Source organism: Podarcis raffonei, chromosome 1 (genome assembly GCF_027172205.1).
Source record: "Podarcis raffonei isolate rPodRaf1 chromosome 1, rPodRaf1.pri, whole genome shotgun sequence".
NCBI lineage: Eukaryota > Metazoa > Chordata > Lepidosauria > Squamata > Lacertidae > Podarcis > Podarcis raffonei.
The window spans coordinates 130,067,535-130,168,470 of NC_070602.1; the positions used below are offsets into that span (position 1 = coordinate 130,067,535).

The 100,936-nt window shown below is 44.2% G+C and overlaps 1 protein-coding gene across 12 annotated transcripts; it reads right to left on the reverse strand.

Annotated features, from left to right (window-relative positions):
* Positions 1 to 11,170: 11,170 nt before the first annotated feature.
* On the reverse strand, positions 11,171 to 80,967 carry ABI2 (abl interactor 2). 12 transcript variants are annotated; one of them, XM_053366230.1, is made up of 12 exons: positions 80,944 to 80,967; positions 39,378 to 39,545; positions 35,964 to 36,140; positions 33,492 to 33,509; positions 25,056 to 25,153; positions 24,082 to 24,228; positions 22,888 to 23,012; positions 22,366 to 22,554; positions 19,303 to 19,461; positions 15,616 to 15,702; positions 13,489 to 13,662; positions 11,171 to 11,540 (listed from the first exon to the last, which is right to left on the reverse strand). In XM_053366230.1, the coding sequence occupies exons 2-12, from the start codon at positions 39,438 to 39,440 to the stop codon at positions 11,365 to 11,367; spliced, it is 1,413 nt and encodes a 470-aa protein (XP_053222205.1). In that variant the 5' UTR covers positions 39,441 to 39,545; positions 80,944 to 80,967; the 3' UTR covers positions 11,171 to 11,364. The 12 variants fall into 12 exon arrangements, with proteins under 12 accessions (XP_053222205.1, XP_053222132.1, XP_053222123.1 ...); XM_053366157.1 differs by lacking the exon at positions 80,944 to 80,967 and adding an exon at positions 64,489 to 64,655 and having other exon boundaries at positions 22,888 to 23,009; XM_053366148.1 differs by lacking the exon at positions 80,944 to 80,967 and adding an exon at positions 64,489 to 64,654.
* Positions 80,968 to 100,936: the final 19,969 nt, after the last annotated feature.

The following is a 100,936-nucleotide window of genomic DNA, read 5'->3' on the forward strand; positions in this document are numbered from 1 at the left end:
TGGTGAGGCATGTTTTGTTGCAGCCGGGGCAGATGAAGGGGTCTGGTTGGGCTCCTGCAGATGCACTGTTGCATTCCTTCTCCCAGCGGTTATTCCTCCTCGGGTCACTGCTATTGATGCAGCATACGGATGTTAAACCTTAATGGTATGTGCATCTTACAGACATGCTAATACGGTATGTGCATCTTACAGTCATTTGATGCTGCAATTCTACACACTTACCTCGAATTAAGTCCCAAGGAATGCAGCAGGGCTTACTTCCGACATTATGTAGGATTGCACTATCTCCATGGTTCTTTTTTCAAAATCGTGCTCATTCTGAGGTTAGCTAAGCCTGCTAATTGTGTGATGCTTTACCATTTTGCCAGCATCTCTATCTGTTAACTGTGCTCTGGGATTTTAAATTGCCTGGGGTAAGTTACTGAAACAGAACAGGGCAACACAGCTTAGGCCTCACACGATCTCTTCAGTTTGTGAACAGAAAAGGGCAAATTGCATCTTTGCCCTGGATGGTGTCCTAATCTTAGCAGCGGCAACTGTTGTTTCTTCTTGAATGTCTCCCTTCCTTAATTTATAAAGCTGTCTTAAGATAGGGTGGGGAACCTATGACCCTCCAGATGTTAGGACTACAGGCTGCCTTATCCCAGGCTATTGGCCATCTGTCATGGATGCTTGAGCTGAGATTCCTGTTGGGTTACATGCCCCCCCCCATGAAAGGCCACAGGTTCCCCACTATTGCTTCAGTCGTTCCTACGGAGTCTTAAATTGAGTTTGCAGGTCTACTACAATGCTCTGGGCTGCAATTTTCTTTACAAATCTCCTTGGAAGTCGGATGTGGCATGTGGACATTCTTGAAAGTTTGGGAAGGGTTCAAAAACAAGACAGGAATATTCAGTAAGCACAACATGGGCAGACATGTAGATGGAACTCAAAAAGACTTTTCTGAGCAACATCAGCTGAATTCATGCCTATTTAAACTTCAGTGATGCAAATGTTTTGTTTTTTATTTCTACTTGCATTTCATTTTCTGCATTGTTGATTAGCAAATTGCAAATTTGAGAAGAGGTTAGCCACACTGCTTTTGACGACAACCGCTTGGCCTTAAACGCCTTTAGTGTTTAAAGATGTCGATCCCGTTTCATGTTTAAAAACCACTCACAAGTTAAAAGAGTACTGAGGACAGATTGGTTCAAAATGCATTTGGACATTTTTAACATAACCCTAACTTTATAACCCCAAGTGTAAAAAGTACATGCTGCTGCTGCTTCTTACACATAGTGAGGTACTTCTGTAGACCCTTTGGCCCGGACAAGAAAAGTATCCTATGTTTATTTTTTAACGGTTACCTACTTGAAAAGGTATTGCTTAATCTCGAAAGGTGAAAAGGTTTGTAGGGCCAAATCACACCTTAACTGGAGAATTGGCAACTATGCTTGTTTCTCTTTGCTAAATAGTTGAGTGCAGGAAAACCAACATTAAGCTCACATCTGCCCCAAGGCAGCATTTGGGGGGGGGGCGGAGGTTACAGAAGGGAGGAGACGGAGAGGTCCTTGTTCCCACACTGGCAACCTAGCAATTTTGTACTTTTTCTTCTGCTGATTACATGCTTCATGTGTAGTTTGGCTTTTAGATGTGCTGGAGCCGATTTAGGCTTGAGTGTACCATTATGCCCACTCCCCCCCCCCGCAAAAAAAAAAACAAAACCATAACCATAAAGTGAATATTTAAAGCACTGCGATCAGTGGCAATCTTGTTCAATGTGTGTAATGTACACATCTGTATGCTGCTTTACTTTGCCCTCTTCCCACCACTAAAGCAAATTCAAAATTCAGCTACACATTGCAAACCTGTATATTTAAGGACCTATTGGGGGGTGTAGAATTTGAGCCCGACACTATCAATTGTGAATGCCCTTCTAGTAGATCACGTCCTTGCCCAGCTGTGGCAAGAGCGCTGCTCTACATGATAGCTTTAAATATATGCAAACTGCAATACTGAACCAGCAAGAAGCTGGTACCAGTTGCTGTGATGATATGGTTCACCGCCTTGGGCTTGGCAGGGCATCTTCGTATGTATGCCCTCAGCAACCAATATTTGGGCTTTTCTTTCTACCAAAGAGATAACAGGACAGTCTGTGGTAGTTTTCTCAAAACGCCTATCTACGTCCAACAGGTTCTGCTGCCTATTTCCATCTTTATTACAGGGGCCAATACAAAAATGTTGGGAAACATTGAACTCTCTGGACGAGAATGTGCTTCGCTTTTTAGAGGGCCGGGGGGGGGGTAAAAATCTGTGCTGCAGCATCTTCGATTTCTCACAAAGTATGCATTTGAAAATGGGATTGGGTCATTTGTCTGCTTTTGCCTGCTTCACCTACTGTGCGATTGTAAATTGTGGGAAATTGAGCTTTGTTTTGCAGGCATTGGTAAGCAGTTGATAGTGGTAAGGAGTCCTGATTATGCACCTGTTAAACACCAACATTGCAGCAATTATGTTGTCTGTGCAGATTTGTGCTAAGTGCTTAAATACATTCATATGTTTACTGCTTTACATAAAAAATTGCACATTTTATCTTTAGAGTGGGACTGCCTCCCCATCTCCTTTCCCTTTAAGAAAGCGAATCTCATTGAAAGTGGTAATTTACAGTCGAGAAGAGCTTTGTTCTATATAAATATTCTATAAATATGTATAAATATACTTTTTTTAAGCATGGGAGAAAAAAATAAAAAAATGCATTCAATGACAAAGTACTCGGAAATCATTACAATGGAATATGCACAAGTCAATAAAGATATAGTTAAATTTGTCCGCTGTTCTCATGTGACATTTTCTGTTTAAGTTTTATTTAAAAGTAAACTAACTGCAAAAGAAACCTCTAGCTGCAGTCTTGAATCCTTGGGTCTTTATTGCAAAGAAATCCTAGTGGCTTTCTCTTACGTGGCTCCTTTGTGTTTGAGTGAAAAAAGTGACCGCCCATCTAGGTAATAAAATATACTTCTTGCTCCACCTTGAGCTTGAAAACATTCGTGGTCAAGTGCATAGTATGAAGTGAGACTCCTTGCCCATTTAGCCTAGTATTGTCTGGCAGCAGCCTCAAGGCTTTTCCCAGCACTTTTTAAAACTAGGGCTTGAATGCAGAACTTCCTGCACACAAAACTAACTTGCCTTTGCAAATACATAGATTAACCTTGGACAGGGGTGGGGGGGGCGCGGGTCACCCCAGGTTCCATCATGGGGGGGGGGGGTTTGACAAATTATCAAGGAACAATTACTGCCCTACTAGGGCTGTTCATTAAAAAACTCTTTTTTTTTAATGCCTGCTCCAAAGGTCTTAGCTATATATGAAATTTCCTACATATCAGTTAATATCTTGACCCTCCTCCACGAAAATGGCTGTTTACTTAGCCGTTTTCCTGTGTCGTGAAGGCTGAAATTTCAATTCAGTGGAGCACTTACCCATTCCCAACCCTAGCCCTGCGTAAAGCCATCTAATTAGACTTTAATTTGATTTTGACATGCTTTTAGGAGGTAATTTAATTATTGTTTGATTTTTATACCAATGTTATGTATCTGATGGGACATGGGTGGCGCTGTGGGTAAAAGCCTCAGCGCCTAGGACTTGCCGATCGCATGGTCGGCGGTTCGAATCCCCGTGGCGGGGTGCGCTCCCGTCGTTCGGTCCCAGCGCCTGCCAACCTAGCAGTTCGAAAGCACCTCCGGGTGCAAGTAGATAAATAGGGACCGCTTACCAGCGGGAAGGTAAACGGCGTTCCGTGTGCTGCTCTGGCTCGCCAGATGCAGCTTGTCACGCTGGCCACGTGACCAGGAAGTGTCTGCGGACAGCGCTGGCCCCCGGCCTATAGAGTGAGATGAGCGCACAACCCTAGAGTCTGGCAAGACTGGCCCGAATGGGCAGGGGTACCTTTATGTATCTGATGTTAGCCACCCTGAGCCTGACTTCGGCCAGGGAGGGCTGGATATAAATAAAAGTTTATTATTATTACTTATTATTATTCCTTTGTAAGAAAATATGAAATAACGTAAAACCATTTTTGCAGGCCCCCCCAAAAAAAATCAATGGGGGGGGGGCGGGGTGACAAATTTTTCGCACTGGGTACCACCTGACCTTCCTTCCCTTGGAGTATATCAATACTTTTTCTGCAAGTATGCCTTGCATTCCTTCATAAGCCTCTACTGAAACAGAACATTCACCTTTTGAAGAAGATATTACTTATTCAGCAATGTTACTATTCCTCTATACACACCCACTTTTGCTTTTAATTAGGTCGTCATGTACACAAATATCATTAGCAGGAATTGGAAGTTTAATGCCATCTTCGTTAATAGTGTCTCTCAAAACAAGAGGATATCAGCTTGCTGCTTCACATCAGACCAGGAAGAAAATACTGACAATCCCACACTTGTGAAATTTGGGAATGTCTAAAGCACAAATTTCAGTATGTGTAGACAAGAGTTTGAGGCAAAAGCATGAAATGCAACAAGTGCCTGGAAATCCCTGCATTCAAGGGCTTGTTGCTTCAGTCCATGCCCTGCGCAGGTGGATAAAGGAAAATATTGCATCACAAGCCCACAAACCTGCTGCATGCGGAGCATAGATTTACCTAGCTCCCTAAGGTGGTGTCTAAACATAGTGAAGCATTAAAAATACCCACTTTGCTTATCTGAAAATACTCAGATTGGGAGATACGCAGCACCTGTTAGTTAAAGGATTTCAATGCAAGTTTTGTACACACTCTCGGGGACTGTAACTTTACGGTATCCTAGATCAGATCTTCCACCTTCCAAGCTCCCTCTAAAGTTCTTTGAGCCATTCAAAATTAGGAGTGTCCTTAACGCTATTTTTGCGTCCATTGCAGTTTATGACATCTTGGTATTATCTGGAACTATTACAAAGAGAGACACAGTTATTCCCGGAACCAACAGGAATTTAATTTAATCTCGGTCCACACAGCAGTTCAATTAATGCCATATCTGGCAAGGAGGGGACAACCTCAAGACGCTTGGAGGGGATTGGAGTGTGCTTTCTTTTTTTATTTAGGACTTGTAACAAGAGGGTTTAGTACACAGCAACAGTTAATTCCAAATACAGTTTAAAAACTCTTAAAAATTTATGCTCCCTCACTCATTGGAAGGTGGTTTAATGGCACACACAGTAAAACATAATTAACAGGGCTTTCTTTAGAATCCTGCACAATTCTCACCATCTGTGAGGTCACCACAAGAGCTCAGGAAATAAACACTTGCCACTAGTAGCAGAAGTTGCTCAGTGTAAACCAAATTGGAGTTTGTTTCCATTGCGATAGGTTTCAGAAACCTATCCATACATAAGCAATGATAGTTACGTGAGAAAAATAAGCACCTGATCATCAAGATTCAGCAAGATCCTAACGGACACCAGCCTGTGCTTTTTACCCAGTCTCTTAGAATTTGGTACACACGATAGATAGCATCATCAATAAGAAAAGAATCACTGAACTGCATACAATTTCATTCTCCGGTCCAAGCACAACTCTGGTCTCAAAATTTTATGCTCGTCTCAAGGCATGCCGGTTTGCTGCCTTTAGAAACGGCGCTAGGAAAAAAGAGAGGCATATGCCATTCTTCTCAAGAAAGCACGTTAACTACAAAGAAAGGTATGGTCAAATGCTGCATACACATAATAGCAGCTGCAGAAGATGGTAAATCTAATACTTGGGTAAAAATGACAGTTCTTCCAAATTTCATTTGCCTAGGAAGATCTGGCCTTTGAAATAAAAATATCAAGGCGACCTAGATTTAGGCAACATCCGTTAGCTTCATTTTGCATTTAAATACCGCAACACTCCTCATTTGGAAAAAGTGAGTGTCTTAATACTGCAGGTTTAAGAGTCATGGGTGTTATCCAACCAAGTTTTACTCACAGTAGGCCCACTGAAATTGGTCACATTTCCTTAATTTCAACGGATCCATTTATGAGTAAAACCTACGAGTTGGCTACCACCCCATTCTCTCTCATTTGCAAGGAATCATTTCTCGTGAACAAGGACTATCCCCATCTTCATTTAGGATATGAGCTGTGCACCGTTTTTTAACATCTATGTCTGCCTCTTATGTCTCCCACACACAAAGTTAACACCGAGAGGTTAACCAGCATCACTGAGAAAACACCCCCCCCCCCCCGGTTATCAAGTTTTAAAGTCATCATTCCCCTCATTAAGCTTATGACACTTTCAAATACTGTTCTGTGTTCAAAGGCTGCCCCAGAAACTACAAATTGGAAGACACCCTATTTCCATTCATACATCATGCTCCATTCAATTTTAGCACCAAACCTAGCCACGCCCTTGGTTGGTTTTCCCCGGCAGAATTTGCTTGGGGAAATTTAGAATTACCCCCCCCCCCCCCGTTTCCTACAGGGGAAAGTGTTTCCTGCTTTGTGTTTGGCTCAAAGCCAAGATCAATGGGATAACACTGAGAAAAACTGAACATTTAAGGCTTTCGCCCGGCAGAGATTGGAAAACACTAGAAGTCAGTTCTACTTACTGAAGATGCCACTTCAAAAATTGAATGACGGCAGCCCAGGTAAGAAATTGTTACTTTAAAGAGAGTAAGTTGGCAACCGTTAACCTCCTTGGGCCGGGGGGAGAGAATCACCCCACACAGCTAGATGTTGATGCGAAAACTCAACAGCTCCCAAGGTTCATTCCACCCCGAAACCTTGTGGAAAGGGACCCATTTACTCAAGGTCCTCAGCGATGCTCCAATGATGGGGACCTGCCATCAGGCAATGTCCCATTAACGGACAGGCCTGGGTTTTCCCAATATTTGCATGCAAGATTACAGGAGAGAGTCGGAAACAAAGGGACTTTTTAATATCATGACATGATCCAAAATGGGGGGAAGGGAAGATAGAAAAGCGGCCATCCGCATGTTCGAGTCACAGCACCGAACCTGAGCTTTAGCAGCGCATAGCATCTGCAAACTGGCGGCCAACATTTCGTGAGCCTCTTATTAAATTCTCTTCTCCCCCCACCTTCTAAACATTGCTAATATAGTCCAAGGTAGCAAGACGAAACTCACTTGCAGGTCTTCAGAGCACCTTCTGTGCCACGTTTGTATGCCGTGCAGAGCCGTGGAGTACGGTCTTTGTCCCTCTTCCCCTTTACATAGCATGTGCGCAAGGCTTCAGGAGCAAAACTAGGGGGACAGTGGTAAGTTTACACAAAGCAGAGCAAAGGCAGCCCCTGGAAAGAACAACCAACCGGAAGCAAAGACTCCAGCGATACATCATTCCTACTCTAGATTGGCAACTCTTCTGGCTTGGAAGGATTTGTTCCTGGTGTTGTGGAAAACGAGATTTTGTCTTTAAGCAGGAAGCCAATGCGAGCGGCAGGAAAAACACACACATCTTGGATCCATTACTCACATGAGTGGGAGAAGGAAGGCCAAGGGAATGAAAGCCATTTTAAGAAGGAATAAATGATAAGGAGCTTGATACCGGATCACACATAGAACTCTTACACTGTTTGCACTTAAGAGGCTGAAAGTAAATGATCAAATCATCATAACTTTTTAACACCTCAATCTGATTTTTGAAAGCAGGACTCTATGGGGAGAAAATGATTTTATTTCCAATTTCCCAGGCCTGTCCCCCCCCACCCTCTTTTTCCCGTCCCCCACCCACCCCCTTTTCTTTAAAAAAGTAAACATTAAATTTAAAAAGGGAACGTTTAGAGGAAATTACAACCGATAGATGGAGTACCACCCTCACTGACTTGAAATAGCATGCAGTCTATGCAACATTACATACATACAAAGTCTGATTACTTTGGGCTGTGTACATATCATCCCTAAACATTCTACAGAATTCAAAACTGTACAAAATAAAAAAAGCGTAAAATTCAAGGAATTGCTTTACGTTAGTACAGCAGAATAGAAAGCGTAAGACCAGCAAGAGGCGAGCAATCTGGAAAGACCGTCTGCAGCAGCTTCATGGAGAGTGATCTTGGCCCGGGAGGTTTGTGGGGAACGGCCACAAAAATCAAGTCTTCTAGGGCAACACTTGGCATTGCCCCCCGCAGGAGCTGGGAACAATCATCAGAGTCCCTCTCCACACAACCAAGGAAATGCAACCATTTAAAAAAAAAAACCCAGTGCAGAGAAGCTCCTTATAAACCAATTCTATAGTGAAAGCACTTTTAAAAGGGGGAGACCCACTACAGATACAATCTCAGAAGCTTCTCCAAACAACTTGTGCGCGTGAGGAATCTGTCCGGATTGGACCTACACTCCAGGCCAACTTCCCTTGCTCTTAGAAATAAAACCAAGCTCCGGTAGCTGCAACCTCAAAAGCGACAGATTATGATATTTCAGCATTGGAACTGCAGGTCTGCTGTTTGGTCAGCTGTATAATCTAAGATGAACGATATTGTGGCTTTTTCCAGAAGGGCTGAGAAGACAGCAACTCTCTTAAGATGTGACGAATCCGGCACTAAGGCAACCTGTTTTTTCTGTGGGGGGGGAGGGGGGAGCAATGGGGTGAGGTTTAATTGGGGGGTAAGTATTCTCGAGAAGTCAAGGGCCCAGTACCAGACTTAAAGTGCATCAACAATGGGGAAAATTAAGATGGGTCCCCAAACAGGGTGGGTGGGGGGTGCTCCCCTCCCCGCAGGAGCAGTTGGAGAAGGAGGAAACTCTAATTCAAGTATCCTCATTATCCTGCCTCGTTTCCTTCAGATTTTTCACGGCAATAAAAGCTCTTTGCAACATAGCACGCTACCTTGCAGGTACACAATGTGCTTTGCGCAGAAAGGAAAATAACATTTCTTTCCAGCACCCAGTTCTCTTGCAGGCATTCTGCATCAAAGCCCAGAACAATATCTGAGACTTGCCTCCTCCTGCACAGAATCAGATGAGAGCGCCAAGGGTTTATCCTGTCGAGCTGAGCAAGGGCCTTGAGGAGCACATATGCAGAAGTCTGCATCTCTGTGCAGGTTCTTTGTGTGGCGAGCTGTGGTCTCGGGCCCGTGTGCATCCCAACACACACAGAACATTACACACGCCAATACCTACATACGTGCATGGTTGCATCGCGGCCATAATAGAAGACAACGTCCTCTCATGGCAGACAGAGCATGCACCAATGTAGATATGTAGGAGTCTTATCATGTGCATTCTGTACAGGAAGTAAAGACTGATCATGCCAGAAATTTGACCTAATGCTCCAGTGCCTTTAGGGCTACAGCCCCATAAAGCCTTGACTCCGTCAAACAAGCCAGTCCTGAAAGCCATCCCATTTTAGTGAGGCTAGAGCTGCTCAGAGCACTGATTTTGCTATCTTTGCGGGCGCTCCCCACATAAGCAAACTGTGCAGATGGGAGATACATAAAATCTACGCTAGGTTCTTGGTACCGCTTGAATTCTGCTCCTGGCTCAAGCAAAGCATGATGAAGAAGATTTCCGAGCACACCAGTTGCAGAGGGTAAGCCAAGACAGCCTGCACAGATAGAGGAACTAGATGCCTGCAAAACCACATTTTTGCTGGTCTCATGGAATTTTGGCTAGTTGGTGTTAAGAAAGGCAGGCTAGCATAACATGTGGTCCCAGGTTCATCACTTTTCGGTCACTATTCAAGTGAAGACTCAACAGGTCAGGGAGAGGTGTGGTTGAATTTTGCATATCCATGGTTCATTTGGGTTGCTGTTATGGGAGTCAGGATTGGGGCTGTGGCATATTGGGGGGGAGGGGAGACACATTTTCTTCCACATCACGGTTCCAACAAAAATTACACGTATTCCTTCAAGGCTGCTCTCTGTATGAGAGGGAACCTGCCATTGGCGGCGGGAGCAACGTCCTTCTGCAACTAACAACTGCTTGGAAAAGGCTATTTTTGAGGGAACCGTGATGTAGGGGGGGGAATGGTTAGCCCCCTACTATCCCATGCCTGATCCTGAATAGGACAGCTGCAATTTAACCAAAAGCAAAGACATTTCACGTGTCATCAAGTTTGGCCTTAAAACTTAAGAAGCCATGACAGCAGGCTTCTCCTCACATTTAAGAAAATTACCCATCTGAAAGACTGGAGAAAGGGTAGCTCAAGCTCTCTTCCGTTTCTAATTTGCCATCAAAGGAAACCAAAACAGAAGGCAGCCCTCTGGATTCCTAGCAAGATCAGCTAACAGGCCTCGGCCACATTTGTCTGCCTGCCTCCACAAGCCTTTCATGATATGCACTGAAGTCAATTTGTACCATCCGATTGGTATGCATGATGATATTTGAGCCAAGCAGCTCCAACTTTTAGCTGAAACTTGTGAATGAATTCAAACTTCCCCCACCTCTAAAGATATTGAATTCTTCTCTATTCTAATTCCACAAACTATAAAACATGAGGTAATTTCAGAAGATTGCAGCCAGCCTTCGGGAGAAGAACCAGGGCTGAAGCCTGATATGTGAAACCACAAGATGTGGCTTGTACGTATTCTGAAAGCAGAATCTGGACAATATGTCACTTATCAAGAGAGGAGGGTGCAAACTATTCCCTGGATATTTTTCCAAATAGGGAGGCAGCCCAAATCTTAACTTCAAGCTTCATCTTCCTTCCAACTTTTTAACAACCATTTCACCAAATGAGGCCTCACTCGAAGCTTTCAAGGATCTATATAACAGGAGGCCACGCCGAAAGCTACAACTTCCTGTGTTCTCAAAGCAAGAGGAATGTGATTCGAAACCAGCTCCGTGTGCACCTGGATCAGGCTGCATGCGCTGAACAGCTGCAGAAGTGTTTTGGGTCAGAGATGCAAGGAACCAACCTGAGATCCAGTTGGTGTGTGAACCCCAAAATGTTTGCCAGTACAATAACACTCTTTCCAATAGTAAGAGAGTGAAGAATGGGGACTTGGGGAAAGGCAAAGAGGGAGGGGGGCGGATGGCCTATCGAAGCCAACCCTTCAGCACTGGCATCTGGGATGTCCCAATACCAGGGCTTACATTATTCCTGAGAAAAATCCCATGTCTTGATTGAATGGGTCACAATTTGAGCAACGGATCGGTTAATTGGCAAGTTCGTTACATCTCCTATATCTACACCCGAATCGGTCAGCTTATTAAAATACGTCGTTCAGCTCAGCCCAGCCGCTGCTGGCAAATGGAAGAGCCATTTCTCCAAAACAACTCAAATCACTATTTTATAAAATGGTTGGGGGGGGGGGGAGAGCAAAACAAAAAAAATAAGAGTGGTTTTGTTTACAATGATCCTTCCTTCCTTCAGTTCATTTGACAGGGCCCCCCAGCCGCTGGAGAAGATCTGGGGAGCCCAACAACCTCATGGCAAGCAAGGTGCAAATCTGCCTCTTGTTGTGGCCGTCTTCACTCCGAGTAATGCATGATGGACTCCACGTAGTTCCCTGGGAAGAGTCCCGTTACTCCATTCATCACCCCTTCATACCAACCATCGTCGTTTTTCTTAATGACGTAGATGATGGCGCCTTCCTGAAAGGAGAGTTCATCTTCCTTGTCTTTAGTGTAGTCGTAGATCGCCACAACTAGGAGCAAACAGAAAAAGGAGAGAATAGCAAGATCCCAAGAAAGCAGTTGCCTGAACTGAAGGCAATGTCAAAATCATAGGATAGCTTTCATTTGGGTAATCCCTCATTTCCCAAACAGCAGAAATTTCTCTTTAGCGGTAGCCGATTTGAATGCTGTCTTTCTCCCTATTTGCGCAAGAAGTCAGTTCCTCGCCCAAAAGGCCAAAACGTGACTTTAGATATTTCAGAATATTTTGTGCTCAAATGCTGCAGTTCTAAAAATAAAAATGGGAGAAATTTTGGCCTACTCCACGCCTCTCATTCCAATATACAAAAGACTGAACCAAGTAATTGCTACTACTGAAAAAGTGGACGCCTATTTAGGGTTTCCCAAATGACCAATGTATAAAACTATTTTGGAAAAAGTCAACACAACATGATGCTCCCCCTCTGGTTTCATATAATAAAAAGGGGATCTTGGTGAGAACAGTCCCCACATAGTAAATTGATGGGTTACGGCATCCTTAAAAAATGCTGCTTGCTTTCCTAAAAGTAGCAAAAGGCAGGTCTATCGAGGAATTCTAACTGCTCGTTTCCTTTCTCAAACTTGTGCAGTGATGAAATGGAGATGGATTCAGTTTCTGCATACGAGCAAAAAAAACCAAACAGGCCAGGCAAGGGTTGCAAGAGAGAAAGAGAAACCAATTCAATTCAAAGGGACCGTCCAACCGATGCAATCTACCTCTTGTTGTTCTTCTAGTACATCAGATGCAGAACTTCCATTATCTTTTGGTAGTTCTGCATAGTTCTGTTTTACTACTGCCCACAAATTCAGGTGGCTGAAGACCTTATGGAATTACTTTTTAATCAGCTAAGATTCCCTTTCTTTCTGCATTCTTTCTCACGCACAGAAACTTCTTTCGTTTCTTTCCCCTCCAAGGGGAAAAAAGGGGGAATTTGAATTAATGTTGGCTTACAGATGTAATAAGAAATATGAATTAACTTACTATTCAATATGCTTTTTCACGCTGTGATCTGTTATGTGACAGAGCAAAGGATACTAGAGGAGAGTCACTCAACAGGCATGGTAAACCTCCAGTCTGCGAGTCAAATTAAGCCTGCCAGGGGTCCTAATTTGGCCTGTGGGGCCATTTTCCCAACAGCCATGCCCTGAAGTCAGGGGTGGAGCAGGCAAAGCTGCAAGGAAATAATGGATCTAGAGTGCAAACCAGATCGTTGCAGTCAGTGCTGAATGCAAGCCAGCTGGGATCAGCCCACTGCCGAGTTCCCCACCAGAACACCTATGTGGAGCTGATCCCTCTGTCTTACCAGCCCTGCTTGAAGGCAGGAATGGTTGCATCTAGGAGCTCCAATCAAACAAGTAAAGCTGATCCCAGCAGGCATGCATTTGGCACTGAGGAGCAAGTGGAGTTCCCAGTGAGTGGGGGAGTTCAGGATCCAGCCCACCAGCCAGATCCTACTTCCCAGCCCTATGGTGCAAGCTTGCAAGAATGACCGTTGTTAATGGGGAGGATACGGAAAACAGGTTTTTCTTACCAAACTGCAAGATTTGAAAGAGCTGGCTTGCTCTTTCAAAAAAGAGTAAACACAGATCCCAGCTGTTCCCTGCTGGTATTGGAATCCTGGGGAAACTAGCAAAGTACCGGCTACCAGGATCCAGCACCAGCCGAGAGAGCAGCAGTTGCTTCACAGGGACTGGCCAACGTTGGTTTTGTCTTCCCTCGTGCTGAAGGAAGTGGATCAGACTCTGAGACACACCGTCAACTGGTAAAATATTAATTTCACGTTGTGCCACCACCAGGCAACATTTTGGATGTAACATCTGAAGGATCTCAAGGATGAGGCATCGCCAGTAATGTGCAGTGAGCTGAACCCATGTCAAATGGCTGGAAAAGACTCTTGCCTCGGTAGTTAACTCTACGGTTAGAACTTCCAGCAAATGTACCTTTCTCCAAGTAGGTCCTTGGTGCCCACGGTGGATCCTCTTCAGCGTATGGGTCACTGTATTCTACCACAGCGGCTTCTTCCTCCTCATAATCTTCTGGAGGAGGTGGTGGTGGCGGGGATTCATCAAAGACTGGCTCATCTACCGGGGGTGGGGGTGGAGGTGTGTCTGAAACTAGAGGAGCAAAAATCCACACTGCAGTTCCTAGAGTTTAAAGGCTATACAGCACATCCAATATATTAAGAGCTTTACAAGTCTTATTCCCACCCCACCCCACTCTGTCCAGTGTCTGCTTCGATGGGTTGTCCACCTTTTACAGAAAAGATCCAAAGCTGAGAGGCAGCTCTACCTCTCTTTTAAATCAGAACCAGTGAGGGCGGTGAAGGTCCTGTGTGTGTCTGGAGGCGGTTGGAGGATGGATGGCGGCTAACAGATTGAGGTTGAATCCTGACAAGACAGAAGTACTGTTTTTGGGGGACAGGGGGCGGGCAGGTGTGGAGGATTCCCTGGTCCTGAATGGGGTAACTGTGCCCCTGAAGGACCAGGTGCGCAGCCTGGGAGTCATTTTGGACTCACAGCTGTCCATGGAGGTGCAGGTCAATTCTGTGTCCAGGGCGGCTGTTTACCAGCTCCATCTTGTACGTAGGCTGAGACCCTATCTGCCTGCGGACTGTCTTGCCAGAGTGGTGCATGCTCCGGTTATCACCCGCTTGGACTACTGCAATGCACTCTATGTGGGGCTACCTTTGAAGGTGACTCAGAAACTACAACTAATCCAGAATGCGGCAGCTAGACTGGTGACTGGGGGCGGCCGCCGAGACCACATAACACCGGTCTTGAAAGACCTACATTGGCTCCCAGTACGTTTCCGAGCACAATTCAAAGTGTTGGTGCTGACCTTTAAAGCCCTAAACGGCCTCGGTCCTGTATACCTGAAGGAGCGTCTCCACCCCCATCATTCTGCCCGGACGCTGAGGTCCAGCGCCGAGGGCCTTCTGGCGGTTCCCTCATTGCGGGAAGCAAAGCTACAGGGAACCAGGCAGAGGGCCTTCCCGGTAGTGGCGCCCGCCCTGTGGAACGCCCTTCCAGCAGATGTCAAAGCGATAAACAACTACCTGACATTCAGAAGACATCTTAAGGCAGCCCTGTTCAGGGAAGTTTTTAACGTGTGATATTTTACTGTATTTTTGGTTTTTATGGAAGCCGCCCAGAGTGGCTGGGGAGGCCCAGCCAGATGGGCGGGGTATAAATAATAAACTATTATTATTATTATTGTAATCACTGATCAAGGTTCAAAGTTCACCTTCCATCGAGTCTGACACTCAAACACTGGACATCGGGGGAAACAGCAGCCTTTCCGCTTTAGGGAAGAGGTAGCACACCTGTGGCCCTCCAGGTGCCGTTGGACAATTGTTCTCATCATCTCTGACAATTAAGCAGTGCTGGAGGACCAGCCCTTTTCTAGAGAGATTCATGTTCCACATTACCTGCTGCTAGATCTTCCAAATCCAGTCTCAGAGGCAGTATGTCTCTGAACATCATTTGCTAGGGAACTCAAAAGGGGGGGAAAGTGCTATAGCTCTTGCACTCTTCTAGTGGTTTTTCATAGATATCTGGCTGGCCCCAAAATGTTGGACTTGGTGAGTCTTTGGTTGAATTCAGTAGGGCTGTCCTTATGTTCTCAATCCGATATGGTTATGCTGAATGGCAGTTCCTGGTTAAGTCGCTTTCTTTTGCTTTGGGGCGGACTGCATGCCCTTCAGATTGTAAAGCAGGAACTTTGAAGCTCTGAGTTTAGTCACTATGTGGACGCTGCTGCAGTGGGGGCCAGAAGGTAATCAACCCAATCCCACATGAAAAGTGTTCACCTGGCAGAAGACCACAGCATCACACTTTGCAAAATGCACTGTCTTGGCTGCTGACTGGTAGATGCACAAAATTTATGAAACAGTCTATGAACAACCAATCTAAATGTGGAACGTCTGCTAGATTAGAAGCAAGTAGGCATTTCAAGGTTGTCTGTGATCAAGAGACATTGTCATCTTCCAAACCTAACACTTGCAAGTGAGCTTAAGCTTACTAAAATATCTCTACCTGAATCAAAGGACAATAAAAACGCATACTTACTATTCTCCTGAACTCTGGCCACAAATCCCATGAGTGGTAACTGAGGAGTTACCTGTAGGATAGAGGGAGGAGGTGGCGCAAGAGACACTGCAGAAAAGAAACGACAACAATAAAAAAGCAGGCCTCCGGTTAGAAAAGTTGAACCCAAAACATGAGAGATTGCATGGGCACTGTGGTTTCCTACTCAATGCAAGAAAAAGGGAGGAAAAATAGTAACAGGTCAACTTGAACCTAGCTGCCAAGGACAACACTGAAATTTGCTTGAAGCAGTATTAATCATCAGGCTTGTTTCTTAACTTGACATCTTTCTGCAGGGCCTGCAAGACAGAGCTGTTCCACCAGGCCTTTGGCCAAGGCACAGTCTGGCCCCCTCCTTTGGTAATCCTCATTGAACTCTAGCCCAATGGTTGCCATTAATTTGATTCTCAATTGATGAATGTATTTCAATTAATTGATTGTGATTTTATGTAAACTGTGTTATTTTTATTGTTGTTAGCCGCTCTGAGCCCAGCTTCGGCTGGGGAGGGATATAAATAATTTTTTTAAAAAAATTATTATTATTATTAAAAAACAGGAATAATTCATGCTTAAAGGATTCGTCTCCTGCAGTCTCCACAGAACCAGTCCTGAAACAAGTCCGGCAGAAGCACAGAAATCCTTGGCTATTAGGAAGACAGTCTGGTACAGACAGGGAAAATATTCCCCAACCCACAAGGACTTTCCCCAACCCACAAGGCTTCATTTTTACATAGCCTGCATTTGCATTACCAAAGACCAACGTTTACAGCTTCACATTTCTTTATAAAAATTCAACATCTACAAGCAAATTAGAAAGTAATCTCTTAACCCAATCTGAGAAAATGTTCAGGATTGGGACTTAGAATAACTTTACTTGAGGTGTTTCTGAGCACACAGAACACAGAACACTTTCATGAAGAGTGTGACCTGACTGTTTAAAACAGGATTTTAGAAATGTGCTTATGCGATTAAGCACCATTCTGCATGGCTTTGAGACAGCAGCTGAAACAATTTACTTCCTTCCACCGAAGTCCACGGGAATCTTTCACTTCTACGGGTAGGTAAAGTAGCTGCACTTGGGGTCACAGTTTAAGGTAAAGGTAAAGGTACCCCTGCCCGTACGGGCCAGTCTTGACAAGACTCTGGGGTTGTGCGCCCATCTCACTTAAGAGGCCGGGGGCCAGCGCTGTCCGGAGACACTTCCGGGTCACGTGGCCAGCGTGACAAAGCTGCATCTGGCGAGCCAGCGCAGCACACGAAAACGCCGTTTACCTTCCCGCCAGTAAGCGGTCCCTATTTATCTACTTGCACCTGGGGGTGCTTTCGAACTGCTAGGTTGGCAGGCGCTGGGACCGAGCAACGGGAGCATACCCCGCCACGGGGATTCGAACCGCCGACCTTTCGATCGGCAAGCCCTAGGCGCTGAGGCTTTTACCCACAGCGCCACCCGCGTCCCGGGGTCACAGTTTAGCTGGAGGCAAAACCCAATCCCGGCCCCCAGTTCTTGGCAACTTGAGAGTCAGGGCAGAATTTAGGTTTTCCGTGCAACTCAATGATGTCAGAGACTCCCATTCTTTTACTCTCTGCTGAGTCGTTCAGTGGGTGCTACTCATTTCTAAATGAGAATATTTCAGCACTCACAACTTTTTGAAAATTGAGCTCCCTATATACTTGCCCCCTCAGATCATGGCTGCTGCCAATCACTTCATTTTTAAAATCAAGCTGTTGTGTGCAGAACCTATTTTTGCTTTGCTTTCTCTTGTACAGTGTGTGCCTGTAACATGGGGAAGTCTATGCAGGAGTGCATTTCAATCTGCACTTCATGTACAATGAAAAGAATGAGAATCAGTCCCAAGATTTCCCCCAGCAAGCACCATGCTCCTTCTCCCTTGCTGAAGCCCATGTTCTCAAATGCATTCTTCTTCTGATGCTCCCTCAATGAAAAGGTAACAGGCCAATTTTCAAATGGCATTCCTTGCTCCCCTATCCTGCCACTTCCCTCCCTCTTTATGGCACCACAGGAATCTGGTTGTCCTCAGCAGTCCTCTCCCGACAGTGAGTCTTTGTTGGAAGTCCTTTTGCCTCTACGCTGGACGAAGTCCAAGTCCACTGATATATCCCATCTTCATCTGCTAAAATTCTACACTTACAAACCTCTCATTATTTGCGCCACGGGAAAGCCACTCTTTTTGTAAGTTTACAATCCAAGCAAGCTACCCTTTTAAATCATAACATTCTGCTTGGCTAAACAGACTGAATGAGAATTACCTAATATTTATTGGCTATTTGGCATCTTCTGTGGTGTCTCGACAACGAAATGACCGACTAATGAAGGGCCACCCATTTAACAACTCTTACCACAACAAAGGATTCTACAAAACTTGCTGAGCATCCAGAAAACACCTTTGCATAAAAACAAACCTTCAGAAGTCGGTCTCCCCATAAAAGAGTGAATAATCATAGATTCTCTCCTTCAGCATGCAAAGAGTCATGCTTATTATTAACACCTTTTCACATTTGTGAGTGTTATGCGTTGTCATATTTAGGGACACTTCTCGGTATGTTTTGAACACGTACACACACAAACACAAATATTCAAGTTCAACAGGTGTGTGCAAACTCCAGACATCGTGCAGGTTATGTGCACTGAGTGAAGATCCATTAACATGCATATATATTCTAGGCACTTAGGTTCAGTAGACAGGTTTTGGTTTAGGTGTGGAAGAGCCAGACTTATGCCACAACATACCGTATTTTTTGCTCTATAAGACTCACTTTTTCCCTCCTAAAAAGTAAGGGGAAATGTGTGTGCATCTTATGGAGGCTGCACAGCTATCCCAGAAGCCAGAACAGGAAGAGGAATCGCCGCTTTCGCTGTGCAGCAATCCGTCTTGCTGTTCTGGCTTCTGAGATTCAGAATATTTTTTTTCTTGTTTTCCACCTCCAAAAACTAGGTGCGTCTTGTGGTCTGGTGCGTCTTATAGAGCGAAAAATACGGTAAGTCATGTGGCTTCTGTCAAGTTACAGGCTCTTAGACTAATCAATTCACACACCTATTTGCAGTTGTGCACTTCAGGATTCCATCAACTGATCTCCTATGAAACATTAGCAAACTGACAAGATCCCCATGCTTGCTTCTATGATGTGCAACTGATTCAAGCCAGGTTTCCTTCCAAACACAAGCCATCTCTTTAGCAAGTTGGCCACCTAGTGAACTAAGAACTGTGAGGGAAAACAAAACGTTGTCTCAGGGATAACCATGTTTGTCTGTTGCAGAAAACACCGAGGCTTTGGGCATCTTAAAGACTAACCTTTTCATGGCATAAGTTTCCACTTCAACAGATGAATAAAGTGTTATCTCAAGTTACAGGTATATAGTTTGGGCGGGGAATGGGGTGCGTGCTTGTAAACAGTGAGGCCAGAGGAAAATAAAATGCAGAAAGTACAGACAAACTGATAAATTACCAAAACAGCCATATTTCAAATATAATACTTTATCAAAGAAAAGCAACCCCTTCCCTGCAATCAGAGATTAATATTTAGGATTTTAAGGTAAAGGTCAAATTATTCATCATCACGAAAACATGTGGTTAGATCTTTAAAGGCACCACAACACTGCCATTTTTGTTGGTGGGTTAGAGTACTGATTTTCACTGCAGTGCATCTTACCTGGGTTCTGGCTATAAAAGGGTCCTCCATTCACCTGGTTTTGAAGGCTGTTCTGCGAAGTGATGGAAGGAGGACGCCTGTACGGCAAAGAGCCCCCTATTGTTGGAGGGGTGTGCCGAGTAGCAGGTCTGTTCATGCTGTAGAACTGAACAGGATGACCTGTTTCGGAAGGGAGAAAAGTGTCAGGGTAAGGACAAAAATGTTGAAGCTGAATCCTGCCTTTTCACATAAAGATTTCCGCTTCATATGAGTGGACTCTCCATGCCCTTAGCACAGCAAAAAGACTGAAACTGCTGAATTGGAAAGACAGAAACGTGGCTCCCTTCTACCACTGGATTGAAGACTTATACAAACTTGCAGCATATGAACAACTTGCATATAAACGCAGACTTGCCATGGACAAATTCAATGATATTTGGAATCCATTCTTACAAATACTGTAATAGGTGAAGATCTGGTGAGGTACAGTAACAACTTTGTAAAGTATACAATTTTGGGTTCCCCCCTTCACTTTCCCTTCTACACAGGTGCTGTTTCTCTTTTCCTTTTTCTCTCTTTTATTTCGTCTCGCCATGCTTGGTGGACATATATGGTTATGTACAGTGGACGCTCGGGTTGCGAAAGTGATCCGTGTGGGACGCACGTTCGCACCCGCAGCATTCTCAAACATCAGTGGTGCTCTGCGCACGTGCTGGTTGCGATTCGGCGCTTCTGCACATGTGCGACCACCGAAACCCGGCAGTTTCGGCGGTCCACAAAGCCACTCCTGACATAAGGGGGGGTTGCAGGCGCACGCCCCTTCTACATCGTCGCAGGGCTGGCTGCAGCCCCTCGCGACTTGGGGAATCCCGGGATTCATCAGTATTTATTATTCACCGAGCCAGCCAATCGGCTGGCTGCAGGGGCGGGCTTAGTAGGGTTCATTTAAGGTCGGGGCAGCCCGTGCTTGCCCCTTTTCTTTCTTACAGCCAGCTGCGGTTTTTACCTCTGCTTTTTAGCTGCTGTGTTTTGTTTCTTCCATTGCTGGCTTATTTTCAAGTTTTATTTTTCCCCTTTGAACTTTTCGGCGGCCCACAACCCAAAAAAACGCAACCTGAAGCATCTGTAACCCGAGGGATGACTGTCCCATTTACCTTTCAATAAAAAATTATATATATATATATATATATATATATATATATATATATATATATATATATATCAGCTTTATCTAAAATGACGTTTGAACACAAAGGGTGGAACCCAATGTTGCATAAGTAGACCTTTGGCTCACACACCGGGTCTTCATCTTTCCTCCCTCCCTCCTTGCAGTTTCTTGCCGCCCCGCCCCCACAAAAAAACCCAAGTCCAACGGGTCCCCCAACCCTCTGGAGCAAATTTGAGGTGTGAAAGAAACTGCAATGGTAAAGAGAGGAAGGTGGAATTCCACTGCATGAGTGCAAGTCTACTCTGCTTGTGGGAAGACAGCTTTGGAAACAACCCATTGGTGTGTGTTTTTCACATGCTTTTAAAGCTGCTCAGATGATTCAGAGGTTCGGCATGAATACAAACCCTACAATGTTATGCTTTTGAAAACGAAGCAATTCACTGACATAGCAGGCACATATGACGGGATACCTTAAATTACACTTCAAAGGAAACTTGTTCAGATGAATATGGGGCAGAGCAGAATGGTAGCATTCTACCCAGCATTTTAGAAAAGGAGGTCTCTGAGCTGATTCTCCATTAGCTCTCAAAGAAGCTGACGGAAACATGAAACAAGTACATAAGCGCAGTGTGCTCTGCCTGATTTTCCAGAGTAACTCAACTAAGGTTTAGTTCCTATATGCACGTTCACCACTTGATGACCAACATGTTGGAACGAACCACTGCAGCAGAAACTTTTACATCCATAATACTTTTGAATGGAAAGGGATCACATGTTTAGCAAAGCCAAAAAACTGCAAAATAATCAAACAGCAAATATTCATGTAAGAGTTGGCTGTGAGCTGCTCCAAGTTTGAATGGGTTTCACCAGTCACAGAACACCCAACTATGCTGCTCGTTTCAGGTGGTCTCTTGCCCCCCCCCACCTCAACTTTCAAATCCAAAAGCAGTGCCTTGGTTAAGTTTAGAGTAGGGCAATATTTTTCCCTAAAAGGTTAATCAATTAAACCTGAAAAATCTATTTTGCTACTTGTAAATCAGTTGCTCCCCCTAAATATTAAACAGCCTCAGCCTTGCACACTGCCATCACTTAAGAATTACAACCATGATTCCAAGCAATGAGTTTCTGATACAATGTTACCTACAAAATGTTGAACTTGGTTTTTTGAAACAAGCTGCAAATACCGTACTTTTCCATCTATAAGACGCCCCCGTGTATAAGACTTCCCCTATTTTGGGGGACTCAAATTTAAGAAAATGAGGGGAGATGCCGCAGAGTCATTGAGCTTTTTGCTGAGGATTGCTCAGCATTGTTGAACTTTTTTGGGGGGGGGGGGTTGCCGAAAATAGCTCACCCATATGCATCGCAAAATCTGCCTCCTGTCTGTCCCATTGCTGGCAGCAGCTGCAATTCACCCACCCAACTGCCAAAGCGTCAGCCAATCAACACCACCCACTGACGCAGCAACCAATCATACGCACAATAGCCGCTGACAGCCGCTGCAACAACCAATCAAACGCCCACCCTATGCACTACCCATGTATAAGACGGCCCCCACTTTTTACCATGATTTGAAAAGAAAAAAACATAAGTCTTATACACGGAAAAGTATGGTAAGTCAATAATGTGCGGTTGTCAGAATGCTTGGATCGAAATAACCGAGACAGATGGTAGACAAAGGGGCATTTTGAAAACAACGCACAAAGAAACACAGCAAGCCAAACAATTCAGTATAACAAGGTGCTTTCAGCAGCTGAGAAAGATGATGAAAGGATGGAAAACGAAATGTCACGCTTTCCCAATGAAAACCACACAAGCATAGGAAACTCGGTGAATCGGTAGTACTCAACAAAACCAGTCTTAGGCTGCCATTGCATCTTGGCTGACCTGCCTCAAGAGGAAGAGCTGAAACTCACCTGCGGAAGGAGTGGAAGAAGCAGCAGGGGGAGTTGGAGATGTGAAGCCATCGGCAAGGGGCTGAGCCCCTGCAGCAGCGGCAGCAGCATCTGGGGCGGCAGAGGATGGGGCAGTTGCAGGAGTGAGAGGAGTGGGAGCAGGGGCAGAAGTAGCAGGAAGGGGAGAAGTGCCAGCAGAACTGGCAGGGGCTACGTGGAAAGAGGAGGAAGAGGAGGAGTTAATAAGGAGTTACGGTTAGCAAGGATTAGAAAAGCTTTTGAGTATTTTGTGCGGAACGTTCCACAAACGCTTAAAACTCTAGCCCCAAAAATGGCAGCAGCGGGGGGAGGAAGGATAGGTAGAATAATGTTTATGTAGGGAAAGGGTTACCCCTTAGGTACGCAGCAAAAACGGGATGGGGAATGGGAGGAGGATTTCAACTTAATCCAATGTAAAACATCGCCTTTCCCCCTGACAGGACTCAAAGCAGCTTACAGATAATTGCCATTACCAAGGAATCGCCCAAACCCAAGAGGATTTACCTGGATACACACTGGGAGGGGACGGAGTAGGGACAGCAATAGGGACTCCCACACTCCCACTTCCGCTGTTCTCTCGACTGCTGCTCCTACTGCTAGGATGGCTCCCTCCACTGCTCCCGCTGCTGCTAAAGAAATAATATAAAAACAAACAAACCACAAAGGCATCCATATTCCATTCCATGCCAGGCACACGCAGATTGCTAAACTTCGCAATTTTGGGGACAAAGAAAGGCGTGCTGCCGTTTTCCCCCCTATGTCCAAGCTAAAATCAGGGTACATCACTGACGAGTAACAGCTGCCTGCTAGATTATAGGAAATGGCTTTCAGGACCCTAGAAATATCAACTCTTAATGGGCAAATGGCCAATATTAGAAGGAGGTTGGTTTTATCTGCATTGCTTAATACTCCACAAGTAAAAACGCTTAGGCCTAAAATAGTTTTTGGCACAGCACCATGAAATCTCACCAACATACCATTACATTTTATGCTGGCCAGGGCTAATCTGTTCAGCAGATCAATTTCCTTAGTGCAGACCTATCTTAGGCCAAGGCCTTTTTCCAGCTTTTACATTACTTCTGCAAATCCACATAAAGGAATGAAATCAGTCATGTTTCCTATCTATTTCATGTTACCAACATTTTCACAGGCACCAAAGTCTCATCTACAGGTATAGGAATAATAATAATAATAATAATAATAATAATAATAATAATAATAAATGTCTGTTCAGCATGGAATCTCAGGTTTCAGAACTTATTGGGAAGTAACAATAAAGCCTCATGACAGCATCACCCTCATTTGTAGACACCACATTTTAGAAACAGTGCACGACCATGACCGTCTTATGACGGAGAGGCAAATAAATAGAAGTTATAACAAACAAACAAGCAAGCAAACAAACAGAATACAGTTCTATTCAAGACTTCATATGCTACAATACACAATTCGGCAAGCAAATTGTGTATCTTTTAAAAAAACTCTTCCTAGACAAACAACTTCGCATTATAGAACATGTAGCATAACGAGCATGGTTTCCCTCTAACTCCCAATGGATTTCCCAAGAAATCACATGAATTTATGAAGTTCTAAGTGAAGGGTTGGAGGGAGGAGGGGGGGGTTAAAAGCAGATCACTATAAAGCTGTGTTATGTGTCTTAATTATTGTTAATATTTTGTGCAGGAGCAGACTGAATACCTGTAAGTGCGATTCCTCTGATTCACAGAAGCTGTCCTAACAGGGCTCTGTTGCGAGGGAGCCATATTACGGGTAGGGCTAGGTACATAGTCATTTGGTACCACTGGAGGACGCACTGGCTCCAGTGTGCGATAGGGAGAGTGACGCCTACACAAGAAAAACATATGTATGGAAGCAATTTCAGACAATGAAATACACCAAACACCTTTGGGCAAGGCAGTGTAGAACTCCTGCTTACTGTTCATATTGAAAATGCACAGGGCAGGATCCAGTCCACCGCCGGGGCAGCACCTGTGAAGGATTCCCTTGGGCACAACGGAGCCCAATTTTCCTACTCCCCCTTCATGGTGCACAAGAAGGCGGTGCCAAAAAAGAGAGGTCTTTGCATGCCGCCCATGTCCCCAGCCAGCTCTCCCTCTCCTCTCAAAGTAAGTGACTTCTGCTCTGGAGCATCAGTGACTTGCATTAAGAGGAGAGGGCAGACTGGGGAAGCATGCAGAGAGTTCCTGGTCCAATCGATGGTCTATCATGGTGCCTGCGATGTGCCTGCACACTTAGTTGGTCAGAAGAGGAAGAGAGAAAACGGGACTCTACTGAGCCTGTAAGAACACTCCACATGCTGGTGCCGTGCTTCTCAGCGGACCTAACTGGGCCCATGAAATTTCTCTGTTCATGTCGTACAGGATAATCAGGGCCATTACTTTTTCTAGGTACAGCAGTGTAGAGCTACTCTACAAACAAAAGCCCAAAAGGCTCCTGCCGAAAGAAACTATATTCAACCATTATTTCCACCTCCTGGCGATGCTATGAATGTGCTATCTGCCTACAGGGGAGAGAGACAAGACACCTCCAAAGCCCACAATGTCATTTTGAGGCACTAATGAGCCATGAAGCAATAGTAAAAGCGAGAAAGGATTTTTACCTTCCCTTTTTGCACCCTGCCCCCTTTCCAATGCGCGTGAAGTTGTACTTACCCAATCGTTCCTTTCCCTGACATTGGCGGACTGGGCGGCTTCTGGGTGGGTGGCGTGGTTCGAGGCAGGCCACCCATTTTCATATTCTGTGTACTAACCTGCATGAGAGGCAATGGGAAGAAAAGCAAACCTCACTAAACTCTTCAGGTCAACGACTGAGAATAAATTAAGAACCCTTTGGGAACTGATCTGCAACATTAAAAAAGCAGGGGAATGTGCAATAATAATAATAATAATGTAGAAGCCCCAGTGGCCATGCATCTATGTGCAATCTCTACATACAATAGTTAAGATGTGCTCAAAGGACTTGTGGCTCTATGGCGTGTTTAAGAGTTGTTCTGACTGATTTCACATTTAACTTCCAATCACCAGCAACAAGGAAAGTGTGCCTATCTAAAGGCAAACTTTGCTTACTAGGCTCAAGGCAACATCCTTTCCCTCACTGCATTTCTAGCTATGCAAATCCTGCCCACGTCTGCTCAGAGGTAAGCCCCACGGGGTTGGATGTGGTTTGTTCCCAAAAAAGTAGGTTTAGAACTGCAGCCTAGAAATACAAACGAGATATTTTACTGAAATGTAGGGTATAAATGAAAGACAAATGGGTTTCCAAACTTTATGTATTATAATACAAATCAGGGGTGGCTCTCTTGTGGCCTTCTAGGTATTATTTGCCTACGACTCCTAGGATTCTGAACCACTGGGCTATGCTGGCTAGGATTGATGGGAGTTGTAGTCCAACCACAACTGGAGGGCCACAATATATCTCTGAACTATATAAAAAATAAAGTTTAAAAATACATTTGCATTGCATGCGTCCAGGGGACGTGCCTAGGGGTTTGGCTACGGAACCCCGGCTACACATTCTAGCGGTAGCAAATGCAACTCTGCCACAGCACAACACATGAAGTGTCTCTCAAAAGAACTTAATATATATTTCAGGAAACCACTTACCGTATTTTTTGCTCTATGAGACTCACTTCTTCCCTCCTAAAAAGGGGAAATGTGTGCGCGTCTTATGGAGCGAATGCAGGCTGCGCAGCTATCCCAGAAGCCAGAACAGCAAGAGGGATTGCTGCTTTCACTGCGCAGCGATCCCTCTTGCTGTTCTGGCTTCTGAGATTCAGAATATTTTTTTTTCTTGTTTTCCTCCTCCAAAAACTAGGTGCGTCTTGTGGTCTGGTGCGTCTTATGGAGCGAAAAATACGGTATTTTTTTGTTTGACTGAGTGGTGGGGAACCTGCAGTCCTGCAGGTGTCATTCGATTCCAACTCTCCTCTCACCTGACCAACTAGAGAGTGCTAGCTAGGGTTGATGGGAGTTTGCGCCCAGCAACTTCAGGGTGGGGGTGGGGGTAGGCAATAGGTTGCCAGCCACCAACCTGCAGTGTGTATGAAGCTATTAGATGTGCCTAGGGCAGGGAATGAGTTGTATGTAACGTGAAACCCTTACACCATGTATTACAAAAGCACAAGGAGGAATCCTAAAAGCTCAATTTAAGAAATAATCTGGTATCCTCACTTCCCTAGAGGGATGCAAAGACCTGGCCAAGTATTGGTGAATATCTCATTCTGCTGAAAAGAGTCTACTCTGAAGTAACAGAAGCCAGTGTAGCAGTAGGAATATTGCTGCTTCTGCACCCTTCATCCTTGTCATTCAAGGGCGCTTGTGCTGGTCCCATAGTCTTTCACAGGCTTCCTCAACCTCGACCCTCCAGATGTTTTGAGACTACAGTTCCCATCATCCCTGACCACTGGCCCTGCTAGCTAAGGATCATGGGAGTTGTAGGCTAAAAACATCTGGAGGGCCGAGGTTGAGGAAGCCTGGTCTTTCAGCTTTATAGTTTAAACACTGCAGCCTTTCCCAAAAGATTTTTTTCCCCCCAAAGTATCTATTTGGACACTTTCTATCTGCACTAATCAACTTCATATATGAAATGAAGCTTCACTTGCAACACCACCCTAATAAAATATGGCCTTTTTTTAAAAAAAAAAAGAAGTGACATTTTGTGTATAAAAGAAAGACTATATCACCAAGAGTTATTTCTGTCATAGATCACCTCATTTTTTAAGGATTGGTAGCCATTTTATTGATCTGTTTCATGAGATGCTGATGACAAATTACATTTAAAGGTAAAAGGTAAAGGTACCCCTGCCCGTACGGGCCAGTCTTGACAGACTCTAGGGTTGTGTGCTCATCTCACTCAAGAGGCCGGGAGCCAGCGCTGTCTGGAGACACTTCCGGGTCACGTGGCCAGCGTGACAAGCTGCATCTGGCGAGCCAGCGCAGCGCATGGAACGCCGTTTACCTTCCCGCTAGTAAGCGGTCCCTATTTATCTACTTGCACCTGGGGGTGCTTTCGAACTGCTAGGTTGGCAGGCGCTGGGACTGAGCGACAGGAGCGCACCCCGCCACGGGGATTCGAACCGCCGACCTTTGGATCGGCGAGTCCTAGGCGCTGAGGCTTTTACCCACAGCGCCACCCGCATCCGTTTACGATGCATTTACGATGCTGCAATTGCAAGGTATGAATAATTTAATGTTTTGTGTTCATCAGCATCACGGTGGGTTGATTTTTTTAAAAAAGAAAAAAATTCACTGCTTGTTTCCACGTAAATCACAAACATGGGAAAACTAATACTTGTGTTTGTGTATGGAAAGAGCTCGTGTGTGTGTGTGTGTGTGTGTGTGTGTGTGAGCGCGCGCTGCTAGGAAAGCTACCTTATCCCTGGACTATGAATCTAAAATTTCATATTTTAAAAAGCAACACTTTTACAAGACAGGATCGCCCACCACATCATGGAGCATGAGGTAGAGCATTATGGAAAAGACACCTCAACCTTGAAAGATCTTTGAATCTGGGAAAACTAAGTTTTCAAATTTCAAAGTTGGATCCAAAAGTTGTCTGTCTGTCCCCAATAATTGGCCCATATGATTGTTACAGGATGGTTGTATAAATGCAGCTAAATAACATGCCTTCACTTTTTCTTCTGGATAAATTTTCGAGATCACTACACTGCATTTTCTACATACAATATCCAAGATTCACTACTAGGCATGGAAATATTTATCCAGGTTCGATACACACTAAAAGGCAAGCTAGTAAACTGGTTTTTTTAAAAAAAATACCTTATTTTTCCGTCTATAAGACGCCCCCATGTATAAGACGACCCCTATTTTGGGGGCAACAACCAATTGCCAGTCCACCCTCTACCCATGTATAAGACACCCACTGATTTTTGACATTATTGGGCGGGGGGCACCTAGTCTTATACACAGAAAAATATTGTAAACTCCATGATTTTTCTTTTAGGATTGCGTGTGACTCAACCTCTCACAATCACTGGGCTTTTGTCCTCTGCCAGAGGTGCAATGAAAATTTCTGTGACCTTGTAGGGTTTCCACACAAAAATCACTGCATTTAGAACAAGAATTTATCTTAAAATAGGTTGAGAGCTACTTCACACAAAGTATGTCGTTGTCTTTGAAGCAGATATAGTCACTCTGCTACAACAGGAGCCATGATTGGCCACAGATCATCAGCATGCACACATAAAGAGGAAAAACTCATGTGGCCACTTTTAGCATGAATGTGAACACTGCAACAAGTTAAGAAGCCTTAAAAAAGCTAATATAGATTACAAAATGTAAGCATTTTCACATGTGTGTCCTTTTAGGATGCAAGTGCGAAGGAAGGAAACCCACCATATTCAATTTCATTTCCGGGGTCACAATCTAGGGAACAATAAACCCTGTTGTGTTTGGAGCTTGGGTTTTACAGCATAACAGCTCCACAACACACAAACTGATTTTGACACGAGGATTTTCAAAAGCAGCTTGTTAAATGACAAGATATTTTAGACTTCTAAGAAAAGAAAAGAAAAAGTTTCTGTGGGGACGATCAAACCCTTAGCATTGCTGAAAAGGTTTCAGGATTGTGGCACATATGCCTGACATTAAAAGAGAAGCAACTTTGAATTTACATGGCTATTTTAGAAGCCAGAAATGACTAAGATGTTTGCCATTTTCATTGCACGGCTTTGATTTAACAGTATCCAGATTGGCAAGAAGCTAGGGGTAAAAGGGGGGGAAAGTCTGTGCAAATGAAAAGATTAAAGAATCAACACCCTCAAGGAGGATGCAAAAAGATGGAATCTTTTACAAAACATACATAGCCCCATTTTCTTGTACTCAGCTCTACTACTTAGTTCAGAAAATTAAGAGCCAACAGAGGTGTAACAAGCAATTAAAGGAAAAATAAGCTACAAAATTGTTTAAGTATCCCAAATATATATGTATTTTCCCGAACTCAATAACTGGAAAGCAGGGGAGAGAAAAAGAGGTTCTGAATTTATCTTCAGAATGAACTGTGAAGCTTCAACAAACAGAGAACAGTCTTTGTCAATTATACTTTTTTTATATTTCCCTTGATTAAAATTCAAAACATCATCTCTCCTTCACCCAACTGCTTTAGGAGCTCGCTCGCAATAATCTAATATTGCTCGCATGTCATGCAGAATTATTAAGGAGGAAAGCACTGCTGAAACAATGAAAACAGCATTTCCTCACTAAATGTGTGTGTGGTGTAGGCAGCAGCAAATACAAATTCTTCAGCAATAGGTATCAAAGTGGCCTTCAAGCATACCCTGCAGATTTTAGGTTGGTGTTCTGCATTAGTGTAAACAGTGAGGGTGCGAGAGGAATATTTCCAATGGACCCTGCTGCTTCCAGGGTTCCTTTCCCCACAGCAGCCCCTCTTCTCTCACCCAAGTCAGTTACCGTATTTTTTGCTCCATAGGGCGCACCAGACCATAGGGCGCACCTAGTTTTTAGAGGGGGAAATCAAGAAGAAAAAAAATTATTTCCCCCCCCAGCCCCAAAGAGCAGCGTACAGGCTGCGCACAGCCTCTCCCTGCCGGAGGGGTTGTGCGCGGCTATGGCACAAGCCAAGGCAGCCAGCAGGATGGATCCCGCTCGCTGTTTTGGCTTCCTCTTTAGCCCCGCGCAACCTCTCCCTGCCAGGAGAAGCTGAGAGGGGCTAAAGAAGCCATAGCCCCGTGCAGCCTCTCCCTGCCGGAGGGGCTGCGTGCGACTATCCCTGAAGCCTGGAGAGGAGAGGGGTCTGTGCGCGCCGACGCCTCTCACTCTCCAGGCTTCAGCAAAAGCAACGCGAAGCCTCGGAGCGAGGAGGGAGTGCTCCCTCTGCGCTTCGGAGGCTTAGCGTTGCTATCGCTGAAGCCAAGGAGCCTGCATTCACTCCATAGGACGCACACACATTTCCCCTCAATTTTTGGAGGGGAAAAAGTGCGTCCTATAGAGCGAAAAATACGGTAAGTGGCCAAGCATGAGGAGTAGGGGGGAAAGTCTGTACAACTGCTGAGGCTTTCCTACTTCACCCAAAACCATGAACCTGGCAAAGGGAACAAAGGATCTGCGCAAGGGGTTGGTTCAATTGCAACACCTGACAAACAATACATATGTGCTCCAGTGCACACAAAAAGCGGCTACATCTGAGAAGCTACTCCCCAGGGGTTGTTAGATCCCAACCCCCAGCTGGCATGGACAGGGTAATGGGAGCTGTAGTTCAGAACATCTGCAGGGCATCACATTGGCCACCTGGCCAATATGATAGAAGACTTGGATTTTGAGGATTTGAGGAGGCCCAACACTGGAAATGCCGAATGTGTACGCCTCTGCAGTCAGCCTTGTAGTGGAATGTTTTTATTGGTCCATAAATGGAATTAAATAAATATATCAAGGGGAAGTCCCTTTCCGCATTGCACCCCCTTTTGTCAAAATTTATACCAGTTAAGGGCATGGGCACACAAACGGATTCGCCATTTTCAGCTCAAAGATACTTGGAAAACTAAGGTGAGAGTGACATATCTGCTTTGGGGGCTGAGAGCTCCTTACCATGGTCAGTTACATCAGATATTTTTTTTTTATCACCTTCAATCATTGCCTCACATTTGTATGCCACCCATTCAAGGAGCTCAGGGCAGCATACACAGAAATTACCCCATATTATACTCACAAGAACCCTGTGCGAAGCGGATGAAGGTGAAAGAGTCTGACAGGCCCAAGGACACCGAATTAGTGAAGATTTGAATGTGAATGTCTATGATCCAAGTTCAAAACTCTATACCATGCTGTCTCTAGCTATGTTCAGTTAACTAGAATCCTAGACGCAACTATGTCAATATGCATTGGTAGCACTATATGTTACTTAGTGGCAAGTCCAACTGAGTTCAATAGTACTTACTCCTAAGTAAGACTGGCATCTTTCCTAAATGACAACAGTTAGCTTTAACACATTCTTAAAAGTATCCCCCATAGACCATTAAACGGCTTCTTAACTACCTTCTGAAGACTGATAGGTTGCTCTTCCTGAAATCTGACTATATTCTTAAAGTAATGCAAGACAACATATTAAGTAGGCATCTAGGAGCCAGGGATAAGGGATCCATTAACGATTCTAGTGTTGGCTGCTTTTTAAACTAGCTGCAGATACCTGCCAATCACTGACAGAAGATGGCAGATTCCAAGTATAGATAAACTGGCTAGATTATGGGTTGGTTAATTAATAAGCATGGGTGTTGAAGACTCATGTTCCAAGCTGGACTTTAACAGCAATTTCATATGGATAATTCCACTCAGTCTAGCTCAGACTCTTAGTCTCAATGGGTTTGAGCCCCATGTTGGGCAAAAGATTCCTGCACTGTAGGAGGCTGGATTATATTACCCTAGTGGTCCCTTCCAACTGAATTATTCTATGATAATTCAGCTCTTAACAAAATAAAAGGGAGAATTATTCTTCATAGCATTCTTAGAATGATGAAATGCTATCCTCAGAAAAAGGGGTCAGAAATGCTGCTTGCTTGCTACTTCAGTTCCAACTGAGCACCTACGCTCAAACTCCTAAGATGATGTTAGAAAGCAGTAAACACACATGCAGAAATATTTAAAATGGAGGAATTGTGCAATATTGATCCATTTATATGAGAAGCTATTTTTCCCCTATCCTTAAAGAATCTCTCATCTAAGCTAAGATACGAAGCTGCTGGAAATAATTTGAGTATGCAGAGCAAGTTAGGAATAATTTCATTTCCTAAACCCGAGTTTGGCTTAATTCTTCCCCATCACAGTTGTTTCTCATGACACCGGAAAGCATGCTCCACATTTCCAAACTTGAAGAAGGTTGCCTTATGTTAAATTACATTTTAATTATTGGTATAATTAAACATAGTGAACAATCAATTACCTGATCTTTACATTTCTAATTACCGTATTTTTTGCACCATAACACTCACTTTTTTCCTCCTAAAAAGTAAGGGGAAATGTCTGTGCGTGTTATGGAGGGAATGCCTACGGGTGGCATGTCTACGGATTTTCCTCCTCTAAAAACTGTGTGCGTGTTATGGTCGGGTGCGTGTTATAGAGCGAAAAATACGGTAGTTTCAACCAGATTTCAAAATCTTCCGCTGCTTTTCCAATGGGAGCTACACAATTAGCTCCATGTGCTCAGGGGGATCTGCAATGTGCTTTTCCAAGCTGGCAAGCCAGATAGGTTGCACAACAACTAATTCCTGACATGTCAAGGACTGGAAAGAATATGTTGTTCCAATAAAAAACCAGAAGCCCACTGGATGCCGGAAGCCCTTGAGCACACTTAAAAGTAACTGAATTTTTAAAATGTCTTTGGATGCAATTCTAAAAGAGTCAGATCACAGATTAAATACCATCAAGCATTTAAATCAGATTGATTTCCAATGGAATTTAGGCATGCCCATCTTTTTCTATATTGTAACTTTTGACTGCAAACACCATGACATGAATGATTGTGTTCAAGCATGACAACACTGAGAAAAATGTTAAGCTCTTCCTAATACTGTTCAAAGCTACAAAGTGTGGGGGAATCCGTGTAAATAAGGGCAGTCTCACAATATAGCTTACGTTTTTTATTTGAGCATAGCTATTTGTGCCAGTGTACTGACTTGCAACAACAGTCTAACGTAAGTACTATACATATTTCCTAGCAGGTTTGGCAGTCCCAGAAGTGGGCTGTGAATGGCTAGCTGGTAAACATCACTTTTTCATAAAAGAATCATGCCCCACATTACTTTTGATTTTTCAAGACAGGCAAGCTTGCAAATTCAAGCACTATTCATAAAAGTAATCAAATCACATCATATATAGGATAAAAAGATCATTACACAGGGGGAGATCAGAGGTCACAAATATATCTTTTTTTATCATGAAAATCATCCATTATCCAGATCCTTATGGTCATCATTTTCTTATGCTTTAAAAAATGTTTTAAGACCAAAGAATAGTGTTCAAGGAGGTATTCCCTCCCACCCCACCCACCAGAAATTATCACTCTCCCCGAATGTAATAGTCTGAAGAATAAGAATGAAATTCAGCCCTGTCGTTTCTTACCTTAAATCTAAGCAACCACTTAATGCATAAATGAAGCAAATAAAAGAGGTAAGGAAGAAAAGCATTGAAAGGTTAGTTGAAACTTCAGGATATGAAGAGAGAAGGGGAAAAAAGAAAGAAGTTAAGCATTTAGCATCAACAAAATAATGTATCAGTAGATCATAGAAAGAGTGATTAAAGCAGAATATGTAATGGTTTTCGAGATGAAATTTATAAAGCCACTATTAGAACCATGTTAAGACACTATTAACTCCAAGGTCAGCACTCAATGTTTCAAACACTATTTCATGAGAGACAACTAGAGAGCCACTATTAAGCCGCCCATGAAACAACCTCTGGCAACCAACATCTTATTTCTAGATGGACTAAGTTAAAAAAATTATTTAGAGTAATATGAAGCAAATCTTACTACTGCATGTACAAATTTCAACCAATTGAGAAATAATAATTTTCAGGGTTTTTAATTATATGTGTGGCATATTTCACAACTTCCATTCAATACCAGAGACAATGAGTGTGACCAAACTTCACCCAATATAGATGTTCTCACAAGCCTTCTGCTGTTTAACCTAACATCATTAAATGAGATTTCATGGAACTGCATACACTACTTGATCAAATATACACATTACTATTTTTGATTTATTAAATTAAAACCCAAAACTATTTTTTTTCTCATCCATTTTGCTTGATAAGCCAGGCATGGGTCCAGCTTATGCACTCTACTTGTGAGATGTAGCTAACAAAAAGTAACTTTTGTAAAAGATTTTCATAGACATGGTTTATATCATTGCTCTGCAGAACTTTTTTTCAAAATAACCTTTAAAACCAGATTGTTCATGAAGCTATTACAAATAATTTATTTGTATTATAATTGTAAAAACCAAGGGTTTTTTATGTTATGTTTTTACAAAAAAAAATGCAGAGCAGCTAATTCAGAGTGGAATTGAACTAAAATCTCTAAATATCAGCATTAGGTTTTATTTGGCTACTTAAAGAGCTCTACAACTGATTACCACATTTTTAAAGGTTTAATGATTAAAGATAGTATAACACTGTAAATACTGTTTATGCATTTTTCTTTCTTCTTCAAAAGTTTTTTATTCAGAATTTCCCTTTCAGATAATACAGTGTGCATGCACTACTTGTCTCCTTGATATTTACACTGCTGAAAAGAGAATGTAACTCCATAAATCAAAGAGACACTACATTTTCTGCACTCCAAGGGTAAACATTAGTGCAACTGGTACAGCAATTTCAGCTTTGTAAGAATCTGAAAAGCTTATAGACATGCATTTTAAAAGGCCTTATAGAATAGGTTTCAAATTCATCAATATTTAAGACTAGTACTTGTTCAAAAATTGTGCATTTTCAGTGAAGTTAACTAATTAAAGCGACACTTGCCTCCAAGCAAAGAATGTTGGAATATATTTGTGTACTTAAACATTCATTATGGCTTCACTGATGAGTTTTATCTCCACTTTTTTGAAATGTAAACAGGCATGTAATGCCTGTAGTTCAGGAGCCATCAAATGAGTAACTAAGGCTGCACTCCTAACCCCACTTACCTGGGAGTAAGCCCCATGGAATTCAATAGGACTTACTTCTGAGTAGGTATGGTTAGGGTTGCACTACAAATTTATTTCTCTGCAAGCTCAAATAATTCCCAAGGAAATAAATAAAACGGCATGCCACTATGCCATTATCTTGCTGCAATGTTCTGACTGAATGGCTGTAAGCCTTGCAAATCATTCTTATTCACATTACTCTTGAGATATGCCTAACAAATTGCAAAAATATCACAGGGAAAGGGTACTTTAGGAAAAGACATGCAAGAATCTGAACAAAATTTGAACATGCAATCAGATGTGTATCTGCACAAAACAAGCAGACAAACTGCACATGTAACTTGATTCACAATTTAGCATTGTTAGACTCAGCTACAAGGGCTGTTAGAACTACATGCAGACTGAAGCCTAACTATTATTTTTATTTATTCTCGTAATTTAAAAATTCCCGGTACAGAAAACAGGAAGCTAGTCCCTAGCTTTTGCATATCATGCAAATCTTTGATCTTGGGGGCCAATGCCACACACATGGTGGCATTCTATCTGGGTCATGACAACATCTGGGACATGCAAACAGAAAAGGGAGAGGGACATACCCTGTTGTCACAAAGGTACTGTTTGACAACTGAATCCAAAGGAAGGGAATGGCACCAAATGCTTTCTTTCCCATGTTGAAAGCCTTCTACCCATTTCTCAAAATACAGATATCACAAGTAGCCAGAAAAGCAGGGAGGCTGGGTTTTTGGTTTTTTTAAAGACTGAGATACAGAAGGAATAATAGGAGTTCAGTAAAAAGGACCATGCTGCCGTTTGGGAGAGGGAAGGAGTCCTGCATACAAATCTTTGCATTCTGAAAACATACAGGGAGACTCATAAATCAGAATTATTCCACATTACCACTTACCTTCACCCCATGTCCAATGTCATCTAGGATTGTATAATCAATAGGTTTTCTAATATAGCGAACTGGTCTCTCCAGGTTGGCTGGTGCAATGATTTTGTGAGTTCTTGAAGTGTTTTTATTTGTGGTCAAGATGCCAATTTCTCTTCTGGCCACTTTTTCTTTATGTATGTCAACTGTCTGCGGGCATAAAAGAATTAAAATATTAGAGATTAATGACCAGTAAAATGAATTTATTTAAGACACATTAAGCAAGCTAGTCGGTGTCATTACTATAACTCTAATTTTCCCCTAAGTTCCAATATAATTATTATTTATTCTCATTTAATATCAGAATTTTTGGTTTATACAGATATAAAGGTAAAGGTAAAGGTACCCCTGCCCGTACGGGCCAGTCTTGCCAGACTCTGGGGTTGTGCGCCCATCTCACTCAAGAGGCCGGGGGCCAGCGCTGTCCGAAGACACTTCCGGGTCACGTGGCCAGCGTGACATCGCTGCTCTGGCGAGCCAGAGCCGCACACGTAAACGCCGTTTACCTTCCCGCTAGAAAGCGGTCCCTATTTATCTACTTGCACCCGGGGGTGCTTTCGAACTGCTAGGTTGGTAGGCGCTGGGACCGAGCAACGGGAGCGCACCCCACCGCGGGGATTCGAACCGCCGACCTTTCGATCAGCAAGCCCTAGGCGCTGAGGCTTTTACCCACAGCGCCACCCGCGTCCCTTATACAGATATACTGTACAGTATTTTCATATTTGCCTAAATGGAATGGGGGAATCTAAAATGTCTGAATTAAGTAGGAATGTTACCATAAAGGCATCCTATTAATGCTATATACCATATTTTTCCGTGTACAGTATAAGACTAGGTTTTTTAAACAAAAAAACTAGGTTTAAAATTGGGGCTCATCTTATACATGGGTAGTACTGAGGGGTGTTTTTCTTAATTTGGAGTCCCCCAAAATAGGGGGCATCTTATACATGGGGGCATCTTATACACGGAAAAATACGGTAAGTAAGTAAACATAGCAAGACTTAAAAGCTAACCTCTGATGCTTCTGACGACTGATAGATGGCATATATTGTTGTGGTCATTACCATGCTTGTTAGAAAAAGTAACTTGAGCAGATGTCCTGGCAGAGATGTCATTTCCAGAAACATGAACCACACATACTGCTCATGCTTCAATGTTTGTACAGGAAGAGGTGGTAGATCAGCAGCACCAGGCTAGGATCCCAGGAGATTCCTTCCGTAAAGCTATCTCCTCTTATGTTACACAAATGGTTACAGTCACCGTATTTTTGCTCCATAAGACGCACGTTTTTCCTCTTAAAAACTAAGGGGAAATGTCTGTGCGTCTTATGGAGCGAATGTGTGGTCCCTGGGGCTGGGAAACCCGGGCTTCCCCCGCCCCCAGCCCCGCAAGCTCCAGGAGTGGAGGCAAGGCTGCATGCAACCTTGCCGCCGCTCCCGGACCTGTTCTGGGGGCTGGGGTCGGGGAAAGCTCGGGCTTCCCCCGGCCCCAGCCCCGCGGCTAAAAACAAAGCCAAGGCAGCGAACCCGGGCTTCCCCTGACAGCTCCAGAAGCCTGTCCTCTGCTTTTTGGGGCTGGGGGGGGGGGGAATAAGGGTTTTTTTTTCTTGATTCCCCCCCTCCCTAAAAACTAGTTGTGCCTTATGGTCCGGTGCGCCCTATGGAGCGAAAAATACAGTATGCTGCTACCAACAAAGGCCATTCCAAACATTACTAGGGAAGACTCTGCTGAGCAAGCAAACAATTACAGCTTTGCTTTGCAACAGGTTGCCTTGTGGGAGATGGAGACGAGGGTCTCACCTGATGACATCCCCTGACCTGATTCTGCAACACGGCATCATGCAAAAAACATGAATGGGGCTTAACCACCAGGATCTCCCTTGAAAAGTTTTTGCTGCCTTTGCTTCCTTGCAGGATCCAATAGATCAACTTTCGCTAGGAGGTCAAATTATACTTGAATGTGGAGAACAATACTGCATGGGAAAGCCACTGGCACAATTGATCATTTAGGAAACTGGCAAGTCAGATTAGAAAGTGAAGAAAAATAAAGTGCTACTGTGCAATTGCTATACATCTATTAACTGAGCAAAAAGAGAAAAACAATACAATCTTTATCCAGTCACGTACAGACTTCTATTTAGATGAACTTATCATAAGAGTCTTTTAAAAGCTCGTTAAAAAACCACCAAGGCAGAGAAATTATTCTCTACACAAGTGCTATCAAAAATATTTTTTAATGTTTCAATTTTCAAAATCTGCTTTTCAAATATCATTAAAGCTCTATTAGCTTGCTTTAAACTATTAATACATTGCACATTCTAACAAATTTTATAAACTTAACTCTTCTCTACTAAAATCATACCACTTCAATATTTACAACATTTTGCATGAATGAGTTAATAGTTTTTAGCTGGCCAGAATTGTTTTAATCATTTTTTTCCAGAGAGTAGGGGTATCCAAAAAACAAAAACAAAACACTCATTCTGAAAACTGGGACCTACAGTGCACAATCACAAATTACATTTAAATCTTTTAACCTTCACTAACTCATAATAATCAGTGTATATTAATGTTACACTGGAAATCTTCATGTAGCCCAGCTAGGAACCTTCATGAGTCATGTCCCATTATGCATATACTGTTTTATAACAGAGACTGTAGAATAGAGAACGGCAAGGTCTGCTCCAATCAAAGCTCTTTACACGCAGGCTATGAGGAAATTTTCCTATTCAGCGTTAAGCAAGTGGAATTGAGACTTCACAATGAAGTTGTTGTTATTATTTTTTTAAAGTTCCAGGACAAACATTTATCATATTTATAAAGGAGTAATCGATTTCCTAGCAGAAAGACATTTCATTCTCCATACTACCCTTGCCTGCATTAATATTGCATATCAAAATTACAAATTTTAGAAAGACGATCAAGATTTTAAACTAACAAAAGTCAAGGTAACAGGAGAAAAGGGGAGAAATGCACGCCACCTGGATTTTTTCCCAATCTACTAGAATAATTCCCCAAAATGTCTTCATCATAAACACCATTTGAAGGCAAAAAGAAAACAAGTGATCTTACTTTTTAAGAAAGTTTGACCTCCTACTGCAAATTGCAATAAGGTAGTTTTTCCGGATCATACTGATAAGCCAAATTCTTTTTAAGTTGTATCTGTGGCAACATCTCTATGAGTCTCCTAACCTTCCACCACATGAAGATTGTACAATTTCATCCTCACAACCACCTTGTGAAGATGTTGATTTGTCCAAGGCCATCAAATGCATTTAGTGGACTGAATTCGGATCCCCCCCACTATGATCTCGGTCCCATCCTATCCACTGTACCACACTAGGTGCTTGATACAAACTAAGCAAACATAAAGAACAAGTTTTCTCACTTGCGAAATGTGGTTGATTGAAGATTCCATACGCCTAAGCTGGGATGCCTGGATATCCAGCATCTGTAGAACATTGTTGGCCAAGGTGTTGATCAAATAGGCTACACTAGCTAAAGACTGTGTTGTATATGCTTTGGTTTCTTCTAGGGCCCGTTGCTTATCTGTTGACTGAAAGGGAAAAGCAAAATAATCAGAAATGCAACATTTTCATATGAACTACTTTGAGGTAACAGGTGACATTCTCTCTCTGAACCTTCCCACACCTTGGGCCAATGCGCAGAGTACATTCATGTCTGGCAGCTCCTCTTCCACCCCCATTTCCCGTTCACTGTACAGATTAATGGCATGGAAAAGTCACCCAGAGACCTCCGAGAGAGCAGAATTTACATATAAATGTAAATTGGTGGGTGGGTGGGTGTTATTGGGTTGTTGTTTTTATTTTGATTATATACAGTGCTTTTTTCTGGGGGGCGGATGCAGGGATACGCATACCACTACTGTACACATTTTGTGAATCTAAGTTTGGCCTCACTGAGGGGCAGTATTTCAATATGAGTAGGTAAATGAGAGTACCGGTAAACATTTTTTTAGAAAAAAAGCACTGATTATACAGATTGTGGTGTTTTATGTTGATCTTGTTCTGTGAACCGCCCTGAGATCTCTGGGTATAGGGCGATATATAGATTCTAATCACAACAACAACAACAACAACAACAACAACAACAACAGAGAAAAAAGTTGCCTAGTTTGGTGAGATAATAAACACAAACTTCTCAGCCAATGAGGACAAGTGCACATGCAACTGTAATCTGTGCACCCACCTATCACTCTCTCCAAATTCAACAATTCAACCTTTGAAGTATATTTAGGAAATTGTTGTGATGCACTATAGCGGGTATCTTGCCCACAACAGATTTTTAGGTGCCCAAGGGTCTGGAGATATTTCTTGTGCCCTTTTTGAACACATTTTTTAATACCAAAATTGACCAATATGAATGAAATACTGCACCCTGGTTTTAGCCTAAGCTAGATTACCATGACCACTGCAAATATACAGTGGTGCCTCGCAAGACGAACGCCTCGCAAAACGAAAAACTCGCAAGACGAAAGAGTTTTCCGTTTTTGAGTCGTTCCGCAAGACGAATTTCCCTATGGGCTTGCTTCGCAAGAAGAAAGCCCATAGGGAAATCTCCGGGGACCTCTTTTAAATGCTGGCGGTGGGGAGCAAAGCCTTTCGCCCCCCTCCGGCCTTCAGAAGAGGTCCAGGAAGGCCAGCGGGGGCCGAAAGGCTTTGCTCCCCACCGCCAGCATTTTAAAAGCGGTCCGGGGTAGCGGGAAAGCGCATAGGGAAATCTCCGGGGACCTCTTTTAAAATGCTGGCCGTCGGGAGCAAAGACTTTTGCCCCTCGCTGGCCTTCAGAAGAGGTCCTGGACCTCTTCTGAAGGCCGGCGGGGGGCAAAAGTCTTTGCTCCCCCCTGCCTGCCTTCCCGGGATAGCGGAGAAGCGCAGCGCATTTCTCCGCTATCCCGGACGGCTTTTGAAGGCAGGCGGGGGGGGAGCAAAGACTTTCTCCCACCGCCTGCCTTCAGAAGACCTCCGCTGTCCCGGGGGCTTTTAAAATGCTGGGGGTCGGCAGCAAAAGCTTCGCTGCCGCCCACCAGCATTTTAGAATCGCCCCGGGACAGCGGAGAAGTCTCCGCTGTCCCGGGGGCTTTTAAAATGCTGGCGGTCGGCAGCAAAGCCCTCCTGTCCCCAGAGCTTGCGGGGCGGGAGGTGGGGAGAAGGGCTTTTCTTCCCACCGCCAGCCTTCAGAACAGCCTTCTGAAGGCTGGCGGTGGGAAGAAAAGCCCTTGTCGTCCCCCCCCCCCAGCCTTCAGAAGAGGTCAGGGGACAGACTGTCCCCGGACCTGGTCTGAAGGCGGTTTCCATAGGAACGCATTGATTGATTTTCAATGCATTCCTATGGGAAACTGTGCTTCGCAAGACGAAAAACTCGCAAGAAGAAAACACTTGCGGAACGAATTAATTTCGTCTTGCAAGGCACCACTGTAAATACAGGAAAAGGGGCGGGAAAACCCATCGATCTACCACTCTTACCCTTCCTAACTCAGTGAACTCAAAAGCGGTTTCTTCCAGAATACCTAATCAGCATTTTCTATACAATATTCACAAGATACTGGCTTCACTTGTACATATGGGAAGCCAAACCAGGCTTCGTGCAAACAAGCAAATAACCAGGTTCCTGGAGCGAAGATTGTGGCTGCTTGAGTGCCTTTCCTTGGCTATGCTGCTGCGTGGTTTGGCTTTTTGTTACATGCAAACCCTGATTAGTGATTGGTTTTTCCCCAGATAAGCTAAAAGCAGGAGTCCAGGATCAGATGTGAAGTCAAACCATGTCTTAATGCCACGTAACACAGAAACCAGGGAACGAGATGAGTACAGTGCCCGTGATCTTCCACCTGGAAATGCCAATGTTTGCTTGTTTGTAGTCTAAGCCACGGCTTAGCATTATGTACCATGTAGCGCATTATGTAGCATTATGCTTAGCATTATGCCAGGTCATCCTGTACCAAGTGAAATGTTTAACGGATGCCCGATAGCCAGTTTGCTGCATCTAACTAAATCTCCCCAATGTCCTGTATTCAAATCAAGCAACAATTCAAAGACTGAATAAAACATACAAAGCGTAAAGTTCACGGGGCTGAGGCTGCTAAGAGCTGAAGTCCAAGAGCATCTGAAGTGTCACATATCCCCCTATATAGCTGGCAGGAGAACATCCTCCTCTTTGTACTATATATCTCATGACTAGCCATGTGCCTCATGACATGGTTTGTTCTGCTTCAAGTAACAGAAAAGAAAATATGAGGGAAAAGAAGCTGTGAGCTATTCAAAACTTAACTTAAGGGAACACCAGCTAAGAAAGACATAATCTTCAAAACTTGCAAAGGTTACATCCTCCCTTCCCGTATCTATTATTCCAACCAGTGCCAAGTGAATGCAGTCAATAAATCAGCACTCCAACATTTTTAGCAAGAGCAGCATTTCTAGAGTCAACGGCAAGCCAAACGTGTAGTCATCGTTCAACTCAAAGCTAGTAATTTGCTTTTTAAAGTAACCAGTGAAATCAGTTTTGGCAACAGCAGAAATATGATTCAGCGTGAAAACAGTCAGAGTCCATTTGGATGAAAACAGAAAAGCTGGCCATCTGGTTATCTGTTTCTAAAGCACCAAGTTCATCAGATGCAACTGAAACTCTATTCTGCAACTATCTTAATAGCAGGCATTTTTTTTGAGGGGTTTCAGCCCATTTTCCTTAATGCCCCTGCTTTAACCCGTTAACTTTGTTGAAGTGAGGCAAATAATTGCAACCCCATCTCTCTACAATTTTGCTATTGCTTATCAACAGATCCTTTAATGCGCTAGGATATTTTATGGTTGACAAGGCTTAGGATTGTGTCATGACCCTAGCCTCATTTTGGAACTGTGAAATGTGGGGGGCTATTGATGCAATCACTCCTGCTACGTGTCCTCTCCAGTGCTGCAAAGCAACTTGTTCCCAGAGAAGCCAGAAGCTATAAAGCACCATGGAACAAGTTTTATTGCAAAGATGACCGAAAGCACTTACAAACACATGGTCATGCCTATAACAAGGTGACGAAAGCAATTAATACTGTTCACTTTGCTTGGACATGTAAAAGGGTAAAAGAGCATGGGGAAATGATTCATAATGAATTGAAAAAAATGTTTGAAATTACTTCCACCCCCCAAAAAAAACAGAGTCCTTTCTGTTGGGGATAACTCAGACTGAAATTCCCAGGCGTCAGAAAAGGTGATTTATGCATGCATCAACTGTGGCCCATGTTTTGTTAGTCTCCAAATGGAAAATGAGCAAGGTCCCAACCAAAAAAGCTTGGCAACTTAAGTTGACAGAATATGCACAACTTGCAGACTTAACATATAGAATAAGAGAACAAGAAGAACATATAGAATCATAGAATCATAGAGTTGGAAGAGACCACAAGGGCCATCGAGTCCAACCCCCTGCCAAGCAGGAAACACCATCAGATATGTTTAAAGAAGATTGGAAAATGTTTATTGAATACAGTATATGGAAAATAATTGTGTGCAGCTGAAAACGCTGGCAGCATTAAGATAAATTCAACAGTGTAAATAAGTTTTGATGGATGTAATAATGGAAAACTGATTGGTATAGTTTTTTTGTAAAATATTCAGGGATAAAAGATATGCAAAATGAACCATGGAAAGAGAAGAAGGGAAGTCATTGATATCTTAAGGATGTAAAATGTTTATCTGAAATTGTAAACAACAAATTAATAAAAATTGTATTAAAAAAAAAGAGTGTTCATTTTGCCAGCTCCAGAGCGTTCTCAGATAACCATACAGCAGCATTGTTCCAGTTTTGCCTACTGCAATCACGAATTCATGTTCCAGCACAGTTGGGGGGTGGGGGCACTGGGAAACCCTGTGGGTACCAGAGACTTACATGCACATATATGCCCGCAAGCACAACACTGGTGACCCCTGGCTTAGGAGTGGTGGTGATACACTGCTACATTTTGTTTCCTCCAACACCAGAATGTGTGCCCCATGCCAACTGGTTTGGAACCACTCTCAAAATGAAAGTTTCTCCATACCAAGATATATAACATTTAAACATGGACTCACCAGAGGGAGCAAAAATAAATGCCATGCCCTCATAAATGAAGTGCCATGTCTGTGGCCTTGTAAGCTCTCTGAGCCATGTTGACAGTTTGAACAAATTTCTCCCCTCCATCGAGGATCAGAGGAAAGGCAGGAAAATCTTACTCACTGGCGCCCAAGATACAACAGCCGCACAATGCAGCTCAGCCTCCTAACTTGTATGTCTGTCAGAGCCTAGACACCGGGCCTGGAATGTTTAGCAGAGGTTGGGGCTAAGGTAGTAGTTCACCCACAATTCACTCATCTGCAATAAATTTAATGTGTAACGGAGACTCCACACCTCACAGTTATATGTCATTTTCACTTTAGGCCTGTAGCGGTGATTATAAGGGTGAAATCTGCCACACTACCACTGAAGATCAGAGACTACAACCCTATAGGGAAACTACCCTATAGCTCTGGTTTTGTGGCAAAGTAACATCAATTCATCCCACTTCAAAACAGAGCTTCACCTTCACAGGAGCCAGATATATGGAGAAACGTGACTCAAAGAAGTAGGAGGCCCAGGGTTCGCTCTGATTGTTTAGAAATACACAATCGCTTTGAGGTCCTCTCCCCTAGCATGGAAGACGAAGAGCAGACTCCATCTGAGGATCTCTCCCTCATTACAGTCGATCAGGTATATGAAGACGAGCAGCAAAGTCAACCCTCAGGGAATATGCAGGCGACCTTGGAACGGACAGCTCACGGAAGAACCCCGACCACACCTAAGAGGAGGCGTGTAGTGGTGATAGGGGATTCCCTACTGAGGGGAACAGAAGCAGTGATCTGTGGGCCTGACAAGATGTCTCGGGAAGTGTGCTGTCTCCCCGGGGCTAAGATCCAAGATGTAACTGAACGACTGCAAGGAATCATAAAACTCACTGACAAATACCCCTTCCTCTTGGTTCATGTGGGAACCAATGACACTGCATGCAATAGCCTCCAGAAGATCAAAAGAGATTATGAGGCTCTGGGCAGGAAATTGAAGCAATTAAATGCACAAATTGTCATCTCATCTGTCCTCCCAGTTGAACGACGTGGCCCAGGGAGAGAGGGAAAAATAGTGGAAGTGAACAACTGGCTTCGCAAATGGTGTAAACAGGAACGGTTTGGATTCTTAGATCACGGAATGCAGTTTCTTGAAGATGGACTTCTGGCAAGCGGTGGGCTGCACCTCACAACGGTTGGGAGGAATGTTTTTGCAAAAAATCTCAGAAACCTCATCAGGAGGGTTTAAACTGACTAATGTGGGGGAGGGAGACAGTGCTCCTGAAGGTAGGAGTCTATCAATTGATGAAGATGATCATCCAAATGTCATAGACTGAATGGAGCAAACAGCATGCAGACCTAGTGGTGGAAGGAATAAATCCTTAAATAAGAGACACGGGGGGATGATTAATGGACTTCAATGTCTGTACACTAATACGCAAAGCATGGGAAATAAACAAGATGAGCTTGAGCTCTTGGTACAGCAAACTAAATATGACATAATAGGAAACACTGAAACCTGATGGGATAAGTCCCACGATTGGAATGTAATAATGGAGGGATACAATCTATTTCAGAGAAACAGACCAGACAAGAAAGGAGGAGGAGTGGCGTTATATGTCAGGGATGTGTATACCTGTGAAGAGATCCAAGATTTAGAACCTCAAAGCCAAAGTGAGAGCATTTGGGTCAAAATTAAGGGAGAGAAGAATAACAGTGACCTCATTGTGGGAGTTTACTATAGATCCCCAAGCCAAACAGAGGACATAGATGATGCCTTCCTGGAACAGATGGCCAAGCATGCAAAAGGAAGGGAGATAGTAGTAATGGGGGACTTCAATTACCCGGATATTTGTTGGATGTCAAACTCAGCCAAGAGCATAAGGTCAAACAGATTCCTCACTGGCCTTGCAGACAACTTCATTGTCCAGAAAGTGGGAGAAGCAACAAGAGGAACAGCCATTTTAGATCTGGTCCTAACCAATGTTGATGACCTGGTTAGTGGGGTAGAAGTGGAAGGATCATTAGGCGCGAGTGATCATGCTCTTCTGAAGTTTACTATACAGCGGAAAGGAGCAGCCAAGCATACTAGGACTCAATTTCTCGACTTTAAGAAAGCCGACTTCATAAAACTTAGGGAAGTGCTGGGTGAGATCCCATGGACAGTAATACTAAAAGGAAAGGGAGTTCATGATGGCTGGGAGTTTGTTAAGAGGGAGATAGTAAAAGCACAACTTCAGGCAATACCAATGAGACGGAAACATGGAAGGTGCCTAAAGAAGCCAGGGTGGCTATCTAAAGAACTTTTAACTGAGTTAAGATTAAAAAAGGATGTGTACAAAAAATGGAAAAGGGGGGAAACCACCAAAGAGGAATTCAAACAAATAGCCAGCACATGTAGACACAAAGTCAGAAAAGCTAAAGCACAGAATGAACTCAGGCTTGCTAGAGAGGTTAAAAGCAACAAAAAAGGCTTTTATGGGTATGTTCATAGCAAAAGGAAGAACAAAGAAACAGTGGGGTCACTCAGAGGAGAAGATGGTGAAATGCAAACAGGGGACACAGAAAGGGCTGAACTCCTCAATGCCTTCTTTGCCTCAGTCTTCTCCGATAAAGAAAACAATGCCCGACCTGAAGAATTTGGAGCAAATGATTCAGCAGAGGAAACACAGCCCAGAATAACTAAGGAGATAGTACAAGAATACTTGGCTAGTCTAGATGTATTCAAGTCTCCAGGGCCAGATGAACTGCATCCAAGAGTATTAAGAGAACTGGCAGATGTGATTTCAGAACCACTGGCAGTCATCTTTGAGAATTCCTGGAGAACAGGCGAAGTCCCGGCAGACTGCAGGAGGGCAAATGTTGTCCCTATTTTCAAAAAGGGGAAAAGAGAGGACCCAAATAATTACCGCCCAGTCAGTCTGACATCAATACCAGGGAAGATTCTGGAGCAGATCATTAAGCAAACAGTCTGTGAGCACCTAGAAAGGAATGCTGTGATCACCAATAGTCAGCATGGATTTCTGAAAAATAAGTCATGTCAGACTAACCTGATCTCGTTTTTTGACAGAATTACAAGCCTGGTAGATGAAGGGAACGCAGTGGATGTAGCCTACCTTGATTTCAGCAAGGCATTTGACAAGGTGCCCCATGATATTCTTGTAAAGAAGCTGGTAAAATGCAGTCTTGACTATGCTACCACTCAGTGGATTTGTAACTGGCTGACTGACCGAACCCAAAGGGTGCTCATCAATGGTTCCTCTTCATCCTGGAGAAGAGTGACTAGTGGGGTGCCACAGGGTTCTGTCTTGGGCCCGGTCTTACTCAACATCTTTATCAACGACTTGGATGATGGACTCAAGGGCATCCTGATCAAATTTGCAGATGACACCAAACTGGGAGGGGTGGCTAACACCCCAGAGGACAGGATCACACTTCAAAACGACCTTGACAGATTGGAGAACTGGGCCAAAACAAACAAGATGAATTTTAACAGGGGAAAATGTAAAGTATTGCACTTGGGCAAAAAAAATGAGAGGCACAAATACAAGATGGGTGACACCTGGCTTGAGAGCAGTACATGTGAAAAGGATCTAGGAGTCTTGGTTGACCACAAACTTGACATGAGCCAACAGTGTGACGCGGCAGCTAAAAAAGCCAATGCAATTCTGGGCTGCATCAATAGGAGTATAGCATCTAGATCAAGGGAAGTAATAGTGCCACTGTATTCTGCTCTGGTCAGACCTCACCTGGAGTACTGTGTCCAGTTCTGGGCACCACAGTTCAAGAAGGACACTGACAAACTGGAACGTGTCCAGAGGAGGGCAACCAAAATGGTCAAAGGCCTGGAAACGATGCCTTATGAGGAACGGCTAAGGGAGCTGGGCATGTTTAGCCTGGAGAAGAGGAGGTTATGGGGTGATATGATAGCCATGTTCAAATATATAAAAGGATGTCACATAGAGGAGGGAGAAAGGTTGTTTTCTGCTGCTCCAGAGAAGCGGACACGGAGCAATGGATCCAAACTACAAGAAAGAAGATTCCACCTAAACATTAGGAAGAACTTCCTAACAGTAAGAGCTGTTGGACAGTGGAATTTGCTGCCAAGGAGTGTGGTGGAGTCTCCTTCTTTGGAGGTCTTTAAGCAGAGGCTTGACAACCATATGTCAGGAGTGCTCTGGTGGTGTTTCCTGCTTGGCAGGGGGTTGGACTCGATGGCCCTTGTGGTCTCTTCCAACTCTATGATTCTATGATTCTATTCTATGATTCTATGATTCCACTATAGCACAACAGAGATCTACAGAGAGGGAGGCTGGATTGGACGATGTAAGCATTCATGAATGGGTGTCCTAAAGGAGCAGGTAAAGGTAAAGGGACCCCTGACCATTAGGTCCAGTCGTGAACGACTCTGAGGTTGCGATACTCATCTCACTTTATTGGCCGAGGGAGCCGGTGTACAGCTTCTGGGTCATGTGGCCAGCATGACAAAGCAGTTTCTGACGAACCAGAGCAGCACACGGAAATGCCGTTTACCTTCCCGCCGGAGCAGTACCTATTTATCTACTTGCACTTTGACGTGCTTTCGAACTGCTAGGTTGGCAGGAGCAGGGACCCAGCAACGGGAGCTCACCCCGTCGTGGGAATCGGCAAGTCCTAGGCTCTGTGGTTTAACCCACAGCGCCACCCGCGTGCCATTAAGAACAATTGTAACAAGTCAGCATTTCAGAGCACTCATTAAAAAACCCTGAATGAATTAGAGAAAAGTATGGGCAATGTGAATGTCACGCAATAGAATACCCAGTTTCACTGCGTGCAAGATTGACTGAAGCTTACACAGTATTTTTAAAATAAATAAATTAAAGGTTCTAAATGGTTCTGCCTTTTATGCAGAAACCAGTAACAGGCAATAACTGTTCACACATCAGGAAAGGTTAAAAGCAGTTGATAGTCATGCCGGATTTTATTTTTTTATAAACTTTACATGTAGGCTTCTTCAACACTTCTAATTTATTTATAAGAATCACTGTTAGGCCACCTTTTAGTGCATGCAACATCTCCTTAATTTTCCCAGCTCCTCAATGCTTTTTCCACATAACCCTCACATACTGCAACCCCTTCTGTCTCAACACTCGCCATTCTCTTGGGACCCTTCAATCACTACCTATTATCATGACTCATCTGCCCATCCCATTCCTGATCTCTGGGTTTCTCCACTTTCTACATTCTCATTCAAGTCAACTATTCACTACCATGCTTCTGTCCCTTTTTCTGAAAAGCTCCTAAAAACCTATGTGACTTTTCCCCGGGCAAACTGACCTTTATTTCCCTTAAAGAAACTGCGCTATTTGCCAAACATCAACTCACCCAAGAGTGTACAAAAGTTGTCCTAAACTTTAAGATGGGCAAGGATCAATCCAACAGAAACCTTTAGCAAGTGAATTTTCTGTTCTTACTAATAGGACTACAAACAGAAACTGTCTAGCATAGAATTTAAGAATAAAAGCAGGTCAAATTCTGACAAGTACGATTTTACATTCTTCCATGCTTGGAAACAATTTGTTCTTAAATTGTCCACTGAGGTATTTTAAATCCGTGTTTACAAGTTTTTCTCTGTGTGAACAAAGACAGCTCCAGTTCAATGAAATAGCTGCACAATGAAGCCTTTTCTTTAGATAGGGATTTGTTTTACTAATAGCACCACCACTCTATTTGTGACACTAGACAAAAGTGCCCCAGCCGAAAACCCATGAAATGCCATGGTATGTTAGCATCAGAGTGTATCTGCAGCGTTGCAAATAAGATTTGAGGCAATGCTCACCCATCACCCATCACCCAATCCCACTTGCCTAAGTTACAACCCCTCCTCCTTCTCTTCTTCCCCTTGCATCTTTCACAAGAATGAAGTGAGTGCAGCTGAACTGTCAAGGCACTTCATAGTGCCTAAGCCCTTACCCTTTTAGGCCTGAGAAGGCATGGAAAGCTACACGCAACAGTTGCCCTGCCTGGCTCTCTCTGTTTTCCAGGTAAAGGCTAGAACGATCAAGAGAGATCCAGAAAGAGACCTGAATGTCTTACCAAAAAAGCTTGGCATTTAACTATGCTAAAAGCGTATTTGGCTATTTTGAAAAAATCAATTTACAGTACTATTTTGAGCTGCCCCCCCCCCTTTGTGCTGCTGGGTGTCTAATGCCTCTCTTTTCCACTTTCCCCCACTGCTGTTTGCCTCCACCATGCTGCCTAAGGACCATCCAGGTGGCATTTGGAGGAGTAGTTTGGCAGCCCTCAAACCTGGTGCTGTCAAGACAACTTTCTTCCTTCAACTCTTAAGTAAGGTGGCTAACCACAACTGAAGTACAGGTTTCAGCTTTCAAAACCTACAGTTTGTCTGGCCTTCCCACAGCTCTTGCCACAAGTCTTTCATGTTGGACTTAAAAATGGGAGGTGGTGAAAAAGGATACAAATGCAATGAATAGATGAATGAATACAAATAAAGTCTCTTGGTGGTACATTTTTCTGATTTAAAGCAAGGCAGCTCGCCATCTTGGCAGCCTGGTCAACTAGTTCATTGCCCTTGATGCCAACACACCTGGGTATAAAACAAAACCTGAAAGTGGGGGGACTGAAGTGCCCCCAACTACTAAAGAACAAAAATCATAAATAAGGTAATGACTTTAAGACCATCAATATACTGTGAGAGTCAGTATACAATGCTGTTTTATTCCAAACAAAAATTCTTAATGCAGTTGGCATTGCTGACAGCTCTAATGGCCACACTCTCAGGGGGGAAAGACTATGGATACAGAGGACATGATGGACTGGGAAAAGGATTCACCTATAGAACCAGTCTTTGACATATGTTCCTTCGCAGGAGGGTCACATTATGCCACAGCCTTTAGTGCCTGGAAAAGGCACATAGCCGTCCTCAGATTCCAGTAACTTCAGTTCAGAGGCCACAAAAGAACCCCGGCCTCCTCTACATTCCTTTAAGAACAGAGGCTCCACTCAGCATGAGTAGAGCTAGCTACTTAGAGGAATGTACATTCCCATTTAAGGTTCGGTTGCTGGTGTTAAAACGACATTTAAGTTTGCCTTGTTTGGCTTCCTGCCTAGGTGCCACGTGGAGCTATCTAGGGTGCTACCCAGCTTGCTTGCATTTCAACCGAAACCTCTGTTTTGCCTAACTTTACTTCCCTAGATCCCTCCCTCCTTTATATGACCTTGTCTTGCTGGCACCTGACCTGTGCTAGACCTTTATTTACTTGACCCTGACCTGGGACTAGCAGTACACGACCCTGGATCCCTGGAATTTGTGCTTAGCATACACCCTAGTCTAGCTACATCCTCATCCCCCAGGCGGGAACCCTGCTTAGGACAGAACAGCAGGGGAAGTCAATATAGTGCCCTATAGATATTGTTTAGAGTATAAACTCCCATCCCATCATCACTGACCATGCTGGCTGGGTCTGATGGGAGATATAGTCCAACAACATATGGAGAGCATAACATTGAATATAGAAGGTTCTGCAGAGAAAACAAGACTCAAATGAGAGCAGAATCCACATGTTTGCAGGACCTGGGAAAAATGACTGCACAATCTCTTTGAAGTGAGCAGTGTTCACAATACAACCAATGATAGCAGACAGGTGTAATCTCAGCCAAGTAGATGGTTTATCCCAAGCAGCCATCTGGTCTAGGGGGATGGGGACAGGACTGCTGAAAAAATATTATTAAGCGATAGTTGGAACTGTTGCAGAAGAGTCCGAGTCTGAATGAAAAGGTTTTAATGGGAGAACTCTGGTTGGGGAAAATTATTATTATTATTATTATTATTATTATTATTATTATTCCCCACCCATCTGGTTGGGTTTCTCCAGCCACTCTGGGTGGCTTACAGCACATAAAAATTGCTAAACATTAGACATTAAAAATTTCCCGATACAGGGTTGCCTTCAGATGTCTTCTAAAAGTCATATAGTTGTTTATTTTCGCAGGGCAGGCACTGCTACTGAGAAGGCCCTCTGCCTGGTTCCCTGTAACCTCACCTCTCACAGTGAGGGAACCGCCAGAAGGCCCTCAGAGCTGGACCTCAGTGTCCGGACTGAATGATGGAGGTGTCCCCTGCTGGGACACAAACATGCAATCCTAAGTGGGACCAATCAGGCAGCGACCACAGCTTAGTTGCACATCATAGAGAGTGGGAGAGAGGTGTACAATACAAACTCAACAGGGATTTGAATTATTCTACAGAGACCGCATATATACCCAAAGGTGAACAGGGTCTGATATTCTTCAGAGCTGATGGTCTTCAATAAGAGAGAGAAGAAGAGACAGCTAGTGCCTTTTTATGACTAGAAGAAATTCAAACTCATCTTACGTCATGCAGACAAATTTCACTTGCCACAGGCATCCAAGCACTTAGCTATTTACAAGTCTGCTCTAGGAAATTAAGACTCTCTCCAGATTAATACTCTTTCCTTTTCAAAATTCTAATAGCACAACTAACTTACATCATCTAAAGTAACACATGTGTGAATTAAGAAAGTAATTTTCAGTTTAATAGTCTAGGGATATTACATGTTAAGAGGCACTGAAAAACATGAGGGTGTTGTGACTTAAAATTATTATTATTATTAATTGATTTTATATACCACCCTATACCCGGCGGTCTCAGGGCAGTTCACAGAACAAAATCAAAATATATAATCAAAATAAAAACAACCCAATAACCCCCGCCCTAAAGAGAGGGGGAAACCATACTCAGCACCTATATTTTAATAGGAACAAATCAACTTGTCTACAAATTCTATCACACATATTCTACAATGTTGCTGGAATATTCCTCTCCCACTGCTAGATTTGCAGAGGTAATGGAAACACTTGTCAGGGAACTGCCATCGGAACTAGAGGAGGAGGCGAGGCTCCACAGTGATGCTGGAGAGGGGCCAAGCAGGGAGAGAGGCAGGTCTCCGGTTGGGGAAGAAAATCAGCGCAACACCAGGGATAGAGGGGGCCAATGGGGGAAGCAGAGAGCAGGCTCCAGGACTCTTCACTGGACACCAGCGGGGAGAGCACAGGTCCTCCGCTACCCACGCCCTCCCTGCACAGAAGACTTCCGCGCAGGGAGAGTAGGAGGAGACTGGGCGTCAAACAACTTTTATGTTGGAAAAGGTTTAAGAAACGCCCACTGACGGATTCTGCCAGCGACTGAACAGCCACGGAATGAATGGCTGTCCAGAGAGAAACGGTTTAACCAGGCAACCTAACCCAGAGCAGCGGTAACTTACGCACAAGCAACCCCCATGCGCATTACAACACTCTTGTCTGACAAAACTTTTATGTAACCACAAGTTTTAATTACGGCATATTAGGGGAAAGAGAAGTCTTTAACCATGACAGAATTCAACTAGGAAACATCAAACACATATGCTTTAACATTGTTTTAAGAGATTCCTCATAGTAATGAAGTCAAAGTATGCAATCAGCAAACCACCAGCACTTATTTCAAGTTTCTGTGCAAACCACAACAGAAACCATTTTTATTACACTCCTGTTTGGAGTGCTTATGTTAAGGCAGCGCTGGACAAATGGAAGCTCAATTCCCCTTCAATGTCTTATCAATGACTAGGACAACCCGAACGTGAAGCTCTAGGTCAGGGGTCAGCAAAATTTTTCAGCAGGGGCCGGTCCACTGTCCCTCAGACCCTGTGGGGGGGCCAGGCTATATTTTGGGAGGGGGATGAACGAATTCCTATGCCCCACAAATAACCCAGAGATGCATTTTAAATAAAAGCATGCATTCTACTCATGTCAAAACACGCTAATTACTGGACCATCTGCGGGCTGGATTTAGAAGGCGACTGGGCTGGATCCGGCCCCCGGGCCTTAGTTTGCCTACCCATGCTCTACATAATAGTTTATATTTATAACAATATGCTTTTGTTGCAGTATCAAAGGCCCAAATAATTAGTCAACACTAAGAGATTGCTATAGAGAACTAGAGAACTTAATTGTGTTGACAATTAAGTCCATTCATCTACTTACTACCTACTCTTTAAGCATTTTAGATCTTTGGCCAATCAGGCTCAGTTAATTTTCATCTACAGTATTGTTATTTATTAAGCATTGTACTGTTGTTTTAACTGTACTTTTCTGTTATTTTATACGTATATTCAATAAGGAAGCTAGACTCTACATTTTCAACTGAACTGTACTAACTTTTGAAGAACATTTGAGTTTGTCACCTAACTCTAGTCTAGGCACAGGCTGCAACTAAATATTCACCGCAGCGGTGAGCCACTTCCTGTCTAAAAACCAAAAGAAATTAGCCACAGAGATTAACATGTGTTGTAGGCAAAACTCCTACAACATAAGCAACTGAATAGAATTCAGAGTACTGATACTCCAAATAATAAGTTAGGATCTGAACAATTCTTTTAAAAATAGTATTGTCATAAATCAGTATTAAGCAGCTGTGCAAAACAACTATATAGTAGCATAATTTGAGAACCAACATGTTACATTTCCAACAGCAGCCAAAAGAGACAGTTAAATACATTTATTCATATGAAACATAAATATCAACACCAATAGAGATAGACACCTACCCTGTTCATTCTATTTTCAAATGCAAAAAGGCAAATTTACTGTAATTTGATATTCAGAAGCTTCCTAAGCATTATGGGTTAATTTAAAAATGAATAGTAAAAAATCAGGATGCAAAGCAAGAGCATAGGTTAAGTTGAAGTTATTTTTGTAGCATTATGGAGTTATATCACATTGTCATATATTCATATTTTACCTTAAAAGTTTATGATCTTCTATACTTAGAAGTCAGAAATTCTACTCATCTTGCTTGATGAAAGATGAACAGATGATGGAAATTTCTGTCAAGTATGCAGAATCTATTACTTCCAATAAATCAAATTTACTAAATTGGAGATTACATCATGTACACAAGGAGGATGGCAAGAGATTATTTTAGCTGTTCTTGCCAAAGCTACTATCCTAACATAAGAACATAGGAAGAGCCTAGCGTATCAAGCCAGTGGTTGATCTAGTCCAGAATCCTGTACACAAGCAAGAGCTGAGTGCAACAGCACTCTATCCATTTGTGATTTCCAAAAACTGGCATTTGGGACATTCTGCCCGAGACAGTTCAGGCAATAGTCTTATTTATACTACTGGCTGAGAAACTGGAGTGTTTCCTGAGAAACCATTGAATTTAGTAGAATTAGTAGAAGAAATTGTTTCTTGACTTCTAAACTGTGCTTTAATTGGTAAATTCATTGGTAAATTCATGTCTTGCTCAAGAATAGGTTGCTAACCGTAAGTATAAACTATCCTGCAACCTCAATAGTATAAGCTTAGTATTTAAAGTCAATTCATGTATAGTACTTGAAAGCAGCCTACTAGTTTAAGTTCAGATATGCAGTCGTACCCTGGTTCATGAACACCTTGAAAGTCGAATGTTTTGGCTCCCAAACACCACAAACTCAGAAGTGAGTGTTCCGGTTTGCAAACGTTCTTTGGAACCCAAATGTCCAACGCAACTTCTGTGGTTTCCGAACATTTTGGAAGTCCAATGGACTTCCGGAACAGATTCCGTTCAACTTCCAAGGTACCACTGTATGTCACTTCTCCACAGGAAATTGTGCCCATGATGGCTATGTTGTTTCTACCTCCACTGTTGGAGGCAGTATACCAGTTGCTGGGAATCACAAATGAGTGGTGTTGCACTCAGGGTTTACTTTTGGCCTTCCCATTGCCATTGGGATGCCAACTGTGAGAACAGGATGCTATGCCCACCAGACTAGGTGGTTCACAGGTGGCTCCAAACTCACTCCTCCAAAAGAGGCAGACAACAGCACATGGGAAGTTCTGCGGAGGGTAATGATACTTTCCTGAGCCTCCCAGCTAGTGCTGGTCTTTCCTCATGCCAGAAACAATGAGGAAATATGTACTCCACAATGTTACCATCTATATAAAGCCAATCACATTTCATTTGTACTATTCTAAACCAAGCCTGTCTGTGTGTGTGTGTGCTTCAGTGAAAAGGGCATCCTGACAAGTCAAGCAGCCTTGGGCCTTAGACTGCATATCCCTTGTGCCTTTTTAGACAATGCCAATGTAGTCTAGCCCCTAAGAAAATGAAATCAGTCCCCTGATTCAGTTTATTCATAAAAAACAGATTCAAGTGTCTAGATGTCCAATATTATCAATTTAATACATCACAAATAAACTGTAGTACTTAAATTTAGATTTTAATCTAAGTACTGTCTCAAAAAATTGCACATCAGGGTATTTTCTATGTATGTATTTTACACACTCAGCAATTTCATATGTCAGTTGGAATATGTTTAGTCTAGGTGCGCACACTGATTTTTACTGTACACAAATCTTTGACATTAGCAAGTTTGTTTGTTTGCTTGTTTTTAAAAAGCAGGAACATTAGTTTTGAAGTATCCCAATTAGACCACTAATGCCTTTTAAATCTGTCCAGTATGTGCTTAAAGCATTAGATGCTTGAAGTGTTTACATGTCTTAAATCCATTTCAATCTGATTTTTCCCCCCTGCATCCTTAAATCTCTTTAATGATAATGTTTCCCCACCCTTTTCCAGGGCTGTTTCTCACAAGATGACATTTCCTAGATGGAAGACTCTTCTATAGAACTGTGTGAATAATTCATCCGGTGTGAGATAGTCACATTTGTAATCTCACAAGGTGCAAATGTGGTATGGTAGGCAACTAACAAATACAGCTTGCCACCAACTTCTACCCAGAAGAAATAAATACACGTGTTTGTCACATATAACAAAGTACATGAGGAAGTTACACAATTGTCTGGAGGGAAGGAATTTCTATCTATGTGGTTTCTGTCTAGATTCTAGGGCGGCATAGCATCAAGCTTTCTGCTCATCCCTTCTAACCCTTACTTTAGACCAGGGATAAAGAACCTGTGGCCCTCCAGATCTGTTCCTCATCTCTGTTTTAGACTTTTCCAGTACAGTGGTACCTCAGGTTAAGTACTTAATTCGTTCCAGAGGTCCGTACTTAAGCTGAAACTGTTCTTAACCTGAAACACCACTTTAGCTAATGGGGCCTCCCGCTGCCGCCACGCCACCGGAGCACGATTTCTGTTCTCATCCTGAAGCAAAGTTCTTAACCTGAAGCACTATTTCTGGGTTAGCAGAGTCTGTAACCTGAAGCGTATGTAACCTGAAGCGTATGTAACCTGAGGTACCACTGTACAGTGGTACCTCCAGTTACGAACTTAATTTGTTCCAGAGGTCCGTTTCTAACCCGAAACCGTTCTTAACATGAGGCGCGCTTTCGCTAATGGCGCCTCATGCTGCTGCTGCGCCGGCACCGAGCGACTTCCACCCACATCCCGGGGCAAAGTTCGCAACCGGAAACATCTACTTCCAGATTAGCAGAGCTCGTAACCCAAAGCATTCGTAAGGAGGGCAGTACGTAACACGAGGTTCCACTGTATAGAAATCTCAAGGACATCATAACTCAAATATTGCCAGCAGTAAAGAGAGCCCAAATTCCTGAGAAATCCCCAGCCTTAACCACTGTGATAACTTTGGTCATCTCCAGTGCTTTTTTTACAGGGGGAACTCACAGGAACTCAGTTCTGGTACCTCTCAGGTGATTTCCAGCACCTCTCAGGCGGGTGCCATTGCCATTCTAAGAGAAAGAGGGAGACATTCATAGTAAGTTCCAGCACCTCTTTATTAAAAGAGCACTGGTTGTCTCAGTGCAAGAAAGATGGTGAATATTACAGTTGTCTCTTGGTTTCTGTAGCATCACTGTGTTACATCACGAGTCGTCTCATCAAAACTACTTTGAGCTATTTATTCTGTTTTATAAATTTAGAACTTATATACCCCCCTATTGCTCTTGATTGCAATCCTTTTCCTTTCCTAAAGGAATTTATTCCACAGGCAAGGTTAGACCTGTTCCCCTCTGTAATACTGAGTCAGATATCTCTGCAGATGGCCAGAGACAGTAAAGCGCTGGAAAAAAAGCAGTCTTGCCCAGCAGGAGAAGACATTTCATCCCAAAGCATCCTTAACTGGGAGAATCTCTCAAGATTACTCAGTTTCCTTGTGCAGTAGTAATGTGAACATGCTCTGACCTCAAGGAATGAACAAACAGAAGTACTTATTAATTCAAAACTATTAGATCTTACTTAGTAAAACCGCTATTTCAGGAGGACTACGGTAGCTCCCAAATACCAAGTGGAGCCCTGTTGCATTCCAAGAATCAGTTATCCCACCAACATACTGTATTCCTTTTCAACTTGTGTGGCAAAGTAAAAACTTCCAACCCATCATACAGGAGAGAGAATAAATAAAAAAAGGCTTTGGGAAAAGTGCTGAGACTTTCCTTCCCTCACGCAAAGTTTATATATAACCAAATGGCAGAGTACAAAAATCACACTGTTTATTTCAGGACAACACTATGCTCTTGTCAGATTACCAACATGCAAGTATAGTTACATTGTTTTGCATTCAGCTATGAAGGTAATAATGAAGATTAAAAGTTGCGCTTCTTTCCCAGCAGAGCTTAAAAAATAAAAATCTTTATTTAGGTAAGAAGATAATAAGCCAGCTGCTTGTATCTTATGTTGCAGAGGATGTCCTCAAATGCATTTATCCCCTTCAAAGAAATGTGTGTGAGAGACAGAAAATAAGTACAGTCGTACCTTGGATCTCAAACGCCTTGGCTCCCAAACAAATCGGCTCCCGAACGATCGAAACCCAGAAGTGAGTGTTCCAGTTTTCAAACGATTTTTGGAAGCCGAACATCTGGTGCAGCTTCTATGGCTTCCTGCAGCCAATCAGAAGCTTTGGTTTCCAAACATTTTGAAAGTCAAATGGACTTCTGGAACAGATTCCATTCGACTTCCAAGGTACAACTGTATGTATGAATGTACATTAATGGCCCTGTACATCATGCCCACTAGCATCCTCGACCCTCCCACTGCCTAGGGTTCACCTACCTCAGAGGAAATACACACACAGACTCCCTGCTTCATGAAACCTACTTTTCCCCAACCCCTACAAACAGCTGTGTTTGAGCTCTCATGAGGAAACGTGAGTATAGCATATAGGAGTATAGCATGTAGATCAAGGGAAGTAATAGTGCCACTGTATTCTGCTCTGGTCAGACCTCACCTGGAGTACTGTGTCCAGTTCTGGGCACCACAGTTCAAGAAGGACACTGACAAACTGGAACGTGTCCAGAGGAGGGCAACCAAAATGGTCAAAGGCCTGGAAACGATGCCTTATGAGGAACGGCTAAGGGAGCTGGGCATGTTTAGCCTGGAGAAGAGGAGGTTAAGGGGTGAAATGATAGCCATGTTCAAATATATAAAAGGATGTCACATAGAGGAGGGAGAAAGGTTGTTTTCTGCTGCTCCAGAGAAGCGGACACGGAGCAATGGATCCAAACTACAAGAAAGAAGATTCCACCTAAACATTAGGAAGAACTTCCTGACAGTAAGAGCTGTTCGACAGTGGAATTTGCTGCCAAGGAGTGTGGTGGAGTCACCTTCTTTGGAGGTCTTTAAGCAGAGGCTTGACAACCATTTGTCAGGAGTGCTCTGATGGTGTTCCCTGCTTGACAGGGGGTTGGACTCGATGGCCCTTGTGGTCTCTTCCAACTCTATGATTCTATGATTCTATGAGTAGGGTTAAGTTAAGCCATACATAAATATTGTTGGCTGAATGAGTATACACAGCCCTTCACAATGTTTTTCCCTGAAAATCCAGGGATAGCCATGAGTGATTGATTGTACAGTGAAAAAGGGAAACATGCAAATGCATCCAACTAAGTTTTACTCAGTCAGTAGACTTATTGACATTGAAAGCCACTGGAGCCAATAGAACAGATCCTCTTGCAATTGGCTTTTTTCCCCCACAGGTCCCCCGCCCAGTACAGATCACATTTGTTTCCATTGGCTTCCATGGTGAAAATAAGAATTCAAGAGAATTTTTAATTCTACTGCATCTGACTTTTACCCAAACTCTATGGAAAACAGAGAAAGAGTTTGCACATGCAAACTGACTGATACATGGGAGAAAGAAGCAACCAAAAGTGTGGTGTCCCCGACAGTCTTTCAAAATTGCAAACCTACAAATGCAAGAAAGACAGCAACACTTGTGCTAAACTATGATTTAGAATAACGTCCAAATACAGTGGACGCTCGGGTTGCGAACGTGATATGTGCGGGAGGCGCGTTTGCAACCCGTAGTGGCGCGTCTGCGCACGCGCGGGTCACGATTTGGCGCTTCTGCGCATGCACGAGCGCCAAAACCCAGAATTAACCCGTTCCGGTACTTCCGGATTCGGCTCGGTGCACAACCTGAAAACACGCAACCTAATTATGATACACTAGCTTCAATACTGAACGCTCAACACCTGCATGTGTATACATATTTTTTCAAGAAATCATAAAATATTAAGTGAGAAACATTGTTCAATTTGCTACTTTTCAGTGTAGTACTATCCACAATGTCATTTTCAGAATTCTAGTACCCCATATATGTTTAGCAAGAATCCTCTGTAGTTACAGCCTCTTCTTATATCTGCATTTTGCAAATCGCTGGCTCATACAAGCTGCCTTCACATCCCACTCACTACTTCACCTATCTGTGTTAGGCTGCTTCTTTATAATATTCTGTAAAAATACATGCATTGCACTTCAGATATAAAGGGTGCACACATGTATAAATCACCCCCTTTTCCTTTAAAAATATGCCTGAATAGAGCAGAAAAGACCATGTTTCTACTTGCATATGTTGCAAATGAAAAAGCAGTGCATGTGTATAGTTATGTGGGAGTATAAAATGTCATTTAGAAACAGCAGGCTCACTTCAGCACATACATTAACTCTTTAAAAATTGGTGCAAGTGCTGAAGATCCTTTCAGTACTCACTCAGGCTACAAATACCATGCATACTTACGTAAAAGTAATCCCCACTAAACACTGTGATCCTTACTTCAGAGTAAACACACAGAGAATTAATCCACATATCTGAGAACAGTTTGCACAACAGAGGGAATCTGTTCCAAATTAAACTGAAATCTAATTTCTGCATCTGTAAATTCCCTTTTTTGCTTCGTTAAGTTGCACTCAAAACAATATACATTGGCTAAAGACACATTCCGGTTATTTTAGTCTTGCTTTCTTAAAAAAATCAGGCCCATATCACAGCAAAAACTATGGCTGCAAAGTGGGGTTTTTAAGTGATTTTGAAGTTCTCATTTTCCCAGTAATTCCTGGGAGGAAACCTAGTTTTCAGTGGTGCAGCCATACCTTGTTTTCCACTGGAAACTGCCATTCTGAAAACTAGCAGATTCTGAGTCATTTTCCAGCTTCACAATGACCCAGTTCAAATGTAACACTAAGCCAAACTATAGGTTAGCCCAAATGTGCAGGCATGTGGAGTCATGGAGATGAGATTGCAGCTGCTTTGTTACTTCTTCAGTCCTGTTGCTGCTGTGCTGCTATAAGGTAAACTATGGTTGGACTTAATCGAGTGTTATCAGAATTTGGGCTTGAGATTTATTTCACTCCACAAGCGGTAGCCAAGGTTTGTTCTTTGTTTACAGCTTGTGGTTGGTTTGAAGAAGCATGACCCTGGGTTTGGACAACATAAGTCAAATCATGACTTAGCTTGCAGTAGCAGGAGTATCACAATCTTTTATCCATGTTTTGGCTTAGAATTAAATGTGAACTGAGCAAGATCTATCTTCCACTCTGATCCTTATTAGTTACCCACCTTACATCATGTAATATAACAATTAAGTATCAAAAATCTGACAGAAAAATGTCTCAGCTCAAAAAGTATTGTTACCAGAACTATATGGAGAGAAAGCTTTAATCTGCACAGTTGGCTAAAATTTCTATCATTATATCAGACTCTGTGTTCCTCTGCAAACAATACTTCTTTAACCTTCTGCAAGCCTCAGTAAAACTCTCCAAGGCTATGATATCAGGGGGCGATGATAATTGCTCTCGCCACATCACACCACCATTTCAGCAAAGCCTGATCAGAAATTCAATCATCTCCAGGTCAAATGCCAGAATATTTTCCATCGTTATTATTAAAACTAAAAGCAAAAAATCCTACAAGCCTACCCGTTCCCACCATGATGCAACATGGAAAAAAGATCTCATTCATCCTGTGCTATAAAAGAAAAACTTTTGCTTAGTTCAGACCATTAGCTATTACGCATAAAGGACACCATGGTGAAACCATGGTACATGCACCAAGGCAGATCAACTACAAAAGCTCTCTGAACACACAAAGATAACCCAATTAATAGGTATGGTCATTCAAATAATGCAAATGAATCAATGCACATTCTCATTGTGGCATTGTAAATGCTCCACTCTTCCCTTGTTCTTCAAATAATACGTTAGAAGATACAGAGAAATATTCTATAAATGTCTTTTACTGTTTCTTGGTCTCTCCTCGAGAACTTGCTATACTTACATCATGGATACACTTATAAGGAAACAAATTCCAAGATTTCACAACCCTTACATGCCCCAAGCTATGTTATTTTTCAAATCAAAAACAGGTTGCAGAATTCACTTGTTGTAAAGAGACCTGACTATGCCGAGAGAAAATAAATTTGCCTTTCTTTTCTTTAACCATTCCTTTACATAAAGCCCAGAAAGCTTAGATTCATTAGAACGAGTTGGAAGGCAATGCAGACTTCAATAATAAGATAATAGGTACGTGAATAAAACCTAGGCATGTACTGAAGCAACAGATGCAGCTTCACAATGCCCACTAGAAGCAAAATCACCTGCATTCAGTTGTTAGCCATATCTGATTTCCCTTTCAATCAGCAATGCGTGGAAGACAAGCTGTCATTATGCCATTATTTATCATTATGCCATTATTTACCGTATATTTGGAACTTACACATATACACCCATCCCTGTGCCTTTGGAGATCTACTACTCATTTGCCTTGTCTCTCCTCAGCATCTTTTCACTATGCAGTCATTGACATGGCAGCTTCATTGAAAAATCTTTGAAAGACAAAATGCCAGTCAGCAGGCAGAGAGCTGCTGAATTGTATCAATGTGACATTTTAATGACACTGCATAGCATGCAATAATATGAGAATTAACCGTATCACCTCTCTCCTGCAAGTGTGCATGAAAGGCTGGTGTGGCGAGGATGCAATTTAAAATACTGTACATGCAACCTAAGCTAGGCCAACTGCCTGTTTGAATATTCAAGTATAATTTCAGCACGCAGCATGTTTATTCAGAAGGAAACTCGGTTGGTTTTTTCCTTCTCCCCAAGACACAGCAGAAATACCAAAATGTTAACCCACCCAGATGCAAGTAACCTCAACTACCACATCACAGGAGGAGCCCTGAAGATGCAGCTTAACATCATCACCTCCAGAACAATGTTGCCCGCTGAATATTTCAGCAGTAACGGGCAGTCTGGTGGCTTGGGAGTCTGAATTACAAGATCAACTAAAATCTCCTTATTCTGAGCATACTGTGATATTCTTAGCAGAGGAGGAGGAGGAGGGAAGAAGGCACTCCTTTATGAATGCACATCTGGCCACCCTATCTAGAAGGAGCGACACATTGGAAGGGGGAAAGGTCTGTTCTCAAATCATTTCACAGCAGCATCTGCCAAGAATCGTGTGCGCATTCACACACACACTTAACAAGCGCAGCATGAGCACAAATCACTCCACACAAGGCTGCGGAACGAGAAGCGTTTCCTCGAGGCTCTTAATCCCACGGTCGTGGGTTCGAGCCCCACGTTGGGCAAAGGATTCCTGCGCTGCAGGGGGCTAGGGGTGGGTGGGCTAGATGACCCTCGTGGTCCCTTCCAGATCTACGATCCGAAGGATCCCACGGCTTCTGCGATCCGCGAGCAGCAGGGGAGGGTCACCGGGAGGGCAAAAAAGGAAACCCGTCCCCATGTATTATTATTTTTTCTCTTGCGAGATTTTTTGATGAAGGGCGGGATAGAAATCTAATAAATAAAAATATTCATACCCCGCCCATCTGGCTGGGTCCCCCCCCCAAAAAAAAATGTCCACTGGCTTGCTCCACTGTTGTTTAAAAACACACACACAAAACGCGGGGCTGAGCCTGCGAAAGCGAGCATCTCTCCCAGCGCCCAAGATATGCCGAGGCGGCCTCTTGCGCGGACATCCCGCCGCAACACGCGTGTCGCCCTTTCCCACGACCGCCCAACCCCCACACTCCCGGGTCCAGGCCTCCAAAAGCACGAAACGGATGACGCCCTGAGATTTCCCCTCAGCAAGCGGCGGCGGGGTGGTTTTTTTTTGGGGGGGGGGTGGAGACCAGACCCGGTTGGGGGAAAGGCGCGCCCCCGCCCTGACACGTAACGCCGTACCTGTATGTAGTTGGTCTCGCAGTACTCGGCGACCCGCTCGAGGTTGGTGTAGCTGTCGAAGAGGGCCCGGCGCCCCCCGGGGATCTCCTCCTCCAGCAGCATCTGCAGCTCCGCCATCTTCACATGCTCGCGCGCTCCGTCCCGCCCCTCTTCCCTCTCCGCCCCCCCCCTCAACCCCGCGCCTCAGCCGCGGGGACGGACAGCCGCCCCCTCCCCTCTCTTCTCTACCTCACCCCCCCACCCCCCCCACACACACCCCTTGCCACGGACGCCCTCCGACGGCCCCCGGCCGCGGCGCCTCACGCTCTTTCCCCTCGCCGTGAGAGAAACACCCACCGGCCAGGCGTCGGCGGAGGCGCGGCGCAACCGGCCAACAGCGGCGGACGCCACTGCGCAGGCGCGGGGGGGCTTCCACAAGGGCTGCTCCTCCTCCCCCTTCCCCCCCTCCCTCTCTCCCGCGCGCGCTCTCCCTCGCTCACGCGCACGCGCGCATGCTCCCCGCTTCCCTCACACGCAAACTCCGCCTTCCGCGGTCTCGCGCCGTTCGGGCCGCTTCCGGTGTCCCCGTGTGCCCCGCCCCCCGTTCTCTCCCCCCCCCCCACGCTCGCGTCATGACGGCCTGTGGGGAGAAAGGCTTGGCGGGGGAGTTGGGGGGAGTGGAGTGAGGGATGCGATGGGGTGTCTCCTATGCCCACACATCCCCTTGTGTACGGAGAAAGGAATAGTGGTGGCTGGAGAGGAGGTGAACTGGATGCCACAATTCCACCAGGTGGGGGTGAGGGAGCTCATCCTGCCTCCCCCCTCCTAATAATAATAATAATAATAATAATAATACAGTGGTACCTCAGGTTACATACGCTTCAGGTTACATACGCTTCAGGTTACATACGCTTCAGGTTACAGACTCCACTAACTCAGAAATATTACCTCGGGTTAAGAACTTTGCTTCAGGATGAGAACAGAAATCGCATGGCGGCGGCAGCAGCAGGAGGCCCCATTAGCTAAAGTGGTGCTTCAGGTTAAGAACAGTTTTAGGTTAAGAACGGACCTCCAGAATGAATTAAGTACGTAACCAGAGGTACCACTGTAGTAATAATAAATAAATAAATAATTCAGCCTCCTTATCTCTTTTTCACAACATTCCATTTTCTTTTGTTACAGAAAGGCTGAGGTCTCAAATAGAGAATAAATGTTGATCATTGCACAAGGTAAATACACATACGTAAGTAAAGTCATACCTCGGGTTGAATGTGCTTCAGGTTGAGCGCTTTCGGGTTGTGCTCCATGGCAACCCCGAAGTAACGGAGTGTCTGCTCGCACATGTGCAGACGCTCAAAATGACATCGTGTGCGGAAGCAGCAAAACGTGACCCGCGCAGACGCGCCGTCGTGTCTTGCGTTCCATTCAGGATGCGAATGGAGCTCCGGAACGGATCCCGTTCGCATCCCGAGGTACCACTGTATATAAACCACATGCCTAACATAGCACAGGAGAGCAATCCAAAAGTTTTGACCTATGAAGCCGTAAACGGCTCCAGACCACAATACCTCTTTCCATAGGTACCTACCCAGACCCTGAGATCATCATCTGAGGCGCTTCTTCGTGTGCCTCCTGAAGAGGTCCGGAGGGTGGCAACACGAGAACAGGGCCTTCTCTGCAGTGGCTCCCCGTCTGTGAAATGCTCTCCTCAGGGAAGTTCACCTGGCGCCTTCATTATACACCTTTAGGCGCCAGGCAAAAGTGTTCCTTTCTAACCAGGTCTTTGGTTGATTTGATTGACATCCTATGCCCTTTTAAAATGGTTATTGGGTTGCTGTTTTTATTTTGATGATATATTTTGTAGTTTTATATTTTGATTTTGTTCTGTGAACCACCCTGAAGGCAGTATATTATTATTATTATTATTATTATTATTATTATTAATAATAATAATAATAAAGCCATCTTGGCTCTCCTAAAGACTCTCAATATTTCCTCTGCCTCCTTAATCCCCCTTGCCTGAGAACAGGTAGGCAGATAGCAATTAAGGGAAGTTTTTGAAGGGATTCCTCTCCTATATCTATATCCAGATGCTCTGCGTTGAGGGATGTCCGCTGGTCATCCTGATGGTCTTATTAAGTGCTAATGTATTGTGTAAACTGTGTCTGGAACTTTGTGAAACTTGCTAAAGTCTCAGGAATATCACACCTTGGCCTGCCTGAGCCACAGTAACCCCACCTTGTGTGTGATGTAATTTCTGACTGTTTGTAGAGGGGGTGTCCTCCTTCTCCACACCAAAATGCAAACCCTGAAAAGAGATGTTTCTTCTTGGTTCTAGGGTCTCTCTTGCCTCCTCGCTAGGAGGGGAGAGAATTCTGTCGCAACAGAAAAATAAAGATCTGCCTTGCTTTCACTGCATCCTGCCTCCATCCATCTCTGACAGATCCTGGACTTAGGGGACTCAGTCCCTTGGGGAGTTGGGTAGCAAAAGCCAACCACCCTTATTTTTCTATATCACTTTCATTAATTTACTGTATTTTTCGCTCTATAAGACGCACCAGACCACAAGACGCACCTAGTTTTTGGAGGAGGAAAACAAGAAAAAAAATATTCTGAATCTCAGAAGCCAGAACAGCAAGAGGGATCGCTGCGCAATGAAAGCAGCAATCCCTCTCGCTGTTCTGGCTTCTGGGATAGCTGCACAGCCTGCATTCGCTCCATAAGACACACACACACATTTCCCCTTACTTTTTAGGAGGGAAAAAGTGAGTCTTATAGAGCAAAAAATACGGTATTTATTGAATTTTTATACCGTCCTATAGCCGGATGTCTCGAGGCAGTTCACAGAACAAAATCAAAATATAGAGCTGTGATAAACCTAATCAAAATAAGAACGACAACCCAATAACATCCCCCACAAAAAGAACCACATTTTAAAAGAGCATATGTGTTGCAAATGAGGTTATTTTTCCTTTTCGCCCTTCGCACACGGCCTTGAACCAGCACACAGCCTTCTGGAACCCAATCTCTTGTTTAATGGGTCATTTACTTACTTGCTGTTGTTGTTTTTCAGAAATGCATTATTATTTATAAGCCATCCTAATTTGAGAATTGTACATAGTACCATAGAATTTTAGAGGGACCACGAGGGTCATCTAGTCCAACCCCCTGCAGTGCAGGAATATTTTGCCCAACATGAGGCTTGAACCAACAACCCTGAGATTAAGAGTCTCGTGCTCTACCAACTGAGCTTTTTTATTTTTAAAAGGGGAAGCCCACAAAATTTATGGCTGGGTAAAAGAGTAAAAGATTTATTGCAGGATAAGCGTTTGGGGACCAAATGTGTGGCAAGTCTTGCCTGGAACTAGGCTCTAATCCACAAAAAGTTTGTGCCGTAATAAATCTGTTAAAATTCACAGTACTTATTGGTTCTTGCAACAGACTAATGCGGCTACCCCTCTGGAATCTTAACTGGAAAGATTGCTTCAGATATTATTTCTAATAAACATATATTCACCAGCCACAATGTGCTAGGTGCTGCCTCTGGGCTTCTTACCAATTTCTGAAAGGAGACTAGGATTCTTGCAAAAGACTGCTAGACTTGGTCGGCCTTTGTCTGATCCAGAACAGCACTTTTCTTGTTCTTAAACGAGAGTGCTCTTGGGAATACATAACATAGATTTTGCCTTAACTGAGCACACAATCTTGCTTTGTTAATTTAAAACATGTCAGTGGATCACAAGGGCTCTATTAATAAAGTAGACCACACAAGACTGAAGTCAGCCCGTCCCTCCTATACGAAAGGTAATCTTATGCATACTTACTTAGAAGCAAGCCCCACTGGGGAGAGTGGGAATCAATGCTTTTAATTTATTTTTATTTTTATAATGTGTTACGTTCCATGGGTAGCTAACAGAGTTGTAACCCTCTCGTTAAAATCAACAGGACTTCACCATGCTTAACTTTGGCTAGATCATGCCCAAGGTTTGAAACCTTTGCACAGTGGAGGCTTAAAAAATAATCATAAAATTGACTAGAATATAAATTGATGTAGCTACTGTTGAGAGTAGTTAAAACAAGAATTGAGAAATACCTATTACTGTCACAAAGATAAATGACTTTTGGAATACTGATGATCTCTTTGTAAAAATACGTATGCAGAGAAATAGCATCCCGCTGAATAACTCCTCTCATATTGCACATTAGCCTTCCTGGATTATAATTTCAATCATTAAACCTACTGAAAGCCACAACAAGGCCAAACTCCCTGTTTAGAGTTTAGAAAAACAAATGCATCTTTTTCCTCTGGAGAGACGGTAACAAGCAGAGTTCCCTAATGTTGCATATATTTCCAGAATGCTTTTGTATTTTGTCGTTATTTGTCACATGAAATGGTGGATAAATAATATTCCCCACTCCTAAATTGTAGGCTGTCAAAACATGAGATATCCAATACCTGAAAACGAATGCTCAGGCTGATACACATGAGTTCGAATTGTGTATCCACTGGATCCCTAAATGATTATTAGGATTTATCCATGTTGCATAAATTATACATGCATAGTCCACTAAGTGCAAAGTATTTCCACTATTCTGGAATAAATGAGATTTTACCGTTCTGTTTATACCTGTCTTAGAAAAGATTAATTACTGGTTCTCATGAAAGTTATATCCAATTCCACCAAGTATTTATAAGACAATAAAGAACTAGGAAGGACAAAATTGGATGCCATTTTCCAGCATTCAGCTGTGAATTTATAGCCGTCAAAGCTGTATTGCAGCAGAGCAACACCCTTGTGAAAATTTCATTTCGGTATGTTAAGTCGAGAATCAATTACATAGGAAAAGGTGCAGTTTTCAAGTGCCTCTTTGTGGAACAGTCTTCTTGTTCTAAATTAAACTGCTCGAAGATAAGGCAGCATGCAGATGACTTCCTCTGTGGCTGGTTTAGCACTGTAGCGCTAAATCAGAAAAAAAAAAGGGAAAGGCATTTCAGGAAAGAGGTGCCAACTATCTTTTGTCAAACTCTTTGCACTTATTCTTTTGGACTGAGGAGCCCTTGGTAGTTCGCCACTCCTTAGTCCGCCGTTTGGACTACCAGGTATCAAACATTGGTTGGCACAGTGAACAGCACACCTAACAAATGAAAAGAAAAAACCTTTATCTGCAGTACACACATACATCATTTAGTGATAGGTGATGAACAAGGTCCCCTCAGTTTGATTCATAATCGCTTCATTATTTACAAGCTTTGTCTTCTGTTTTCCAAGAGTGCCCCCACCACACGAACACACATTTTTCAATTGTTCCCCCTCCTTTAATCTGCCCTAGAGGGCGACTTGGAAGAAGGCTCCCCCTACCCAAAATGCACCCAAAAGCCAATAAATGTTTTACGTGTGAATGGAGAAACACTAATCACATAAAACATTTGGAAGAACTGGGTCGAAAAGAGATGCTCTTTTGAAAACAAAAAGCTGCCTAGGCAGGTGATCCGATCATATGGTTCACAGGAAACAAGACGGATTTCATTGAGCGTTAAGAGGCCAAGCAATATTGACACGTTCACCTACAAAGTGTGGGGTCTAGTCTGCACAGAATCACAGAGCAGAACGTTTGGGAGAAACGATGCTTCAGTTATATTGCACCTGTGCATTACGGGATGATCAGTCAATTATTAAGGTAAAGGTAAAGGGACCTCTGACCACTAGGTCCAGTCGCGGATGACTCTGGGGTTGCGAGGCTCATCTCACTTTATTGGCCAAGGGAGCAAGTGTACAGCTTCCAGGTCGTGTGGCCAGCATGACTAAGCCTCTTCTGGCGAACCAGAGCAGTGCACGGAAACGCCGTTTACCTTCCCGCCAGAGCGGTACCTATTTATCTACTTGCACTCTGACGTGCTTTCAAACTGCTAGGTTGGCAGGAGCAGGGACCGAGCAGCAGGAGCTCACCCCGTCGCGGGGATTTGAACCACCGACCTTCTGATCGGCAAGTCCTAGGCTCTGTGGCTTAACCCACAGCGCCACCCATGTCCCGAGTCAATTATTACAAATTTACTAATATTACTCATTGGGACTCATTGGGACTGCCTCCTTAGGCTTCTGTGTCAGGGATTTGCGTGCAGGGAGAGGTCCAGCTCATGTGTAGCACCTCCCTAAGAGATCTGGACTGCGTTGGTGAAATATGCAAACAAAAGTGATTACCCAATTGTGTCTACTTTTGAAGGAATGGGTTTCCCAAATCTAAAACCTGACTGTGCAGTCAGTCTGGAACGGGCCCCCAAATTCCCGTTTCTCCTTCTCGAAGGGTGCATTAGCTAAAAACCATTAACTTGAGCTCGTGTATAACAGGAACCCAGCTGTACAAACATAACCGTCTCCCTTATCAGTCCATGAAGGCTGGTAATGACGGATGGCCTTGTCAGTTCCAAGTGGAGCAGGGATAGCACGTCTGGGTCTTATCTTACATCCTGACCACACTGATGCACAGACCTTGTCAGCCCCCACGCCCGGGAACAGCACCAGGAGTGCTCTTAGAGTTGGTGACCTTCTTACCCCAAGATAAGGAATACAGGAACAAGAACATCCTTTTATGGTCAAGAGAACCGGAACAGGAACATCTGTTTATGGTCATGGATGTCAACTTACGTGTATAAGCTGACGTGTCTGGATTCCTGGGGAAGGGGGGAGAGGGTGCCTGGAGGATATATATACTGTATGCAATTTCTCTTGCTTTTGTGCTTGCTGTGAACTGATTAACGCAGTGCCTTCTGCTATCCGGAGAGCAGAATAAACTCTTTCTCTGAACCAAACCTCGGTGTCATTTGACTTCCTTCCTCCCGCCCGGGAGCAACGCTCAGCCAACCAATCGGTAAAGTCTAATAAGGCTACATTTCGGCTTTCACTGAGGTGGCAAACCTGTGTCTGAGACTGTAGGTGTGACTCTGAGCTACCATGAATGATTGAATGCTGCTTCTTTCAAAAAGGTCCCCATCAAAGAAACCTAGATGTCAGGGATAATGGTTCTAGCTTAGCTTTCTCCCTGACATACTAGTTTTCTGTGAGCAGGGGTTTATTTTTGCAAGACGGAATATTCAGTTATATGCCCATTGTCATCCAAAGCTCTATAACCCAGAGCAGATTAACCACCTCGCTGAGAACTCAGTTTCCTCAGTAATCTCGGGCAAATCACTCATCACCTCTACAACTCTTCTTTGATTAGGTAAAGGTAAAGGTACCCCTGCCCGTACGGGCCAGTCTTGACAGACTCTAGGGTTGTGCGCCCATCTCACTTAAGAGGCCGGGGGCCAGCGCTGTCCGGAGACACTTCCGGGTCACGTGGCCAGCGTGACAAAGCTGCATCTGGCGAGCCAGCGCAGCACACGGAACACCGTTTACCTTCCCGCCAGTAAGCGGTCCCTATTTATCTACTTGCACCTGGGGGTGCTTTCGAACTGCTAGGTTGGCAGGCGCTGGGACCGAGCAACGGGAGCGCACCCCGCTGCGGGGATTCGAACCGCCGACCTTTCGATCGGCAAGCCCTAGGCGCTGAGGCTTTTACCCACAGCGCCACCCACGTCCCTCTTCTTTGATTAGGCTACCCCAAAGCCAGGATGTCGGAAGAATTCTTTCCCGTTTATCCCTCTGCCATATGTGCATCATTTCACACATGTGAATTATTTCTATAGGAGCTGAACTCTTTAAAAATTGAGCATTTATATCGTTGTTTGTTACAATCTTTCATTGAGATGCAATCAGAGCATTTGTAGGGGGATTAATATATTTGGCTGTGTAGGGAGGCTGAAGAGGAAAATGGTTATAAACTAAAAATATTTCTGGAACACTACAGTGTGTAAAAGTTCCATTAACCCCAGTTCCAACGGCGCAAGCAGCTTCATCACAACATGAAACAAGTGGCCACAGTACTGGAGGCAGTGGCAGGCAGCTCAGTCCATAGACTTTCCAAATACTTCCATTGATTTAAGTAGAACATGTTTCTAAGGAATACTAGCCTTAGATTAAGTCATAAGGATTAATGTAGATTAAATTAACCCATGATCCACCAGATATTGGTGGATTCCAAAGCCCACCAGCCCCTGCCAACCTGGCCAGGGTTCAGGGACAGGGAGAGGTAAATTTCACACATTATCCAAACAGCCAAACATTCCCTCTCCGTGCCATAAAGGAGAGGCTTATATAAAAGGTGTTGACCATGACAGCTATGGGACGCGGGTGGCTCTGTGAGTTAAACCACAGAGCATAGGACTTGCTGATCAGAAGGTCGGCGGTTCGAATCCCCATGACAGGGTGAGCTCCCGTTGCTCGGTCCCTGCTCCTTCCAACCTAGCAGTTCAAAAGCACGTCAAAGTGCAAGTAGATAAATAGGTACCACTCCAGCGGGAAGGTAAACGATGTTTCCGTGCGCTGCTCTGGTTCGCCAGAAGCAGCTTAGTCATGCTGGCCACATGACCTGGAAGCTGTACGCCGGCTCCCTCGGCCAATAAAGCGAGATGAGCACCGCAACCCCAGAGTCGGGGTCCCTTTACCTTTACCTTTTAACCATGACAGATACATCTTCATTCTTTGCTTGTGAGCATTCTCCCTTCTTTTATTTTCCTTCATAGATTTATATACCACTCAAAACCAAGATAGTACGTAAGCGGCTTACAAAATAACCACATACCATATGAATGTCCTAACAAGTCATGAAATGGGGGAATTGCGATGCAATGCAATATAGAATGTTAAGATTTCTCCAAAGCCAAAATGTAGAAGTGCATTTTGAAAACATCTTAGAAAGTCACGGTTCCCTTTGCTCTTCCTCCCTACCTCTTGCCAAAGCACATTAGCCTGACTTCCAAATTCATCTGGTTTGAAACAGAATGCTGGGTTAGTTGGACCGTAGTTTGATCCAGCAAGACCTAAACTCTTAAAAACTCCAGCACCTCAATCACTATCTTCCCTTGTGTGTTTTCACCTCACAAGCATCCCTTGTTTCGAAACAATCCCAGGGCAGTTTCAAGATGTTTGGAAAATAACCATGGAGACACCACAAAATACAAGGACTGCTGCATCGATGTGTTTGGCTTCCTCTGAATCCCCTTGAATTATCTCAGTCTTAAAGAATGAATCATTTGTATGTCACGTACCTCCAGACACGGGACAATCCTTGATGTATTTCACAGCCAAGGAAACAAATGTTTATAAAGAAGAGTCTTTCTCTTTGTCCCTGCTCTGTAAGTTTTTCCACCTGAGATTCTCCATGCTTGTAAAAAGTTTCACGATCCAAACTCTTAGGGTAAAAGAGAAGACATCTGCAATCTAAGCTGTTTGCTAATCCTGTTTATTTTATCTTTTCTTTTTTACTGAGTTAAGACTCCGTAAACCTTATTTATATTTTATAAGTCACTTTGTTTGACATAGCTATGCAGGGATAATTAAATAATTCATACTCTGCTAGGGATACATAGATTTACATTTAATGTGGACAACTGTCATCTAGATTGTGATACTTGATTTTCTTAGATTTAAGAATCAATATAAAAGGCGTTCATCCCATTCCTTCCAGCTGTGTGCCTACTTGTGCAAGCCTAAGCATGATTACTCAGAAATGAGTAAGTACTACTAAGTTCAATGGAGCTTACCCCATAGTAAGGGTGCTTTAGATTTTCAACCTTTTGCGCCATTCCCCCATTTGTTTGTCATCAATTAGTGCATCCTTTATTGATCTGCTTGTGGGACATAAAAGGAGTTTCCATTAAAGAGAAACTCACCGTCACATGATCTGAACAGACATGAAGAACATTACGCCACATGAAGAGGCTGCCTCAGAGGCTACCTCTCTCGCCCTGACCTAGCCACTGTGATCCATGTGACGGTCACCTCCAGACTGGATTATTGTAACTCGCTCTACGTGGGGCTGCCCTAGAGACTGACCCACAAACTCCAGCGGGTGCAGAATGCTGCAGCGAGACTCCTTACGGGGTCCTTGCTGCGAGATCACATTCACCCGGTGCTATACCAGCTGCACTGGCTCCCGGTGGAGTACAGGATCAGGTTTAAGGTGCTGGTTTTAACCTTTAAAGCCCTATACGGCCTAGGACCCTCGTACCTACGGGGCCGCCTCTCCTGGTATGTCCCACAGAAGAATTTACGATCTTCAAACAAAAACATCTTGGAGGTCCCAGGCCACAGAGAGGTTAGGCTGGCCTCAACTAGAGCCAGGGCTTTCTCGGCTGTGGCTCCGACCTGGTGGAATGCTCTGTCACAAGAGACTAGGGCCCTGCGGGACTTGACATCTTTCCGCAGGGCCTGCAAGACAGAGCTGTTCCGCCAAGCCTTTGGCCAGGGCACAACCTAACTCCCTCCTTTGGCAATTTACCCAATGGTTGCCATTAATCTGATCTGAAGTAATTTTTTAATGAAATGATTTTAAAATGTTGTCTTATTTTATTGCTGTTAGCCGCCCTGAGCCCGGCCTCAGCTGGGGAGGGCGGGATACAAATAAAAAAATTATTATTATTATTTGCTGGGCAGGAGGCAAGACCTTCTATTTGCCATGTCAAACCACATGTTGAAGCCTTCCAACTAACCCTTCACTCAGCAAACTGAGATTCTTATAAATAATTCTTCCATTTCTAGAACTGCCGTAGAAGATAATCTTGAAAGGAAGAAGCACAAGGAGACATAAACTTGTCTTTTCTTCCTCCGGGAAACATCTTTTTGTTTTTACTTGGGGCCCCTACAGATGGGTTTTGTTTTTTGCCAGTGTATTCTGCAGCACGTTGTTGACCCAAGAATAGTGCAGTAGTGGTGAATTCATGCTGGACATAATCCCAACTTATCAGTAGTTCTGCATTGCTTCTCCAATGTGCTTGCATTATTTCCATCTGGTGGGTCCTTCTTAAGGAAAGTGAAACCACCCAGAACGTTATGTTGAAATCCTGTAACTTTTTACACTACAGTGGTACCTCAGGTTAAGAACTTAGTTCGTTCCAGAGGTCCGTTCTTAACCTGAAACTGTTCTTAACCTGAGGTACCACTTTAGCTAATGGGGCCGCCGCACCACCCTGGGGTGCCTTGAAGGATGGTCAGGGGTGCCGCGGGCAACACTGGCCTCTGTCCCACTTTCCTTCCCTTCCTCCTCTGATACCCTCTCGTGTCTCTGCCTCCCAAAGGCTTGCACAGCTGTTTGTTGCAGCAGCCCTGGCTATAAGCGCCGCAGGTGAATGCTGCCTCTGGGGCTGGCCAGGGGGGGCTTCCCAGGCTCCTGTGGGGCAGTGTGAAGAGGCACCTGTCTTTGGGGCAGGGGGGGGCAGCTCAGAGACCGGGGCGAGCAACTGAGGCTGCCCGGAGGACTCCCAAGGACAGGGGAGAGGAGGTTGAAGGAACACTCCACAAGCGAACGTGTTTGAAAAAGGGTGAGAGGCTGCCACCTCTGAAGGCAAGGGGGGGCCTAACTGGGCTCCTGTGACCCACAGGGGTGCCGCAGAAAGAATGCAGTTGGTCACGGGAGTCGCGGACTCAGAAAGGTTGAAAACCTCTGACAAAGGGCATCAAGAGAAGCACCAGTTCCCAGCATTCTTGGGGCGGCAGGAATGTGTTTTAAAGGTTTACTGTTTTAGTGTCCTAGTCACTGGTAGACTTCAGGATCATGGGCCTAGGATCCTGACCTTTGGGCACCAATGCCTAAGTCTGCCTCTCTCTTTTTGCAGGTCTCTGTGCTCCAAAGCCTTCATTCATTTGAATTTAAATCTGAAAATCCCTCTTGCCGTGACGGTGACAAGAGTGGTCTCCTTATAATCAACGTTCTGGCTACTCATAATGATGAAATATATCGCTTGAATCCAGAAGGCTGTAATTGGAATTCCATTTAATTTCACTAATTCCAACAAATTAGTCCCCTTCTGTCAGATTCAATGGTATTCTAAAGTGGAGAAAATCTTAACTCTCTCAGTCTTCATTATCATAATAAACACCTCCTTTGGGAGAGCATTTACCCATTATTAGAATGTTTTGTGCATAACAGTTAAAGCCATGGTTTTCCCAGTAGTGATGTATGGAAGTGAGAGCTGGACCATCAAGAAGGCTGATCGCCAAAGAATTGATGCTTTTGAATTATGGTGCTGGAATAGAGACTCTTGAGAGTCCCATGGACTGCAAGAAGATCAAACGTATCCATTCTGAAGGAAATCAGCCCTGAGTGCTCACTGGAAGGACAGATCGTGGAGTTGAGGCTCCAATACTTTGGCCACCTCATGAGAAGAGAAGACTCCCTGGAAAAGACCCTGATGTTGGGAAAGATGGAGGGCACAAGGAGAAGGGGACGACAGAGGATGAGATGGTTGGACAGTGTTCTTGAAGCTACAAACATGAGCCTGACCAAACTGCAGGAGGCAGTGGAAGACAGGAGTGCCTGGCGTGCTCTGGTCCATGGGGTCACGAGGAGTTGGACACGACTAAACAACTAAACAACAACAAAATGATCAGGAGGGGGGTGATTTTAAAATAGCCCTAGTAAGACCCACTAGAAACCAAGATATTTATCAATGGCTGATTCAGATAATATTAGTCATATGTGTATTCTGTGAGTGTGTGTGCAGAGAGAGAGAGAAAACACAATAGATTTAAAAGGTTCATTTTGAGCTTCCCTCTGTGCACCAATTTGACGATGTCCTCTGCAGTACGAAGCATATTTTTACAGGAACTCCATCCATTTTTTCCCCTTTTCATTACTATTTTTCAGCAGAATTCGTAGACTGAAAGGATTCTAGAGGCTGCCTCTTTAGGTACAACAATGACTCACTGGTTCTTTCTGCCCAATACAATGTATTTATCTCCTATGGAGATAAATAAAAAGCTTTTCTTTGCCAAAGACAAGAAGACTCACTAGAAGACAAGCAAAAGGGTGGGTTTTTTTCTTCCAACAGCATGACCTCATAACACATGAGATATGGGACAGGCAGACAATTCCGAAGGCTTGAAGAGCAAAAGCCTTAGTGATTTCACAGCAGCGGCTAATGAGGATCTGACACAGGGATTAGTTTTTAAATGGTGTTAAAAATCATTCTGAAACAACTGGGAAAACACCCCTTGTTTTTCTGAAATCCCTCCCCTAAAGATGCTCCTATCATCATAAGGAGGAGGTGATACTAGACCAGGACAGTCGGCCCTCGGGATATTTTTTCTGGCCCCTGGCAACAATTGATGCTCCCATTCCCTGCAGCCCTTAAGCTGCCTTCCTAAAGGAACTGGGCTTTGGGAAGGAGGCATGGGGCTCTGGCAGGGTCCTAGAGCCCTCCAACCTCCTTCCCAAAGTCTAATTAGCCGTTTCCCAGCTTCGGACCATGCCAGAGCTTTGCACCTCCTTTCCAAAGCCCAGTGCCTCGCTTTGTCAGCTTTGGGAAGGCAGTGAGAGGGCTGGGGGAGGCATCAAATTTTGGCCTTGCCTCCCCACCCTGCACAAGGCAGTGTGTGACCCACAGGTTCCGTGTCAAAGTACTCTTGTGTCCCATTTGGTATGAAAAGTTGGACTGCCCTGCTCCAGACAGATTAATGTGGGATTAATGGGATTTGTTGGCAGTCCACTTCGGGGTATATATGTTTGAAGCTGGAGCTTTGGTCACAGTAAAGGTAAAGGGACCCCTGACCATTAGGTCCAGTTGTGGCCGACTCTGGGGTTGCAGTGCTCATCTCGCTTTATTGGCCTAGGGAACCGGCGTACAGCTTCCAGGTCATGTGGCCAGCATGACTAAGCCGCTTCTGGCGAACAAGAGCAGCGCACGGAAACACCGTTTACCTTCCCGCCGGAGCGGTACCTATTTATCTACTTGCACTTTGACGTGCTTTCAAACTGCTAGGTTGGCAGGAGCTGGGACCGAGCAACGGGAGCTCATCCCATCACGGGGATTCGAACCGCCAACCTTCTGATCAGCAAGTCCTAGGCTCTGTGGTTTAACCCACAGTGCCACTGCGTCCCTCCTTGGTCACAATGGAATGCTTTAAATTTTTAGTTGTAACTTTTAACTTATGCCAATAAAGGCTAGATGCATCAGTAAAATCATAAAATCATACAAAGTCATCCATACAATATATGAAAGACTAGATAACCACCATTGAATAAATCAGTCAACTTTAGATTTAGCTTTAAATATCTCGGCTAAGTACCCTGAAATAATCTTGGTAGTTTTGGAAGTATCATCCCTCAACGAATACTGGATTACAGACTCTTTGCAAATCAATGTTTTGAGCTGTAAGGGAGTCACTAGGAGATCTCTGCGATGGGAGTGGAGAAGAGAACAATCCAAAATTATGTGATGTATTGTATCTGGTGTTTTCTTAATACAGGAACAGAATCTGTTCTGGAAGGGGATTTTTGAAACCTTCCAAACAATACAGATGAGGGGGCTGCATTTAGACGAGCTAGCATAAAATCTCTGTGATGCGATGGAATTTCTAAATTATAAAAGTAATTAGGCTCCATGGTGGGGCTGCAATCCTAACTAAGCAGATGAACATACAAAAGGCTGGGAGGGGTAGAGTTTTTGGATTTCATGATCTAGCATCCTCTGCTTGATGAGAGAGAAGATTTGTGAGTCATCCAATAGAAGAAGGATTGCAATCCCTATTTGCCTGAATTTCAGGGTAATATCAGAAAACCATATAGAATTATGTATATCTCTCAATGAAGAAGTTACAGTAGTAAGCTTTCTGGGTCTGTATTAAAACAAAATTTTAGCCAGTAATTTTAGTTGCTGGAAAAGCAATGACAAACCTAGACAGCATCTTAAAAAGCAGAGACATCACTTTGCCAACAAAGGTCCGTATAGTTAAAGCTATGGTTTTCCCAGTAGTGATGTATGGAGGTGAGAACTGGACCATAAAGAAGGCTGATCGCCGAAGAATGGATGCTTTTGAATTATGATGCTGGAGCAGACTCTTGAGAGTCCCATGGACTGCAAGAAGATCAAACCGCTCTATTAAGGAAATCAGCCCTGAGTGCTCACTGGAAGGACAGATCCTGAAGCTGAGACTCCAATACTTTGGCCACCGCATGAGAAGAGAAGACTCCCTGGAAAAGACCCTGATGTTGGGAAAGATGGAGGGCACAAGGAGAAGGGGACAACAGAGGACGAGATGGTTGGATAGTGTTCACAAAGCTACCAGCATGAGTTTGACCAAAGTGCGGGAGGCAGTGGAAGACAGGAGTGCCTGGCATGCTCTGGTCCATGGGATCACGAAGAGTCGGACATGACTAAACGACTAAGCAACAACAACAGGATCTTAGGTGATATCCATGGTCTTTGGTGGCAAAGATTTGGCTGGGTCCTTCCCATAGGAGATTACAGAGCCTCTCCTTAGGCAGATTCTGCTTCACTCGTTCCTGACTTGCGAACCCTGATGGTATGGTTGCATAAATACACTGGCATTGTTTGAGTGCAGCCAGAGAAGGAGAATTCACCCCAGAACTGCACCCCAGGGAAGGTTCTGATGAGATTGCTTTTGCGGTACTGTATTAGCTATGAGGGCATCAATTCAGGAGTGTTTCCGTGTTAGAATAATTGAAAGGCACATTCAACCTGATGTAAGTGAATAATAGGCCCTCGTGATTATAACAGTGCATTTCTAGTGAAATCAACTGGGCATCTTCACCTCCTTGCCACTAAGCGTGGCGCTTCAACCCTGCGTGGCTTTTGGCCAACTCTCTGCGAAACGATAAAGCTGTCTGTGGTTGCCAGCAATGACATAACCACTTTTTAGGCAGCTGCATATTGCAATTCAGCCTTTGCTACTTGCCTAGAAAAAATAGCTAGGTAGAACCTGGAGCTTAATAACCAGGCAGGGTTGGGATGTCTCCCGAAGGTAAAGGCAGAAGGTGCTGACCTGGAAATGAGAGTACTTGTGAAGGAGATCTAATCAGAGTGGGAAGGAATTAATACTGAAGTTATCCAGGCTACCTGTTTCCATTTTAAAGAAGGGGTGGGGCGCCTATGGCCCTCTGGACTCCCAACGCCCATAAACCAGTGATCAGGGGAGATGGGATTTGTGGTCCAGTATCACAGTATCCCTGGTCTATAGGATGACAAAAGCCATTATTTGATAATCCAGTAAGAAGTAAGCAGCACATAAGTGGCGCACAAAACACTACCAAACCATTCTACATTCTAAATCTTATATTAATAATCCAAAAATTGAGAGAACAAGATACACAATCTACTACAGAAGCCACAAACAGAAAACTCATTCAAGAGGGACAAATGAAAAACTATTGCGATCCAGGCAAATACAAATTCCACTATATCATTTCTTAATTCAACTATTGGACATTGTTTTTGAAAACAATTTCTTCCGATACAAAAATGATTTTTATGTCCAAATTAAGGGTGTTGCCAGGGGTGCAACCCTTGCCCCATCTGTGGCTAACATCCACATGATTGACTTTGAGAATAAATATTTTTTTTCCAGAATCTAACTTACTTACTTCTTACTGGTCTACTACGAGAATTGGCAGCACAGGTTCATTTCTTCATTATTTGATAATCAGCATACAGAATTACAAAGTCTGCCCAATGCCCGTGCAACCGTAACCGTATCTCTTGCCATCTCTTGGTCTTTTTAAAAATACCCTGTTTAGGAAAGCGATCTCTTTGGCAACAGTATGTCCATGAATTTTTTAGTGACGCCTCTTGTATTAGGCTGCGCATATATACAGTGCTTCAGTCATAACAGTGACTGCTCAAGTTCCTTTGCGTTTTGCGAGCTGTGCTTGCAGATCCTCTTTATTCTCCTGCATGCAAATCAAAAAGCATGGTGACAGCATGCAAACTCCATCTCCTGTTAGTGTCGTCTGGCTTTGACATTGGAAGCACAAAAACATTTGGATGATGAGTCATCGGAGAGAAAGCCGCTGCCCTCCTCCTCCCATGTGATACGTTTCACTCTTTTTCCATAAGGCAGCCCAACTTTAGATCTGTCGACGTTGCTGCCACGCAGTTATTTCGCAAGAGCAGAGGGGTCTGCTAAGGCCTGGCAGAAACGTCAGCTCAGAGAGGTCTGGATGGAGAACAGAGATCGGAAGTCACTTCAGCAGATGGTGTCTTGCAAAAGCTAGACCCTTAGGAGACGCTCACATGACAAAACCTGACATCGGTCTTGGCTGCTAGACAAGCGCAATGTTCCATACAGCTGTCTGTGGTTTTTTCTGATCAGTGTGTGAAATGATAATTCACTGCATTGGGGTCTCAGCTGAAAATCAGTGTGGCCAAGCCGCAGTTCCTCTCTGCTGGGTGATTCAAGCGACATGTGATTATTTATCATAATCATCAATACCTCTGGATCAGAGGTGGAGAATCTGTGGTTCTTCAGACATTCCTGAACTTCAGCTCCCATTGTAGGTCCTCATCCCCACACCCAATATAGACAATGTACTGGTTTGGGTCTACATGCTTTGTTGTTGTTTAGTCATTTAGTCGTGTCTGATTCTTTGTGACCCCATGAACCAGAGCACGCCAGGCACTCCTGTCTTCCACTGCCTCCCGCAGTTTAGTCAAACTCATGCTGGTAGCTTTGAGAACCCCGTCCAACCATCTCATCCTCTGTTGTCCCCTTCTTCTTGTGCCCTCAATCTTTCCCAACATCAGGGTCTTTTCCAGGGAGTCTTCTCATGAGGTGGCCAAAGTATTGGAGACTCAGCTTCAGGATCTGTCCTTCCAGTGAGCACTCAGGGCTGATTTCCTTCAGAATAGATAGGTTTGATCTTCTTGCAGTCCATGGGACTCTCAAGAGTCTCCTCCAGCACCATAATTCAAAAGCATCAATTCTTCGGCGATCAGCCTTCTTTATGGTCCAGCTCTCACTTCCATACATCACTACTGGGAAAACCATAGCTTTAAGTATACGGACCTTTGTTGGCAAGGTGATGTCTCTGCTTTTTAAGATGCTGTCTAGGTTGGGTGTGCAATCCTATACTCAAGATCTGCTGGCTGAGGCAATAGGATTCACAATACTGGTGGAACTCCAGATGTACTGCCATGACAGATAGACCGGCGAAACCCTCTGCTGGCCAAGCCATCCCACTAACAAAAAGGGGAATGACTAAAACAAGGAGAAGTTGTGAGCTGTGCAGGGGAGGAGCACAAAACATCACCTCTCTATGTTATACCCCTTCAATGAGGGCTTTTCCTGCTTTCTCGGACTAAGTCTACAGCTTAAGGTAAAGGTAAAGGGACCCCTGACCATTAGGTCCAGTCGTGACTGACTCTGGGGTTGCGGCGCTCATCTTGCTTTATTGGCCGAGGGAGCCGGCGTACAGCTTCCGGGTCATGTGGCCAGCATGACTAAGCCGCTTCTGGCGAACCAGAGCAGCGCACGGAAACACCGTTTACCTTCCCACCGGAGTTGTACCTATTTATCTACTTGCACTTTGACGTGCTTTCGAACTGCTAGGTTGGCAGGAGCAGGGACTGAGCAACGGGAGCTCACTCCGTCGCGGGGATTCGAACCGCCGACCTTCTGATCAGCAAGTCCTAGGCTCTGTGGTTTAACCCACAGCACCACCTGCGTCCCAGTCTACAGCTTAGTAGGGCAGCAAATGGCAATGATCAGCCTGTTTGTTGTGGCTGAATGATTAGGGAACTGTTCTGCAGACCACACTGTGCGGGTTCAAGTCCCAAGAACCTTTACCGCCAAATAACATTTGTTTTTTTCCTAAACTCCCACATCTGGAGAGTTTCGGAAAATCACTCCAGGAACCCCCGTTGAAGTCTACTCTCTCCCTTCCCCTTCTGCAATTGCCTTCACCCAGGAGAATCCTATAATGGAGACCTTAATTATTTGCGTTACTTTCCAGGTACCTGTGACTCATTCTTAATCAGCTTCAGCCTCCTTTAACTCGGTTCTTGGTTTAATTTAAATCCCCTTTGAAGTCTTTAGTTCCTGCTTCTTCTCATTTCTAGTCTCCTACTAACACATGCTAACATGAAGGCATGTCAGTTCTGCAACCCAGAGAATACAACATTGTGCAGCATAAAATGCATGCCAGATCAATGTTTTGCAGAGTACTAAAGGTGGGATGAGTACTCAAGGTAGTATCGTTGCTCAGATTGTAATAATAATATGCACCCAGAAGGCGGTGAAGGTCCTGTGTGAGTGCCTGGAGGCGGTTGGAGGATGGATGGCGGCTAACAGATTGAGGTTGAATCCTGACAAGACAGAAGTACTGTTTTTGGGGGACAGGGAGTGGGTTGGTGTGGGGGATTCCCTGGTCCTGAATGGGGTAACTGTGCCCCTGAAGGACCAGGTGCGCAGCCTGGGAGTCATTTTGGACTCACAGCTGTCCATGGAGGCGCAGGTTAACTCTGTGTCCAGGGCAGCTGTCTACCAGCTCCACCTGGTACGCAGGCTAAGACCCTACCTGCCCGCGAACTGTCTCGCCAGAGTGGTGCATGCTCTAGTTATCTCACGCTTGGACTACTGCAACGCGCTCTACGTGGGGCTACCTTTGAAGGTGACCCGGAAACTGCAATTAATCCAGAATGCGGCAGCTAGACTGGTGACTGGGAGTGGCCGCCGGGACCACATAACACCGGTTCTGAGAGATCTGCATTGGCTCCCAGTACATTTCCGAGCACGATTCAAAGTGTTGGTGCTGACCTTTAAAGCCCTAAACGGCCTCGGTCCTGTATACCTGAAGGAGCGTCTCCACCCCCATCGTTCAGCCCGGACACTGAGATCCAGCGCCGAGGGCCTTCTGGCGGTTCCCTCATTGCGAGAAGTGAGGCTACAGGGAACCAGACAGAGGGCCTTCTCGGTAGTGGCGCCCGCCCTGTGGAACGCCCTCCCAACAGATGTCAAAGAGATAAATAATTACCTGACATTCAGAAGACATCTTAAGGCAGCCCTGTTCAGGGAAGTTTTTAGTATGTAACGCTGTACTGTTTTTAACACTGATTGGGAGCCGCCCAGAGTGGCTGGGGAAACTCAGCCAGATGGGCGGGGTATAAATAATAAATTATTATTATTATTATTATTATTATTATTATTATTATTATTATGCACGCAATCCCTCGCTGTCCCTTACCAGCTGGCAGGAGTTGGAAGTCCAGCTTCACGAGAGCTACAGGTTCCCTACTTTGCCTTACCTTCTATTTATTGTCCCTGAGGGGAATGTGGGAAGGCAATTTTACCAGGGACGAAGTGCAGCACAATAAAACCATCGCATGTTCCACAGATGACAATGCTTCTATTATAAACTATTGTCTGTTTCCAAACCAAAAGTGAATCTGTGTGAATTGCACGTTTTGCTCTGGCTGCAAATGTGATCAGGTCTTTCTTCTTCAGAGTATTTTTATTTTATTTTTATTTTTTATTTTTATTTTATTATTTTTATTTTTTTGTCTTGCCAAGATCTTGGGGAAGTAGGGCGATGGTTTGTCATTCAGGGATACAAAACCTAAGCACAGTTTGATAAGAGTATATAATAAATGAATAAATGTGTCAATTAAGTTAATTTGGAATATGCAGAAAATACAAAAAATATATTTAAGGAACTGCAGAAAAAGGGGGGAAGGAAGTCGAGTTTCGGAATGTTAAAATGATTGTAAAATTATTGAAATGTATAAAAATGAAAATCATACACAAACAAACAAACCTACAGTTTTCAGGGTTGGTTGGTTGGTTGGATAAACAAACCAACAAACACACTTCTCCTTTATAATAATGAGGGCTAGAAACTTTTCTCTCTTTAAGCTCTGCAGAGCCTGAATCCCTCCCAGACCCTACATCAAAGATTCAAATTCTGCAGCCCACACCAGAGAGATTTCTAAACGTTTGCATATAATAATTGCTTTTGTAAGGAGTCGCCAAGTGTACAGCTTTGTTGAATGGGGAGTAACTTAGAATAGCTCCCTTGGAATTTGAACTCTAATTATATTACCTGACCTGCAGTGTGTGCACAATCTCAGAGGGCTATTTATTTATTTTATACCAGCCTGTTTCTTGTCAGTACTTAACAGCGTTTTTAAACAAAAGATTAATTGAGGCACTTGCTAGCTGCTCTCAGCACAGGAGAACAGACGCTAATTCGGAACCGTTACCCAGGTAGACACTTAGCAGACAAAGAGCTTATTTAGGGGAACAGTATCACAACAAAGCAAAACAAAACCCTGCACCCCCCCCAGTGTACCAACTTGAAGAGATGCATTAGGGATATTCATGCAATTTATAAATTCTGCAGTTGCCAGTCTTCCTCGCTTGCTGTTCTTACAACAAAACCTCTTCTATTCTAAAATGTTAATAGAGCTCCTTGAATTTAGCAGCGTTCCTTTTTACAAGATGCCAGCAACAGGAACTTTCCTCCTCCTCCTCCTCCTCCTCCTCCTCCTCCTCCTCTACAGAAAGCAGCCGCTATTTCTCACCAATTTCCATCAGCCACTTGTATGATCTAAATTCTCTGCCCACTTGAGCAAGCTGGAGTGAGTCACATCCATGAAGGACTTGGTCCAACCAGTTTTTGCAAAAGCAAAAGTCATATTCCTGTTTCAGAATGCGATACTTTGCAGATAAAGTCGCTCAGATTCGAGAAGAGGTAGACTCCACCGTGGGAGCAGGGCCGGGGACAACTATCACCCAGTCTCAAATCTTCCATTCTTGAAAGACCTACATTGGCTCCCAGTACGTTTCTGAGCACTATTCAAAGTGTTGGTGCTGACCTTTAAAGCCCTAAACGGCCTCGGTCCAGTATACCTGAAGGAGCGTCTCCACCCCCATCGTTCTGCCCGGACACTGAGGTCCAGCACCAAGGGCCTTCTGGCGGTTCCCTCACTGCGAGAAGCCAAGTTACAGGGAACCAGGCAGAGGGCCTTCTCGGTAGTGGTGCCCTCCCTGTGGAATGCCCTCCCACCAGATGTCAAAGAGAACAACAACTATCAGACTTTTAGAAGACATCTGAAGGCAGCCCTGTTTAGGGAAGCTTTTACTGTTTGATGTATTACAGTATTTTAATATTTTTTTTGGAAGCCGCCCAGAGTGGCTGGGGTATAAATAAATAAATAAATAAATAAATAAATAAATAAATAATAATAATAATTATTATTATTATTATTATTATTATTATTATTATTATTATACTTCTCAGCTTGACGGGAAACATGGAATGGAGAAGGCAGCAGCTGGGTGGTAGTTTCCCTTCAACACAGAGTTTGTTTAGAAAACCATCCTGTTCCTATATAATTTAGTGTAATTAAAGCACTCCATTTATAAAAGGCACAAAGATCTACAGAAAGCTCTGGTCCATCCACCTTGCATTTGCAGGAGTCGTTTCTGCTCTTATCTGGCAAGATTCCTACTAAAGGGACCCCTGACCATTAGTCCGGTCGTGGCCGACTCTGGGGTTTCGGCGCTCATCTCGCTTTATTGGCCGAGGGAGCCGGCGTACAGCTTCCAGGTCATGTGGGCAGCATGACTAAGCCACTTCTGGCGAACCAGAGCAGCGCACGGAAACGCTGTTTACCTTCCCGCCGGAGCGGTACCTATTTATCTACTTGCACTTTGACGTGCTTTCGAACTGCTAGGTTGTCATGAGCAGGGACCGAGCAACGGGAGCTCACCTCATCGCGGGAATTCGAACCGCCGACCTTCTGATCGGCAAGTCCTAGGCTCTGTGGTTTAACCCACAGCACCACCCGCGTCCCTTGGCAGGATTCCTAATAAGTCTTTTAAACAGATGCTCATCATCAAGGGACATTCTCCCCATCACTGCCTCGCTCCTTGCTCTCTACTAGGTGCATTTATGCCTGTCGCTGTATAGCTGTTCAAGTTTTGGGAGCTTTTGTCGGGGGAAAAGGAAGGGAAAGAAAAACGGAGCAGACACCAGCTCTTCAGAGCTGCTTTTAAAGTGCCATCACTGCTGTAGAATATTCTAAAGTAAGTATCGCATCTGTATAACCTTAGCGACGTTAGTGACTGTTCAGATAATAAGGGCTTATTATATTGTACTTGAAGCATAATCAAAATTCAGGCACTGGAAGATCTCGGCATTGGAAACAAGCGTTCATTACTGAGGAGAAGCCCCAGAGATTGTTGATGCACTCAGTTCAAATTAACTGCATTAGATGTGCTGTCCAGAGAGGTTGGCCTTGGCTGATTTAGGAAGCTGACACACGAAGCGAAGGAAGAGGCTGCTTGCAGAGGTGCAGGCAGCCTATTCTAACAATAGATTTAAAAACTTGTATCCAGAAGCGTACAGGAGGCCAGCATATACTCTAGCAAACAGATTATTTTACTCCCTGCGTTAATCAACCAGCACTAATCTACACTAACAGCAGCCTCTGAACTAGGAATTCATGCAAGTCACAGTATACAAATGCTTGTTGTATGAAAATTCATTTATCCAAACACAATGAATTAATACCCAACCCTTGCTTTACACACCACAGATTCAGATATCCAAACAACTGGACCTGCGTGTGGTACTGTAAACTAAGAATAAGCCTTAAACGAGCCTTGCCTTTTGTGTTTTTCTGCTCTTAGAGCAGCTAGTAAAAGTAAAGGGACCCCTGACCATTAGGTCCAGTCGTGACCGACTCTGGGGTTGCAGTACTCATCTCGCTTTAGTGGCCGAGGGAGCTGGCGTACAGCTTCCGGGTCATGTGGCCAGCATGAGTAAGCCGCTTCTTGCAAACCAGAGCAGCACACGGAAACGCCATTTACCTTCCCGCCAGAGCGATACCTATTTATCTACTTGCACTTTGATGTGCTTTCGAACTGCTAGTTTGGCAGGAGCAGGGACCGAGCAACGGGAGCTCACCCCGTCACGGGGATTTGAACCGCCTATCTTCTGATCGGCAAGTCCTAGGCTCTATGGTTTAACCCACAGCACCACCCGCGTCCCCTTGGAGCAGCTACTTTGCTATAAACCGTGGTGGGAGACAGGAAGTGGGGAGGAAAGGGAGGTAGATTGGATAAATAGGAGAGCATTTTTCCCTTCGTTGCTTGTGACTCTTGAGTGCTATGCCTTTTTCTTACTTGCAAGTCAGATCTGCTTGCATGGTCTAGGGGCAGGAGTCAGGGCAGGTGCCGTAAGAAGAACTGGCGGGCACATTGGTGTGGCATTCTTGGAAGCCATACTGGTGACCCCTGTAATAGGACATGGGGGTGGAAGAACTGTGCAAAAATGGGATTTGAGGCGGGATTAGACGTAAGTGTGAAACCCCCCTATTGCCTTGTCCCCATTTCCAAGGAGCTTCACGTTCATTATAACATCTCTGCCACTTTCTCCTGTGCATGGCAAAACATGGGCAAAGCACTCCTGATAACTCTGTTGCCTTCTTCCCAGAGTGAACCAGCCCCACCTCTCCCCAAATATCCAATGGTTTTGGTCTGAACACCTGCATTGAGAACTGGCTGGTGGCTGGATCCTGTTGTGATCAAACTTAAATTGAGGAGGGGTATTGATCCACTGTTAAAGTCCTCCATTTTTCATTGTTAATTGGAAAAGCAAGCCAAGGTGAATGTTGGAAGGACAGATAAAAGGAAGCAGTTCAGTTATTGTTCAGTTATTGTCTTGTTGAGTTATTGCACGCTACTGGTTTCTCCATAGCAAGGAAAACTACTTTAGAAATATATATCCATAAGAGACTTGTTTATTCCCAAATGCTTGGTAATATGAATTTTGGAGGCAAGCTGCCAGATCGCCAGCAATGCTTCCTGGGGATCAATGCAGTACCTGGGGGTTCATTTCTGGATCTGAGATTGGAAAGGACAGATGGTTCTCATACAAAGAGAAAGAATAATTTGGGACTCCACCATGTTGAGAACATTTCACTGAAAACGTAATATGCGTCAGTTTACGATAGTCAACTGAACTATCCCATTAGCAAAAATGATTGGCAACTGCTACAGTTTCCCTGATAAGGTTGTTACAGCTCTTTAATCCAATGGGGTAATATGACCACCTTTCAGATTCTAATTATTACCATAGTGTGCCATTTTGCCAGGTGATCCCATTACTTAGGACCACTGAACTAATGTAAAGTATCATCATTGTACAGTACAGTCTTCTTGTGAATATGGCTCTGCAGCAAGGGTAAGCTAACACCCAAAAGAGAAATGATATGGACATTTTGGGAGCTTTACTTAACGGAACCCTTGTAAATTATGCTAACGGAAGTCAAAACTGTGTGAAAGCAAAGCATCACCCAGCGCAGCACATTTTTTCAATTAGGTGTAAATGGGCCACATTCTATACAGTCTTCCTTTTTCTGAATGCAAGGTGTGGAAGGCAAGGAGCAGAATCTAGTGTTGCAGAAATAGATTCATATTTTTGCAGAGCTTGGAATGGGGAATGAATGCTAATAAAGTGAGCCAGCAGCTTTTCCAGAGGTTCTGTGCAGAGGCAATCCCTTTATCCCTTGTTTGAAGCCTCTACCCTTTTGCATCCATTATCGTCACATGAGGCGACAGTGCAAGACCCAAGGAGATAGATAGAGATATATATATATCAAAAAATATGTCTCTCTTTGACATCTTTGGGGGCTGAAACCTACTGAGTACAAACCGACGCCGACGCCTCTCTTGTTGCTTGGATATGCTAGAATTCTTGGATGGCTATTCAGCTGTAATTCGGATCACAGCAGGGAAGGAGCCACTGCGCAGCAGCTGAAAAGCTTAAATTGCCTTAAAGGATTATCTGGAACAAACAAGATAAATGTAATCAGTCCCTTACATCTGACTAAACTCCTGCATGAGAAAAAATGATCCACTGTTCAGATCAAGGAAGTACAAAGCTGCCGTTGACAGTACGCTTCCGTCGGAGGGGCTCGTGGCTTCGTCTCAGTTAGAGACGTTGGTTTAGGAACCCATTGATGTAGCTTTGGCAAATTGGGGGCAAGGAGAAATATGATACAAATGTCTGGTTCTATCACAGTTATGACAGCAAGCTGTATTTCCTAAATTAAACGAAGCAGCAATTCCCTAGGAGGGCAGGACCTTTTTGTATCTGTCCTCTTAATGCATTGGAGATGGTGGCAGCTGGATAATCAGTGGACTAGAATTGTAGAGTTCGAAGGGACCCCAAGAATCATCTAATTCAACCCCCTTTAATGCAGGAATACGGGGGTTGAACCTGAAAGCTTAGTGTCATCAGCACCATTCTTTAACCCAACTAAGCTATCCATGTAGATATGCCATTCTTGAGCAGCCCCAATGTTGTTGTTTAGTCGTGTCAGACTCTTCATGACCCCATGGACCAGAGCACGCCAGGCACTCCTGTCTTCCACTGCCTCCCGCAGTTTGGTCAAACTCATGCTGGTAGCTTCGAGAACACTGTCCAACCATCTCATCCTCTGTCGTCCCCTTCTCCTTGTGCCCTCCATCTTTCCCAACATCAGGGTCTTTTCCAGGGAGTCTTCTCTTCTCATGAGGTGGCCAAAGTATTGGAGCCTCAGCTTCAGGATCTGTCCTTCCAGTGAGCACTCAGGGCTGATTTCCTCCAGAATGGATAGGTTTGATCTTCTTGCAGTCCATGGGACTCTCAAGAGTCTCCTCCAGCACCAGAATTCAAAAGCATCAATTCTTCAGTGATCAGCCTTCTTTATGGTCCAGCTCTCACTTCCCCAATAGATGGGTGCAACTGGCCAACTGATAGTTAAAAACCAAGTCGAACCGGTCAGATAAGCCCGGAAGCGTATAGGGTGTGTGTAGAGAGAGGGGCTGTTGTGTGGTTGTGTAGTGTTAACACAAATGAATGCAGTCCTCCATAGGATATTTCACCAGTTTCCAGTAGATGCATGTTATTCTTTTCCGTAATTTGGGTAGCTTTTACTCGCGCCTTTTAACAGAAACGTGTGATGGGTGTCAACCGGACTGCAACCAAAATGGAGCCACTGAGCACAAACAAGTTGTCTGCTTGCTCAAGGAACCGTGAGCTTTGCCAAAGAACAGAGAAATGTTTTAAAATATAACATCTAAGAGGGCAAACTGCCCCAAAAACATCCCAAAGAGGACTGGGCTTACTTAGGAGCCACAGAATGTCAACAGTCATTTGGAAAATAAAAACGGAAAAGTGGGCAAAAGATGGCATGTCTGCTTGGCAATGGTAGGCAATAGTACACGGCAACATTTTGTTGCAGTTTCCCTCTCATCTAATACGGTACAGAGCTTTTGAATGTCCCATTGTTATTTCCCTAGGACAGATGAAGTAGCTTCGTGTGCCACCACATTATTCATATTTCCTCATTTTATTTTCTGGTCTAATTCCTCACGCTACATTGTAGGTCACTCTTGGAACTTGCACAAGTTTTAGAAGGAAATCCTCTCCTATGACCCTTCAGTTCATAAGACATCCCTCAGGTCAGGCATACATTTCCTGCTCCCTTTTTAAACAAGAGGAACACAGTCATTCCAAAGGGAATGTAACATGCAAGGCTTTAAGAAATCCTGCACTGACAACAAGTGTCCGCAGTCCCTGCATTGTTGTTTCTTACCAGGTATATACTCAAATTCAAAATTAAATCCCAGTAACAACCAATACCAGTTTTGTAACTTTGGCCCAATGCAATGATTAGGGACACGGGTGGCGCTGTGGGTTAAACCACAGAGCCTAAGACTTGCCGATCCGAAGGTCGGCGGTTGGAACCCCCGCGACGGGATGAGCTCCCGTTGTTCGGTCCCTGCTCCTGCCAACCTAGCAGTTCGAAAGCACGTCAAAGTGCAAGTAGATAAATAGGTACCGCTCTGGTGGGAAGGTAAACAGCGTTTCCGTGCGCTGCTCTGGTTCGCCAGAAGCGGCTTAGTCATGCTGACCACATGACCCGGAAGCTGTATGCCGGCCCCCTCGGCCAATAAAGCGAGATGAGCGCCGCAACCCCAGAGTCAGTCATGACTGGACCTAATGGTCAGGGGTCCCTTTACCTTTAATGCAATGATTGGGCATGGTTTCTAACCGCATCAGTACCAGGTGATCTGTAAGGTATGTGAATTCCTGCCCCAATGTTCTTTGCTGTTCCCAACCTTTGTGATTGCTCCCAGTTTGTAGAAGTGATTTAGCAAAACCTCTCCTCTTACTTTCTGTGTCCCACAGTGCAACCTTGGGATAAGTGAGTGCATTCTCCATAAAGCACAGTTAAGACTATATTTCCTTTCAAAATAGGCATGACCAGTGCATTTTAGTATGGCTGCTTAATCTTGTAGCTTTCTTTTTCTTGTTTATGTATTAACTGGTGTTTGCTAGTATTCTATCCTGGACGCGGGTGGCAGTGTGGTCTAAACCACCAAGCCTCTTGGGCTTGCCGAGCAGAAGGTTGGCGGTTCGAATCTGTCCCAGCTCCTGCCAACCTAGCAGTTCGAAAGTACACCAGTGCAAGTAGATAAATAGGTACCGCTGTGGTGGGAAGGTACAGTGTCTCCGTGCGCTCTGGTTTCCATCACGGTGTCCCGTTGCGCCAGAAGTGGTTTAGTCATGCTGGCCACATGACCCAGAAAGCTGTATGTGGACAAATGCCAGCTCCCTCAGCCTGAAGCGAGATGAGAGCCGCAACCCCATAGACATCTTTGACTGGACTTAACCATCCAGGGGTCCTTTACCTTTTTTACCTATCCTGGAGTAAGGTAAAGGTAAAGGGACCCCTAACCATTAGGTCCAGTCGTGACCGACTCTGGGGTTGTGGCGCTCATCTCACTTTATTGGTCGAGGGAGCCGGCGTACAGCTTCCGGGTCATGTGGCCAGCATGACTAAGCTGCTTCTGGCGAACCAGAGCAGCGCATGGAAACGCTGTTTACCTTCCCGCCGGAGCAGTACCTATTTATCTACTTGCACTTTGACGTGCTTTCGAACTGCTGGAGTAGCTCCCACTAAATTAAAGAGAACTTCATTCTGAGTAGACACGGTTAGGATTGCAGCCTTTGTCTTTTTTCTTTTCCTTTTTAATGGCTGCTTTTATTCTGTTGTGTTTTAAGTGCCACCATTTAGAACTTTCTTTTCTCTGGAATGTACAGATCTAATCAATTTTATTATTGTCGCATGCCATCTAGAGAACCGCTGTTATGAGATGACGAAGAAACAGAATGAATACCTAAAACAGAATATATCAAATACACAAAGCCCAGAGTATGGGAAATGGTTTGGCAGGAACCTTTTCACACAGGGTAAATAACAACAATGAACTTCTAGCCCTGAGACACTTTCCTGTCTAGGCTTAAGAAAAAAATATGAATGTGAACTTGTGTTTCCAGAATGCATTGGCCCACATAACCTGGCTTCTATTGGCTGTTGATCACCCCTCCCTTTGCAGTAGCTCACATAACGAAATGGATCAATATTACCCTTGATGCAATCTGTGCTTCATCGTTGACTTGAGAGGTGTCAGTTTAAATTCTCTTTCTTGGTTAATTAGAAATCAGGCAGGAGAGCAAGACTGGAACAGGGTCTTGCATCTCTAGGTTTTTAACAGAAGGGACCAGCTTGGATTCTGTAGGAGAAGGGAAACAAGACATAAGGAAGGGAACGCCAACTGTTACTGTTATTAGGAATCTGATCTTTGCCGAGACATGAATGAAGATACTTCTAATTCAAAAGCAGTTCCATGCCCTTAAGATGGAACCCAAATTTGGCAATAAAGCTGTTTGCCTCCAATAAATTATTAGCACAGTTGCACAGCAAAGCCATTTTAAGGCCATGACTTCTGACCAATTGGCTGTCTGTGTTTGTTCGTTTTTAACAGGGGCACTTGAACCTTCTCCAAAAACTCCTGCAGACATGGCTTGTTGTTGTTTAGTCGTTTAGTCGTGTCCAACTCTTCGTGACCCCCTGGACCAGAGCACGCCAGGCACTCCTGTCTTCCACTGCCTCCCGCAGTTTGGTCAAACTCCTGTTCGTAGCTTCAAGAACACTATCCAACCATCTCGTCCTCTGTCATCCCCTTCTCCTTGTGCCCTCCATCTTTCCCAACATCAGGGTCTTTTCCAGGGAGTCTTCTCATGAGGTGGCCAAAGTATTGGAGCCTCAGCTTCAGGATCTGTCCTTCCAGTGAGCACTCAGGGCTGATTTCTTTAAGAACGGATAGGTTTGATCTTCTTGCAGTCCACGGGACTCTCAAGAGTCTCCTTCAGCACCATAATTCAAAAGCATCAATTCTTCAGCGATCAGCCTTCTTTATGGTCCAGCTCTCACTTCCATACATCACTACTGGGAAAACCATAACTTTAACTATACGGACCTTTGTTGGCAAGGTGATGTCTCTGCTTGTCTGCAGCCAAATACACCTCACTATGTCATGCAAGGTAATCTGCGTACTTTTCTTACTTCAATCTTAAGGACTGCCTTCTTCTGCTCTCTGTCCTTTGTCATAAGCTCTGTTGAAGCTAGGATGGTTGCTGAAAGGAATAGGCAGACCCTCCATGTGTCCATTTTTTCCAGGGACAGTCCCGGATTTACAGAAGCTGTCCCAGTTTCTGATTTTATCCCAGAAGGTCCCGCTTTTCGTTAGGACGTCCCTTTCTCATTGGAGAAATGTTGGAGGGTATGGAGTTATGTGACCCCCGAGCCAAGGAGATAAGTAACTATACAACCTTTAGAAGACATCTGAAGGCAGCCCTGCATAGGAAAGTGTTTTCCATGTTTAATTTTTTAAATGTTTTTACATATGTTGGAAGCCGCTCAGAGTGGCTGGGGCAACCCAGTCAGATGGACAGGGTATAACAACAACAACAACTTCCCGCCACAGCAGTACCTATTTATCTACTTGCACTGGTGTGCTTTCGAACTGCTAGGTTGGCAGGAGCTGGGACAAAGCAATGGGAGCTCACCCCGTCACACAGATTCGAACCGCCGACTTTCTGATCAGCAAGCCCAAGAGGTTCAGTGGTTTAGACCACAGCGCCACCCGCATCCATACTTCCCTATCCAGGGCTGCCTTCAAATGTCTTCTAAAGGTTGTCTAGTGACTTATCTCCTTGGCTTGGGGGTGGCAGAACTCCCTTCAGATCAGCAAGCCCAAGAGGCTCAGTGGTTTAGACCACAGCACCACCTGCTCCCTTTATTGCATCTGAATTATGTTGTGGACAACATTGGTTTCTGAGACCTCCGGGTATAGGGCGATATATAAATTAAATTAATCAACCAATAATAAGGCTATCAGTGACAGTGCTACTTACAGGAACAGAGGCAGTATTTTGTGGGAGAACAGCAAGAGAAGGCTGTGATGACATGCTTTTGGGCTTCTCAAAAGCGTTTGGATCTCTACTGTGGAAGACAGGATGTGGAACTGCAAAGGCCTTTGGTCGGATCCAGCAGGGCTCCTTCTATTGTTTCATGATAATAGCTTGGTCAGCTTGGTCAGGACAGATTGTGAAGCTGAGGCTCCAGTACTTTGGCCACCTCATGAGAAGAGAAGACTCCCTGGAGAAGACCCTGATGTTGGGAAAGATGGAGGGCACAAGGAGAAGGGGGCGACAGAGGATGAGATGGTTGGATAGTGTTTTCAAGGTTACCAGCATGAGTTTGACCAAACTGCGGGAGGCAGTGGAGGACAGAGGTGCCTGGCGTGCTCTGGTCCATGGGGTCACGAAGAGTCAGACACGACTAAACGACTAAACAACAATAGCTTGGTCTTAGCGTGCTCTGTTGAGTTGCCTTGAGGGTGCCATTGGAGACATGCCAGGGTTCAAATTTAAACAGTGAGGAAACCGGGAGTAAATTTAAACAGGGAGGAAATTAAATGTTGACATGGGGTGGGAAACATGTGGCCCTCAGATGTGGCTGGACTACAACTCCCATCATCCCTGGTCATTGGTCATGCTTGCTGGGGCTGATGGGAGTTGTAGTTCAACAGCATCCGGCTGCCCATCACCATTTGGAGGGTCACAGGCCCCCCACCCATTTTAATACTAACCCTGACAGGTACGCCAAGAGAATGGCTCCTTACAAGTAGCATTTAAATAGTGTTCTGTCTTATTAAGTGGCATACAATTAATTCCCAGACAGGAAGGAAGCTCTGTCAAAAACTCTGGGACAAGATAAATGGAGAAATGACAGCCTCTTCTTTACCTCGAAGCTTTGTTTTAATAAGAGGGCAACATTGCATCCCTTCATTTCAGATGGAGGGGGGTGCTCTTTCGAGAGCTGTGAGGAGAAATTTCAACAGCAGCAATTCAAAGGAAGAGACAAATGTGTTTGGAATGCTTACACTGAGATAGATTTAAAAATATGTGTCTTCAAGCAACTATTGCCATGGTAACACTTATCTTTTATCCCTTTCCCACACCCTGCTCCGTATGAGTAAGAAGTGCTTTGTCTTTCTCTTTGTGGTGGTTCCTAATCCAGCCTTTCTCCCATCTGACACCTCAACATCTGACGCCTTGCGGTTTTAATCTAAAAATTGAATTTTGGAGCTGCCACACGGTCAGCTGGCGATTCTTCTTGTCTCCTTTACGTCAGGGTCAGGGGCGATTTAAAGCTAAGTTATCATATCTAGGCTGTTCTCGCTGCGTCTTATTTCTTCAGCACTTTCCAGTGGGCAAAGTCTTGTTATGCAACTATTTTTAAAACTGCCACTTTGAGATCAGAGTGGGATATACTGCATGCAGGCTCAAGCTCTGCAAACTCAGGGAATTAGAAGTGAACGCTGGTGATCAGCAATGAGGTTGGGCAATGCTGCAAATTGTGTTTCCATACTGTAAGAAGTGGGTCCTAAGGCCCTTAAAATCTGAACAAAACTGGCAAAGCAGCAAATAGTTTATTGAGTACAAAGTACCCTCCCTTGATTCCCCATTGGCTGGGTACTACAAGGTTTAGAGCCTATCACGACCGCCTAATTTGTCCCTCCTCTGTTTACATCTCCCATTATCCTTATTTCAGCGCCCCTTACCCTTATTTATTAGGGACGCGGGTGGCACTGTGGGTTAAACCACAGAGCCTAGGACTTGCCAATCAGAAGGTCGGCGGTTCGAATCCCCTCGACAGGGCGAGCTCTCGTTGCTCGGTCCCTGCTCCTGCCAACCTAGCAGTTCGAAAGCACGTCAAAGTGCAAGTAGATAAATAGGTACCGCTCCGGCGGGAAGGTAAACGGCATTTCCATGTGCTGCTCTGGTTTGCCAGAAGTGGCTTAGTCATGCTGGCCACATGACCCGGAAGCTGTACGCCGGCTCCCTTGGCCACTAAAGCGAGATGAGTGCTGCAACCCCAGAGTCGGCCACGACTGGACCTAATGGTCAGGGGTCCCTTTACATTTACCCTTATTTATTATTTCCCTTATTTGATCCATGTTCCTATGCAGTTACTTACTGAGCCAAGCCAAACACCACATCCCAGCCCACAAGCTCTAAAGATCTCTAGTTTTCAGGTGCGAATCGATCTGAACTGCTGACATTTATCTAAATTGTTGCATTTGTGGTTTATGTGAAAAAGCAACATCCTCATTTCTCACACATACTAAACACCCTCCATTCTCCAATGCTTTTCCTTGGTCTTCTAGGCCCAAATCCAGATTGATCTGATGGAGTAGCCGGCACCAGCAAAGATCCACAATGTTTTCCTGATTCTGTATTATTGCATTACGATGCTCCTGAGCCTCAGGGCCTGTCCACCCCGCAGCTTAATGTACCGTATTTTTTGCTCTATAAGACTCACTTTTTCCTTCCTAAAAAGTAAGGGAAAATGTGTGTGCATCCTATGGAGCGAATGCAGGCTGCGCAGCTATCCCAGAAGCCAGAGCAGTAAGAGGGATCGCTGTGCAGCAATCCCTCTTGCTGTTCTGGCTTCTGAGATTCAGAATATTTTTTTTCTTGTTTTCCTCCTCCAAAAACTAGGTGCGTCTTATGGTCTGGTGCATCTTATAGAGCGAAAAATGCGGTAGCCTGTGAAACTCTTGTGCGTCCTTTAATTCCTCCCCCCATCCATTATCATTCTGCTCCAACTACTGCTATCCCGCAATTTCTCCATCCTAAATACGGAGTTCCCCTATGCCAGGGATATCCAGCTCCCAAGACTCTGCAGTCTACTCCCAAAAGAAAGAACTAGCGGTGATCTACCCATTTTAGCAGGGGGCAACCCTATGTTGTTGAGCTTTTTTTTATGAGGGGCAAGCCAAAGTTGTCCAGCTTTATTGGGGTGGGGGTGGTTTGACATAGTTCTGCCTCTTTTTGCTAGGGAACACTCCATACAACGCTGCCCAGGTATTGACCCCGCCAGCGATAACACTGTCTTCCATTTTTGCAGTCGTGCGCGGGGTGATTGACCGCTATCACCCAGGGATCAACCCTGTTGATCACGGTCGACCAGTTTGACATCCCTGCCCTATGCAATCCATGCAGTTCCCCTGTCTGGATTTTCCAAGCATAGGAAACCTCCGGATTTAGGAAGCAGGTGGTGTGGGAAAGCCACCGTAGTTCGTGTGGAGCTCTATTTCCTACCACCATTACAGTCCGCGATGGTGCCAGCAATTAAAAATCCCCAAGCGAGTTTTGCAAAGAACCCTCCTGCCTCGCCAATTTAAAAAAAGGTGACAAGAAATGGTGCGTTTTGGCAGTGCAGAGGAGGCGTGCGTACAGATTTTGAGTAGGAACGGATTGCCTAATTATTTATAGTTCAGTGCATTTGTAGGCCTCTTCCCCTCAAAAAAGAGAGAGATTAATCCTTTTTTTAAAGGAATTTACATAGAATAGAACGCTATATAATCAAGCTCATCATCAGTCTTAGCCCACACATTTTTCGTTGTTGCAAACTGGTGTTAGGAGGGTGCGATCTGAAGCAAGCAAGTTGTGTGCTGGAAGTGTCTGCTGTGTAAGAGTAGCTAAATTGCAGCTAAGAAGGCAACATCATGAGCAATGCTGACTCCTTGATATTGAAGCTATGTCCAGCAAAATGGGCAGGGTATAAATAATAGCATTATTATTATTATAAAGGGACCCCTGACCATTAGGTCCAGTCGTGGCCGACTCTGGGGTTGCGGCGCTCATCTCGCTTTATTGGCCAAGGGAGCCGGCGTACAGCTTCTGGGTCATGTGGCCAGCATGACTAAGCCGCTTCTGGCGAACCAGAGCAGCGCACAGAAACGCCGTTTACCTTTCCGCCAGAGTGGTACCTATTTATCTATTTGCACTTTGATGTGCTTTCGAACTGCTAGGTTGGCAGGAGCAGGGACCGAGCAACGGGAGCTCACCCTGTCGTGGGGATTCGAACCACCGATCTTCTGATTGGCAAGTCCCAAGCTCTGTGGTTTAACCCACAGCGCCACCCGTATCCCATTATTATTTGTTGTTAAAATATTCAAGAAGCTTTGACTTGCAGAACACATAGCTAGAGAATAATATATGCAAAGTATAGTCGTACCTTGGTTGACGAACGCCTTGCAACTCAAAACGTTTTGGCTCCTGAACACCGCAAACCCGGAAGTGCGTGTTCCGGTTTGCAAACATTCTTTGGAACCTGAACATCCGACACGGCTTCCAGTTCACTGCAGGAGCTATGGTTTTTTTGGATAGAAATTCCCAGTGTTATTGACTGTTAGGCTTGCCCATACAGCCAGATCAATTTTTTAAATAATGAGCATGCTGCAATTGTGGTTGGTATTCAGCCGGCGGAGAAAATGGATGCTTACCTTGCTAAGCAAACTATTAGTCATAAATTTTAGAAACACTCCACACGGTGCCATAATAAATTAAATGCTGCAGCTCTGGAGAGACACTTTGGATTTACACCTTCATTTTCTATCAGAAAGCCTGGCATATTGCCAGTGGCTTGCAGAGTTGGTTGGTTGTTCTGCAATGGTGTCTTAAACACCTGGAAGAATGCTGAACATGTATGTTTTACCTGTGCACCTGCAATACTAATTTCCCTTTTAAAGTATGACTAAACTATAGGTTGCCAGTGTTTTGCAGGTCTCAACTCCCGTGTCTTCCACTCAGCCAAAGAGGCTGGCAGGTGGCAGAATGGCCGTGTGCCCAACATTAGAGAGGACAGTCCTCTATTTGAAGGCAACATCTCTCTGAAGAGCTGTCTGGTCCACATCTGGTTTAAGGATAATAGAACCTGTCAACGTTTTAAGCTGAGTGGTAGCGTCGACTTGAGCTCCGCATCAGTTGATGCGGTTTTTATTATTTTTATCAGTCTTTTATTAGCTTTCATCAGCCGCAGTATTTTATCCCTGTCATTTGGCAGCTATTATATTCACAAAGCTTGAGTTAAGGACTTGAGTTAAAAGTCTTAGAGAAAGTCTTGGAAAGTATCGGAGAAAGCCTTAATTAGCTCCAGCTCAACTAAACCTACCAACTACTTACCAGTAGCTAACAGGACCAGCGGTCAGGGATGATGGGAGTTGTAGTCCCAAAACATCTGGAGGGCCGAGTTTGCCTATGCCTGATCTAGTCCTTCCCCTGCCCACCCCCCTAATATTCTTAAGAGGGTCTCTTCTCCAGTCTTCAGAGAGTAGCTGGAAGTGGGGAGGCAGAAAAGGGTCCCCCTCTCCTTTCAATCTGCAGTTTA

What these genes read in the sequence shown, in the direction of transcription:
- ABI2 (XM_053366148.1), bottom strand. Translation starts at nt 64,605, where the DNA reads ATGGCGGAGCTGCAGATGCTGCTGGAGGAGGAGATCCCCGGGGGGCGC. An exon ending in TTCTTCCACTCCTTCCGCAG is followed by an intron (nt 19,462 to 22,365) that starts GTGAGTTTCAGC and finishes CTTCCGAAACAG; the next exon opens with GTCATCCTGTTCAGTTCTAC. An exon ending in GGCCAGAGTTCAGGAGAATA is followed by an intron (nt 13,663 to 15,615) that starts GTAAGTATGCGT and finishes TTGCTCCTCTAG; the next exon opens with TTTCAGACACACCTCCACCC.